This window comes from Patagioenas fasciata, chromosome 16 (genome assembly GCF_037038585.1).
Source record: "Patagioenas fasciata isolate bPatFas1 chromosome 16, bPatFas1.hap1, whole genome shotgun sequence".
Taxonomy (NCBI): domain Eukaryota; kingdom Metazoa; phylum Chordata; class Aves; order Columbiformes; family Columbidae; genus Patagioenas; species Patagioenas fasciata.
In genome coordinates, this window is record NC_092535.1 from 7,464,201 (window position 1) to 7,606,221 (window position 142,021).

Consider the following 142,021-nt stretch of genomic DNA (forward strand, 5'->3'; position numbering starts at 1 on the left):
GCCATCTGTCATGTGTCACTCTTTCTCATTCCCCAAAGAGAAATGTCAATCGCTGATGTATATTTCATGTTTTCCTTTACAAAGGAAAATCCTGTTAGGATACAAATGAATTTTGTGGCTCTTACTCAACCTCACAGGAGATATTAATTGTTCTCTTCCAGGCACTATGTAATTCTTTCCTACTGGCATATTTTGTCTCTTTTTTAAAAATTTTCTCAGGAAGCCATACCTTCTGTTCATTTCAAAGTAAAGCAAGCACAAACAACTTTCAGCAAAAATACTAATTGTTTGTTGATACTGGTGGAAAGATGCCACTGTGGAATCAAAGGATAAGATTAAATTAGAGGGGAGAAACATTATTATAATTACTCGAGTCTAGGACAGCCTCAGACTCACTAGATTTACTTTTGGAAAAAATATTTTTAAATCATTCCTGGCAAACCATTTCCAATTAGCTCTCACTTACTGTGGGGTAAGAGCTTGCATATGGGTAGACCAGAAGAGCTGGCGTGTTCAGACAGAGATAGACAGAATTAAGAAACCCTTTTGATTTTCAAATCTAAGAAAGGAGGGAAGGAAGAGATCTTTTACTGCTGTATATTCAGACTGATCCATTTATATAGCCACTCCACCCTGCTAAGGAGTCTGTTTGTCCATAGAAGAATAACTAGTAAAATACTGGTTTTCTACCAATGGAACACAATTGCTAATGCTGAACCGGGGGGCCTCCTGTTCAGCAGTTTTGGGCTCAAGAGGCATGATAACGGTCTCTGACCTTCCCATCTCCTTGGATGCTCCTGCTGAGCTTCCCATCCAGCTTGGAGCCTTGTGGGATGAGCAGCGACAGAGAAAGAGGCACCGTGGTGCTGGGAGGGAACCATCACTGTGGGTTCTAGTGGAGAAGCACAAAGAGAACATTTAGAGAAATGTTTAGAAACCTGTTTGAAACCCCCCATGCTCTTATTTCCTTGTAAATGTGTGGGCAGTGGAGGAGTCTCAGATTGACACGATGCTTTTGCAGGGTACCTGACTGCGATAACCATGGAGGGGAAAGCAGAGTTGGTGGTGGCCAGCAGTGAACTTTCTCTCTTTAAAGGAAGGAAAAAAAGTTTGGGACCTTCCAGAAAGTTTGATCACAGTTTGTACTTCACTCTCAAAGGAAGATTTATGCTTTTGAGAGAAGAGAGCTTTGACACAGTAAGTAAAGAAGCTAATTTGCAAATATTAATAGTCGCCATGTGCTTATGTCTTTTCCATGTGCATTTGATCACTTCCGCTCTCAAGCTTTGGAGGGTCTCCAACTGATGTGTAGTATTTTTATTTTAGCTTAGAAAAGATGATGGTTTCAAGATTCGATTGAAAGCAACTCATTGATCTACGAAGCTTCCCTGTTGCACATGGCAGTACCTGCACCAGGCTGCTGATGTAGAGCAAGTGGTGCTGCTCCAGATTTGGGAAGAGCCTTGGCTTGGATCAGCAGCTCTGGCTGGCGTTACGAGGTGAAATGTGCATTCAGGAGCAATTACGTACAGCCCTTCTCCCCTGCCTCAGATTTCTACCTGTCTTTGAAAACTCCAATCTATTTTCTGTTTAACATGCCACTAAGAGAAGCTCAGGGTGTGGGGAGGCAAACTAGAAGCTCAGGTAACATTCAGTTGACTACTCTATGAGGGTATTCACTAGCAAAGTGTCACCCAATGCCCCACGACCCTCTGAGGCCCCTCCATAAGCATTTTTCTACTAAACCAGCTCTGAAACTCAAAGTGAATTGACCAATAGGATATTTGAGCTGAGCCTCTTCAGTAAAAACAGGTGCAATGTTAAGCTAAATGACAGATGAATAATTTTAACAGAAAAACATAACGCATTGCCTGGAGGAACCCTGATGATGTCATTACCTTGTTTTCCCTGGGCTTGTGATGATGTGCTGTTCCCAAAAAAAGGCGAAAGTCTAGTCATCCCTCTGGGCTCCTGTACATTACAAATTAGCTCCAGATGAAGCTGACTTTGATTTAAACACCCTTGCAGTAGGAACATTGATGAGCTGCGCTTCAGCTAATTAAACTTGCAGCAGTTCACCTTTGTGAGAGCTTAATTAGCTGAGATTCTGCCTTCTCTATATTTATCTTGTGTGTCTAACAGAGATGCATGTTGAAAGGAGGATTGATCCGCAGGTTGTGTAACCACGAGTGCATGTAAACTTTTCTCCTCATCTCTCTGGAAGGATGGGTGCTGTGTAGGGGTCAATGGTTAAGTTTTTTCGACATGGAGCCTGAATACTCAAGGTACCTGTATGTTTTCAGAGACACAAGTCCCATAATTTTAACCACGGATGTGTCAAATGCTTTCAGTGTTGAAGTTGCAGAGACAAAGCAGAACCTCATGTCACCTCTGGTGGTGTTTGGATCAGGAGCACGAAAGCCAACTTTGGTAAATGATCTCTACATACAAATCACATCCACTGTGCTTAAAGTTAAGTACAAAAGCCACTGAAATCCCATCCCAGTCCTCTGCATCGCACGTGCCCTGCAGCAGCTTTAATTCTTGCCTGGATCTCTGGAGATGTGAAACTTCTCCTTCCCTTCCGCTCCTCCCCGCCTGCGTTGTTGGTTCAGTCTTTCTCATGTGGGAAGGTGGGTGCTGGTTTCCAGTACAGATGGGGCAGGCGCTGCCTTTACTGGGGGTAACGTGTGATGCTGGGCGGGTGGGAGAGGGCTGAATGAGTTATGCATTGTGCCTTTTCTCCAAACCCATGTGTCAGTTCCTTCAAAATCCTCAGAAAAACTTAAAATCATAAGGCTTTAAGGATGATGCTGAGATTTGTTTTCATGTTTAATTTGCCTGAGATTTCTTAACTTCTTTTTTACTATAACTACAAATATCAGATTTACAAATTTACATTAAAATTGATACAAAATTAGGATGTTTTCACAGCTGCCAGATAGATTATTTGGGTGAAGATATTTATATCTTGGATAAACACCAAGAAGTTGAGGTGCTGATCTAGGGTGAAATATCCCAATTTGGAGAATTGCTTGTAACAAATTGTTGCTATGGCTCTGGACAGATTTTCTTGTATCCTAGCAATGATTGTCTTTGACTGAAGCTTTGGTTGCTACAGTTGGGATCCTGATGGAAATATTCAGCCTGTCAGCCTCTCGCCAGCTCTTGTATCGTCCGTTCCACAAATGATCTCCACAAAACTGATAGCTTGCCTCAGGCAACGTCATTCCTTGTAGCCTAGCAATTTACACCTTGCTGAAATGATTGTAATATTAGAATAACATCACTTCTGCATGGGACCTGACTTGATTTTTAATAAACTGCAGGGCTGGTGTGGTCGGTACTTATGAGTCACTGGCTGTGGCAGAGCTGAGCTGCTCTCAGCCTTCAAAACCAGTTTCAGTGAATCCCCCCTCAGAAGCCTTATTGATTTTTTTGCCTGCATAATTTATCCATTCGTGTTTGTCTTCTGCGAATAAAGGAGCAAACAGTGGCTGGGTTTGCTCACAGAGGCAGCCCTTTGAAGCATATATCCCTCAATGAAACACTTTCATGAATTCCAAAACTCCTTTACCCGTGGGAGAAGGAAAAAAAAAATAGCAAACCCCACCACCACCAGCACCAACTATTGTTATTGTGACCTGGGTGTTCAAATCTAGAAAGTTTGCCACAGTTCCAGCAAACAACATTTTTGGAGTAGAATGAGCCATGCTGAAATGTGGCCAGAGATTTGGCTTTTCTGAGCTTGCTTCTCACCTGAACTGATGCATCAGAGGCTGCACATGATGCTGGGCAAAGGGCTGTGGGCTGGGACCGCCAGGTCTCATGGTTACAGCGCAGGGTTTGAGATGTCCCATCGTCAGCCACCGAATTTAAATCAGCATCGAAGAACCTTTGGTGTTCCTCTCATAGCTGTAAAAAGCCTTAGTTGGGAAGTGAAGTGTATGCTCTCTGTAGGATGGGGCAAACAAAGTGTGAAAAGAAACTCATATACCTGTTTTAATGCTATAATTTTTAAGAAAAGCTCCTGCTGTTTGGACTATGACTCATGTTTGTAGGCTCTTGTTCCCATGTTAAGTGGTCAGTGTTTTTTTTCCTTGCACGAAGCAAAGCTCAGCTCAATGATCTGAGTCTTCATTAAGGATGAAGATGAGAAATCTCTCTCCAGCAGAAAGGAGGCACCACAGGAACCTCTTCTGCTGGAGATGTTTGAACACAGGGAGCAAAACAGCTCTGAGGTCCTGGCAGCACAGACTTTTATATTTGCTGTTATAGCTGATTGATTTTCTGCACTCTGTGCTGTGTGGAGCTGTCTGTCTGATTTCCATTTAAACACTCAATTTCTCAAGGAATGTAAACGTGTGCTATGTGTTCTACGTACCTAAGCCATAGGATCAAACTCAACTGCTCCTGCATGGGATCAGCTCTGTATCCACCAACATTTTCATCCCACAAAATGGACATAATCTGTGATTTCAATGTTCTTCTCTTCCAAGAGCCTGATTTGGTTCCCCTGCCAGTAACAAGATCACGACTGAGAATACTTGAGGATTGCAAATATTCTATTTTGAGCACTTTCTGGGCAGGCAGCAGGGATAATTTACCCATACCCTTCTTTTCTTCCTTTACATGATTTTTACTTCTCACTGCAGCCCACAAATTATTCAGCTCATCTCTGACTGCACTAAAAAGGCTTTCATAGGCATTACAGAAAAAATAATGTTAGCACAAGCCTGCCTAATAACAAAGAGGGGTTTTGTTATTTGCTGTTCCTTTATCTATACCTAGTTTTGTGTGAAATAGGCTAGGGAGTCCTTTTTCATTTCTCTCCTAGTCCAAAATTTGAAAGAATGGATGAACTTTTACTCCTGATGGCCTGGATAATCTAGAGGAATTGAAGGAAAGTAAGTGGAGACATGCTGTTGTGGCTTTTGGAGGTGATATAGAAAAAGAAATATGCCAGTGTCCATTTCTTCAAATTTCCAGCCCCATTTAATTCTGAAGAGTTTGTCTGAATTTCCATCATCACAGATGAGAGGAGGCGGTAGATGTTGTGTACCGTGGGTGTCCCACACACGGGTTTCAAACCTATGGAGCAAGAGATTATTCAGACCGAAAGTTTTGTTCTGCAAAGGAAGGAGTAATTTGATTTTTAAACCTGAAGGCCAGAGCTGGGAATGGGTTTCTATTCCACCAACTATTCCATTCATAGCTGAATGTCTGATCTGAAACAAGCTTCCAGTTGGAAATACGCTACAGGAGATCAAAAGAGAAATATTTTATCCCCTTAGGGAATAAACTTTTATGGATATTGCTCAATGCAGAAAATGTCTTCTTCCTGTTGAACGGTGAAATAAAAATGACATGACTGTTTCCATTTGCCAAGAGCATTTTCAGCCTGAGCCAGCCCAAAGGCACAACTTGGTATTTTCAAGTGTCAATCAGAGATGCTTTCCCTTCAGCTGGTGTAGGGTCCAACAATAGGCCATATGGGACATCAGTCTTTGCCAGATGAAGAAGAATTGAATCAGGAATAACATACGTCAAAAGTATCTTCATGCTAATTCCAAGCTCTACAGTCATCACGATGGGAGGGAACTCATCGTCATGCCAGCCCAGTCATCTTCATTGGCAAAATAAGCAGCAGCACAGGTATAAATACCCTTGCACTTTTGGACATTTCAAGTGGCAGGATGAGGCCTAAAGACACCATGAGAAAATGTTTTTGCAGAAAAACATGAAAAAATAACTGAGTTTTTAGACAGCATGAGACTACTGTGGTTTTCTGATACTACTTTGATGGGTATAATGCAGATCTCCTGAGATATTCAGGCACTTGAAATCACATATTTGTGTTCCTCTACTGAGATGGAGCAGAACATAGTGCTGTACGTAACTGCTGTGCAAATACACACACTGTACACGAATTGGGACCCAAGTAAAGGCCAGTGTGTTATTAATATGCAGGACTCCTGCTTTGAAAGCAGACAAAGAAGCTGTAATTGTAGAGGAAGATACTATAGTTTTTGGAAATCAGTGGGAAATGGGTGCCTTTTTGAAAAACTTCCTCCTTAATCAACAAAACCCTTGTGATCCAGAAAACTGTGGGAGGAACAGATGGCTGATGTTTCTTTTCATGTAGGCCAGTCAGCAGGAAAATAATAGAAGTGTTTGTCTGAATGAGAAGCAAGATGTGAGCCTGAAGGTACCAGTTACTGGGAGATGGATGCAAACCAACCAGGTTCTACGTCCCTGGTTATTGAAAGACTTTCTTGTGTGTTGCTAAGAAAGCAATGTGAAGGGAGAAAGGATCTTTGGCCTGAATTCAGAGTATTATGGCATCATTTTTAAATTTTGAATGCAGACTTTATAGTAATACCAAATGTCATCTCAACTGGCTTGATGACAGTAAACCTACCAGGCAAGGTGGTAGCATCTCAACAATTCCCAATTCCATAGTTTTCCTAAAAAATAAAAGAATCTTTACTCCCCTGTTTGGACAGTACTTGTTAAGATTCACGTCCTAAGACTGTCAGCTATATCTGAATGAATCCAGCCAGTAATAAGGAGACTGTTGGAAAAATAGGAAGCTGGAACAGAACTGTCATTACAACATCTACTACAGGAAGATTTTGGACAAAACTTAAGTGTGTGTATAGATTTATATATATGTTTAGAGAGATATATATATATATATTCTTTTTTTTTTTTTTTCATCCTAGATCTTCCAAACTCAAAGACAAAATGCTATTGAATTCTGAAAAGCACCAGAAATCAACATTTCGCGGTTGCTCCAGGAGCTGTGGGAACTCTGCCCTTATTTCCCGCACAAGCAAGGCCGGACCCCAGTGCCAACAAGCGTGAGCCAGTTACTACTCAACTCTAATTGAGATTTAAGAACTATCATTTCCTATTGGTTAACCAAGGAAATATTTATGGCCAAAGCTTGGTGCCAAGCACAATATTTATGACCAAGTTTTTAGCACTGACTGCATTTTTTTAACGCTGATTTTTTTTTTTACAGAGGACACAGATGATATTCACATTGGTGTGGGCATGAAACCAAAGCCTGAAGCCATCAAGATGGAGCTTGGAAGGGGGTCTATCTCTAGAAAATCTCATCTTTACCTTCACAGTGGCCTCAGTAAGAGCACTTGAAGTTGACATCAGAAGGCCTGGGAATGCATTCGTCAATCAGTCAACTCCAGATTTCTTTAACAAATCAATTGGGCAGCATTTACCCTCTGATGAGGAAGGACAAGAGCCTAATTTAGATCTACAAAGCTGAGCAGTGAAACCAAAGCTATCCTTGGAGAACAAACTTGTCTGAAGACACATGCTTCTGTTCTCTAATTTAAAAATCCATCTTCTTGGATCTCAAGCCAAACTAAAGCTGCCCCCTTGTTCTTCATGGGCTCTTTACAATGAAGTCTGACATTTACAAAGAAGATGTAGTTGTTCATCTGGTTTGTAACATGAGGTCTTTAATGGTCATAGAGCTGAAAGTCTTGATGAGTATGTGACCTGCTGCCTTGTTTCCTTTCTGTTTTTAATGTTTGTCTCACTTCATTTGTTGCTTCGCCAGAATCAAAAATGCTCTTGTTGTTTTACTAATAATGAGCCTTATTCTGAAATTCCCAAGATATATCTTGAGTGAGGAACAGGAAGAGGAGAAATGCAGAGAAGCAGCAATGTCTGGATTAGTGCATTTTGTTGCCACTATGAGTCAATGGTTGGAGAAAAAGATCATCACCATGTTACACAGCTGTGGAGCAGAGATGGGTGGGAACCAGCCAGGAGACAAAGGTGATGGGAGAGCTCCCTGTGCTCTGCTCCACCACAGCCTGTCCGAGGTAAACACATCTGGATGCTGCTCAGAGCTTCGTTACAGAGCTAATCCTGCAAGGTGCTGAGCTGCCTGGACTCCCAGCTCAGTAATGCGTGAGGATTTCAGGGCAACACAATAGGTTAATGCATTAGGGCTCTCGCGCTTGGATTCAGATCTTAATCAGCTCACAAAGAGGAGCGAGAGACGTTGCATTAGCAACCCTGCCCTGCTGGGAAGTGTCTGTGCTATCTGGTCCGTGCCCCCCTGAGCATCTCTGCATGGCTGGAACCATGGGATGGGGACTGTGGTGCCCTGGCTGGGGGACACGAGTTTTTGGTGGCCCCAAGTAACCAGGGATGGGATGCCAGTTTATCTGCTCACTTTGTGATGGGAACTAGACTAGAAAGTAATCACACGAGTGATGCAGCTTTGGAGCATCTCACATCAGATGTGTTGTTCATTGATGATGGAAAAGTGGTTTCTCACTATGGGTGCTGTAATTGTTGTAAAGGCTTGACATTGCCTTTGTCCCTGGAGTCTGATCATTGCCATAAAGATGCTCCAGGAAGTGATAAGAGGCTACAGGAGTATTGCATGGTTGGAAATCCATCTTCCAGCTTCCAAGAAGGAGAGAAGCCTGGGCTTCATAGCCATATCTACTGCTTTGGAAATGATCTTTACTACACTTGCTTTTTCTCTGTTGTTTTTACTCCTACACAGGTGTCTCAGCTTCCCTGAATGGCCAAAATTCTCTCACACGGTAAAAACATTTGATTTAGTTAAAAATGTCTTTCAAAGTCCTCTGGCACTTCACAGAGAGTCTGAAATAAATACGAATACATCAGAGTTACTCTTGTGAGGCCAGCAGTACCTGACAGATTTCCCCAGGGGCAGACTGAGCCAGCTCTTCTGAGAAACAGCCTTGCACGTTCCTCTGCTCATTCCAGTGCACATTTCACTGAAAGGAGATCTCCCCCCGCCATTCCGTGTTGGTTTTCTTCCTTCTGCTTTTGCTCCACCTGAAGTCTCCGTTGATGACAAAGCAGTTAGAAACAGGAGAGAGAAATCTTCTTTATAAAAGGAAAAAATATCAGACTACCTTTGAATGCAAAGATGGTGTTTCTCACGCATTCCATTAACTGGCTTTGTCCCCTGTGTCAAGCCCAAACAGGGAACAAGTAAGGAGATATTATCATTATTCTGTCCCACTTCTGTAGATTCTAACATGCAGATGACATTTCACAAAATAAACAGAGACCAAGGGCTTGCCCTGGGGACCTGGCAGTGACATCCAAAACAAGATCATGGAAAGAGAGGGCAAATTCAAAGAAAACATGCAGTCCTAGGATTCCCGGTTAGTGCAGCGTCCCTTTGCCTCCTTGAGCTGATGGATTCTTTCCATATTGAACTAGTGATGGCAGGAGAGGGGGCTCAGGCACAGTTTGTATACAGGACTTCCAGACTCCTTTTATTATTGCCTTTAATAGGCTAAAAAATACTTGAGAAAGGGCTAAAATGGGGAAGAGATTTGCAGGAGTGCAGAATGCAAGAGAGTGGATGCAAGAGTCACCAGACCTTTCCAAAATAATGGAATTCTACTAAATGAAACCAAATATTTGAGCCCAAGCTTGTTACTGGGTTGTCCTTATTCCAAGGCCAAGCCTGAGACTTCATTGAAAACCCTGGGGAAAGCACTGCTTCAGTTCTGTTTAGTTCAGTCTACAATATTCAATAGCTGGGATGTTTGCATTCAGTTTTTGTGAACATCTGGATTACCCAAATTATCCACATCTTTTCCAGACAAAGGAAGATAATAATAATGAGCAGGCTCAGAGCTGGGTGCCTGAGAATCCGGCTGGAATTGCAGCTTTCTCCCACAATTGAAAAAAAAAGAATCATTAAAACGTTTAAATGGCATCTTTTGCCCCAGTCAAACCGAGTCCCTCACACGTGTACCAGTGGAAGACTTTGCCTTCCAAATACACACAGGAGCTGATGGAAATTTCGTTATGGCCCAATGATGCAGAAAGAAACTGGCAGTGATATTTAACAAGGTCACTTCAAGGCACAGAAACCTCTGTAAAATATGCTCATTCCCCACACCATATAAAACCAGGGCCAGGGAGGTAAGGGATAAACCTTTCACTTAGAGAAAATGATGATTTATGATTAATTTCCAAAAGAAGGAAATCCTTTTTTAATCAAAATTATTTATAGGGTTAATCCAAAGGCAGTATTTGCTTGCCAGCACAGAAACCAAGGCAAGGTGAAGATGGATGGGGTTCTTCCATGGGATTTGAATCAGCTCAGTGCCTGTAGTCAAGGATACCTGTATTATTGATGGCCAAGGTTTTCAGAAGGGAATAGTTGATCTTGGATCCCTTGGGTTTGGTTGCCCAATGTGTGACCTGTGCAGAGTACCAGCCTCCTTGACAAATGGCCTTTAGAAATCCCCTGGTTCCCTGGAAGGAGCAATTAGAGGTTTTTATGGCGTGTCACAGGTGCTCAGGTGCTGCAATGAGGGTCAGGACACCAAAAAGCAAGGCAGGCGAATCGTACAGGAGTCCATACACCCAGTGGAAAATATGGTGAGATTTGTCATTTGAAAGGCTTAGAACTGTTGAGGAAAGGATGAAACAAGAAAAGACGAGTTTCGTACTAAACTGATGTTATTTATAATCTCACTACAGACCTAATTTCTCTTGTGGCTTTAGTCCTCCCCATTCCCAGCCAGCAATCTATTACGTTAGAAGATACTTGCGATGCTTTGCGAGTAGAGAAATTATTATACGTAAAATATGTAGCTAGTATTATTAGAACAGACTTTGATTAATTTTGCAGCTGGCAAAATTACCCCTGCCTGAAAATGAAATCCATTTGCTATTCGTGTGGAAGTAATTGTGTTAATATCAAAGCTAGTTTTAAAATTAAATGGAGAGGGCTCTACTCCTTGCGAGTAAAAGGGCTGGAGTGACAACTCCTTACTAACACAAGGAATTATCCTTTCCTCCACAAAAAGCCTTTAGGACTTCAACCGGCTTATTTGTGGTATATTTAAGGTACATTGAATTATGTAGATATATTCAAGTAATCTCTTGTCTCAGTCTCACCTTTGATATGCATATTGCCTAATAGTTGTATTTGTTCAACTAGTTGTATTTGTATTACATGTTTGTATAGCACCAAGTGCAGCAGAGCCCTGTCTCATGGGCAGGTTCATCAGCCCAATAGCTGCTGACAGCAAAGAGACGAGCCCTGGCCAGGAATATCTCTCAGACTAATTACCCTGTTAGTCTGCGGGAGTGATTTTGAAAAGCACTTGGACAAGATTGAACAGCCAGCTTTCATTAATTAAGAACTGTTTGGGCTTCAGGTGGTGTAAAGATCCCAGGTGGCCCCATAGCCAACTCTGGCTGCAGCTGGGGTCTGCGTCTCCTCCTTGACTGCTCATGCTAAAAGTTTTTCCTCCCTGCAGCCTGTTTGCTGGAGTGCACAGATTCTCTCCTCCTCCCAAGCAGGAGGTGGGCAGGTCTATAACTCCATTAAATATACAAACACCCTGTGCTCCCTCTCCGCTCCACCGAGGGCATCGGTGTCCCCAGCAGCAGCAAAATCCGAGCAAAGGGCTGGGGGAGGCTGAAAACAGCAGCAACAAATCAACCTAGCAGCCAAAACGCCCCGGAGGAAAGGGGAGAGGAGCAAAGAGAGCCCAGGGAGGTTGTCTATTTCGTGTCTCTTTGCGGGAGCTTTCTGCAGCCCTTTCATAGCTCTTGCAAGTCCGTGTGTGCGTTTGTGTCCCAGGGAAGAGCATCCTCCCAGGAGGAAGGAAAAAACAAACAAAATCCACCAGCAATTATCCCTTGCAGGTGGGAGGGAGAAAGGAGTTTAGGGGAATGAAGCTGGAGGATCCAGAGACTCAGAGAGGAAAAGTAGCCCGGACAGGAGACTCTGCCTGCTAAAGCCTGAGCTCTGCTCCACAATGGGATTTCTCGTGTCTAAAGGAAACCTCCTCCTCCTACTCTGTGCCAGCATCTTCCCCGGTAAGTTTGAGAAAGCTTTTCTACCCCTGCGCTGCTCTTCAGCTCTTTTATCCCTTATCCCTCTCAAAAGCACACTGCAAACAGCAAGGAATTTTCCCCGTTTCTGCATCCTCCTGCCCCATCGCTCCCCTAAATACCCGCCTCTACCGAGCAATGCTTTGATTTTATTTTTCTGCTCCTTGCCTGATTCGATGGGGAAAGGGTTAAAGCGACGGTGGGGACAGGAGGGAGAACACAGGCAGGGGCTCCGCATCCTGCTCCTTGCCCGGGTAAAGTGTTCATGTGTCTCCGGGCTACAGCTCCGGCTGGGGGGAGCACAGCCAGAGCTCAGCTAATGCTTCCCTTTGTGTAATCCAGGGCACCTAAAGCCTAAATCGGAGCCATGTTTCATGGGGGGCGAGGGGGGAGCCCCCGGCTCCCTCTCCGTGCCGGAGGATGTAGCCGGCTCGGGAGCGCAGCTCCCCCGGCAGCTCCCGGGAAGAGAAGCGGCTTTAATTTTTAATTACCAACAGGCACTTCCGACGGTTCCTGTCGTGTACGTGCAGGGTCAGGGCTGCTCCTTGCAGCCTCCGACTTCTAAAGTCCTTGTTAAGGGAAACTGAGCTCTCATTATCCAATTTGTGCTCTTCCCCACCCTTTTCCTTCACCCATTGTTTTTGTGAAAGATCAGCTATGAAGGTTACTTTAAAAAGCTAAATTTCAGTCTATCTTCTTTTTTCTTTTTTTCCCCTGATGCATTTGATGCCAGGTTTTTTATGTGTAAATCTGATCCAAAAATCCCTATTTCTCAGCAGGAGGCTGTCTTTTCTTTTTTGTCTTGCCCTTCTAGCATCCCTCTTTCCTGCTCGCAGACTTCAGTGCTAGAAACTTGCTGCAAAGTGGCCATAAAGATTAAACCAGATTCAGAGGAGAATAGCTCATGCAATGTTTTTCAAATGGTTTTACCAATGCCTCCGTTTTCTGCAGGCCACAGTGGGTGAACAGAGAAATACATGGGGTAGCAGAGAGGCAAGTCACCAGGGTGGCATCAACCTCCCATGTGTCCCTACCTGCCCATTGCTGGGTTTAGCCTGGGGATCCCACCCTAGAGAAGGTATTGGTGCTTGGAACTGCACGGGTTTCACACCGCCGTGCTCCACACCTTCTCCACAGCCTTTGGCCACGTGGAAACCCGAGCCCACGCAGAGGAGCGTCTCCTGAAGAAACTCTTCTCTGGTTATAACAAGTGGTCCCGCCCCGTCGCCAACATTTCCGATGTGGTCCTTGTCCGCTTCGGCTTGTCCATTGCCCAGCTCATCGATGTTGTAAGTGCAACCTGTTCATGCAACAAGCAGCCAAGATTAACCGGGTCGGGGCTCTGCGCTTGGCTCCTGGTGCATGTGGATTTTACTGGGGTGGGAAGAACTTTGCTCTCAGCAGAGTTTTCACACAAACAGCTCTGCTGGTATGAGGGGTCACTCATGAGTAGCTGGTCATCAAAGTGCATCCTTTATTCTTCATTTACTCTAAGCAAAATCCCAAATTCCCGGTCAAAACCCATGGGACTGATCACAGCAGAGCAGTGAAGCAACTGGTATAAAAGCCAGAGAGTCCTGGCTAAAGTAAAAAAAGAAAGAGCAGATTTGGAATTTGAGCCATACTTATGAACGTTAATTTACACAAGCTAATAGAAGCAGTGGCTTACATGTCTCTGGAAGATAACTTGTCTGAAGAGCTTTCTGCAAATGAAAGTTTTGAGGGTTGTTAACTAATCTGGCAGATACTAACAAGAAGATAATTTCTGAGTGTTTGCTCAAATAGAAGTTGCACGCGTGCAAACTGCATATGTCGTGTACAAAATAGAGTGGTTTGCACTCTGGACCAATGTGCACTGAAATGGTATTTAAAGGATTATTCTGTCACAGTGTGGTGGGGTCAAGTGTTGGATCCCAAGGAGATCCCTGCAGGGCTGCAGATGTGAAACACAAACACAGGCTTTCTAGCCTGTGCAGACCTCCCTCCCATGTGCTTCTTTCTCCTGTCTCTGTTTGCATGCAATACTTCCAGGGCAGCATGTTTGTGTAAAGGAACATCTCGTGAACAAGTACAGGCCTTGCTTTCAGAAGTTCTCTGTCGCTTTTTACTATATTTGTATGGCAGAATAAATGGGGTGGTAATGCAAAGTGCATGCAACTTAAAAACACTGGTGTGGGACAATCATAACAAACAACTCTCCACATATTATATATTGAGATAAGAGCTTTGAGATCCAGAGGGAACGCAGCCGGGATGACATGAGGGATGGGAAATCAAAACCACTAGTTGCTAGAGACTTGCATCTCCTTGTGCAGAGGCCATCGTCTTCCAGCTCTGCAGCACAGAAATGGTTTCCCATTCCTTTCCTCTCTCCTACGTCAGCCAGAGGCGTCCAGGGCAGTTTGCAGTTGCTAATGTTGAAGTTGTATGGTTCTCATCTGAATTATTGATAAGACTAAAGATGAGACATCAGTGACTGTGGAGGCATGAGAGAGACTTTCCATTATGCAGCTGCTGAATCGTGGAAGAGGGGGGATCGATACACCTACTTCACAGTGCTTTTCCCAGTTTACTTAAGAAGAATTAATCTTCTTAAAATCATGTCAGTGGTTAGAAGTGCAACAAGCAGGCAGTTCTGTGCCGGGGTCGGTAGGTACAGCCAGAGGAGAGCTCTCGTCCCCTCCTGCCCTGGTCTGTGTGGTTGGGGACTGGTGACACCCCTGCCATCACTGCAGCATTTTGACTGTCCCTCTGCCTTCCCAACAGTGACACTGTTTTGGTGCAAACCCTGCTGTAATTGTTAGACCCAATGACAAAAATATGAAAGGGAAATCAGAGCTGCATTCAAACCCTGGCTCCTGCTGACAAAAGCTGGGAGGGGGATGACATAAGAAAAATCAATGTGGAACTTGACATCCCTGCACGTCCTTACCTCACCCTGGTGTGCTGAGGGTTTTCTAAGCCCAGAGACAAGTGGTGAGCGATCGAGCGTGTGTCCAGGAGCAGCCACTGAGGAACATGTTTGAGCTTCTATGCCTGTGTCTCTGCAGAACCTGGTGTGCTGTGTTCACCTTGAGAAAAGAAACCAGGCGGTGTAACAGCACCATCCTGTGTGGAATCCCCTGGTGTAACAGCACCGTTGGCTGCGGGATCCCCCTGGTGTGACACCATTATCAGTTGTGGAATCCCCCACTGTCCTCAGTCTGTGCAGGAGAAGGAGGCAATCAGTTGTCAGGACATTGCAAACCTCCTACAAGAGAAAGCCATGGGAACAGGGTCATGCTTGGTGTGGGTCAGGAGGACGGCAGAGCCCTCATGTGTAGTGATGGGTAGGCATTTCCACTAAAGTCTGACCCAGAAAAGGGAGGAAAATTCCAGTAAAGGGTAGCACCAGTGCAACTGGGATCCCCAGAGCAGGGACAGTGGTGGAGACCCTCAGATGCTTGAGCTGCAAAGGGGTGAGAGCAGCAGATGCTCAAGGGTTGGTCCAGTCCACAGCATGGCAGCCTCTTCCAGTGGCATTCCTCATCTCTCATTGGCACCCAAGGGAATAGCTGGATATTTTCCCTTTCTTTGTTACTCATTTAAGTATTTTCTGTATTCTTCCTTCCTCTATGTGCTTCTGGTCCCCCATCCTGGACAAGTGTATCTCTGACCAGGTTTTACACTTGGTGCCACAAGAGCAGTGAGGAGGCTCAGCCCACTCAAATCTCCTGGCTTTTAATGTTCAGAATTAATCTTGAACTGCCACAAGGTTAATGACAAGCAGTTTGCTTCCAAATGAGCTCTGTCAAAAGAGCTGGTTCTGATGCCGACCAGAGAGAGAGAAAAGAAAGAAACACAGTCTCTGAGCTCTGGCATGACGCTTGAATCAGACCAACACTGGGCTCTGCCCCACATAATTTGTCTTAGTTATTTATGTAGGAGTTGTAACAGGCAAGGCAAGCCGTGATTAATTCTACTACAGTGCTGCCAGCATGATATCTGCCTCACATTATTTAAATATATACACATATAGTTCTGTCTTTCTATACTATTTGCATGTAGAGTTGGGGTAAAGTCTACAACTGATAGCATGGGTATACACCAGGCTGTTCAAGGGTTACATGTCAGCAGAGTGGCTTGGGTTTATTCAGAAAATACAATCCATAGTGCTCTAGGTTCATGTATTTGGTAGAAAGAGAAACATTGCTGAGCTTCATAGTTCCAGACCTGTGTTCACAGATAATTTTTCGCAGTAGAAGTACTAAACACTACTTGCAGATGAAGCTGAGCGTTGTAATCCATGCACACGTGTGAGTAAAGATCTATGTATCCATCGCTCCACTTCAGTGCTCAGGGCAAAGCCAAGCTGGGGAGCTCTTTGCCTGTCCCCATCATCCTACGCTGGATCTACCGGCATCAAGGAAAATCCCAATAAATTCAAGTCCGTCTGCTCACAAGATCGCTGAGGTGCAGGCTCAGCTGTTCAGTGGTATCAGGCAGCTGTGTCCTGTCCCACGTTAACCGACAGAAACATCTGCTTCTTATTTCCAAGATGGAATTTGCATTTATTGCAGAGGTGATTAATAATTACAGAAATGAAATACATATTCAGAGAAATTTAATTAGTTCCTTGGGCTGCTGCACCTGCTTGTGTAACCAATATATGATCTTGCATTTCAGGACGAGAAAAATCAAATGATGACCACAAACGTGTGGGTGAAGCAGGTGGGTGCACCAAAACGTATTTTTCCATGTTCCTTTCCAGTTTTGCGATGTGAACTCTCCCAGCTTTGTAACCGCCTTGCTTTTGGCAGGAGTGGCACGACTACAAGCTACGCTGGGACCCCCAGGACTACGAAAACGTCACATCCATCCGAATCCCCTCGGAGCTTATTTGGAGACCAGATATTGTCCTCTACAACAAGTAAGTGTGAGCGCTGTGCCCACAAGGCAAACCCGTCCTAGCAAATTTTCTCTACCTGTACTGCCAAGGTGCTTTTTGCAATTGTTTCTCCTTATTTTGTTCTCTGTGGTTGAATTCCATGTAGACTCTCATAATATATGTCCCAGATGTGCCTTAAATGATATGATTAACATTCGTCCCAAGCTTTTTGTTCTCCCAAGTATCCTTTCTCTGGACAGTGTGTTTTGTTGGGGGATGCCAGGTATTGTCTTCTCTTCACATGTTGGAGACACAATTAAGCTGAATTTGTGCTTTCAGCTCTCTTTAATTTCACTTCACCAAGGAGCTCTCCCTTAATTCATTCCTGTCAACTGGAAAAGCCAGCTATTGAGGATGGGCTTAAATAAGGAAAATATGCTGAAATATTTCAGACTTTTATGTCTGCAAAATATGGGTTTCAGGTCAGCCCAGTACCATTCTAGAATTTTCCTGAAATAGATATTTGTTCCTAATACACAATGCTTGAAAACTGTCTCTTGTATGGACACTTCCTAGGGAGCATGTGGTTGTTTTCTTTCTTTCCTTTGGAGTCTGTTGATATTCTTTGAAAGACTGTCCAAGTTCCAAGACCGTTTTCTCCTTGGTTTATCCCAGTAGAGCTCTCCATTCTCCTGGATGTAGGGCGTCCCAGTCTCCATCCCTGGCACAGGCTCTAGAGAAAACACTTGCTGCAAGCATCAAACAAAAACATCTTTGCATGTGGCTAACAGAGAAAACATAACGGAAGCCAGGCTCATTTTTAATAAACAGTTGCCTGGTTCTAGTTTGATATGATTTTGCTTTTTGTTTGTTTGTTTGTTTGTTTTAAAAAAAAGGCTGAGGGAGGAATCTGTCCAGCAGATTGCGAGCTTTGGAGACTGTGGAATTTGTCATAATTCCCATTAGCTTGTCTCTGATCCTCAGTGGTGTGGAGCGATTGCGAACCTCTTGGAAATCTTTGCACCTCCACACAGCACCTTTCAGAGATTAGACGGATGGAAATGACTAATTCACAGGCACTTGGATCGTCCTACCCTACAGGGACACACTCTGAGCATGAATATTATATTACACGTGCCTCACTTTGCAGCCAAGCAAGGTGTTCACAGCTTCCTCTGGAAAAATGTCCTTGTCCTTTTTACTGCTTCATCAACAACAATGGTAAGGATTATTATTTTTGGAGCTTCTGGTGGTGGTTGTGATGGACCTCAGTGCCAAAGGAAACAGTACTACACAAACCTCCTCTTCTATGGGACTTTAGTGCTTCAAACTACCCATTTGCTGGAGCTACTGGTACATGAGAGCCTGAGGTGTCATCTCTGCATCTGCTCCCTTGGCTCACTGCTCTCATCACGGTTGGTGAGCATGTTCCATGCAAGGAGAGTTCTAGCAGCAAAGGAGGAGGCCTGGGTGTCCTTTTATGCTGTAGACACGTTGGGATTTCATGCTGAAAATAGCCGTTGGCTTCTGGCCCTGGCAGGCTCTGCCCTGCTGTCCCAGGTCACTGTCACTTGAGCAGCTACAGGGACTCCAGGGAGCAGCTACCTGTCTGCTGGCCACAGCAGCTCTTCCAGAATGTTCGTATCTTCTTCTGGGGTCTTTCAGCCTTGCCCATCTTATTGGTCTTGACTCAGCCTGACTTGCAGGGAGAGATGGCAGATATCAAATCTAACCTGGCCACCACACAGGGAGATCTCATGCTCCTGCTGCCCAAACCCAAGTTACATCCCTTCCTTTATCCACACGTACCATTAATAATCATGCATTCCTCTGTCAGTTGTCATGAGCCTATCATGCATTTTTAATTGGTTACTTTAGCCATGAATTAAACATGGATGTAGGCGCCAACCATCAGCCAGCCAGTAATGGTTTTCCATTAATTCTGTACCTCTTTACAGCTATATTTGCCCAAGCTCTTTCATACAGTCTGGTGTAAACTGTATTCTGTGCTGTTATATACTTCTCTTTTCTACCTGATTTCCTATCAAACATGTCTGAAGCTGCAGTGAACATCTTAGTTTTGTTTTTTTTCCTTGCAGATATCTCAACTAGAAATCTTTCAGAAAGAAAGACTTTGCAAAGACAGCAAGTAGTCATGGGTGATGCTAACAAGGATTCCCTCTCATATTTTATAGATATATACACGCACTATATATATATATATATATATATAGTATATGTATATATATACACATATATATATATATATTTAGAGGGAATTTAAAGTAGATGCAGATAATTTTGCATCCACAAAAGCAAGAGAATGTGTGCAGAGACCTTGGCGGAGGAGAGCAAGAGGCCACACTGACCTTTTGCACTGTTTAGGCTTTTTAATACGAATTATTTATTGCTTATCACATGCTCTGGCAGCAGTATGGTATTTCTGTTTGGGATGGTATCCTTTGGAAAAGAGACTTTTTGGGCAGGAGATTATAGAAATATCTCTTCTGTTTTCATCTTGGGGTACGTATAGAAATGGTGAAATTTGAATTGATTTGAGATTTACATCTTTAAGGAAACCTAACCTCTTGTTGTGACATTATTCTCATATCTAAGCTCATTATTGTCAAAAACTTTCATTTATCTGCTGTAGAGGGCCAAATTAAATCAGTAAACTCAGCTGGTTTGGCCTAGACAGTATAGGTACTTGTCAACATTCATAAGGAATCTAAAACCAAATTAATATCCCACAGGGAAATTAATATGCTGTTGAATTTTTGGGCTTGATAAGTTCCAAGACTCTGTAAATAGTTTCTACTAGATGTGACAAAACACATGTATAACGGAGGAATATGAGTTAATAGTGAAGCAACAAAACCTCTTCTTCCCTGCCAAGAATACCAGCTGTTCCTTATCTGAGCCTGTAAAGGCTCTTCAGACACCACCAAATCATTTATAAATGAATTATCTAATCCTCTGCATTGACTTATTTTCCCATTCATGAATGGACTTTAATCACGTTTTAGTTTTCCTTGGTGTATTTGGCTGCTCCACCACTGTGTTGAGCCATTTGGACCCCGTGCAACACAAAAACTCCAGGAGAAAACCCTGAAACTGCAGGTTTGCAGCTGGGTTTGCCACAGGCTGCCAGAGGAATGTGAGACCATGTCGCTCAGCCTCATGGATGGGCAGGAATCTTGACATGTAAGTTCACTGGCTAGTTTTCAACTGAATATTCATGATAGTGTTTGTATTCTCTAGCTTGATTATTGTAAAATCTGGGAACAGTCAAACTTCGAATTATTTTTTTTCTCAATACTTTCTGGTATTAACTGTTCCAAAAAAGAAATCCCTGCCTTAACCTCCATAGTCACAAAAAAGAAAAATCAGACGTGAAGGGAATTCAAATACAAATTGCTGTAATTAGGAGCAGAAAATATCTGGAGGAACTCACCCATTGGTAATATGGACACGAAGGATTACTGGAGTGGGTTAGAAGATCATCTGGCAGGCGGCTTCTGAAAATCATGAGGAAGCAAAGAGTTCTTTTGAAGTGCACTACAGCGACTTGTTCTTTTGAACTACACTCTGATGTTTGCAACCAGTGAGTTTTACGGAGTAACGCTGGTTCCCTGACTCATCCTGAAACTGTTTGGGGGAGAAATACCTAAACATGTCCCAGTCTAACCTTTAAAATATTGCAGTCATTCCTAACATTTTTAGTTGTGTGTCCTTGCACAAATTGTGCCATTTTGCATCAGATTGTACTTAAAATAGGCCTATAATTGTTAGTTCACACTTAAGCTTTCCTTATTCTTCTGGGAGTTTGACTGTTTCTGAGAGGAATTAGGTCTCTAGATGCCTTTGAGATTTGCTGCAAGTTCTGTCCAGCAATACAGGAATTAATAGGAGGAAATCTATAGGGGGCATTTCTCCTGGGCTGTTGCTGAGTGAGCATCCAGGACTTCTCCTGCCATTAAGCTCCGGACAGAGCTGGAGTTTTGCCTCCCAAGTGCTGACAAGGGTGCTTGGCAAAGGGAAGAACTGAAGCCAAATGCACAAATTCAGCACTCTGAGAGCCTTCGGAGAAACTTGTGCTTATCCCATCAGCATAGCACAGCCAGTTCTGAGGCAGATGCCTGTTTCACTGAGGAACAATCAAAATATCAGTTACCACCAGCTCTTAAAGATCCAAAGCAAGCAAAATCTGTGATGTAACCTAAAGAATTTTGCATTGGTGCACAGAAATCCCCGTCTATGTACCCAAGATGTTTTGTACCCAAGATGCCAGGACATTGGGGATAATTAAAACCCAAACAGACAGGGTCCCAGTCCTCTTGTAGCTGACCCCATTTTGAGTAGGTAGTTTAGACCAGGTAATCTGTGCATTTGTAGTTATTCTTTTGGTAGGGCAAAACAATTGTTAAACTACATATTCTCTGGTTTGCCTTTGGAGAGTGCTTTAATCTGAACATTACAGGAGGATCTCTTTAATACGGTACAGGGTACATTCTTTAGAGAGGTTTCAAAACTGCAATTTTTCTTGGTTACTGCTGTTTGATGAAAAATGCTTTAAATGGGGACACTCTAGCGATATGTATACAGCTCATTCTCAGGCTTTTAAAGCTCTGTTTGGATTTAAATTGTATCATCAGAAATTAAAATAAATGTGTGCCTCATTTACATGCATTTTGAAAACATTTAATTTTGTGAGATGATATATCTCCCAACTGCAGGGAAAATAGAAACCAGGGGAAAAAAAAAGAAAAAAGAATAAAAAGCTTCTCCATCAGCAGAGCTTTTTAATGAAATATGGTTGATGGCTCCCAGTAAAACAATGCCATTCTCGAACCCTTGTAAGCCTAGAAGATTTTAGAAGAGCTGCCTTTATTCTTGAAATGAGGTATCAAAGGCTGCAGAACACAGCAGCGCTATTTCTGTTAGCAAAAAAACCAACCTACTGTCTTCTCTCTTTATTGGTGTGCTCTGTTGTGTTTGACATGAAAATGTAAGAGCTCCAGTACTTTATTAGTGACAGATTTTCAGAGCTGTCAGGTCAGGGTAATCAGGAAAGCCTATCTTAATCCTCAAGTTCTTGTTGTGATGTTTGCCTTGCACTCACCCCTTCTTCCAAATGGTTTCTCATGACAACTGTCACAACACCGTGGTCTAGACTGAACGAGATGAAAATGTGCTACCGCTATAAAGGGACTGCTACAGATTTTCTCCATTCTTCTCTATCAGATCTCCCACCTTCCTGTCTCAGGAAATACTCCCGTTATGCCGTCAGGGCTGTTGGCACCATTTGGCCAGGAGCAGCTTTTCCCACAGCAAAACTTTCTACAAAATAACCAGGTTTCCCCAGTCTCCCAACTCCAGACTTCATTTGCCGCAGGTTGTCTCACCTTCGTCGCTTGGAGGAGATTGGGGAGAGGCTTTGGAAGACTGGCAATAACCAAGTGACCTTGTTTGCTCCCTCTCTCGTGTCAAGAGGAGCAGATGAAAGCCTCGCCCAATGAAAGCATCGCGCTCGGTTCACCCCGTGTCGGCAGCGTGCCAGCGAGCGGAGCTTCCAGTCCCCTAAACATATGCTTGAAGGTCCAGTGTGGGTGGTAAGCTTGGAGAAGGAGGCAAAAATATATGCATGCATGAAGGGTTAAGAAAACTGTGAACATTATCTTTGGGTGATATATATATATAGCTGGCTTGAATACGGTCTATGTGTAACAGCAGAGCTAATTTAACCTGCTTACAAATTACTCAAATATCTCCAAACTGAACTGCAATGAGAAGTTCAAATGTGCCCAGTGAAGTCAAGAATTGCTTCACAGTCCTGTTATGTTGGTGAGGGGGAAGCAGGTGGATCCCAGGGTGTTTTTATGGCTCCTCAGAGTCATTAGCTGACTCGCAAAGGCAAGAAGCGGTTTTGCTGCTGCTTTCACTACTGCTGTGATGCTCCAGGCAAAATGTAGCTTGGAAGGCAGGACCAGTGTTATTCGTAATAATGTGTGAGCTGAAGAGGACCCAGGATGAGGCTGGGTTTGTTAGGCAAGCAATTAAAAAATATCTTCCCCATCAAAGAAGCAGATCGTTTATGGGAATAATTGACACATGAGATCTGCAGCATCGCACTGGTCACATCTACTCTTGAAGAAAAAAGGTATGTGAGTAGTTACCCAGAGACTGCAGAACTGCTGGACAAGACATTTCTGGGAGTGAAATGCAATTCTGCGAGTTATTATTGTTCCTAGATGACTTTTTAGCAAGTTTCATGCCTTTTTCCAACAGTTGTCATAAGGAAAAACACATACCTGTGTTGTTTACCCAACCACTTACACATTGCTCTACTTAAGAAGAGAAACACTAGTAGATGCTCATTATCCCTTTTCAGTAATATGACTCCAATTATAAACATATTGTTCCATTAATGAATGATTTAATCATGCCTCAGAGATCTCATTAAATGCAGAATTGGATTCCAAATTCCTATAGAGATCTGGAAAGAAAACTATCAAGAACCGCAAACACTGGACTGTCACCTGCTGTGCATGTTTCGTGTCTCAGACTGGCTTTAAAACGCAGGTACAATCCAGGAGAAAACAAAAAAAGAGATATTTTTCATCCAAAAAAGTTGATCCTGAAGTGTAAATGAGATTTAAGAAAGAAAAGGTAAGAAAGGGAAGAAAGGAGTTGGATGGATGGTACAATGGCATTGTTTGGGTTTATTTGCATCCAAGTAAAACCCAATGGTGGTTTTGCCTTGGTCTCTTTGAGACATCAGTCTGGGTTTCTACATATTTTTAGCTTTCCTGTTCTGCAACAAAACAAGAAAAAACCCCACATTTTAAAGCTTTAGAAAATGAGCAACACTACGCTAGTCTCACTGGAAGCTGGTGTGGTAATGAGGATGCTTTGTAGGGCAAGAGGAAACATCAGAAAGTCTTTTATTTCCTCCTTTTGCATATGAATGAATGGAGGTTCTCCTAAAGAAACAAATTTAGGGAAGTTCCTCCGTCTTCAGCATCTTGAGGGAGGGACCCCACCAGGCTGCCCCTGTGCTGTTTATGTTGCTGCTGGTGAGGAAGAGGAGAGGTGTGACCCCGCGGACCCCGTCGCTGTATGGCTGCTGTCACGCCACATCTGAGATCTGAAGCAGCCGAGCGGGGACAAGGGACTTTGCCGATGGCTGGAAAGTGTCTGCAGGCGGGACCGGCTCCAGCCGGGCGGGCTGGGCAGGAGCAGAGAGGTTTCTATCTATATCAGCCTGAATAATTCATCTCAAGTTCTCAGCGGAAGCTCTCCCTTCCCTGCTCAGCTTCCCATTTCTTTAGCAGAGTTGCTCTTTACCACTCGGCATCTCACAACAGGCTTTTTCCTCCATATCCCCGAGCTCTGCAGCAGCTCCAGCTGGGTATGTAACAGTCCCAATTCCCTCCCTACTTTTTGGATCCTCTTTTCTCTGTTCCTGTAGCTAGACTTGAGGGCATTGCTCTACAAACAGATTCCGCCTGCTTTATTCAGTTGGGATTTCAACCTGGTGAGGACAGGGCTGTCTCCAGGGCTGGGGATCCCATGCCCGCAGTTACTGAGTCTCCCTCATTTCTTCAACACTATAACAGACTGAGTATGGCATCCCTCGGTGGCCTTTCTTCCCTCAAATTCCCAGTGCACTTGCCTTTCCTGGTGCCTTTTTTGATCTCCATCCCAGTCTTGGTGTCACGTCACGGTGCTGTGGGAAATCAGGGTGCTTTTCTCACACCGCCCAGCTGAGAAAAGCTGATCCAAACAAACAAAAAAAAGTGCTGTTTATGCAATAGTTTTTTCACTGTCTGAAAAATGGCTTTCTGCTATAAAATCTTGGGTTGTTATCTACTTATCTTATACCAGCACACAGACCCCAACTGAGAGTCCTAGTAAGAAGACACAATAAGAGACAGACCTTCCTGACTGGGAAATCAAGAGATTAACTTTCATTATTCCCATTAATAGGATGTTCTCACTGTTTTACACGTAACAGACTGAATAATTATCCAACACTGTTTCATTTATAGCAGCTGTCACAATTAATTCTGCAGAGCCCGCAGCCACAGTACCTGATAGTGGTTCTTCCCACATCTGTAAAGCAAACTCGACCCTTTTCAGGGCATTTGTGGGACACCTTCGAGGAAAACTTGTGTATGTTCACCTCAAAGACCTGACTTACGCAAGGTGAGGGCTATATTTGTATGCAAATTCAGTGCGTGCATAAGAAAACAGAGTTAAAATAGATTGGATGGATCCAGTGCTTGCACATGATGTTCATCTCGCATCTCCCAGGTGGCTTGAGTGCGTTTTTGGATGCCAGGCACTAAATGTTCTATTTCTTTGACAGAGCTGAGAAGTCACAGAGAAGTCTAAGTCTTTTTTTATCTTCTATTTCTCCCCAGTGCTGACGGTGACTTTGCAGTCACCCACCTGACCAAGGCCCACCTTTTCTATGATGGGAGAATTAAATGGATGCCACCTGCTATCTATAAAAGCTCCTGCAGCATCGATGTTACCTTCTTCCCCTTTGACCAGCAAAACTGTACAATGAAGTTTGGCTCCTGGACATATGACAAAGCCAAGATAGACTTGGTGAGCATGCACAGTCACGTGGACCAGCTGGACTACTGGGAGAGTGGGGAATGGGTCATCATCAACGCTGTGGGCAATTACAACAGCAAGAAATATGAATGCTGCACAGAGATCTACCCCGATATAACTTACTCCTTCATTATCCGGAGGCTACCACTGTTCTACACGATCAACCTGATCATCCCCTGCCTGCTGATCTCCTGCTTGACTGTCCTGGTCTTCTACCTGCCCTCTGAGTGTGGAGAGAAGATAACCCTGTGCATCTCCGTGCTGTTGTCCCTCACTGTCTTCCTGCTGCTCATCACAGAGATCATCCCATCTACCTCGTTGGTTATCCCCCTGATAGGAGAGTATCTTCTCTTCACCATGATATTTGTTACCTTGTCTATCATCATCACTGTCTTTGTGCTCAACGTGCACCATCGTTCTCCACGTACCCACACGATGCCCGACTGGGTGAGGAGGATCTTCCTTGACATTGTCCCACGCCTCCTCTTCATGAAACGTCCCTCCACGGTGAAAGACAATTGCAAGAAGCTCATTGAATCCATGCACAAAATAACCAACACACCAAGGCTTTGGTCTGAGACTGACGTGGAGCCCAACTTCACTACCTCATCCTCCCCCAGCCCCCAGAGCAACGAGCCATCACCCACATCTTCCTTCTGTGCCCACCTTGAGGAGCCAACCAAGCCTCAGCCTATCTGCAAGTCCCCATCTGGGCAGTACTCTGTGCTGCACCCAGAGCCTGTACAGGTGACCTGCTCCTCTCCACAGCCCTCCTGCCACCCCCTGAGCGACACCCAGACCACCTCCATCTCGAAAGGCCGATCACTAAGCGTCCAGCAGATGTACAGCCCCAATAAGACGGAGGAAGGGAGTCTCCGCTGTAGGTCCCGGAGCATCCAGTATTGTTACCTGCAAGAGGACTCTTCCCAGACCAATGGACGATCCACTGCTTCTCCAGCATCCCAGCGGTGCCACCTCAATGAAGAGCAGCCCCAGCACAAGCCCCCTCAGTGCAAGTGTAAATGCAAAAAGAGCGAAGCAGCCGGCACGCCAGCTCAAGGAAGCAAGACTCACAGCGCCAAAGAGCAACATCTTCTCTTGATGTCCCCAGCCCTGAAGCTGGCAGTGGAAGGGGTTCACTACATCGCAGATCACCTGCGGGCAGAAGACGCCGATTTTTCTGTAAGTATGCTAACTTAGCATTCTCTCCATGGGTAAGTCAAAATTATTTGCTAAGGAAGCCTCACGAAACTTGGAGATGTACAGTGAGTCTACTTGTTGGTGCATGTTCAGCCACCCCTGACATTATGGCTTTTGAGCACATTGGCATAGCTGAAGGGATTGTCCTTGGGGTCTTAGCTGGCATGTGAATCAAGCAGGTAACACAATCAGACCCTGCTCAGGGCTGCTCTAAAACAATAGAATTCTCTAGCAGAAAACAGGAGTAAAGTCGTTAATAGGTAAGAAGGAGGCAGCAAAGATTTTCATCAACTGGTGGGAATGTAGCAAACTTATGCTTTATAGAGAAGCCTCTGAGCCACGGAGAATTCACACTTTGTTTTTTATTAATCATTGACTGTGGCTGCTAAGCCCAGGAAAGCAAATTCCCGAAATAGGTTGTGGATGTGGTAAGCACGTAGTAGTGTGGGGACTTTGCAGGGTTTGTTTAGCTCTGCTTGATGCGATTCCTCGTCAGTGGACTTCCACTGGAGCGGCTGGCACCGTGCGGGAAGGTGGGTGGACAGATACATTTCACACTTACTCTGAAGGGGTAAATATGGCTACAAATAGAGAAGGGAAGTAGAGGCTGAAAGAATTTCTTTTAATGGGGATGGTGATGCACGTATAAATACCACATCCTTTCACACCTCCTGTAGCTCTTCCCCTGCAATACTATGGATATGGTGTGCTACCTAATTATGGCCATAATGAAGGAAGCCACAAGGCAACCTGAAGGTAGTGTTCTTGCTAAAGAAAAATCTTACCTGGCTTTTCCTAGAGGGATCTCTCAGCAAAAATTCTTTCTCAGCTGTGCTTACAGTTTGATTTTCTCAAGATTTAGAGTCAGTGCAAGTCATAGTGCTTTTATGCAAGACTTCCTGGGCATGAAGAGAGTCTTTATATTTGCATTTTTCACAGCACTGAGCACTTAGCAACAGCAACAAAAGATTAAGTGCTGCTGTCCATTTATACACTCTTTGGTACCACAGTCTGAGAGGTCTCTGTTCTTTAATGTATTTCACTTCACAACATCCCTTTGAGGAAGTAACTGGTAATTCCTCATGTTGAGGAGTGACAGGCAAAATACAGAGATGAGGTGACCTGTTCAAGGTCACAGAACAAATCTGCGGCAGAGATGGGCTGTGAATCCGCATCTTCATCACTTGACAGCCCAGTACTCTTTGTCGGGCTAAAGCACTTCACAAGCACATTAGAACTGTGGAAATTAAACTCTGTTTTCTGTCCTCCTAGTAATAATCACACATAAAGCCATGGAAGCCAGTTGATTTTAACTCACTTATTTCCCCCAGGTGCAAATGAAAGACTATTGCACCAATATTACATCCCATTTCAACCAATTCTCTTTCTGCTAAGCTTCTTGATATCATCAAGAACCAAGTCAATGAATACCTTGGGTTCTTTCCTTTTAATCTGTGATTGCAACTTTCTGTGAAATGAAAACAGCCTTCAGAAGCCACCTTTTTTTTTTTTTTCTTATACTTTCCACTACTTTTCCCTTTTTAAATGAATTATTATCTTCAGGACAAAGGTATTTACAGCACTAAACGTCAAAAGCAGAAGAAAAGGAGGAGTTTTGAGGGCTCTGATCAGACCTCCTGCCAGCCCAGTGAGGAAAAGCACCAGGAAAACATCACTCCAGGAGCAGAGAAGAGTCACCCCCAGGAGAGGCCTCCAAACCTGCCCACAGTTTTGTGCGCTTTCCCAGCAGTTTGGCACGGTTGGGTTTTCGGATTCAGGGGAATTTTCACTGAGCCTGATGTGAGGCAATATGATTTTATATATTTTTTGGATGTAAGTAATGCCAAGTGGGAAAAGTACATTTTTTTTTCTTCAGGTGGGAATGACAAAGAAGGAAACATGATCTTCTGGAATTGAGATGTACTACAAGGAGCAGAACTGATCTAGTAAAAATGAGAGTTTATTGGGGAAAAAAATCAGTGCTCAGGAATTTGCTTTCATCCTAAAATGAAAGTGTGGCATTTTTTCATGGAAATTTCAAATAAATCTGTCAGCAGGCAGCTCTGATGCAGCCACAGCCCCTAAGACACAGTTCACTGGCTCTTGGGTTATATTTTCAGAGACATGCACCTTCCCGGAATGACAACAGAGCTGCTTTTGAAGGTCCTGTCTTTTTCTATAGCACCATTGCCACAGGGGCAGTACTTCTAAATTAAAAGTAAATAGCTCATTTAATTAAGTGCTTCAGCAAAGAGAAAATGGGAAATGCAAGTTGTTTATTACAAAAAAAGAAAAAAAAAATCATCTGCAAACAATACAAGCACCATGGTACACAGGGGAAAAGGCAAGACCAAATTGTCCCAGCATATGATAGAAATGCTGTTAGAAATTAATTAATTAAGTAAGCAAGCAAAACAAGGTGCATGTCACACACAAACCCAACTACTGGACCCCAACATCACCGACTGGAAAACCTTTTGGTCCTCATGCCTGTGCACATCTCCAGACTGTTCTGATAAAAAGACTTTTAAGACAGCTTAAAAATAAACCAGGAGAGAATATAGCTGAGCAGGAGGAAACATGGGATAATCTCACCGGTTTATTTTTAACAAAGTACAGTAAAACCACCCGGGACCGTTCTGTCCCCACGCTCAGACCTGCACAAAGCTGGGCCAGGGAATAGCGGCAGATTCCCTTATTTTTCAGGAATTTGGGGGTGGGGGGAGTCAGATGGCTCCTGTCCCTGATCCTCTCCCAAAAATAGTTTTGAATGAGCTTCTTAAAAACTAATCAAAATACAGCTCCAGAGTTGGGGTGGCAGATGTTGACAGCTGCAGGGATGTTGTCAGAGAGGCCTCTGCAGATGATGCTCCACGTGAGGTGCTGGACCACAGGGAAATGTTACAGCACTGTCAGGAAAAAAAAAAAATGTAGATAATTTTCATTTCCTCCTGCCTTTTTTTTTTTTTTCATTGTTGCTCCATAATTTCCAATTTCACCCTTCTCTGCTCTCGGTTTGAAGCTGGATATTGATTTTGCAAACATCTGATGCACTCCCAGCCATCATCTTCAAGATGGGCTGAGTTTTTATGCATATATCATTACATTCAGAAGCAAATTTCTGTTGAACTGTCCCAAGTTGTTCCTCTTCTCCCATTCCCCCTTCTTTTCTCAAAGAGAAACTCATCTGGTTCATTTAATTACTTCTTGTGATCCAGCACTTACTTACTTTTACTAGCACGAATACGCAAAAAAAACCTTATCTTGCCAATCCAGATTTCCTGTTGGAGATCAGGTGCTAAATTTCAGACTTTCTTTACATTAAGCTTACAAATGCAGTCATCCAGATCTTGCCTTTCTTACCAGGAATTTTAAGCATCAGGGACTCACTCCAACACTCAGCAAGTGATGAATAGATCAGAAAATATGTACAGCAAAGGGAAGTCATCCACCAAGACCTTACCCTTGGGATGAGAGAATTCCTTGCAATTTCCAGGGCTGCTATTTCTTTTATTCATCCTAACTATAGATGGATGCACAATCATAGAACTACATGGTTTCTCCCAAGAAGGCAAAAACCTTCAGGATGAACCTAAATTTTTTTGTTTTGTTTTGTCTACTGGATAGTAACAACCTGCTTAACTTGAGATCATATTTAAAAGGAATAAAATTATCCATTGCATTAAAATATTTAACTGATTCTTTACACTTTTGAAAATGCCCAGGTGCTCCTGAAATTTAAGATTCTTTGCTCAGAGAACAAATTATGGGGAAAACACACATTCTGCAGTATATAACTCATTTCTCATTTTACAAAGCTGCTTATTGAGCCAAGGAGCTGGAGCAATATCAGTGATTTAAAGGCTGAACCAAGCAGTCCACAAGGCAAATAATGAGGGTGTAGTTAAAGAGCTCACTTTGCTGGCATTGCTTCAGCTGAACGTCATCTGCAAATATATTGGAAAATTCATGGTCAGGTCATGAAGGGTTCAGCACACCAAAATGAGGTAAATGCACACAACTTACCTGCAAGGAATTCTCCTCTTAGCTCAATAAAATATCACAACATTGGTCACAGAAGCCAGGATTGTACATTCTCTCCCTCTGACACACCATGATTTCTCTGTACCACCCACAAGGTATCAAATAAAATTTAGTGTTGCATCTGTGACTGATGAAGAAAGAGAAGACTCAGGGTGAGTTTTCAGAGTCGCTGTGCTGTGCTCGGAGCTTGTTTGGTGCTTGACAGATCGTAACGTTTTAGGACCTGAAGTTGTCACTGTACCTGTGAAAACATCATCAGCTGCAAATAGCTATTTCGCTGACATTTGGATTGCTTTCCTCACCCAAATTAATTTTCAGCATAATCAGCAAATTCTTAAAAATACCTATATATATACCTTAATACAGGTCCCATAGATACTGTGTTTTAGCTCACACCTACTGTTCTGGGCTACTCCCTTATTATTATCTGCTTAAAACAAATGCAGCATCTCTGTGCTCTGGCTCTGCTGCCTCCCTCTCCTTACACCACAGTCCTGACTTGCTGCAATCACGGCACCCAAAGAGGTTCGAGCAAGCTGCTGTGGAGATGTTTTCCCTTAAGAGGGAGGCAGAATGCCAAAATTTCAGCCCTTGGGCCTATTAATCACCAAGTGGTATATTGTGGGAAATAAATTATGATGGGTACAGCCGTATCAAATAAAGCTTTTCCATCTGATCAGTCCTCAGAAAGAAATTAATAATAGCAATGTAATAAAAGAGGTTTTCATACGTATGGGGTTTCTCACTTAATGAAACAGCCATTTACAATTTGTGCCTGATGGTATTAATAAGTACTAGACCTCCCCAGAGAGGGATTGCTAGAAAATCTTCCCACAGCAAGACAAAACGCGGGGTGAGAAGACTTTTTTTTTTAATTTACTGGTTCATTTTCACTGCTTACTCACCCAAAGCTGTAAATCCCTTCACAGAAAGAGTTTGGCGTCGTTAATCTGTAAGCAAATCTGTTTATAGGCATGGAGAAAAGAGTAATTTCTTTCCCCCCAGCCCCGCCATCCCCAGCTTGAATCACAGCCTCATTTATACACCCAGTTACAGCTGTTGCTCATGGAAAATGGGATAGTGAGTGTGCAGACAAGCTTAATTGTCCACAGGCATGTGTTATCCCTGGGGAGCTGTGAACAGGGTTTGCAATTGCACGTGTACACCCATGCTGTAGGGGAACCTCTCTCCAGCATCAGCAATTGATAGAATAAACCTTTGCCTTTAAATAGGACCACTAAATGTAAGCCAGACTTTCCTCTTTCTCTGGACTAAAATTAAAATATTTTATGCATATATATCTAAAACACTTATATATATAAGTAAAGCATATATAGAGAGCATATATAAGGCGCATATATAGATATAGATATAGATGATATAGATATAGATATAGATATAGATATAGATATAGATATAGATATATGTAAAGTACTAATCATCTACATAAACTTTGATCTCAAATAAACAATAGTGGGCTTTTCACCTCTGTGTTCCCAGGTGAAGGAAGACTGGAAGTACGTCGCAATGGTCATCGACAGGATCTTCCTCTGGATGTTCATCATTGTGTGTTTGCTGGGGACTGTTGGTCTCTTCCTCCCACCGTGGCTGGCAGGAATGATCTAGTATAGCTACATAAGGAAGAAAGTATGTCCCACTCTATGGATTTCAGCTCACCTGGAAGGAGAGGAGCAGAGAGATGGAGGCAGCCCTTTCGATATTTCACTGCGTGTCTGCGCTTGAGTTGCTCCAGATCTCTCTGGGAATACTTTCCAAGGCCTCACCATATTGCCATGCCATTTTCATTTCCTCCATCTAATTTTGGGGAAAAGTTCTAATTAAAGTTTGTACATAGCATGGTGGCATTCATTGGTATATACTCTGCAATTTAAGAACACGAGCTTGCTCCCTAAAGCAGCACATAAAGAGGCTTCGCATCTACAAACCAGCCCCCGGCAAATTAGCTCCAGTTGTCTTCAGAGGACTCGGTGTGCCCTGCCTAGTGATTTTGCCCTGTCAAGCTGAAGTGGTTCAGGACTACGTGTCCCTGTATGAGTCATTTTATAAATAAATAAAGTTCCAGATCTGGGATACCTGCATAGGTTGTGGTCTGTGGTCGGCTGGTAAAGACGGACAGACTGGAAAGGCTGAAGGAATTCCTCAAGGCAGCTCAGCCCCTTTGGGACCAACAGTGAACATTAAATCACCAAAAATACAATAGCTACAGTCTTTGTATTGACAGGGTTTGCTTTGGCCAATACCACTCAGAAACCATGGGGATTATAGCTGAGTGAGGATCATGCGAGTGAAGGGAGGATTTGGGGTTAAGATTCAGCCTGTGTTGGTAGCATGTTAGTGTGCTTTTAAGGGAAATTACCTGGATAGGAATTGTTGCTGCTTCAGAATAGCAGAGGGTCACCCTGAGCCTAAAGGCCCTTGCTGTAGCTAATGTAGGTACTTAGAGATGTGGAAGCCACAGCAGAAATTCAGGACAACGCATTAGTGTAATAAGGAACTGTGCCATTACCCGGGGAAACCTGAACAGGATACATAGCCACAGTTGGGAATTCTGAATGGCACTTTAGAGGTATTATGGCCTTAAATTCAGCTAGTTGTTCCAGCAGCTGTGCTCTTCCCAGCTCTATCCAAACTAAACCAACCTTTTTTGTACATCTCACCCTTGCTTTGGGACCTGCTGTGATAAGGCAGGGATGGGCACCACCAGACAGACGGAGGGGAACACTGAGACCTGTCCTGCCACATGGGGACATCTGTGCACAACGGCACAGCTGAGCCAGACGTGTGGGTGCAAGGCTGGAAGCCAGAGGGTGAGCACATGCTTAATCTATCTTCTGCCTTTTCTCTGTGTATTTGCAACTATAAGATTGACCACAGTTGGACAGACCATAATTCCATCCAGCTCAGCATCCCCTGTTTGGTACTTCCCAAATCATCGTTCCCATCCTCATTGCTGGGTACCAGGTGGGATCAGCACAGCAGCATCCAGCCTAGTGTCTCCCTGCTTATTAAAGAGGCTGAAAGGCTTATAAACAGTGAGCAAGGAAAGGCAGACATAGGCTAAAAATACAGGCTTCCCCAGGACCTGCCATGACTGCCTGACCCAAAGCCCAGGTTGGCAGCTGAGGGGCTCTGGGCCTCACCCATGGACCAGCACACACAGGACTGTCTGGCCACTGAGACATTTACTGCCTGGCCAGCCCAGAGCTTTGGAGGATAGGCACCAGGAGAAGCCAGTGGCCAGCATGGAAGGTCCTGGTGGAAGCCAGAGCTTGGGGTAGGTGGGACCCCAGGTGAGATGTGCAGCATCCCTACACAATACCCTGGCACCTGAGGTTTGCTCATGCCACACAGCTCAGCGAGCAGCAGAGAGCTGCAAGGGCTTGTGACAGTAATTCTGGCACTGAAACAACGTGGCTTAAAGAGACTTCTTTGAAATACAAGTAGAAACAGTACAGGCTGAAAAACAATGCAGTGATCAGCCTGTTTGGCCTCATCTAAGAAGCTACAACTGCCCTCTGTGTTCACAGACTCAGCCAAGTGCTTAAAATCCCTACAGCTCACAGAAATGTAGAGTAGCTGTGGCTTGGGCCAGTTCCATGAAGAGCTGTGCTGGCACGGCCAGGGAGGGAGGAGGAGGGAGCCTGAGCTGCTGCTGCCGCTTTGCTTGTTTTCAGAATAAAGAGAGACTCAGTCTTTGGAGATGCTAATTTATCCCTTTTCACAGTCAGTGAGTTTGCTTATGGCAATGAAAGGAAAACAAACAGTCAAACATCTTCAAGGTCTAGTGCATAATTGTAGGAACACAGCTGCAGTCTGCATCTTGACGGCTGTTCGCCATGCATGGGGACAGGTTATGGTTAGTATAGCAGACAGTCTGGGCTCACCGAGGTGGCCTTAACCCTCTCCAGCGCTTTTTTTTTCATTTCAAGTGCACCAATAAAATAATCATGAGGGTGGGATGTTTTCTGACACTGGGCATTGCTGAGTCAGGGGCATCATATCGTCACAGCGCAGCCGTGCCCACAATGGTTGGTCAGAGCCCTCACTGCCACCTCCTCCTTCTCCCGAGCCCATGAGCACTGACAGCAACAGAGCAGGTGGGAGTCTTGGCTGTGCACGCACATTTTTAGCAATAAACCCACGTGCACTTGCCAAGCGAGGCTGGAGACTCAGCAGCAGCTTGAGTCTCTGCTCCTGTCTCCCCTTGAACGTGGGCTTGGGCAGCAGTGAAGTGATGGCCACAGCAAACCAGGGCTGGGGACCCCAGAGGTGACGAGGGTTGTACAGCACCTGCTTAGCAGGAAGGAATCATTTGGGGGGGACAGGAGAATTGATAAAGGTCTAACTACAAATTTAAAAGCCAAATGTTCAAGGTGGCTTATTGGGAAATTCAGTAGGGGCAGGTAAAGACTGTACTTTGTTCACAGCAAAGGGCCTATCGCAAATCTTCGCCTGAGCTGGATCGTCTGGCAAGGATGTAAAACTGCAATGCAGCCCCTGGCAGAACTGCCCTGCCTGGTAGGAGGAGAAGGAAAGAGCCACAGGGGTCTTCTCCATTAGCACATCAAAAGTATCAGGTGTGATGAGGAGTGCTTAAGGATGTGGTGGTGTCCCTGAAGAGTCAACACCACCGCGGGATCACAGGGTTTGGCAGGACAAGATGAGAAGCGACAGATGGAACCAGTTACAAAGATGTTACTGGTGTTTGGGGAGAAGCTCAAATAATGCAGGTCACTGCATCCTCTGTTTTTTTAACACCATAATATCTTTCATACAGTGGCAAATCAATTTCTTCTCATGTGGCATTAATAGCTCCTCAGTTTAAAGTCTAAATAAAGCCTAGGCTCCTGCTTCTGATGTGCTGCTTTGTAAACTCTAAAGGAGAAAATAGGAATCAACACCTACTGCTCGCTCTTAGACAGGTTATTCCATCCTGTTGGTTGTTAAGGAAGATGCTATCCCTCCATGGGATTCAATGATCAGGAACTGGAATAAAACTGGGACGTAAGCCAGACTAGAACTGTAGAATAATGAATAATTCTGCATGAAACACAAAGAGAGAGATTTTTTAGCATATGAAAGACTCCAGGAAAATGTACACAGCCAGACTGTTAATGTCTGCAATGTTCCCGGCTCAGAATTGATTCCCAGGACTTGACTGAACGAAACAAGAACAGAAGAGTGAGGAACCAAGACTGGGCTACAAGAGGAGCAATAAACCTGCCTTGGAAGAGACCCAGAGCAGAGTAACTATTTTTCAGGATCTGGGAGTGTAAAACCGAGTTCAGAGACCCCAAAGACACCACAAAATAAGACACAGATGCTGATCTTTTCTGTTTCACTTGTGGAACAGAGATCATATCCTCACCATAGTGTTTCAGGCTTTCCCACCAGTACAGCTCCATTAACCACAAATGGAAGAAGAGCAAAGCCACAGAAACCTGGATGCAATAACCTCAGTTACCACCATTTTTCTGGTTTTCCCTCCATCCTCTTTTTTCTGGTTCCCTAATGCTCACTTATTCTGGGTCATCTTCCCAGCCGTAGGGCACGCAGGGCATTTTATCTGCAGCTGGCTGGTAGGATGATCTATGTAATCCCCATTTCCCCAGCTGTTTTCTGGGCTGTTTTCCACCATATAGGCTCATTCTCCAGTGAGCTAATCCACGTACCATGTACCACCTCTATCAAGAAACTGGACCCGAGGAAATCCACTTGCGTAGAGACAGATAGGCAGAAAGATGTATGGGATGTAAAATTCATATACAGTGCTAAGGCAAATCCCCCTATAAGAGCTCCACCTGCCTTGATAGCCCCTGTGGGCAGTGATGTCCATTTTCTCCCATTCAGGATGTATTTTTCATTTCCAGCCCTTTAAATCTGGTCAATACAAGCAGTTGAGCTCCGGAAAAAGCTTTTTCAAACCAGCTTGTTAGTAGTGTTGCTGCTTAGTCCTCTGTACTTATTGTATCTTATCCCTGAGACCGACTAAATACCTTAAAACAATGCTTGTAGCAGGAAAATCTGTCCCTGGAATGTCCTCAGCCTCTGCCAGAATCCAGCTGCACCAGGTGGGCCAAAGTCTGCAGCAGGGATAAAAATCCAAATTTATTGCAATTTAAGGACTGGAGGATAGAAGCTTTAAAAAAGTTAAGGATATGATGTCATGCTTCACACTGTGTGGGAAAGAAAGTCTCTCTGCCACAGATTACTTAAGGATAGTAATAAGAATAAGCAAATCAGGGCAAAGGATTTTAATAATGACTGAACAGAAGGGGAGGTAAACAGGCATTAGTCTGCAAAGGTGAAGACACGACAGGAACTTGTGGGATTTCACAAGGACATATTAAATTTATGCACTGAGGTTAATCCAGGTTTATCCAGAAAACAGGTTTAAATCCAGAAAAGCTAATATCCAAACTTCTATTTGTAGTGATTAAAGCTTTGAGAACAAAGTCCCTGCTAAGGAAAGATCTGAAAGAGAATTTTGTAAAGTGCATTGCTAGCAAATGGCACTGTTTTTCTTTACAGTTAACATTAAAAATTATAGATCGGGACAGAAAAGTACAAAGTGTGCTAAAGAACACCACAAGAGGGAAAGCAACAGGTTGCGTTCAGCATAGAGCATGGGATATTAATATTCACAAATGGCTGGGTTTTGTAGCCACTGATAGAAAAGGGAACCGCAATTTGGGCTGGGCAGGGTCTCCCGAGCCTTCCTGCACCTCCGCCTTTAGGGCTGCTGTGTGTTTCCAACCACTGAAATCTTATCCTTGCTGATTAATAGAATGCAATGTTCATTACTGGATGAGGAGACTCTCAGTGCCTAAAATCTTTCAGTAGAAATGCTCCTTGGCTTCAAGGGCCTGGGTTACACACACTTGCACATGTGTTCTGTGATACAGGATGGACTAAATATCCGTGATTTCAAGTACATAAAACCACCCATGGGACAAAGTTTAGGAACATAAATAGACAAGTTGTTTGTGCAGGTTGTCTGTCCCTTAATCAATAGCCCTTCTGGGACCCAATTTTGTTAAAAAGTCTGACCCTTCATGTTTCATCTGAAATCATCAGACAAAAGCAAATGTCACTTGAAATTCTACCAAACAGATTAAATCCCAAGGCAGGTAGCGAGGTGATGTTAGTAACTTCCAAAAAGAGTTGATAAAGAAAAATAAAGGAGCTTTGTCTCAAACCGCCTGCACTTGCCGGATTTGAGCAGAGCAGCAAATTCACAACTGGGAATTTGGTTGCACTGATTTAAATCGGGAAGGAAACAGAGTTACCCACAAAATGCACGACGTCCCATGTTGAACTCTTACCTTCCCCAGTTTGTCAGCGTTTCATGGGAACAATTTTAGGTTCTGCTGTGCAGGCACCCCTTTTACCTCCTTATCTTTCCTGCTTTGCACCTGCCACAGGTACTGGGTTTTATAGGAAAAAACAGATCAAAATCTCTTTTACCTGTATAAATGGGACCGTCTACATCTCCCCAACAGATTGGCAGTGTGTCGATCCTGATGGCTGCATCTCTTCCAAACGCCGTGTTCCAAATGTGCTGTGTATTTCAGCTCCTCTGCTCTCTTCTTTTTCTTCTGGCTGGAGCTTTGTCTGTGGCAACACTTCACCTCAGCTAGAAAGATTTCTATTTTATATGTCAGGGCAACTCTGGAAAGCTCCAAAGTGAACAGAAATGTTATTTCTATCAGTGTGCTATTTCTATGCATTTTCCTACATTTTCCAAAGGGAATGTATGTCATGCTGAAAACATTAATTCTTGGGAGTTTCTGGAAAATGAATATATATTAAGCCAAAGACTACTTTAAGTATTTACAGGATGCAGTAATAAGTGCCATACAATAATGGCTCCCATGCAATTCTGATATGTTTAAGTGTTCCTCTAGCAAAAGTTGTTAATTCTACAGTATTTTTCCATAATGACAAGAAGAAATAGTATCTGTATTCTGTGCCTGAGCAACCTAATTTCCTGAACTTCTCTCTCTTTGGTATTTATATGACAACCTTGTTCCTAAATGTGGATGTATTTAGGTTTCCAAAGGTTGGCTACAGCCACATGAATACCCAGATATCAGCCTGCACGTAGTTGCAGAAACTGCACATCCAAACTAAGTGCACAGGAATATGCACCAAGCTCCGTTATTTTTGCCTCTTAGCATCTTTGGAAAAAATCTGTGCTAATACTTTTCTGCTTCATTCCAGTTTTGCAAAAATCAAAATATTTTGTTGTTCCAGGTTTTAATCAGTTCAGAAAGAAATGTTCGTGAAGCAAGGTTGGTTTACAAGGAGTATGACTGAACATTGCCTAAAGTAGCAATTGTAAAGCGGCTACATTTGTGCATTTTTATCAGTATCTGTATGGTTTGTTGTGGATACGTGTTAGACTATGGCTCAAGGAAAAGGGTGTAACATGACAATTTCCTCCAATATAGATTAAAGTCATACTCATTCAATATTCTGCTTGATAAAATGTAAAGTAGCTACTCAGACTGCAGGAGGGAGAGATGGAAAAGGCCAGTGGGTTAATCTCCAGTTCTCGATACACGGCTGGGCTCAGTCTGATCTAAGGCTTTGCGCGACAGATACGAAGCCCCAGAGAATGAGGCCAAATGGAGGAGTTTGTCACATCACGGTGGGGTTTGTCACATCACGGGAAGGCTGTCACGCTGTCTGCAGTGCTTGTGTACATAACACCCCTGCAAAGAAGCCATCAGCGTTTTGCCAAAAGCAGAAACAGTCAAAACGGTGCTAGACATTGTTACCTTTTCAATCAACCGAAAACACAGTTTTGCTCCAGTGGATTTGCATCTTTGGGCATGAAGTGCTGTTTTTTCTCTGTGCTGGGGACCCAGAATAACAAGTGACAAAAAGAAACCACAAGCAGATAAATGGGCAAATAATATCTGTTATTTCTGAGCATTTCAATACACTATTTCTTTTTCTTACAAGTCCATCAGCCTGCACCCCTGACTGTGTCTTTGTCTTGCTGCAGGACATACAATCCAGTTTGAACACTGCAGTTGTCCAAGGCTGAAAACCAGACAGATGACTCATTTGAATGCAGGCTGCTTTGCTGGCTTTAGTGTTCGGTTTACTTGTCCATATAGAAATGATGGGACATTAAAAAAAGCACAAACAACACATTTACTGTTCAGGTTACTGCTTCTCTTGGAGTGTGTGAAGTTTTCATCCAGAGATTTCCAGGCAAAGCAACATCTTCAGCTGCCTCTGCAGCAGCCATCGCATCAGGGGATGAAATCTGTGTGTGGAAAGGAGATGAGGGCACTGAGAAAATGAATAAATCAGTGTCAAGCACTGAGAAAGAGCAGTATAACATTAATTCTTTTCCCTTGTAAATCTTCTGTTCGGTGACAGTGATTTTCTTAATTTCCCAGGACTTAGCACAATTGAGCCTCCATGAAATGTATGTGTAGGGACTGAGATACTATTCCTCTCTGCCCACCATGGAAACATTGCCAGGGACATTAAGAACTGAAAAATACCCCCATGATCATTCTGGTTGCTCGATTACTGCTGCAGTTTGGTGTTAATCTATGAAGGATCGCTGAGGAGCAGTCAATTGAACTGGCTTATAGCCATATGAATTGCACGTGAATCACCTTAATTGCTCTGCAAAGGAGGCTCTGGCAGGACTGGCAGTGCCTGAAGGATGAACAGAGGTCTCTTCCAGCTGAAGAGAAGTAACCAGAAGTAAACTGTCCTAAAATCATAAGTTTTGCACTGAGAAAGTCAGGACTCACCTCTTCTATCTGCCCCGTAACATCCAGAGATATCACAACCCCCTGGATATCCAGGTTGCCCAGGCTGCCCTCTGAGACCTGGAAAACCTTGAGGACCAGCGTTCCCAGGATAACCCTTTGGACCTGGCTTCCCCAGCACAACTTCTCCTGGTGGGCCTGAAGAAGGAGAAGCACAGTAAGTCATAGCACTTGGCTGCTCCAGTGTAATACAGCTTCTGTATTTCCTCCTACGTGCTGGTTAATTTTCTGAGTATTGTTTCCTCAGTTTAGTGGAAGAATTAGACCGGACAGTCAGAAAAAAATCTTCTGAATCTCAGTAACTAGAGGTGTTATTCTTGACTTTAAGGGTACCCACCTTGGCTAAAAATGGAGCCTGGTTATACGAATGCAAAGTCCACCTGTGTGTCAATGCAAAATCACCTTAACGCCAGGATCCATCTCATTGTTTTTTGTGTCTTGACATCTCCACTATAAAAGTTTAAATACAGCTGAATATGTTTAACTGCATTCCCTTGATAGTTTGTTACATCAATGGCAAAACTCCCACTAATTTCAAGTGACTGGATCAGGATGGAGAAATACACCAAATCCTAACAGATTCCTCTAAAACCCTTGTGTTTCACCAGCTGAATTTTCAAAGAGTTTCTATCCCCTGAGCATCCAGGTTTGCATGCAAAAAGGCAGCAAAACTAAAACTGCTTGGATGTGCCTCAAGTCCTCAGGACACATCACTACCTGGGAATGGGTACCAGAGGGAGGAGATGACCAGGAGCAATCTCTTGGGGTGGAACCATCAGGGATGCTGCTGACCCTGCTGCGGTGGGAAGGTCAGGCTGTCCCACCACAGTGGTCCTAAGGCTGAACGAGTCTTTGAATCTGGGAGCTGGTGAGCTGGTGACCCACTGGGTCAATACAAAGAGGTGGTATTCACTCTACCTGTTCTGCCTCTGGGTCCTGGGGTCCCTTCCTCGCTGTCTCCAGGCATCCCTTTTTCTCCTTTGGGCCCTGGGACACCTAATCATAGACAAGAGGTAAGTGTCACTTCACTGCATTCTGTGGTTCACCCCCAATTAAGGCTCCCTTCAGACTCTTTAGATGTTGGAGTCACAGCCTTTGGCAACACAGAGAAATCATCCATTTCTTCAAATTCTATCTGGGGACCCACTCTCTTTTTTCAAGTGGCCAGTTGCCCATGACTGACAGGGCTCCAACCAGCACTGATTTGCAAATGGAGATTTTTCACAGAGAAATTCATAGTGCTAGAATTAGTGCACCGGCCTGAGCATGAGGTCCACTCCCACGCTCTCCCCATGGATCAGACAAACCACAAAGCTGAACCATCTCTTCCACCAGTTGCTGCTAAGTCAGAAGTGATATTTTCACATGAAATTGCTCATGAAACCACTACATCTTAGTGAAAAAGGTGCATTTTGACAAAATAGCATTTTTCATATTTTTAAGATGAAAATACTTTGATTAGCAGTGTCCTTAAGGCAGTTTTTTCCAGTGAGATCCATCTTCTCTCATCTCCTTGCTCAACAGGCTGGAAACACCTGCACCTTGTTACTCTCCTTTTCTCTTAAATGACATTTTTACAAGCTCTGCATATAGCAGCTAAAACAGAATAATGCCAGAGCAGGCAGTTATCAGAAGTCTCTAGTTACTTAGAGGCATGAGGGCACCACTGAAACCAATGATTTTCATTTAATTTGAAAATTACTTGAGCCACTGACAAATGTTATCTGCGAATCCAAACAAAACATCTTCCAACTATTCACTCATTCACGTGCAATAGTGGGTGCCACTTTCTGAGATTATATTAATCTGTTTCTTTAATCATGTGTGACGCTTTTGTTGTTGGAACTACTGCTCCAGAAACCTACTTCCACTCTCAATATTACTTCAGTAGCCTCATGCCTTCCTTCAGTGTTTTCCAAGACTTGTCATTTCTACCCAGAGTTCATCCTTTCCACCGCCATGTGTTCAGCCCAATGACTGTTTCTTTTGCCTTTCTGTGGGAAAAGCCTCCTGTCCTCTAAAATCAAACTCTCCATCCCCCAAAATCTACAAGCTGGCCTTCCTTCCAAAGCAGAGCTTGCCAAAAGAGTGCGCAGGATCTTTTTCCTTATTGTTTGAGCTATCTGACTTGTGTTACCCTTCCTAGGAGAGAGAAATCTAAAAGAAAAATAGCAATCAAATGAGATAATATCACAGGTTATCTTTACAGCATTGTATGAAGCACTAAAATGTTTAATTATCAAAGTTATAATAAAAAATGCTTATGAATGCTTCTGTCCATACCTCTTTCTCCAGGATACCCATCTTTGCCTGGCTGCCCAGGGACACCGTTTTCTCCTCTTTCTCCGTTGTTCCCAGGGGGACCTGGAGGACCTGGTGGTCCTGGTTCTCCTGGTTTTAACCTTTCATCCCAAACAGGAACTGGCTTCCTTGCGTGTTCATGAATGAACGAGTCAAATTTCAACACATGAGCTGAGAGGGGAAGACATAAAATGAATGTTTCCTTGGCTGGGAAATTCAGAAAAGAGGCAAATCAGAGGATGTTGTCTAAAACGATTCCTAAAAGTATCAGCTAGTGCTAAAGAGCAGTCGCTCCAAACTGAGAAAGCCCAAAGCTGAAGATGATGATGGGCAGTTGAGTCATGACTTTGCTGCCTGACCTTGGGCAAACTGCTGCTCCTCGTCATGCACCACAGCACAGGAGCTTTACCAGAAATGCCTTGTGCCTCAAGAGAGATCAGCACAAATCACCGAAAGAATAATTTATTTCTAATGAGTTCCAAGTTTTTCTATTTGAGAAATACAAGAGTCTTAGGAAAACCCTCTGGCACTTTGCAAAGAAATCTTTCACAAATATTCTGTGCAAATGCCGCCCAGTATAGCCACAGGGAACCTGCGATGGGACGTTTGCTACGCATGGTGCTCAGCAGGAGCTCCATGGGTCACCACATCCTCCTGTTGTCACCCCTCTGGTTTTGTTCATGAGAGACATCAACACACAGGGGAGCTGGGCTGGTTATACTCACTCTGGATCATTCGCTCACAAGCCTGGGTAACAAGCTGGTAAATCGTGGCCAAGGACTGTGGTTCCCCCTAAAGTGATTATTTTTCAATTAAAAAGAAATAAAATAAATGTTAATATCTTTTAAAATTATCAATATCATAATGCACAATAGCTTTCTGCCCACTCTTTTTGTCCCCTTGAGTTTCAAAGATGTTAATTACCATGAAATTCAGCTTTATTTATTTATCACAAAGCTCTGAAGCCATAACATTGAAATTGGGAAGCATCAATAATTGCTTGTCTCTTGCACATCAAAAGCCCAGACTGAATCTCAATAATTACCAAAGCTACCAAAAGAAGGTGAGTAAATTTCACTCTCAAATTCTATCAAGAGAGATGCTACGTCTATAAGTCAATGTTCTGTGATATGTAAAACATTTAACATGATCAGATATTACAATTTCCTATCTTTGTCTAAATCTTTCATGAATATTGATTCTTACCGTTAGTGTGTTCTGATTAAATTGTATCTGAGGGGTTCTTTAGAAAGTTTTAGTAAGTAGGGAAAAGTGATAAAAATGCAAAAAGCTGTTTATAAATAAACACTGACTCTATATGTGAAAATTCATAACAGACTCTATACTTTTGAAAAGATTCATAAAATACACGTCTGGCTGGATTATCCAGACTTAAATGATAGTTTGGCACAACTCCCAAGGGAGGTGAAAAGGAATGTTCACTGCAAGAAAAAACAAACAAAAAAGTGTGGAAAAGGAAAATCTGGTGGGAATGGAAGGAGAGTAGTGTTAAAAATTCTAATACTGAAGCATTGAGACAAATGCAGCCCATCAAAAGCAGCTCACTCCTCTCTGAAGCCTAATTCACGTAAGTCGGTCTTGGCAAAGAAACTCAGACTTCTAGAGAGACACGGGATTTCTTTTTAACCAAAAGTCAGGGTGGAAAGAACTTCCTCTCACAATAAAATAACCTTGAAAGGGTCTCCTGATCTCCTGACCATGCTGGGCCACGCCAGAGGGTTATTACAAATGAGTGTCCTCTTATGTAATACATTAAAAAAAGAGCAACTCAGTCAAGTGTTTTCGGTTTTTCCTTCTCAGCAAAGAATGAATTTGCAGTTGGCATTTCTTCTTCATTAATCTACTACTAAAAGTTCCTGATTGCTGCAGGATTAGTAATATCCAACCAGCACTTTCAATGCCGGTGGAAAGGTAACAAGCTGAAGGTACATGAAGTTATTCAGCACAGCCTGCAGAGCACTTTACTGGTGTTGCCCAGCACCACAAAAACTCACTTTCTCTCCTCTTTCTCCTTTTGGACCCGGCAGCCCCTACAAGGAAAGAAAAGGAAAAATTAATGTCTAAGGAAAGGAAGAGCAGAAGAAAACAAGAAAATCAATGGGGATGTGGAACATGGTGGAACATACACGGAGCATGAAGTTTGTTTCGCACACTCTCATCATTTCCATGACCTCACGGCAGGGACTAGAAGAACTTCAAGCTCATAGGAATATTTTGGTTTGTTTCTTAACAAAAAGAATAGTAAAGCAGCAGCTGGAGCAGTGGCACAAAGCACCATCAACAGGGCTGCAGAAATTCCTCAGGCACAATCTTAGAACAGATCTCCCAACGCAGCAGGTGGTTTCTAATATCTGAGAAGTAGAAATAACTGTGAGATCTGGACCTGCGGCTGCTCCTCCAAGCCCAGTGCTGGCTGCTCCAGCTCAGGACTGACTCTCTTGCTTTATTCTAGAATCTGACACCAGAAATTTCTCTGGATGTTGGGTTTTGTGTAGCCTGTAAATCTACAGAGAGCAAAGGGAGGTGGGATTTGTTAAATGCTTTATCAACAGTTATGTAGCCTGGGATTTACATATCCAGACATCTCCTCAAGAAGGAGGAGTGCAAATTAAAACTGTTCTTTAGACTCTGAGGGAGAGCTGCTGTGGGAACAGTTGGCTTCCACTCATTTATTTCATGTCTTTGCCTTCTTTGAGACCCCAAAGCAGGAACTTACTGTTGGCCCAACGTCACCCGGAGGTCCCTTCTCTCCACTGCTGCCTCGGGAGCCTGTCACCCCTTGGAAACCCTGCAGACATCAATTACAACACAGATGAAATTCCAGTTCCTTCTCAACTTTGTTCTTTTTCTGTTGGAGGCTCACATCTCCCTGCAGCTCCAGGGGCACCAGCACTCTAAGTTTAGAGGGCTCCAGCAAGGACACTGGAGCCTGAAAACGGATGTCAGAACCTCATCCAGCCATGAGTCCAATGCTAAGAGTGTATCACATCTGAGTCATCTTCACATCATTTCCCATTACTGTCTCAATTACAGTCAAGCCAGCAAAGCTCAGATTTGCCAACAAACCACAGTGTGTTTTTTACTCTACAGGCTTTAGATTCTTCATTATATATTCAGAATTAGACATAGCCTAGAGCATAACCCTTTCTTCAGCTTGCTAATACCATGTTGTTGGGGTTTGGTTATTTTATTTCATTTTTTCCCCTTAAGATCTGTGTTTGCCTCCAATACTTTACAACAGTGAGCGCAGCTTAGAGAGTATGAAGTGGCTTCTTTGGTCATCTCCTCTTTGTGACATTTCTCTGCCCTTTGGTGCCACAAAGGGAAGAAAGAAAAAAGCCGAAAACGACCAGTAGAAATACTTTCTTTTCTAATTTTCCAGCTATTACATTTAATCATGATAGATTTTAACAGCTCTTCTGATCAGTGGAAAATGAAAGAAATTTTCAAGGTGGCATTAGAATGGCTTTCAGAGCCTGCTCTGAAGGCTACAGCACCTTCTTTGCATTTAGAAAGCTGAGGTTCAAGCCTGTGGGGTCTGCATCTTCTCAGGATGAGCAAGTCCAAATTCCAAGCCGAGTTCAACCTTAGCTCCCATAAATACCTGATTTCACCACAACTACTGTGGAGTCTAATGCAAAACCAGCACTGAGCAAACTCCATTTTACCCTATTCAGGACTGCCATATTCCTTATAGTTCAGCAGTGAGAATCAGTAAATATCAGGCCCACCACACATCATCTAAAACCAAATTTTGTTCTGTAAATCAACAGATCTTAAAGTTCTGTTATCCTGGGCACAACAAAGTGCAAATACACTTATCTGCATGTGATCCTGGCAGCAGTTGTTGGAGATGGTCTTGGGGGAAACCTCTCACACCTGCCTGCATCCTCCAGCTCCTTCTGATTTCAGTCTAACAAGCCCATTTACCTCAATAGAAAATCAAGCATCTCCTCACTGGGTCAAAACTTCCCTAGGACTTGTCAGAAGAAGCCAAGGTTTTCTTCTTGCACTGACAGTGGCAGAGAATGTGGACATCTGCCCAATGTGCCAGGTACCCACCCATGATAACCCAAGAAGGGGTTTTGCCCTGACACCTCTGGGTGATGACTGGTCAGGAGAAACCACAAGCCCCTGCTGAGGAAGAGATGTGGATGTCATCACTCATGGTGAGCACTCACCCTTGGCCCAGGAGGTCCTGGGGGCCCAGCAGTGCCTTCGAGTCCCCTCACCCCCTGCAAAGCCAAATCCAGACATTCATTAAAAAGAAGATTCAAAGAGATCTAGTACACACTGAGGTGGTTTTGCCATGTGTCTGCCAATTAGGCAATAAGGAGGGGCACCTGCTCAAATTTGGACAAACCTGAGATGACATTTTCCCCCAGTCCCTCCAGATTAGGAGAGCTGGATGTTTTGGGTCTCTACTGGTACACTCACAGCAGAATTTTAGGCATCCATGCATGAAAACTCAGAGTTGAGGAACTTTACCTTTGCACCTTGAAGACCATCCCTGCCGGGAGCTCCCTGCACACCAGGAATGCCCTGTAAAACAGAATTGCTGCGTAAAGTTGGCATCTAATTATCATTGCCCTAATTCATATTGTAACGTGGGACATAAGAAAAAAAAATGGAAGAAGAAACAGTGTTATCCATTAAACAGAGCCATCACTGTTACCTCACCTTTAACTCTGTTATACCTAGCTTCCAAATAGGTCTATATTTCTTGCACCAACTGGCTCAGTTTCCCTTTGGAAAGTCATGACATTCCAAAACAAAAAATAGTTTCCTAGTAGATAACAGCAACTCTATGGCTTTTTAATCTTGCTTAAAATAATTACTGAGAAAAAAATCGGGCAAATATTCGAGACCTTTAAAAGGAATGGTCTACCATTACCTGCAGGCCTGGACTTCCAGTGTCTCCTTTTTCTCCTTTCATTCCTGGTGGTCCCTTGGATTAAAAAAGAAGCACACGTAGTTAGGCACGCTGCAGCATCCTTCAAGGCAAAGAGCATCCTGCTGCTCCACGTCTGTGTCCCAGGTTGCTCCTGTTCTTTGCTGTGCTACAGGGAACTTCGCAGCCACAGCACAAGCACGGGCTTTGTGCCACCCCAGACACACACACAGCAGCCTCCACCTCAACTTCTTGCCAAACAACAATGATTGTTGCAAAGAAAAATGCCTGAATACTCCACTGGGCTGTTTTCATTAAAGGCACATTAGGGAGAGTTTGGACAAAAAACCTTTTGCCAGAAGAAGTAAGTGCAGGGCCTCGTCAGCATGAAAAAATGATCATTATCTGTCTCTAGTGCAGCTGCCCAGCTGTTAGCAAGGATGATGTAAATACATAGATCACATTTTGGGGGCTTTATTGAGACACCCATTTCTGAGACATGTTCTAACTGCAAAGACGGAGTGATAAAAAGGGCAGTGGAAGAGATCACATACCACAGGACCCTGAATAGTGATTCCTTGGGAACCTGGAGAGCCTTGTTGACCGCTAGGACCCTCTGGCCCTACTTGTCCAGGTGGGCCTGGTTCACCCTGAAGCCGAAGACAAGAAATTAAACATCAGGAAAGAAAGTAAATAGTGTATTTTCTCCACATAGGCTGCACTGCACGACCTGGGTCAGCATGAACCATCTACAGGATCCAAGACGAAGTCAGGACAGTGAGGGGATCTCTAGTAACCTCAGCTGCCTTTGGCCTTCAAGTCTAAGGTTTTGGTGCATCTTTCATGGGCAGAAGCAGCAAAGCTTGCAGATGGTGCTCGGCAAAGCACGGTTCACCTTCCTGAGCAGCAGTTCATTCCTGTTAACCAAGGTGGCCAGAGAGCAAGGGGAAATGTTCCTTAACCATGGCTGAGATATGCACCCATTCTCATGCCTTCCCCAGAATCTTTCCCCTGTAACCACACTGCTTTCCCAGATGTTACCCCAAAAAAGGAGCAATGGTCTGATCTGGCTCTGCCCTATGTCAATCAGTGGAGCAGGGGACACTTGGACAGGGCTCGCTCTGGTCCCCAGGGTTTGGGGATTCAGACCCAGCTGTTCCCTGTGCTCACCTCATGGATTTTCTGAAGGCTTAGTGTTTTTTCTATCCCACAGCAGAACCAATATCTGTCCAGTTTGGATGCTTGGCAGCCAGAACAAGTCTAGCACAAAGACTGACCATTTGTCATCAAGGCTGTTTTCAGAGAACATTGCTGACCATGTACATTGCATTTGTTCAGCACAATCAGGTCCATCATCCCAATTTCCAAAGCCCCACTGAGCATTTAATTAGTAATAAGTGCTCCCATCCTCCTCAAGGCATCAGTTCTTAAGATCTGTTTGGTGCAATGAGATGGTCCCTGGCTTAAGAAGTCCAGCTCAGACCAGGACTGAACACATCCAGCTGCACTAGCAGAGGATTCTGCACTCCAGCATCATCCTCCGACACATCCTGAAGCAAACAAAACCAGCAGGACTCACCTTGGGCCCTGGCTCTCCCTGCTCGCCTTGCGGTCCTCTCCTCCCAGGGCTGCCCTGCCAGCGGGACACAAAGCTGCCATTAGGAATACCATCATTTTCACTGCAGAGCAACCAGGTGCTCGGGGCACAGAAGTTGGTGCACTTTGTGCACAGAGTGAAAGATGTTTCCTGCCCTAGAATGCTCATAGCAAATGGACACAGGAAGAAAATTAATCAAATTGTCCAGCAAATGTGGACAAGAGGAGAGAGAGGAGAGAGAGGAGAGAGAGGAGAGAGAGGAGAGAGAGGAGAGAGAGGAGAGAGAGGAGAGAGAGGAGAGAGAGGAGAGAGAGGAGAGAGAGGAGAGAGAGGAGAGAGAGGAGAGAGAGGAGAGCCCCTCGTGACAGGTGGTGGGGACACTGCTCTCACCACCAGCAGGGATGGAGGAAGGTTCAACCTCCTCTCTCTGGCATTCCCAGCAAATCTGTGCTGAGATAACGAGTTGAAAAGAAGTCACATATGGACATGGGAATGCACTGAAGATTAAAAAAAAAAAAAAAATAAGGAGGAGGTCATGTCTACAACCCTTTGGGTCTATGTTGGTTTTTATAATCTCATCCCAAGAGAACAGACACATGCTGAGATTGGGGACAATGATCAGCTCTGGGGACACCTGGCTTAGCTCTGCAGCTGTGTAACTGCTGGACAGAGAAAAGAAACCAATCTTCTGGCATGAACCAGTATCGTCTGAACTTTTGACATCTTAATCTGAAAGTTTCTATTTTGCAACCTAAAAAAAAAAAAAAAAAATAAAGGATTTGTTTAAGCAGCACAGGCAGGGATCTTCGGGAAAGGTGCTTTCAGAAACACCCAGAAGCTCATTTCAGAAATCAGTTGGACCTGGTCAAAAACATTAGGAACAGCGATAAAAACAAGATGGGACATAGTCCTGCTAACTGGAGTTTTAAAATTAGCAATGAGTGCTCTTGTAACAGCAGCAAATTACCAAGGGTTTAGTGGTGTGAGAATAAGGTTGTGTGTCAAAACCGTATTTTCTCTAATGCTTAGAAGAGTCCTGCTCTTTAAAGTGGTGTACTGCAGAGATGTTTAAACCACAGGGCCATGCAAGCTGGTAATTATGCACTTAGGATATTGAAGCAAAATGTGATAGTCAAGTGTGCTGTGTAATTAAACTTCCACTGGAATGAGCATGTAATTACTCTGCAATGAGATGCTGTTCCTTGCAAAGTGTGGAACTGAATTCACAGTTAAATCACAGTAATGTGAGGGGTGATCTGAGACCTTTCCACTTGAGAAAGGAGGCAAATGGCTTCTTAATGGTTATTTTTTAGGAGAAAAGCACCTGTAGTGGTTGAAATGGGGCACTCTGGACAGGTTGTCATGTTTCAGCTGCTTTCTGCAAATAAAAGTTTTCCCCCAGACTTCCAAAATGCAAACTTTTTTGATAACTGTTTCCTAGTGTTTAACTGGAATATTTCCTCCTGCAATTTAAGCCCATGGTGACTGTCCTGCATTCATAATGGATAGAGCAAAAGACTGTTATCACTGTTATCATTTCCCCCCTCCCCCTATTTTCTTCAGGGTTTTCTTGCAAGTCACATTCACTGCAGAGAGCTTTGGAGACACTATTGCAACATCTCCCATTTCTCTTTATACTGCCCACCCACACAGACACTTAGAAGGCTCCTACTTAACAGAGAAACCATTTTTTTTTGTGTTTTTTTTTTTTTTTTTTCATTTGCAAAGAGCTTCAGAGCCTCCAATCCATGGAATCTCAGTAGGCACCAAGGATGACCCGTCCTCCTCTCCTAAGAGGATTAATGTGGCACCAGGACCTGCTCAGCCTGTTCCCAGTTGCAGCTGTTCCATTGCCAACTCCCCATCTCCCCATTTCATCAGTATCTGAAACACCGAGGGCACTTCTCAGCCCTGCCCAGGAGGACATCAAAGCTACCTGAGACAGGAGGAGAGGAAATGGCCTCAAGTTGCGCCAGGGGAGGTTGCGGTTGGATCTTGGGAACAATTTCTTCCCCAAAGGGCTGTCGGGCATTGGAACAGGCTGCCCAGGGCAGTGGGGGAGTCACCATCCCTGGAGGGGTTGAACAGATGCAGAGATGAGGTCCTCAGGGACAGGGAGGACTTGGTAGTGTTAGGTTAATGGTTGGGCTCAATGATCTTAAGGGTCTTTTCTAATCTAAACGATTCCATGATTCTAAAACCTCTTGGAGGCCAAGGAGCATTCTCCTCATGCCTGACATGCCTGAAGAACACGAAGCAATATCAGTAAATCAATACACGGCATGGAAGGGTGAACTTACAGGGGGGCCTGGAGGTCCCGGCAAGCCTGGGCGGCCAGAAGTACAGGAGCAGGCAGGAGCTAAGGTCGGACAGGTCTCCTCATCCCTCTGAAACGAAAGCAAGCCAAAGTGGCATGAGCAGCTGTGTAGCAAGAGCGGGATGGATCACAGGTAACATTCTCAGTGTTTCAGTTGAAGACACACAGAAATTTTCTCTACCCAACCAAGAGATTTTTGTGAACAATAGAGTGCTTTATTTTTCTGTCAAATAACAAGTTTAGACCAAAATAAAAAAAAAAAAAAAAGAACCAGTCCTGCCTGAAATTTCTATGACATATGCTGGAATATAATTTACTTCTTGCTAAGTATTTATACACCCCACAAAGCAACTTTCTGTGTTGAGAGGAAAACTTGTAAGGGGAAGTAGGAGGACGTTGTGACTCAGGGCTGAGGTGGCAGCAAAGCCGTGGGACTGTCAGAGCTGCTGTCACAGGTCGGTGTGTGACAGGAGGGATACACACGGCCCCGGCATCTGCAGTTTTCTTTCCTTTTGAAGCAAACACAGTTTTATCCACTTCACAAAAAAACACACAGATGTTATTCCCAAGAGAAGAGGGGTGGAAAAACATGGTTTCCCTCTTGAGTCTATCAAAATCATTTGCAGTGTCACTTCAGTGCCATGGGCTTGTTCCATCGCCCCCAGCTTTCTGTCAATGAGCAGAGTGGTTCCTCTTGTCTTACCAGCGCAGGGAGATCACAGCATCTGTCATCCTCTGCCCCGACGCTGCTGCAGACGATCTGCAGGGACTGCAGCTGGAACTGCAGGAAAAAGAGGGTTTGACAAGAAAATAGCATTGGCACACACAGTCTATCACCAAATCTCATTATGTTCAACTGCTGAAAATAACCTTCAGTGATGATTTGACAGGACTCCTCCATGTGGTTCCAACTATAATTGTGAAAGTCATAACATGAAAAGTACCCCCAGGTCTCTGTGTCTTGCTGAGCTGGTCAACAAGCAGCTTCATCTCAGCAAAAGTGAGCTCTCCAATTTACTTACAGCCCTGCAACACCAGTAATTGGGCTTCAGCATCACCAAAATGTGAAAGCAAACTTTGCTTTGCTCCCGCTCAGGGGCACAGAGATCAGAGCGAAGGCGGCAGCAGCATTTCCCAGGACAGACGTGATCCCTCGCAAGAACCCCCGACCTGTCTCTCTCAACACATCCTCCACAACCGACACATCTTCCCATTTTAATTAACAAAGGAGCACACATTGCACAAAGCCAAACCAAAATAACGAGGCAGAGATTTTTTTTTTTCTTTCCTTGGCACCATTTCTCATTTGTTTTTTTTTTTTCTTCCACTCCGTGCATTTAACAACGAGCAAGCTGTGCAGCCCAGGGAGGGTGACATACAGCATACAGATACAGATGAGCCCTGTAGATCAAGTGGCATTTAGAGATAAATTAAATAATGTTCCACGATAACCGATAATGAGATACTCTGTCTTCTCAAGGGCAGCAGAGCCATGGAAAATGTGAAGCTTTGCTGAGCTCGAAAGGCAAGGGGAGCAGGGACGGCATGAAGCTGTTCATTAGTTTGTGAGATCTGTCTAGTGGAGCTGCTACAGGGAGAATGTGGTGGGGGATAAGGAGAGCACAGATTCCTGCCTCGTTGACCACACATTTGTGATTGAATTGCCACAGAATTTATTTAGGAAATAAGTACTGCTTGAATACTATAATCCCCTGGTTTCTTGTACAGCTGACCCCAGTATCTTACAGCCAATACTGATGTTCACTTTTTCCCTGGTGTATCCCAGACCTTTGCTTCTCTCTCTGCAGTTGGGGAGGCATATGGGACATTGTTTTTACTGCATTGCTTTGAGGCAAGGGAAGCTGTAAATCAACTGATGTGCTGCTTCCCCCTGTCTCACAGATCTAAAAGCAAAGCCAAAGAGTTAAAGCTTCGCTTAAGTTAGGAATGATTTTCTACACATATTTAACACTCATTTTGTGGAGTTAGCGTGGCAACTGACTGCTGGGTGATGGCATACATGGGTGTTTTTGCCCTTAGGATGGAGCACGGGGCTGTCACAAGGCATGACACCGAGTCCACACTTTCCCTTATTCTCTCCTTTTTCAGGCTCTGCAAATTATTTTCCTATAATTTGCATGGAGATACACAAACCCAAACACACTGGAGACTGAGGCACATCCAGCCCTGTTGCTTTCAGTCACCAGAATTTCCCATTGTCACTCTGTGGGGGTTGATGTACAAAACCTTTCCCTGCACAAGCAATTCCCAAACCTTCCCGTCTGCTCCAGCCTCTCAGTGCGGGATCTGCGCATCCCCAGGGGATGCAGGAGCTGAAGGCACCTCAGGGACAAACTCCTGTTGATCACAGACCTCGAACAGAGGTAGGAGGTGAGGGGGAGAAACCCTGCGCTGGGAAAGCTCATTAAAACCACAGCCACCAGTGGGATCAGGACACGGTTGTGCATCACAGCACTGCTGGGAGGCCTTCAGAGCTCAAATGATGCGAACTGGCGCTCCTCTCCATCTGCCCACCCCAGCCAGCTCCAAATCGAAGCCTCCCCAAGTCTCCAACAGCCCCCACCGGGCGACTCACCGCTGCAGACCCGCTCCTGGGTCCCCTGGTCCGCGTCACTTTTCCCAGCATGATGAAACCAGCTGTGGAGATGCTGCCGAGGCTGTGCAGAGGTTTCTCCGCTATTTTCTTACAGTCCAGGTAGAGCTTGACCTTGAAGTGGCTCACAGCCACGTGCACCTGGGCGGCAGGTGGAAAGAGGAGGGTTGGAGCCCCACGATGAGATGGGGGAACCATTTAAGACAATAATGCCTTCTGCCTAATTCCCAGGCTGCTGCTGTTACTACTGGTATGTTTTTAATGAGCAAATGAATCAAGGGGGCTCAGGAATAAGTTTCAGCATGCGCCGTGTCTGCTGCACAACATTGTACTTTTCCCTGATCTTCCCCTCACCTCTCCTTGGGAGAAGCCTTGCTGGAGTAGTAGTATTAAATAATTCAGTTTTCAGAACCAGCTGAATAATGAAATTGCCTACAGATACTGATATAAAGTCCTCATTGCTCATTTGGGTGGAATACGTTTGCTCTGAGGACATAAATGCCCAAAAAAACCCTGAGGATAAGGTGACTTTCTCATAAGGTTAGATTTTTTTTTCCTTCTTTCCAGTACTAAATAGTCACCAAAATCCCAAATTGAAAAAAAAAAATAATTGATTTTTCAATTTTTTCCTGGTTTAAGACCTAAAAACCCCTCAGTTTTGGAGTTTCTGGGGGGAAAGGGAAGCAATCAATACGTGAAAAATCATATATTGCACATGGGATCAACCTAAATTCTTTACAATTACAGACCTCAGCATATGAAATAGGTTTTCCAGTTCCCTAGGAATCTGGATGCAAAGCATTCGTATGATCGCTCCTCACTTTGAACAATACACATTGATGGCATAAAACTCCCAGACTGGAGTGAGATTGTGAGCCACATTTTTCCCTCTCTTGATAAGGACCTTGTGAAAGCTCCCATAGAAAATCTTCTTCACTTCCTGCTGGTCAAAGGAGACTTCCTGCAAATCAGCCTTGTAGTCGTGATTGAAATAGGTCAGGGATTTCTTACTGGCTACGGGGAAAATAGGACAAATAACAGCTTAGAATTAAAAGAGAAATGGATTTTATCCATATGATGAACAATAGTAAATAAATAAGCTTGAACATAGTAAAGCTTTATAGGTTATAATTAACTACTTCTAAACAGTGGGAAAAAAAGAATATGTAAAAATAAAGAATATGTTACAAGTAGAATAAAAATTAAAGTATGTATTTTAATTGCACTAGGAAGCATTTAAAATGCAAAGTTGGCAGCAGCAACAAAGCTTCCCAAAAATGCTGCTGTACAACAAGAACTTTAAATCATTCAAACTTTCCAAGTGAATAGCAAAATGAGTTCTTCTGCTCACAGGAATGGATGCAAATACCTGAATTTAATGTACTCAACAAGAAACCTTACGGTCAAGGTTAATGCCAAGGAGGGGCTGGAAATCCTCGTCTGTTATTTGCCAGACGGCGAAGGGCTCCTTGGGGGTGTCGGGCAGGAGGCGCAGGAGGATGCTGATGGTGTGCTCGGGGGGCACTGCGAAGAGATGGACATCGCTGGAACGAGACAAGCCAGAAAAACATCAGTGGTGTAAAGAAGTGAAAGCCAGCCAAAAACATCCTACAGACAGGGCTCATCCATCATGTTTCTTGAGCAGCGCGGCCTGGGAAAGCTTTGCCCAAGGGAGGTGAGCATAACCTGCCAGGACAGAGCCCAGTGCCTGTTTCGCGTATCCCCCTCAGGTTGTTGAAGCCTGTGCTGAGTGATGAGCCCTCAAGGACCTTCCCCTGGTGCCGTGGGGATGCTCAGGTGGAGCAGTCGGTGTTGGTCCATTGCTGCCAGAGCTGCCTCGGGGAATGCCAAGGCACAGCAAGTGCAGCCTTAATGCTTTTTAAACCAGAGCCCAGCAACAGCTCGCAAACTATCCCTGCCAGGCTACAAAACACTCCCCTAAACCTCCTTTTCAAGAAGCAGGAATGCACATCACATATCATGGGGTAAAATCCTAGAGCCTTTGCAGAAATCAGTGTAAGTGCCCTCCAGGGATAAGCAGAGCGCCCACAGAACCCCATTCTAGGTCCCTACATCCCAGCTGCAAAATTTGGGCTGAGTTCTGGACTCTGCCCATGCAGCGATGCCCATCAGCAGCTGCTGGCACAACCCGGCTCCCCCTGCAGCCGCTGCCAATGCCGGCAGAGCAAACCAGGCAAGAGCAGCAGCTGGGGGATGCAAGACAACGGGGAAGGTCGAATTGGTTATGCCTGAAATGCGGCTGTAATCTGAAACAGGACACATTTGCATGGGCATATACACAACTCATCAAGCATCTTTTCAGGACTGATTCATAAGTAATGCCAGGTTCTGCATTCTGTCTCTGTTTCTGAAAGAGTAATGTCCTTGAAAGATGTATGTACCAGCTGAACAAAAGGATTTGCCCATAATTTTCAGAGTATTTAAACCAAAGAGTTCTCTGAATCTCCCCCACTCTGTTTACATTAAGAAGATTTGCTGCTTTAACTAAGATTAAATTGAGCCAGTGCCTCAGTAATTAGGCTTCAAACAAAGTAGCACTGAATGTCAGGAATCAGATCATTCCTGATTTATAATCGTAAAAAATGATTGAGGTCATGGGAGCTGCCTGGCCCACTTGGGGCCCTGTGGAGAAGCCTCGTACGCAATGAAACAGGGTCAAGTCACAACCCAGAGTCACTGGTTATTCCCTCTCATCAATAAAGAGCAAGCTGCAGAAAGTAGCTGTGAGACAAATATTTTCTGAAGTGAAGATCTCCCTCTAAACCAGAGACGCAGGGAGAAGGGATTGAAGATGCAAATGTGACCTCAAGCTGCCATCACCGTGGTTGTGGACAAACTGCCTAAAGAATCGTCCAGTGTCCATACATGATCCTTATGTCCACCACAGCAGCTAACACTGCTGGAAAAAAGTGATTTTGGAGAAAGGAAAAACCTCACTATGAAAACATTTGGCTGCACAAAAAATAAAATAAGTAAATATCCCTATTGTGTCCCCTTAGCTTCTGCATGACATATTCCATACTGATCTTGAGAAATTCAGAGGTTAATTTCTTAATATAGTAAGGAAAAATACTCTGGCATTCTTTTCAGTCTACCTATGGTTTGATTTAGCTCATCATCATTGTAATTTAAGTTGGACGTTCCCAGAGGGGCTGCATCATTCATCCCATCCACAAGTCATCGACCTTCCCTTGCTGTGAGCGTAGCTGATGTGTGTGCATGGGACAGAGGATGACGCTGCCGCTCACAGCTCCGCTCCCACCTGGTCCTCAGGGTGAGCTGGGTGTCTCTGAACAGGGTGAAGGTCCGGGAACCACTGAACACAAACGGCTCCATAGCTACCCCTTTAATGGAGGCGTATTCCTTCTCTACCAAGCCAAAAGCTTCCATCATATCAAATCCTGGAATAGAAAAAGAAAAACAAATCAAGTGAAAAGAGTGAAAAAACAAACAAAAAAAAGTGATTGCAGAGCAGGTGTAATTAACCTCTAGCTAGCAAGGAGAAGGCAATAGGAGAAAACGCCACAGCAACACAGGCACCAGCAAGACTGTGCAAGCTCACTAGAAACTCAGAGTGTGTTGTACAAGTGGCAGCCAAGGAAAATAGTTTCTGCCTGTGCCTTCTGCACACACTTGCTATAATCTCCTCTTGGAGAAGAGTAGACTAAAGATGGAGACTTTCACAGTTGTGTGGTCAAATCTCCAGAATGAAGAACAGATGAGAAAGAAGTTACTCCAATGAGTTGTTCTTTTCAACGAGATGCAAAAACATTACCTTCAAAAGACATGTAATTGCTCCAGTAAGTCCAGTAATTGCTCGCAGGGAGACAGAACAATTTCTGCTCTCAAATGCCTTACATGTAAGAGTCAGAAAAATTAGGAAAGAACCTTAAAATATGAGCATTTCCATTTCTCTCTGTTTTCTTGAGACACCCAGGGGTGACCTGCCTGATATGGTGTGCAGAGATTCTCCCCTGACATTGCCTTCCCGGCTCGTGCAGCTTCATCTCACTCTCTCAGCTCATCATTAATGCTCCAAGTCATTTTCTCATTTCAGTTTTCTGTTCAGTAAGACAAGATCTTGCAGTTGGGATTCTTTTTCTTTTTTTCAGTTTATCTGAGTTTGCAGCAGGCTGGGATGAAGGAGATAGCTCGTTCTTTAGCAAATGGAAAGGCTACAACTTCATTAAATTGTGGTCCTTTCAGTCTGGGTTCCCTCACCCGTTCACCATTTAGAATCTTCTGTAGTTTCTTGGCTTGAGTTGTTATTTCGCCTGGGGCTTGGTCCAGGGCGCTTTTTCTGTTTGCTTGTTTTCCAACAGCACCAGGGAGTTTGCCAAAGGAAATGACCTAGTTGAGAGAGATTTATCTCTGATATAGGGCTTCTGGCACTGGAGATTCCTTAAAACATGCAGGAAATATTGTAGTGTAAAGGACGAAAATGAAGCTTGAGTCACAATTATAAACGTATCGTAATATGCTCATATTATTCTCATATCGTGAATCTAGATGTCATGGCTTCAGCGAGCTGCTGTGGAAAAGGGTTGCTCCTGCCACCTTCATCAAGGAGGAGAAGGAGAGGCTGATTTGTTGTGGTTTTAGGATTTGATCACTGTGGTTTCTGCATCCACAGACAAGATAACATTTCTGAGAGCCTCCTGGGCAGGGATGCACATCCCTGAGAGCTGCAAGGGGCAGGGTGGGCACTGGGCAAAGCGACTCAGCCACGGGGTAACAGCGGAGCTGAGAACCGGGGCAGTTTCTCGATCTCACCCATATCACAAAACTCTCTGAGAAGGAGGTGATACCACTTCATAAGCAGGACTAATTGTTTTTGAAGCAGCAAATACACACAGCAGCCCCAACAGTATGACGTGAGGTTACAGCACAGACGGGAGAACGGGAATTTGCTGCCTTAGCAAAGGCACAGCCCGACTGTAGAGAGCTCTTTGCTAAAGATGCAAAGGTGATCTTGGTGACAGACTGAGAGCTTTTCCTAAGGAAACCACATGAGTTAGGAATTGAAATCCTCTTGAAATTCAACAGCCGTTTGAACCCAGCTTGCTTAAGGCCAGTGAAAATCCTGGCATTAACCACCAATAGCAGAGGCATACCAATACTGTTAGTACAGAAAATTTTCTGTCTGATAAGGAATATTTTCCTACTTCAGTTCTCAGACTTCTCCCCTTTCCCTCAGGACAGGGAAACCATTTCCCTCCTGCTCAGTTGTTGGATATTTCTCAAAACAAGAAAACCAGGTAGTAGTTTCATGTTCCCAACCCAGCATCACTGGGGTTTGATGTGCTACTGTACCTCGTACGGAGCCGTGGGTGGAGCGGATGGTGGGGCAGGCTGTGAGAAGAAAACAAACGGGGAAAATTATTAGGGCGAAAAAAACAGTAGGAGATTATAGAAGCAAAATGACCACAGTTCCTCTGGGTAGAGCAATGGAAAAATACAACAAGACTTCGAATATTATATAGCTTAATTCAGAGTCTAGTCTTTAACCTTGTTTTTATATATATATATGGATAGAGACAGAGAATTTATGTTTATGCAAACATAAAGGTTGTTCCTTGGCTTGCTCATCACAAAAATAAAAATACTGTCTTTCATCATCAAACATCTTCATGATTACTTTCTTCTGACTAACCTGGCACCTTACAATATGAAATACAAGGAATCATCATGTTCTGCAAGCTTCTCTTTAAAAACAGACATCAAAACACTATTTTTGTTTTTAAACAGTGCTCTTACTGCAACATGCACCTTAATGGTGTTATAAAGATATCTGCAGTTCCAAGTGTTGTACCTGAAACTCAAAATACACTCAGCAAAAATATATATCCCATCCTGAGAGTTCAGCTTTTGAAGTCTTTAGGAAAAAACAAAGAGTTTGGGCAAACTTTTGCAATTTGCCTTCCAGAAATTCCCTTGATAAATCCCCTAATATGCCATGGGGCAGAAAGCAAAAGAGAGGAGACTGAGATGTGAGGCTGGAACATGAGGCACTGTGGTTATGAGCACTCTCCGTTTAAAAGGCTCAGGTCAGGGGGTGTTTTAGAAAACAGCACACGAATGCTGCTTTCAATTAGCTGCTGCCATGTAAATCCCAGGCCATGGATGCCAGATGGAGCTGGGACAAAGGGAATGCTTGACGCAAAACGAGAAATGTCCCTGAAAATCAAGGACACTTGACAAGATGGGCTATTTCAGAAATGGTTTTCTAGGTCATCAGTATAATAGAGTCTCGCAGATCATTATACTGAGGCTTCATTATAGCCTTGCTATTGCTATTCTTGCATCAATGACGTTTCATACCTCACCAGAAAAGTGGAGCTTCCAATTGTCCTTACCCAACTTCTGCCAAATGTGTAAAAATATTTAAAGGGGGTGACTTACCCTCCTATGGGCACCTGAGATTCCTAAGTGTCAATGCCATTTTCATGATCAATAAATACATGGAAGGAAGGACCCCCAAACCTGTGACCTGGACGGCCATGGGACTACTGGAGCCAGGAGTTAAAACACAAAGACTTGCAAGTTGCCATGACCTCCATTATTCAACCTAATGCCTAGGTTTTACACATATATACCATAATTCTTGCAGAATTGGGTGTAAAACTAATGAAGGGTTTTACAGAGATCAGTTAAGATTTCCAAATCATAGACATAGTATATTGGAGTCAAAATCAGAGTAAGGATCCTCAACACTGGCAGTTTGGATTTCTCATGTGAAGTTTTTTCTTAGACTTTCCAGCCTGGGATTCCTGCTGTCTTCTTGTTCCCTTTGATTTTTGTTTCTCTCCTCAAGCCCCAGCCAAATGCAGAACCAAAAACATTCGCTCCTGCGATACATCAGACCATTTCTCTCAATAATTTGGTTACATATCGATTTTTGAGTCCTTTACTGCACAACCAACAGTTACCCTGCATTATTACGTATCATGTCTGCTTCTTTAAAAAAAGTTACTTTATAAAACATACAGAATTTAATATTTCTCCTATTGTCTTTCCAGCTATATTAAATTCTACAAGGTGACTCATCAACCCTATGGAAGGATTGTTTTCTGCTTGAAAGTTCACAGGACTGTTCCACTGTGGTCTGAACACCTGCAGGTTTCCTCAATAAGCCACTTGAAAACTTAGTCCAACATGTTCTTAGTTGGGTACAAACTAAAATTTTCTCATCTAACCTGCTTCCTTCTTCCTTTGTGGCTTCTCTCAATAAATTTTAAAACTGAAGTTTTGCTTAGAAACCTTTCAAATAGACAGAAAAGGCATTACTGACACAATATCTGTATTCTAATATTTGCTTCTTAACGACTTTTTATAGCCCCGTTAATTCAACATTTCTCACTAATCCATTTCATAGTTTGCTTTATTTCAGCTGTGAGAACATATGCTCATTGAATTTAATAAGGGAATTTAAACATGGCATCGTTCCATTTGCCCGATTTTGTTCAAGTTGCACAGAAATCCTCTGGAAATCTTATCAGTCTCTTTACTAAGTGAGTCTGATTTTAAGAAGTTCTATGGTTTCTGGCTGTCCTTGGCCAGTCCCCAGAGGCATCTGTCACAAAATAGCAGACCCACTCCTGCCTGCCCTGCAGAGCCCACACTGTGCGACTTGATACACAAAAGATAAAATTAAATTAAAGTAGAAAAGCAAGACTTTATAAAAGGTGATTTACCCTCTGTTTTAGATGGAACAAATCCTCGAATTGAAGGGAATTTAGACAACACGGGAGCTGAAAGACAAAACAATGCACAAGCGAGATCTGTTATTCAGGACGGGGATTCCTGGCTGGAGACCTACATGGTCATCAGCCCTTCCCAGTCATCCTGGAATCGCAAATAAAGCACTGGAGGAGTGAAGAAGTTGAGGCGGGATTTTCCTTTTTCAAGGTGAGTAGCCTATGCCCTGCTGAGCAAAACCCTGAACTTGGCCACAGCTCCATGTAAGCAAGGACATCACTGCACCGATAGACATTGTCTCAAGAGTGATGAATGGAAGGTGATGATGAACACACACATGCTGACAGATACACTCACCCGTTCGTCCTGTCGTGGCCGTGATCTCACTCTCTCCCGTGTAGTGTACAGCAGAAACAATCACCTTGTAGGCTCGATCAGGCAGCAATGACTGTAGGGTCACGCTGCTGCTTTTGCCAGGAGCCATGATCTACAGTGGGGTGAAAAAAGAGCCCAGCATGTGGGTAGGCTCTACAGTATAGCTCTTACACCCCAGAGTTACCTGGAGGGGTTCTAGTGACCAGGCCTGGGACAGGGGGCTCAGAGCAGCATCCCTGCTCAGTTCACCCAACAGTGAGAGCAAGCCAAGGAAGCCTGGCCATGCATTGCCGTTGGACTAGCTGTGGGGGAAGAGCAATTCCCTATGCAAAGACAGTAATATTCCCCATGCAAAAGCAGCAGAAGTGCCTTGGAACATGGTAACTAGTCTCGGTATGAGTAGAACATCTGGGGTTTAAAAGGTTAATATTTAAGCTTTCTAAGTCAGAGGGGCAGCAAGTTTATCCTCTGAGAATTCCCCACCCCATATCAGGGAGGGGGAAAAGCTGTGTTATTAGCAGCTTTGATGGACACAAATATCTTAATCACAAAGAAGCCTGGAGGTCCTCTTCACAAAACAACATCCAGCAAGTCAGGGGAAGAGACTTGTTTTGTAGTCCTGTGAACCAGCTATCCTACTGGAGTGAGCAGAGGTCCCCTGGGAATGAATTTGTCCCCATGTCACCTACAAAGGAGCTGGAGACTTACTGTTTGCTGAGCACTGGTGTCAGAAACAGGGTTGTAGGAGATTTTGTAGTGCTGTACACGGCCATCAGGAGGGGTCCAGTGGATCTGGAGGCTGGTGGGGGTCTCAGAGTCAATGAAGAGGTTGGTGGGTGGGCTCCGGGAATCTGCAGCAAGGATTAAAGGTGAACAGCATAAAAGGCAGGAACTAAAGTCTATAAACAGGGCCAGCAGCACTTGCTTCTGTGGCCATTTCTGAACACTTCAGTGCTCTGCAGTGCTGTTAACCAGCACTCAGAGCAGTAACAGTCACCCTGGGGACCAGGCAAGAGAGAAAACAGATCCTGGAGGGATGAGGATTGCCCTAATACAACATAGTGTGACTCAAGCATTCAACAATTGAAATCCTACAACCTGGAAAAAAAACTTGGAACTCCTGGAAGCACAAGGAAAAGTGATCCTTTGTACACATCATGGACAAACACTGAAGAATACCCTTCATAAAGACCCAAACTGCAGTTGAATTTCATCAAAGATCTGGAGACACACAGGACAAACATCTTGATTGCTGGTTAAGCCTGGATCACACTTCTAAGTTATTCCATCAGAATTTCTAATATTTTCCAACTTTTCTTTCTGTTTTAAAATTATTCTAAAAAAAAAAAAGCCCAGAGCAGCCAACACAGAACAGTTTTGTCTAGCACCTCTCACACCAACACCCGCAGCCTCAACGAGGGGAACACGTACAGCATCTGAGCTACTTTCCCTTTCCTGGGCCTGCATTGCAATGTATGGCTGTATCCCAAATAGGTGATGGGCTAGGCTGTGGTCAGCCAGAAAAGGGTTTGTCAGAGACAAAAGCTGAGCAATTTTTAATTATGTAAATGCATATTTTTCCCTGGAGTCCTGCTGTATAGCAAACCAGACCTGGTGACAGAGGCTATTATGATGGAGTGATTTCTCTGAGCAGGGGATGAGAGTTACTAAGAGAAAGGTGGAATGGGCTAAATCCATTGGCTGTTCAAATAAGGGTCATCTACTCCCGGAGCTTGTTTCCAAGCAGTGTCTTGTTCGGCATAGATGCACATTTCTGGCTTTGGACCCATGCTGGTGTGAAGACACAGAAGTGTTGGACAAAGAAAAGGAAGCATTTTATCCAGAAGAGACTAAGAATGATGGCTGAGCCCTAAAGACAGTCAAGGACACACACACAGGCTGTGAGATCTCTGTTCTGCAGTTTTACCTGTAAGGCTTCTCTGCCCACCCAGCAAAGTCTAGGGTAACCTTAGAGCACAGGTTGAGTGAAGATCATTTGCATCTTCATTGATCCTCCTTCCCTTTTCTGTATAAAATGAGCCTATTTTACTGAGGCTGAACCAAGTTTGCTGGCAGCTGAGTCAGGCTGGAGGCTGATGCTGTGCATCACCACAAGGTACAGCGGAGAAGAAAACAAGTGTGGGAGGTAAAGTCACTTCAACAACACTATTATTAGTGCTGCGCTATACATCTGCGTATTTGCTGGCTATTTCCTTCAGCTGAGGTAAGTGGAGACTCTGTTTAAGTGAACAAAGAAAAAGTTAGGAAAAGTCTTCTGAGTTGGGTTTATTTTGGAAAGCCCCCAGGCCTGGCAGAATTTGATGGCATGGATGTGACAGGCAGGAGAAAGGTCACTTCCTGCAGCTGCCCAGAAGGAAAGAAGCATCTCTGACACCGAGGACACCATCTGTGCCTTCAAATACCTCGTGAACCTCTGCTCCTCCACAGGAAGAATCCCAGGCTTCTCACTCTTAGGTCTAACCAGCATTATGGGCACATTTTCAAATAAGAGTAAGACCTGGAGTCCACTCCATCAAAATAATGCATCTGCAATGATTATATACATTGGGTTTTTTTCCCCTCACTGCAATGGTTTGAATCTTCTTCCCTGCATTTCAATCCCTTTTATTTGCAATGTATGCTTTGCTAGAAAGAGTTCATGGAGGAGCAGGATAAAGAACCTGAAGACGTTTATCAGCCTTAGGCTGGAGATGCTGCTGGCACAGCTCAGCTGGAGGAACAAGGCACATAAGCACTTTGTAATCCACTGGCTCCATGCATTTTGTGACAACTAAAGCACTCCCTTTGACAGCAGGTTTTCATTTGGGTTTCAGGCTCATATAAAAATAAGACAATAGCAGAGGGGTGAGAGTCACAGAAGGAGAAAGGTGGTTGTGAACCCTCCCATGGGGGGCATGTCCTCCTCCTGAGGAGGATGATCAGATCACCTGGTGCTGGTGGTGGGAATGAAATTAAGTGATCTCAGTTATGTTGCAATGCTCTCACTCTACATAAAAAAGTTAAACATTGAAATAAACAATAATTTGAAAAAGACTGAAGACTCCGCTTTTTCCAGCTACACATCTTAACTCTAAAAGTAGTTTTTACTCCCTTTTGCTCTCTCTGAATATTTAGTTACAACATTACCACTTAAATATGAAGTGCTGAGCTAGAGAAGATGATAAGAAGGGATGTGTACTGTATCACTGTCTCCAACATTTGTTTCCTCTCCAGGTAAAGCTGTTCTTCCATTTTAAGTTGAATTCATAAACACACTGGGGATAAGTCTCAAACCTTAACTTTGAAACAAGTATTCTGCCTGCCAGGAAGAAAAGAAACCTTGTCCCAAGCCTACCAAATGACACATGGCGACAACAAATGGTTTTGGTTTTTATAAATAGGGTGATGTTTCTGATGACTTGTTGTCTGCAAGGGGCTGATGTCTGCAGGGTCTCTTGAGCGCAACCCATCTGGCCTGTTTCACAAAACCAGTGTGCAAAGAGCATTGCCCTGACCTGGCATGTTTTTTCCCTTAGCCTTCAAAGAAGAAAGTAGTTTGGGGAGGACAAAGGATGGGGAGAGAAGCTTGTGTTACCAGCCCTTCCTGCTGAGTTTCACTTCAGCCACTGCCCTCAAACTTCAATGTTTCTTAGTTCTACCAAGACCTTTTTAAGAGAAACTTCATGACTTGGCCTATTCCTGTGTAAGGGGATGCTATCAGGAGAGAAAAAGAGAAAAGCACTGATGAAAGGAAGAAGAGTTTCGCAACCTCCTCTAATGCACTTTTGTTTTTGTTCAGCACAGCCACTGCTGTTCACCAGGTTGCAACCCAACGTCTGCCATCCTGAGGAGAACTAAGGAGCTTTCACTGATGTTTCAGCCCCCAGAATTTTATTTTATGGTGAAAATTAGGGTGGAGAGGGCTTATAAAAATCGAACCAGGGGTTTGGGGGTTGTGATGCTTTAGGTGAATGAGTTATCATTCGCCAGCTCTGCAGATTGATGATGTTGGACATTCTAACCACTCATAATTGCACAATACAAGGTAGTAGTTTTTGCTTGAAACAGTAAAGGCTTGAATATAACCATACCTCAGAATTTCCCAGAGTCCTGCCTAATGCCACATACCCCCACACATCCATTGCACAAGCCTTATTCAATTTTCTGCCATCCACAATTTTGCTCTGAACTGCCCGAGATCAGCATGGCCTCCTGGAACCACCACCCACCCCTTCTGTGCCACTTCTTACTTTAAACGTTAAAAATCAAAAGAAACATTAAACACTAAAAATTAAAGATGTAGCCATCAGTTTTCTGAAGCCTCTAAACAGCTCTAATTATCCATTTACCATTATATACCTGTAGGATGCTTTTCTTTTTTTTTGGCAGTATGCAGTTCCTAGGTACTTGCCTGAAATAGCTTTCTATAAACAAATGTTATTATTATTCATTATTAATAAAATCTGAGCTTCTTATCCCAAGACTGCCATTTACTTTGAGCTACATCAGCAAAATACCTCCCTAAATGAGTTTATTCTGTGAAGGAGGGTGAGAGCTGGAAGATGGAGGAGGAGAGGATTGTTGCAGTTGAATGAATTGTATTCCATTCCCTGCCAACAAAGCCATTATAGAGGCTATATTAATTAAGAGGACCTCTGGGAGTGCCACTTTTTAACCTCATATCCTGCCTGTACAAAGCAAGATTTAGATAATGCTCCTAGGCAGAATCTGCCTGCAGGATTCTCTCTCATTTTTGTAAGTGCCCTCGGATGAAGCAGAGCTCAGCCGTGACGTAGCTGCAAAAATCCTCACCCTCCTTAACAGAAAATATTTTACTAACAACAGACATCCATTAGGCACCACACGTTCAGCTGAACACCTCCCAGAAAGCCAATTCATTTACACCAATACACTTCACAGAAGCAGGGGGGAAACCCAATGTATTCTACATTAAACACATTGCAAAGGTATCAGGTGTCTACAAGATGCACCAGCCTATTTTTCTCAGGACATATTCAGAATACTTAAAGATGGAAATCTAAATATCTCTAGCCACTTGCAGACATTCAGGTTTGGGTTTGCAGAGCTGGAGATGCCCAGATCTGAGCTGCCGTTCTGTGATGGGTTCTAAGGCATTCTGTGCCCAGTTAATTACCCCAAGGCTGTGGGTACTGAGCACTGATCACTTACTGGTCCTGTGCTGGACAGACACCGTGTCACTTCGAGCACCATCTTTGTAATAGGCCCAGATGGATATTTTATAGTCGGTGTTCTTCTGCAGGCCTGGCAGGACAGCAGTTGCCACGTTTCCAGCAATGGAGAGCTGCAGCGGGGGAAGAAATGAGTCAGTCGAGTTCCCAGGCAGCCCCAAGCCAGCCCATGCCATCCAAGTGTCTGTCTCACAGATTGCCTGTAGGCATAAATGAGTTTGCACTGGGCTTTGGGGACAAAGTCTGCTGCTGCGGGTTGTGCTCATCTAAGCAAAGGCAAAATTCCAGCTGTGATTAATGCAGGGTAGATGTGTATGTGTTGCTGCCCAGTTATATGCAGCAGCTATGTCAGTACCATCTTTCCCTGCTCTGACATACAACAGCCTATCTGGAACATGAAATCTCTTTGCTCAGTTTCAGTTTTTAGATGTGCTGGAGACAGAAGCTCCGGTATATCCCTATTCCAGCCCAAACGTGAAGCATTGCATGAAAGATTTGTGTTTTTAAGCCACTATTTAAAGTGCTGTTTGCACTGACACTGAAAACAGGGGCTTAAGATGGAAGAGGTGACCTGGTCCATCCCTGCCCTCCTCCACTCATTGTCCCTGGTCATTCTCCTCTGTCTGTTCCTCACTTGGATCTCATCCTTATGGAAGTGCAGGATCCCGAAAGTAGTCAGTGCTCACCAGCACTGAGGAAAGCAGAAGTTCCTTCACCTGTCTTAGAGGTGACACCTCCAGCTATAAATACTTGAGTATTACCTTTGTCTTTCCAACAACAACTTGACATTGTGGGCAGGTGATTCTCTGCAAACCCAGATCTTTTTCTACTGAATTGCTTCTTAGCTATTTGTTCTACATCCTGTATACCTGTAGTTAATTATTCCTGCCTAAGCTTAATACTTTCTGCTTGTCCCTATTGAATTTCATCCTTGAGTTTTTCCAGAACACTTCTGCGATCTTTCCAGAGTCTGTAGGATGCCATCCTGCTGTCTCTCTTGCTTCCAGCACTCAAGGTGAAGGTTCCACTGAAGGGAACCAAACCCAGGACAGACCCTGTCTGACTCCATAGGCTCCTTTGGTGGGCGCAGAGCTGTTTAAATTATTGAATGCATTAAGAGGAATAGTTTTGCACCTCCCCATGCCACCCTTGCAGGTGAGTTCAGAGCTATCAAGCAGGCACAAAGCCACCCCAACCTCCCCAGAGCTGTGTGTGGATCCATACCTCCTGAGGCTTCTCTCCACCAGCTGTGCTCCACTTGATCTGATAGACAACCACGTCGGAGGCAGCGACAGCTTCCCACTGCAGTCGGAGGCTGTTCCCGGAGAGCTCGGTGACCTTCAGTGCCCGCGGTGGGGGGACCTTCACTGGGGGATGCAGAAGGAAAAGCAGCTGAAGCTGAAGTTGAAGCCAAGGTGGGGAGCAGATGGTCAGGGAGCAAAACATCAACCAGGCAGATGTCTGAGACCAGCCTGTCTTTCACTTCTTCAGACCCGTATGACAACAGCCATCAGGACGGAGAGGGGTAAATTATTTTTAGGACCCTAATTAAAGAGGGTTATGTCACTTGTGGAGAGGACACGTATCCCGCTGGTATTCTAAAGGAGAGAAGGCCAGGAGGGCTCTCAAGAATACAGAACTTAGTGATGTATCATGCATTTATTTACTTCCTTCCATCTCATTTTAAACATAACACAGTTCAATGTATTCCACACACAAAGGACAACAGTCATCTGGGGTTTGTGCAAGGGCTTTGGCCATGAGCTGCTGGGACCAGCCTTCAAAACATCCCAGCTGAGACACACGCAAACCAATTTTGTCACCTGTTACTGGGACCAAACATTTCCATTCCCTACTTACAGGTAGTAACGTTGCCAGTAATTGGAAAGGAGTCCCCTTCATCATACGTAGATCGGACACTGATGAAATATTGGGTGAGGGAGGACAAAGGTCTCAGAACAGTGGATGTTGCAGTGCCAGGAACCTCCACCTGCAGTGGAGAAGTTGTGTGGGAGTTTGGAGAGGAGCAGAGGGACAGTTGTAGAGTTGTAGCACATGGGTGGCAACTGCATCAAAAGTGCCCATTTCAGAATTAAAACATTGCCAGCAGATAAGCCCTCTCTGAACCACACGGCTGAAGGAGATCAAGGTAGTATCTGATGCCCCCAAACGTATTTTTCTTCCACCAGCCCTTTGAGGACTCACCTCTCCAGGGTCGCTCCCTCTGCTAGAAACGTAGGTGACACGATGAGCTTTCACAGCTGGAGATGCAGCGTCCCAGCTGACCCGAACGGACGCGTGGCTCAGCTCAGAGAAGCTCAGGTACCTGGGAGGACTCAATGCCACTGCAACAGGAAGCAGTGACAAAACTCTCAGGTTCCACAGGCTGCACAATGGCAATGCCACCTGCTGCTCTTAGATAACCCTACCCTGAACTAAGAAACTCATTCACCATGCAGGAACATATTCTCTTTATGTCACTACCATACATGTCCCTGGGATGTCATGAAGGGCTGCCTGGGCTTTAGGTGAAGAAGCAGTCAAATTTCTCCCCAAATAACAAAAAGCTCAGGGAACAGCACTTTCAGTTTTCTCGCCAGGGGAAAATCACTCCTTTTGCACAGTTCACCACGTAATTAGAGATCCCTTTGGGGACCAACATTCACTTAAGATCAGGCAGGGAAGAGGCAGTGTGTTTACAAGCCACATGCACAATACGGGAAGCACCTCATTTAACATGTCTCTCCTGCCTTAAGTGTTTAATAACAAGTCAGTAGCAGCAGCAGCACTTACGGGTGGTTTCCTGGATGCTGGCTGGGTCACTCGCATCTTCCCCATACATTGCATACACCGCGACAGAGTACTCTGTGCTGGGGGACAGCCCGTCCAGCAGGACCTCAGGCTGGGCCACCTTCACCTATCAACAGAGAGATGTTTTGGGGTATTCTTTAGTTCTGGGGTACCCACCAATTCCCTCAATGGAGTAAAACCTTATGGAGACACAGGCTGAGGTCCCTTTGGGACTTCAGCACTAGGTTTGGTGCTCTACAGTGCTCAGTGCTCTGCCTGTCTTCCCAAGGGACACCAAACACGCTGGGGATACACATGGAACCATAGGATGCCCTGAGCTGGAAGGGACCCACAAGGATCATTGAGTCCAGCTCCTGTCCCTGCACAGCACACCCCACAGTTCACACCGTGTGTCTGAGGACGTTGTTCAGTCTCCTCTTGAACACTGTCAGGCTTGGGGCTGTGACACCTCCCTGGGGAGCCTGTTCCAGTGTCCAGCACCCTCTGCATGAAGCACCTTTTCCTAATGTCCAACCTGACCCTGGCACATCTTCCTGCCACTCCCTCGGGTCCTGTCACTGATCACCAGAGAGAAGAGATCAACTCCTGCCCCTTTTCCTCTTCTCCCGCTTTGCTCAGACTCACGGAAAGCTCTTGCAGAAGAGCTGCCTGCTGCAAATACACCCAGAGCAGCTGAGCTGCTGCCACCTGCCGCTAACACAGCCCAACAAAGCTCCGCTCCAGCTAACACAGCCCAGCAAAGCTCGGCTCTGGCTAACAGAGCCCAGCAAAGCTCGGCTCCGGCTAACAGAGCCCAGCAAAGCTCGGCTCCGGCAGCTGATCGTTCCAGAAACCGTTCCAGAAGCTTATAGGAAACTCCACACAACGAAGAACATTCTTATAAAAGGCTGGAAGCATTTTAATGCTGGTTTTGCAGACATCCCGTAGCCTTAGAGCATTGGACCCTTAGAGTGCATAGGTAACTGCGGAAATGTTTTAATGTGCAAAAATACAATTTTAAATGTTGGTCTCTCTTCACATGTTTTGAATTAAAAAAAAAAAAAACAACAAAACAAAAACAAACCCCACATGATTATGCACTGACAGCAGAATATAACCATTAATGGCTTTGTTTTGAAATTGCTCCTATTGCTGTTTATTCAGGGGGTGAATTGAGGCAGAAAGGTAATACATGTGCCCCACTCCTCTTCTTTTTTTTTTTAATTCTTATCCTCAGCCTACAGCGCTCCAGAGACCTCATTAAAATGCACATATTACAGAAGTATCTCATACGTTTTTAAGGATCTTCCACTCATCAAGCATTATTTTAGTCTTATTTTAGCATCGTAGGTCTGTTTCTAGAGGTCAGTGAAAACAACCCTAACTAATTTTCAATTAATGTTTCAAGATAAGCATAACAAAGCCATTTTTGTACAGCCTCAAGGATACAGCAATTATACTTGGGGCTGCAGAGATGCAAGTTCAGTACCCAAGTTTCCAGGGTCCCATGAGGTGGTTCTCTCCCTGTGCTTAATTTCCCATATTAAAACCTCACAATTATAAATTTCTTTGAAATACACCATTTAAAAAAAAAAAAAATCTTCCATGAAAGATGTTGCCGGCAATAATGCTGACACCTTTTAAAAAAAAAAAAAAAAACAAAAACACATGATACCAATCCACAAAGGTTAGAGCTAGAACTCAACTCAGCCCAGAGGCTGAAAAACTGATATTATCATTATTCTTGTGAACTTCACCTCTGTGGTATAGTCCTCTGCTCCATCGGGGGCTGCGGAGCAGAGCACCAGGTACTGGGTGGCTCCCTGGGCTGGGGTCCAGCTCAGCCTGATGCTGTTGTGGCTCAGCTCGGAGACGCGCAGGGAGCGAGCGGGAGACAAAGGCACTGAGTGGAGAGACAAGGCAGAAAGATATCGTCAGTGTCTGAGGGCTGCGACAGCTCAGAGCCCAGAGGAGACCTGGCTTTGCAGCAGCTCCCGCTAGCTGGTGACAACCCACCCCACATCTAACACAGCAGAGCAGCTGCTGTACAGAAAATGGGTTTTATTCAACCCAAGGATGAATAAGCAGCAAGGGGTTCTAAGATATTTCTAGCATGGTGTGTTACTGCCACATCCGTGGTCTCCTTTGCAGCATGATACAGGTGGAAAGGGACCCCTGAAGGTCTCTCGTCCAAACTGCTGCTCAAAGAGCTGATTGATCAGGGTCTTGTCTGGTAAAGTTCAGAACATCTCCTCAGATGGAGACAGCTGTAGACAGAGTGAACTTGGGGAAGAGAGAAAAATACCACATCAGGCTCCAGTTTGAGATGGTCACAAAGCCAGAGCTTTATTCACCTATCATAACCATGCATTCGCATAATTCTCTCTACTCATGACCTACATGTGGAGGTGACACCTCTCAGCGCGTCCCCAACAACCATGTCATAGACAGGAACCACCGACACCAGATACTCCGTGTGCGAGGTCAAATTGGAGAGTTGCAAGGAGGAGATTGCTCCATCTAAAACCGCCTGAAAGTACAAAGGAGGGCTGTCAAGACAGGGAGCTGCTGGCCACTCTTTAGCAAAGGAATGGCTGAACTGGCCTTTCCCAGCAGATCTGTGCCCAGAAACATGACGTCCAATTGCCTTCTGAATTCTGTGCCAGCTAGCATCTCCCCAAAACAGAGAGGTAAGAGGCAATAAGCATTCCTGTCCTCTAAGATGAGGATCTGTGCAAACACCAAGCACAAGATTCTAATCATGCTCTCACAGAAATCAATGGAAATCCATCAGCAACTTGGATTTGCTTTTCTAAGCAAATATCCATCAAATATGAGCATCCTTGGACAGTTCTGTGTACCTGAGTGTTCTCTTTGAGTCAAAATAGGTGCTTTAGGGAGGGGATAGCACTGTATAAGAGAAATATCAGCATTGGCATGTCTTGCAGTATTTCTAGTAAGGTGATATTTATCCCATATCCTCCTCTGTCTTGTCATCCTATCAGCTGATCACATTTATGCTCATCATGCATTTAATTTCATCTCAGGCTTTAGCTGATGTCCCACAAGAACTGTAACTCTACCCCCATCTTTTTGTCTGCTCAAGTCTACTTAGATTCCCATCCGCCATCTGGAAGATTCTTGGACATCTGAGACTGAAGTAAGGTCTCTCACCTCTTTAGGGATACCACCCTTAGACGGATAATACACAACCCGATATTTCTTTGGTGGCCTCAGAGGAGGACTCCAGGTCAAGTGCATGCTCTTAGAGGTCACGGCTGATATTTTAAGGTCAGTTGGGCTCAGCTGGGGATCTGTGTTCACAGGGATATCTTTCACAGTGCTGCCTAGGAATTAAAAACACAGTTACTTTCTTATACTCAGATTTCTCATGCCAAATATATTTTCCAGCTCATAAATAAGAGTGACATTTTTCAAATCAAGTTACAGGCTCCTTCCCTATAGAGTAGAGAAACTGTTCCAAACTGCTCTGAAATAAATATTTGAAAAGTCAGAATACAGAGAACATAAATACTGCACAGAGAACAGGTTGGGTATTTTGCTGGGTGCTGGGAATATTTTTTCAACACAAGTCTGTGTTTTTGCATGTATGTGAAAGATGACCCAGCTTTCCTTAGTCATGAAAATTTGTCAAAATGAACAAGCAGAAGTTATTTTGTTTTCTTTTTTTGAGCAGTTCATCTTTCTTTATTCTCATCTGCACCTTTGAAAAATGTCTGATTGTGGCCTAATCAATTTATTTATATGAGTTTCCAGAGCATTGAAGTTAAAGTATGCTTGAAAGTTACTTTCCCATTCTCCTTAGACCTGTCTTCAAGCAGGTAGAGATGGAAACACATACATGACTCCTGAGGATCTAAGCTAACATCTGGAATGGTTCTTCACTCTCCTGTTCATCACAGAAGCTGCTCTCCAGCAAAGGAAAGAAATGGGTTGTTTGGTTTGAACTTGAAAATGCCTTGGAGATCCATCATTTAGAGAGTGGAGGAAAAACAATGTCTTCGGTGTCTCACCATCTCCTCTTTCCACCTACCTCCACGTTTCCTCCAAACATTCTCCCTAATCTATTCTCAAACCAGCTCTTTCACTTTTTCTGTGTCCTCTTGGTTGGAAGAAACTCAGAAGAAGAGATGGCTACAAAGCGTTTATCATGCCATAAGATAATGGAAGAGGGAAAAGAAGTCCTTTCTTCCCTACAATGGTGGTTATTGCCTTTAGGTTATTATTAATATATCCATCAAGAGTCATCAAAAACCCTGGTAGGATTATCTGTTGCCTGTATTGGCTCACGGACCAAAAGCAGGTAACCAAACCAAGAGCGTCAGAACAGAAATATCTGCAGGACCATTGACAGGCAGCAAGAGGCCTGAGCAAGGATATCAGGGCTGAGGAGAAGAGTTCGGTAGTGTTGACAGGGTGGTGGAGCTCTTGGAGGGAAAGGTATGAGAAGGGCCCAGTTCTGATGGCTGGGAAGGAGGATGCTGAGCAGAAGGAAGCTCAGCCCTCACTGAGAAGATTTCACTTCACCTGCATTTTCCTTGTTGCTCTTCTCTTTGATCCTGGTGCAGAGGACACGAGTGAGCCTGCTGACCAGAGAGCTCAGCAGGGGGAAATCCAGCACGTTGTACATGGTGAGCTCCAGCGGCTCCGAGGCCACCTGCTTCAGCTCGGCCTCATCCGCGTTCTTCACCCCTGGAACCAGAGCAGAGAACAAGCCTGAGAAACCTCCCCAGAGAGGACCAGCTTCTGCCTCCTGCTTCTGTGTTGTTCATTCAGGGGCAGGATGGGACCATCGTCACCCTGCTCCCCCAGCAGAGTCTCCCAGTCATTCCAGTGGGGTGGTGGGATCTCAAAATGGCCTTGGGCTTTCCTGCAGCAACAGCCTCAGGCCAGCCTGGGAAGGGCTTTTGACACTGTGGGCTCAGGTCGTTTCTAGCCTGAAGTGGTCTAGTGAATCTTTCTTCCACTTGTAGGCTTTGCTACCAGGAAGGCAGATATTTTGCACCCTGAGAGGCATAAATGGGGGAATGAGTGAATGAATAAATAACAATTTTATATTTATGAGGTGCCAGCACTCCCCACAGAGACTCTGTTATTCATCAGAACGTCACGTTGCATTTCAAGAGTGTCAGGGATAAGCAAAAGATAGACCATTTATCTAGCAGAACTTCACCATCACAGGGCATCTTCCATCCCTGTCCTTGTGCTTCACATCCTCATTAGCCCTCTGCAGACCAAGACCCACAACATGTAACTTATTTTGCCTCCCAGTGGCTCAAGGTCACCGTAGCACTGCCCAAGCAGAACCATTGCCAGACAGGGATCCCACCTGGTTTCTCAAGTCCAAGGCTGTTACCTTCCCAGCTTTGCCGGCCTCCTCCTCCCTTGCTCTTGCAGTGAGAATCAAGGTGCTATGAGATTAATAATCAGGTCCTGATGTCTAAGGACTAAACAATGTGACCTTCCTCTAATCAGAGAGGAAAGGCAAAGACTCCAGCCAGGAACAGATCTCCAGGGATCTCAGGTACTCAGATGTTGGTTTGTTGAGCTGCACAATGTACAGCTGAGGCTCAGCAGCTCCACTCAGTCCATGAAAGATATCACAGTGCCAGCCACTTAGCAATATGTAATAAAACCTTGCTTGTGTCTTCCCAAGATAAATTAAAGTTTGGGAGACCGCAATTTTTGGTGAATTTTCTGTGTGACTTTATTGCCCATGTATTAGACTAGCAGACTTGTTTAGTCATCAAGGACAGAGCTGCTCAAGGCCATTTTGTGTCACATTATTGCTGCCAGAGAGCAAAGAGCAGATAATGTTATTATTGAGAGAAAATGAAAGTTTTGAGAGGCAGTAATTATAAAGAAGGTGTCCTGCCCTTCCCAATACAATATTCTCTTGCCTAATTTCACAGCTGATAATATTGTTCTCACAGCACAGGTCTGTGAGGCTCGCAAAGGTCTTTATGGCCTGAAGGTATGAAATACCTCATGTGAATGAGTGTTCTTTCTAAACAAACAAAATCCCCTTTAAGACACTGCCTGTGCTGAATAAATGAGTTAATTTTCATCTTGGCTACAGTGCAATGAGGTCTTACCCATTACCTTATTTTTAAAGCATCATGATGTTCCTATGAAAGTTGAGGGAACATAACCTTCAATTTGAAGAAGATCACAAATAGGTTGGCTTTGTCCTACAGCTTATGGATGGCTGTGATCTTACCAATGGCAAGTATTTCTATGCCCAGGTTTTTCAATGTCTGAGCAGCCAGGTTGGCATCATCCTGGGATTTCCCATCAGTCAGGAGGATCACAAGCTTCTCTGCCTCCAGCCGCGCACCAGCCTCCGGTTTCAAATTCTGCTCCAGGACGTGGGTCAGCGCCAGACCTGGGGAGAAGTAGAGATGGATGATGTGCTACAGTCTTGCAGACAACCCCTCAACACCTTTACTCTTTTCTCTGCCCCCAGTGGCTTTGGTCCCCATGAGGTTCATCCTGTGGGAACGATTTCCCCCACTGCAGCCCCACAGATCACTTAGCAGAGCCCTGGAAGATGGTGTTACCTGTAAAAGTGTTGCCACCTTTGTACCGCAAACTCCTCATGGCCTCCAACACCTGGTCCCTTGTGGAGTAAGTGCTCAGGTCCCATTCTGTGCGGGGGTCACTGCTGTACTGGGACAGCCCTGGGGAAGGCAAGAGCATCAGCATCATGCGAGCTAAGTTGCAAGAGAAGACTCATTTTAGGGAGGTGATGCCAGCCTTGCCATGGGAGGATGCCATAAAATAATGAAATGGGTGAGGGTGAGCAGACTTGATATCTTACTCTGCTTCTCTGCATGGTCCTTGTCATGCAGGCAGCAAGGAGATGCTTCAGATCCCACTGGGAACAGTGGTACCTACCCCCGTGGTGGTACTCTGAAGTGTTTGATAAATTCCCACTGTTAATTAGGGTCAAACTAGTCAGATGCAAGGAGAAGGAAGGATTTACGCTGTCCTGATTTCCCGCACAGCCTGGCCAGGGCCGTATGATGGGGTTAGCGTCCTGCAGAACTGGAAGCAGCTGCAGTGCAGCATCACCACGGCATCTGTAAACACGGTGCTGTGGAGGCAGAGCACCTCAGAGGCAGGCAGAAAATCCCAAATGTATCTCAGCATCAATGCCAGACCCGGTGTTGCCCAGAAGACATTGCCTTTGTTCACTGTGCAGCTATTTCTCACAACCACTAGGGGCCAGAGCTTACTACCAGATGGGAAAAGCTGTGAAAGCAGCACGTAGGACCCCATCCTAAAGGAATAAAAGCTCCTCAGAGTAGAACATAACCACTGAAACAGAACCCAGGCTCCTTCAAATACAGACTTCTCAAGGTCAGGAAACAGAGAGAGTCCTACCTACTCTTATCTTGTCTTGGGCAATACTGAACGGGGAAATCAAATTGCTCAGAAACTCCTTAATGAGCTTGAAATTGTTGCGTCCGATGCTCCAGGATCCATCCACAAGCAGGACGATATCAGCCATTGCAGATGTGTCACACTGAAACTGGGAACCTGGGGAGAGATAAGGTTTGATATTGAGAGAAGCAATTGTGAAGGAGGGAAAACTGCTTCAGCTTTAAGGTAAAAAGCAAATCTGCAGTGTAAGGTTTTGTCTGGATGGTGGACTGGACCATCTGCCAGTCTGACACATCCCAGCATCTTGGGGAAAGCACGTGGCTAAGGGTAACCCATCTCAGCACTGAGAACTGAGTGGTGCACAGCTGTATTTCTGCGAAGAATGGGTTAAAGCTGTCAGGAAGCTTGTGCCTAACGTGAGCTCTGCTCTCCGCAAGCTGTCAGCTCCACTACATCTCAGGCCCAGCCCAGCACTTCCCTTTCATCTGCCCTAAGTCTCCAAGAACTGCAGGTGACTGCTTAATTCCATTCCATCACGAGATCCCCTGCGGGATATAATTATTTCACGGCTTTATATTAAATCCAGTCTCTCCGTAAAAACCTGCTGGCATCACAGATACTCCAGCCCTGCCTTTCTCCCCACCCAAGGCCTGAAGCTCAACAGAGGATAAGACAGGGCATGTTGCTGATCGAATGCATCTTCCCCAAATATTTTTCAGATGGGGGATTTTCTGTCTTCGTTGGAGGGAAATATATGATCCCATCAAGATTCAGTGGCCTGCAACAAGGTTATCCTATCTCTTTTCACAGCCATAGATTTGTACTGATCTCAAGGGACCACGTGAGGATGCTCTGGCCAATCCCATTCCCATCACTTCAACAGTGCTGTGGCCATCTGCCCTGCCATAGCATCAGCTGACATATCTGAAGGGTCATCATGGATCAGTTATCTGTGAAACATGAGGAACAAGTCCAGGAGCAGTTTGGGTAATGAACTCCTCTTCTGAAGGCTTGGGAAGGTCTGTTGCTCTGGGGTTAGGCTGAAGAACACATCTACATGGATCTGTCAGAAGCAGGGGGAGGTGGCAACATGGAGACAACAGTGGAAAATCAACAAATTAAATCTTCTGGAAGGAATTTTTGGCCTAGCTCTAGTTTGCCTTAAAATCCATGATGTTCTGCAGAACTCCAAACTTCTCCAGGGATCCCTGGCAGCTCCTCAATGTATGACCTACCCGTGAAAAGCACTATCAGCAACACTTGTATCCCTGAAAATCTTGGTGACAGAGAGTGGAATGGAAGGCTTGCATTCAACGAGCATTAGGGAAAACTAGGGAAGAAGGAGCACAATGTGTTTGAAAACCCTCTCACCTCGCCTCAATGAATCCTTGGTGGGTTTTTCTTTTCCGAGAGACTCTTGCTCTGAGTTTGCAGGGGCACGGTGGGATGATCTTGTGGTTGTTGGTGTTGCTTCTGTCACACTGGTCTCTGCTCTGGGCTGGTTTCTTGTGGTTTCTCCCAAGCCCTTTGGCTGTGTCCCCTTCTGCCTTTTCTTTTCAGCTCTGTCCTTTGCTGTGCTCCAAAGAGAAAAAAAAGCCTGTCGTCCCTACTGGTGTTATCCCCATGCAACCTGCTGCACTTATCAGCTGACTGCAGCCACATTTGGCAGAGGTGTAGGGGGCTCAGAAGGGACCCAGGTCCTACAGGCTTTTTGCAAACAGGTAGCTGCATAAACCAGAACATCATCTTCATGCCTCTCTGAGAAGGCTGTTTGCAGGCTCATGAGTTTATAATAATGTTAATAGTGGATCATCTTGAAAGTTTGTCCTTCCCATTATCTTTGACAATGAAAAATAATGAATGTTTATAAAATATAAACCAGGGAAAACATAACATGGCACCTGATACCCAGTGTACCCTCTAGACCTCAGTAACCTGTGACTCAGAAACATCCTGAGCTAGTGCAAGTCTTTTTGTATAATAGCCCTGATGGATCAACACGTATAATTGCCTCCTGAACTCATGCAAACCTTGTTGCCATACACAGGTGACTCTATGTAGTTATATACAGTCCTCAGCTGTAGGGGAGGGCTCACACCTTCTTATAGCCCATCTGCAGCGAGTCTTGGAACACACAGGCCAGGAAATCGGGTATTATTAGCCCCAGTGTTTGGGGAACAGATTGTTCTCATAGAATCTGCTCCAGCTCAGGACATTCTATGATTCTAAGCTGAAGGATTTGACTGTATCTGCTGAATTTGAATACCTGCCAGCCCCAGGTACATATGGTTGTGTTTTATAAAGCTGGACAGTTTGACTGGCATGAGGGGCAAATATTTTTAGGTTGCTTACTGTGTTCTTTTAATTCAGAGATGCAAACAAGCGATGAGACTGTCCTGTAGGGTGTCTCGCTGAGTGAATGAAGCAGGGGGTGCAGAGGGAGGGTGGGGGTGGTTTTGGGGACAGCTGTGCACCCACCTGGCTGTGTCAGGATGGCATTCAGGGGTGGGGGGGTGACCTCTGCCACCCCACTGTGCTCAGCAGCTGAGCTCCCCGAAGAGGTGAGATTCTTTCCTGATGCAGCTCCTGAGTTTCTTCGGTTATTTCTCATCTGGGATGCATTTTTTAACTCCTCGACTGTAGGAAAGCCAAGAACAGGAAGAGAGAGTCAATCTGTGTGTCACAGTCCATCCCTCATCCCCTGGGCCTTCATGATCCCCTTTTCTAATCTTCCATGATTGCAGCATGGTCTACAGGACATACTCTGGAGGATGAGCTCGTAGGAGCCACATCTCCAAGAGCTTCAGGAGCTCCCCCAATGGTAAAATGTAGCTCTCTCTACTTACTCACAAATTTCCTCTTGGCAAACAGGGCTTCCTGGGAGCTGTTGAGCACATAGACCTGCAGTGTATATTCCTTGGTAGGGCTCAGCCCCCCCACCGTGGCTTTGGGAGTCTTGGTTTTCAGCATGACTTCTTGCTCCGAGTCCCCTGAGGTGGGATGAAACCACAGTTCAGAGATTGTTAGCGCATAAATTTAAGCTGACAGTAGCCAAAGCACTGCTGAAATGCAGGGAATGTCCTGCCTAGAGACCTCAGTCAATTCCTATTTCTTTTTTAATTTTGTGGATCTCTGATTTTTTTTTTTCCAGGGTTTAGAATGTTTGGGTTTGTTTGTTTTGGTTTTTTTTTTTAAATATTCATCCAGCACTAGTGCAACATTCACCAACTTCTCAAGGAGTTGCAGAGTGAAAAGCTGGTCTTCAGAGGGTGAAGGCTGAGCAATTACTAGTAAATTTTGCTTATGAAAACCAATTAATGTGCTTGAGGTCATACATGGAAAAGTGAGGAAGTGGCTTAGTGTTTTTGGAGGTCATCGCTGGCACTTGGGTCCCGTCTTACTTATCCCAGCCACTCTCACTGTGCTGTCTCTGCAATCCCCATCTCTCCCAAGGGTAGCTGCTCTCTGTGGGGACACAGCTCATTTCTGGGGTTGGCACTCCCTGCAGACCCCTCTGGCCACATCCTGGGGCTGTGGGACCTGTCCTGGGGCTTTGGGACCTGTCCTGGGGCTGTGGGACATGTCCCGAGGCTGTGATGTCCCAGCCAGCCAGGAACAGGGCATTTCTGCACCGGCATGGCACTGAGCAGATGGAGCAAGGCAGCTCTGCAAAACATCAGCCAGTGCTGCACCACGGTCTCTGTGCTACACAAAACACAGGGGAAAAGGCAAAGTAGCTCCCTAAAGCCCTCTGATTAAGAAACGTCTGCAAGATTTAAACTGTGGATGTATTTCTGACCCCACCATCCCTGTGCTCATGCTGTGGGTTGGAGATGGAGCTCCCCAGCCTACGCAGAGGGAAAGCCTCAGGCATGAGGACCAGCGGGGATTCCCTGCATTCCCGGGATGCTCATCACTCCTGGGGAGGAGCAGGGCAGAGAAGGAATGAGAAACCTCCTGCTCCAGCTTGGGAAACAGGTGGGGGCTGTGCTAAAAGCGGGTGATCAGAGGATGATCAGAGGGGCTCAGCCGCATGCAGTCCTGCCCAGCAGCTCCCTTCTCCGGCTCGCTGGGAGAGTGGCAGCCGCTGAAACCTAAATGCCAGCCTAAGGTTGCCTCCAACCACTGCTCCCTGCTGAGGGTCATCGTGTCCTTTCAACATCACCACGTTCAGCATCTGAAGTCAGGGAGAGAGTGAGCTTGGCAGGACAGGGAGCTGTGGGGCTGAGGCCCACACACAGCTGGGGTCAGGAATTCCCATCTCATGTTCCTGCAGATGGGGAGAGCTGAGAACACCCAAAGAACCAGATAATGAACTGTTCATCATTTTTTTTTTCTCATGCAGTCCCAAAGAGCAACAGTTCCTGGCTGAGGCTTTCCCTGAGGATGAAGGGGGATGAATTCCAACTCCTTCTCGTGAATAGGTGACATAGGGACAGTGCCTGCGCTGAACGGCCCTATGGGCTGCTCTAACAGTGACCAGAAAGGCTTCTTGTCCATACTGCATGTACAGCCCCATGGGAAGTTTTGATCTAGGCAATCAACACTTTAAACCAGAACAGCCAGTGGATAATTCCCTCTGCCTTATTTCTATCACCTTAAGGTCTGAACAAAGCTCTTACTTAAGCCCTGTTGTGCACCCACCAAAAGGTGCAGCTCAGTCCCTCACTCACACACAAACCTCTACCTGGTCTGATGTCCCAGGTGCTGGCACGTACCTGCCATGGGCTTTACCCGGACTTTGTAGCCACTGATGTTCCCTTCAGTCTCTTTCCATTTCATCTGCAGCCTGTCTTCCGAAAGAACAGTGAGCTTCAACCGGCCGGATCCTGGGCGGGAGGAGACGTGGCTGTGTGGGTGCAATTCCTCCCTCCTCTCACGCACACACAAAACCTCACATATCCCATCTCCTCTAGGACAGGGGAACAGCTACAGTGCCAAGGAAATCTTTCACCATCCCATGCAAGTCCTCAGCATCCTCTGATGCTGCACAGCAACTCCTGCACCTTTACAAATCTATAGTGTCCCCCTGTGCAGACAGGAGCTTCTCAGGTGCACAGATAAGAGCTCAATATATACTGGTGCAAACAGGGAAAGCAGCCTGCCATAATGGGGAGGGCTTTCTCTGCACCTTCACATCTTGGACAAGTCCCCTGAGAGTTTTCATGCAGAATGCTTTGTCTCAGCAAGAGTGTTTAATGCAAACGTTTGAGAGGAGGGTGGGAAATAGATGAAAGGGCTCAGTGAGACTCTTCAGTGGGCTTGGGCTGCTGAGAAACACAGGAATTCCCCAGGTGATGGATCCCGTACTTCTACAGAAAGATCATTTCAGAGGCAGATCCAATGACCAGCTGGGTTTAGAAAGAAGAAAATTTAAAAAAAAAGGAGAAAGAAAACCTGGTAAAGTGTAAATAACATTTCCTGGCACCACCATAACTCGTGGGCACCAGCTTGTATCAGTTTGCTGCAGGGACCAACAAACTAAATGACAAATGCTGAAGAAAAAAATAATCTCAGACAAGGAGGCAAAAAGAAGAAAGAGCACATTCCCTTATCATCTCCAGATTTCACAGATACCTTTTAAACCCCAGCTAGATGTCCCAACCTCCTTGAATCAACAATTTCTTGGTAAAACATAGCTGTACTGTCACACAAACGTCACCATATGAAACTTTTTCACTTGACTGGATGTAGGGTGGCAAGTCAGCAGATTTATCTCCTCTCCCTCCTGCCTCTGTACCTACAGCTGCCTTTCCAGCAGGCTGCCCTAATTCACCATGAGCGAGCACATCCTTTGCCTGCAGAATAGAAGCATCTGCACTCAGATGCCCATCCTCTTTTGCAGTTGTTACCAATCTCTTTTCCTTTATCACTACTCATAAAAAAAAAAAAAAGGCTTAGGATGACCTGAAGAGTCAGGCTCAAGTCCCTAAGCTGGTCTTGCATGATGTCCAAGCATCTCCTACATCTTGGCCGCGAAGTCCCAGCCCAGGAAAGCAGTGAGGGCTGGCAGTGAGGACTTGCTTGTCCCAGCCCAACATCTGTGCCTTAACCTTCATCTGCAGAGACTTCCTGCAAGCTGCCCAACAAGCAGATAACTATTTTGGGGAAACAAAGCTCAGATTCACATCTCACCCCCGGCAAATCTGAAGAGGAAGGAAGAAAACACAGGGAAGAGGGGTGAGGGGCAAAAGCAAATCCCAGAATCATGTCCAAGAGAAATGGTAAAAGATCGTGGAACAATGAGGGGAATTCATGGTTAGATGAAACATGGAGCTGTCTTCTTTTGGCCAAGTGTGGTCCAGTTCCTCAGCCATCACTCTAGGAGCCCAAAAGCTAAAAAGGCAAGAATGTCATCAGACAGATCAGAAGGGACAGCATCCTCTAAAGCACCATTATGTGCTGGATGCAAATGAAGCCCAGTGCCATGAAAGCTCCACTGTTTCCCTGCTCTATGTTGGATGTGAGCTATTTGATGCAGTAACCTTGCTCTCCAGCTGACAGGGAGTTAAGCCCAGACTTAACTGCAGAGGCTGGTCTGGAATATCTACAGCACTGAGCCACATCTGTCTAAACTCTGAAGTGACATCACCTCTCCAGAAACCTTTGTGCTGACCAGTTCCACAGGAGGTTCAAACATAATATGAAGGTGGTTCTTCAACATCAGAAAGGCTACGAGGAGGTGCTCTAGGTATTTTCTGATCATTTATGCTACTATGGGAGCACTATATGTTACAGAAGGAATGCACCTCACACTCTTTCTTATCCAAACGTTGCACCACCCATCACCATATACATTCAGAGCAATCATTTCAGAGCGCAGAATGATGCAGCAACTAACAGCAGTGATGCCCTTTTTCTTCCTGTTTCTCAAGGTCTGTTTGCAGATCAGGTAAGCACCCTTCATTGCTCATCCAGGCTGAAAAGCATCCCTGGTGCGAGAGAGCATCACAATGAACTGCTGCCAGTGATGAGGATGGGCTTTGCAGGGTGGAGAGGGATGGAGATGCTCCCCAAATGGGTCCCCTGATCTCCTGCTGCTCTTTGTGCATGGGAACAGACTGTTTAGAGCTTCACCATCAGACACTAGGACACAGCAGCCCTCTGGAATCCTGCGTGTAATGGGGAATGTCCCCCCACGTGGTGCCACTGCCACTGGGAAGGACTCAGGCAAGGGCTTGGCTAACGCAGGTGACAACCAAACTGCAGGGAATGGCCCAGGGCGAGGGCAGGCGGGCTCCTTACCTTGGCCCACGCGGCCCCAGACGTGGCTCGCCACAGGCAGGCAGGCAAAAAAGAAACACGTGTGAATCAGCATGGTGAGCAGGACCTGCAGGAGGGCAAACATAGGAAGGACAAGTAAAAGTCACAGTTCATTATGTGAAAACTCAGTTTTTTGCAGTCCTTGCTTAAGGGACCATGAGCTGAGATCTACAGCTCTGTGTATCGTTGATAACACTGGAGAAGCACATAATAAATTTTCCTGCAATTCCTATATATTGTTTTACATGCTTGCTCTCTCCAATACAGCTGTTCAATGCCTTGGACCAGCACTAAACTATGTTATAAACCTGATGGACTTTGACCTGGTAACCCTCCTCTCAGCCTGCTTGGTCCTAGAGATGGGCACTGTCCTCTTCTAGGACAATCTCAACAGTGGCACAATAAGCATAGAGCTCTGCTCTGATCATGGAAATATGCAACACTGGCCAATTGTAGAATCACTGGACAGGCGTAGATTCCAGAACAACTTCTGATTTAAACCATACAAAAGTGATTATTTCTGATTATAATGACCAAAATCAATATAGGTACACAAACACACAGCATCTTTCTCATGTCCCTGCAATGCATACACTGATTGTAAGGTAAAAAGTGGTTTGAAGAGCATTCTTTGGCAGACAAGCTCCTCACACCACTGATTTAATGACCCCATGGTTGCTGTGATAAAGCAATTATGCAGCAGGAGGGAAAACACAGGCCCAGCTGAGTTTATATGTCACCAGTTCAGAAACAAGGGGTTTACTTCTTATTTCACAGTGGAGTTCCCGAGAAGTTACATTCAGGACTGGTTGGCACAGTCTTGGTTTTTTTAGGTCAGAAATGTTAGTTCAGCATAAAACTACCCTGATGGAAACAGTGCCACCCGCCCTGGTTTCAGTCTTAATATAACAGGTTTAAAACATGCGCTGTTGGCTTTTTGCAACACATCATTGGCATCTGTCATTTTTGCGCTACACGTTTCAGCCTTATTGCTTTGGGCAGAACAAGACCACATGCAAGTTTCCTCCGTTGCCATCTGCAGTGACATTTCGTGTCTATTCATTCTGATGGACAGGTATTTAGAGGCTTCTGGCAAATGCCTATTTCCCTTCAAATACGTCAACGTTTTAGTGATTAAAAGGAAAAATAAATATGCACGTGAGTCATGCAGCCATGATCTCCCGAGGTTTAAATCAGTTCTAAATTGCTGAAGAGAAAAATATGCAAGTTAGAACAGCGAGATGTTAAGAACCCTACTCAGCCTGTGATTAGGTTTTTTCAATGGAAGATCAGGTTATAGGGAACAACTGCAGTGTAACTGGAGCCCTTAGCCACGGGAAACGCTTGTTTTTTTTTTTTTTTCCCCAGCTAATAAAATGGATGCATTTCTTATAAAAAACAGCAAACATTTTATAGGTGCATTTCAGGAATCTGACTGTCACCTCAAGAAAAGCGAAGCCTGCCCTGGCTGCAGAGCTACATGTGCCAAACACCAGCAAGAAACCTGCATTTTTTAAAACATTCCCTGCATCAAAAGGTTCATATGTGCCATTTTGCAATGCCACCAAACTGCCCTTGATTTCCTTGCAGCTTCCTATGGGACCACGGGGACAGCAGAGACACTGGGCTGCTCCCACAGCCTCCAGTTCTTGGTGCCTTTCTGTGTTACTGACCCAGGGAAGGAATTTGGAAACGGCAACACATGGGGCATGTGGCATTTCCAGGGCCTGGCAAACGGCACGGACACACATGCACCACTGCCTGCTTGCCCCAGCTGTGTGCTCAGAGGGGATTTGGAGGTTAAGGCTGTCAGAGATCCCCTTATTTGTACAACAAATTTTAAATGTAGTCTCCTTAATTTAAAAAAAAAAAAAAAAAATCTATGCAAATTTTCCCTGCCATCTATTTAAATCAGCACAACTAAAACTGGGGATTTGGGGGAATTGTGAATTATTTCCACCCTCTGTAACTGCACTTTGGGGACATTTCCTAATTCCAGAGAGCATCAGCACCTCTGGACAGAAGCGCTGGCAGCAGCAATGTCACCTCATGGCCCCCTCACTGCCAGACACAGGAGTGGTGCCAGGGACAACCCTGCAGAAGAGACCAGTGACCTGCCAGGGGTGACAACCTATGGGGTGTAAATCTGTCCCGAGGTCCCCGAGTTCTTTGCTACTTTAAAAAACCCACCACATTCGTAAACCCCTTTCTGTTCTATAATAGGAATCTCCTGTATTTCAGTTCCACTATTGAACAAAAGTTCTCAGTTATCCCAGCCCCACTCTCAAAACATGAGGCACAAGTTTCACTTCCAGGCTGAGCCTTTGCAGCTCCCCGCAATCCAGGAAAGCTCAGTAACATCTGGTGGATACAGACCCACACCACACCTCTGGCTGGGAAAAACCCACCCAGACAACTGCTGTTGATAACAAATCATTCTGAGTACTGTTCTCTCTGCCAGCAACTTCTTGCAGGTCTTATACGATTAACCACAGAAAAAAACTAAAAGAAAGAACAAAGTGCATTTCTCCAAGCCATCACTCTGAAAGAATTTCTAAAGCAGTCCTGGCAATATTTAGACCTGACCTGCAGCAAATAAGAGTCTTGAAGCTGCTTCACCATGAGAGGCTGAGACCTGTCACCCCGTGCAGCATCAGCCACACTGCCCCAAGCTGAGCTGCACCAGCTCCAAGTCCCCAAAAGAGCAAAACCCTGCAGAAATTCCACGCTCTGCTGATATCCCAAAACACCACAGCCCCTCCTCAGCGTCCCCGTGAACTGAACCCCAAGGGGGAATGAACCACAGACCTCTGGAGCAGCACAGCTTTCTCTGGAGTCGGCTGGGAGTTGCGAGGAATCCAACTACATTCTTCAATGGTGGGAGAAGAGCAGCCCCGGCGCCTCGTCTGCTCCTCGGCGTGATGAGAGATTTCAATCCCAAGACGTCAGGAGGGATGAGGAAGGGGAGGGAGAGCAGGGGCAGAGGGACAGCAATTCCCCCACCTCCCTCTCACCACACAGCGGAGAGCGGCGTTTGGCCCCTACGTGCAGCTAAATAAAGCATGCACAAAAAGCAAGACTCTGCTTCTATGAAAAATAGTGAATACTTTTGAGTGGCTTTTCAAACTAAATGCTCAAACTCTGCCTAGGAAGCTGCACAACAAGTTCCTAGAGAGCCGCAACAAGTCCTGGCTCCCGCCCACTGTCAGACTCCCAGGGATGAAGTCAGTCCGGTCCCATTTGCATCCCATCACATATTTTTGAGAGCCCGGCTCTTGCACTGAAGGCAAATTGCATTGCATTTGTTTAAGGAAATTAAGCACATCTGTAGTTTTTGCAAGGCCAGAGGCTGAATCATGAACTGGAGCTCAGCGGTGCTGCAGACTCCCCAGCTGTGGGATGCACTGAGAGTGACTGGGAGAGCCCCCAGCTTCGCGCCAAAACCTATTCAGAAAGATTTTGTTCTCATTTCCAGGAATGGAACAACTGACAGTGGCATTTCTCAGTAACATGGAGGCCAGATTTTCAGCTGGATCTCCAGGGACTATCAGCATCACCCTCCCATTGCAGAGTGAGCTGCGAGAAACTCGCATATTACCATTCTACGGGAAACACAGGCAACTTTGAAAGTCTCAAGTTAGATGGAAAAAAACAAACATACATAGTTTTCAAATACTTTGCACAATAACCAAACATTTGGTAGTTTATTGCCATTTTCTGTCGTAATCTAATAAGTATTTAAAAGCATCACAATATACATGCTGAAGGATAACACCAAAAAGAAGCACTTAAATCTTGCTAAAAGAAAACATGGAGCATTTGGTAGCCTGTGGAGAGAGGGTTGTCCCTGCCCTACACATAAAAACCCCAAATTACCTCTCTGATAATTCCTGATGGGTTTTAATAGTTGCTCAGCTTTGCTACAGTTTACTCTAAAACCAGGAGGTGAGAAAGGAAAGAAGACAGATCCGTGCACTTCACTTTCAGGTAAATTCAGACCCAGAGCTAAAATTAGGCTCTGTTTACGTCAGAAAAATCTGGAGCTGCTCCCAGTGCTTCTGTTCAGGTTGTTGCTCACTGATCCACCTTTCCCAAGGTGCCCACGCAATGCTGGATCTCTGGGCTTTGCCTGACTTGAGCTCAAGCCCAACACTGCGGATTAAACCTTGGAGCAACCACAGACACACAAGCCCTACCTGAGAAGCAACACAAAACAGGATCTTAAAATAAAAAAGGCAGGTGGATGCTGCTTTGCTAGTGCACCAAATGGCTAGAAATAACTGTGAGTATATTGACAAACAGCTTCAGAGATTGTCTGGTTTTACTTAGGGGCTGGAAGGACCCCAGTGGATTATCAATGCAAACATCTTGCTTGGACCTAGTTCCAGGAATGCTGTGCTCCAAGTCATCCTATCACCTCTGCACCAGCACTGGGGGAGCACATATCCCTTTATACAAAGGAAAAAAAGCAGCCAGCAGTAACGCAATACATAGTACGCAGCTGACGCCAGATTTTCCAAGAAAGTCAGCTCCCACTTTAACACAAATCTAAATTAAAGTTATATATCTATTTTTTGAGACTTAGCTGGTGGCCAAAAGAGCTGTGCTGAGGGCTCTGCCCCAAACAGGAGTGCTGGAAATCAGCCTGCTGTATATGCACAGCATCGCAGCCTGATTGCAAGCAGGATGCTCTGTGAACCAGAAAGCAAGAAACCTCCCCAGTTTCTTGTTATTACCTGTTATTCTATGTTTAGCTCATTTTCAGGGTAGTCTGCATATGAGTATTTTGCATTGCCTGCAAATGAAGTCATCCTGGGAGCAGCAGGGCTCAGGGGGCCTGGATTTTGGTGGTTTTCACTCATTTCTGTTCCTTCCCAGAGTCGAATTCGGACTAGGACACTTCCCTTACGGTAGACACTGTTTGGGGTCTCTCTTAAAGTCTGACCTTTCCAAGCAACTCAGCTGGGAAGAGCAACTAGTCCTGCCTGTGAGCGTGGCTAAGCCAGGAGAGTAACAGGAGCCTTTGACGTTCTTTACAAGGAAGCACACATCACTGTATTCATTTCCTTATCTTCTTGACAGAGTCGGTGGCACGGCTTATCGGGCCATCTGGAAAGCACATTGTGTTCTCGGTAGACTGCACAGACAGCTCAGGGGAGCTCAGACAGATTCACTTGGTGTCAAACTTCTCGCTGCTCACCAGCCTGTACCACCTGCCTGGCAGCTTGACTGGGGGAACAGCTCGTTCTAAAGCTTGGGTTTATGATGTGCTGAACTCTCCCATCAGCGTTAAAAAGGAGCTGTGAGAGCTTAGGCTTGAACCCTGTCAACATCAGGTATAGCCAAGTAGTTCAAGACCATCAAAATCTGAGACTTGTCCATTAGAATGCATTTATTTGAAAATATCTTAAAATGCCTCGCTAACAATTTCAGAGTGAATGGTCAAGCTTGGTCCCTCCTCAGAGTCCATCCTTGCTCAGTGGAGTGTTCTGCTGTCCCAAACAGTGGCAAAACAAGACTCCTTTGCTCATTCAACAGCTTCCATGACTTCCATCACGAGAGTTCGAGGTCCTGTCACGATGAGGCTGCTGATGGTTTGATAGTCCAGATGCAAAACGTACATACCATTGACTGAGAAAACAAACTGGCACACCTGCAAGGAGAGGAAGGGCAGGTTACCTTCAGCTGGTGCCTCATGGAAACTTCTGCTCATGACTGAGTAGAGCCCGAGGCTGCAATACAAATCACTTGCTACAAAATCCTGCAAACCCTAAAGCATTACCACTCCATAAGCAACACCAGTAATCACTGTGCTACAATCACAAAAAGGGACCAAAGGGATTTAGACTGTGAGCTAACGGAGGCAAAAACAACAACAAAAAAAAGATTCATTTGTGAGCAGTGGTTCATTTCACAGATGGAAATGAGGCACAATATTAACATCTAGCAATTTGGTAGCAAATGAGATTAGGTAAGGAGAAATGAACTGAGCTCTTGACTAAATGAAACAAATTCAGCCATCCCCTTCCAATCCTGCCTGGAGCAAACATGGACTCATGCTCTGCCTCTGAAGAATCCCATTATTTCAAATATCCATGGGACTTCAGGCTTATGTCAGCTGGTAGAAATTACTCCCTTGCTGCTGGGGTTTTCATAGGGAACTGTGAAACTCTACATTTCTTTCATTCACACTTGAAACTCTACACATAAAACCCATACATGCTTGGGTGTAAAATGCATTTCAAGACATCCGTTCATTTCTGGAAACACTGGAAATTACTTGATGAAACAAAACAAGGCATCAGTCTAAAGTCATTTAGCTTTCAGGTACATGGTAAATAGTTCCATGCAGAACTACATCATTAATAGCAGAGAAACACAAAATGCTTTACATCGCAGGAGCTGTGGGTGCAGGTGATTCAAGATAAAGCTCTGCTCCTTCCCTGCTTCTCTCGGGTTATATACAGTTACTTGTTTTTAATAGCTCAAACAGAGTTTCAACATCTCCTAAGTCTATCACAAGGACAACTTAGTTTTGTCAGAGGTTTGGGTTTTTTTTTCCTGTTCTGCCCCTGTTCTGCCCTGGCAAAAGGCAAATCTGCTGCCCTGCATGGTGCATGTTGCCTTCAGAGAGCATCCTTCATCACAGCACCGTGGAGATGCATGCACCTACTCTACCAGACCGATCTCAAGTGCAGAAGGTGGGAATATGGAGGATGTGTTCAGCCTGAAAACCGCAAGCAGGACATGAGTCCTGCCTCCTGTTAAGTCACCATGAGGCAGAAGTACCTTCATCCCTGCAGCAGCAGCGGGTCCTCCTGGGTCCACCGCCTGGATGTGGCAAGGTCTTCCTCCTCGGACCACAAAGCCCCAGCCCACTGCATCCCCCACAATCTACAAGTAGGACAAAAGGGGTTTAAAAAACAAGGAATGGGCTGGATAGAAGAGATGCAACAGTTCCTAGTGAGATAGGGAGCTCTACTCATGATCCTGATCTGTCATGGGTGGGAGAGAAAGGGCTGCACACCGAGTGAGATTCAGAACCACAGATTAATTGCTCTCTGCAAAGCTGCTTTCCAGTTAATATTCTCTGCCAGTAAGTGCAGAAGAGTAACACACAGGCATCATGAAATTGAAGTGCAAAGCATGCACTGAGAACGTGTTGAGAACATTTCCAGAGCACGCACACGATGCCTTTTCCCTGGCACAGAGAGCACTTCCAGAGTGGAAGTAGCCACTCTTTTAACTTTTCCCACTGATCTCAATCTGTCAGAACAGTTTGCTGTACTACTGCAGCCATCTGATGCGACTAAAAGAGAAGAGGAATTCCCAAAGGACTTTGCACATTACCCATATAAATAAATAACAGCAACTGCACAGCTAAGCAGAAGGAAATGAGCCATGAAAGGCCTGGTCTGGCAGAGTTGAAGGGCAGGGCAAGAGCGTTTAGCAGGAGAATGAATGGCAAATCCTCATACATGTCACGTTAACCACCGGCTTTATTTTCATTGCTCCTTCTCGCCAATTTCTACAGCACAGTTAATTCGGGAAATGGATCCACAGCTCTCCTGTAAGCTCCCTTGTGTCAAAGCAGTGTGGCAAGACAGCCTTCCTGCTTCTTAAACTGGTCACAGTGAGATTCCCCCTTTCAAAGGCGGGCAGCAAAGGGCTGAGAAGTTTTACACAAAAATAAACAAGCACTTCGGGTGCTGAGTATGAATGTTGCAAGACAGTTCCTGTCAGAACCTACTGGCCCTGCCTTGACCAGTACTACAGCTTTAGAAATAATTAGAAAAGCAAAAGCCCAAAACTCAGGTTATCTGCAGCATCCTGGAGATTTTTGCAGTGCATTTATTTTGTCCATGAAACAAGCCCATCCTAAGAAAGGCAAGAGAGGCCCTCAGATGCTCCCCACTCAGTGCTGCTCCATCAGATGCTGATGGATCATATTGATATCAGCATATCTGATCTGCAGCAGGAACCTGAGAGATGCTTAAAACCATGCACAACGGTGACATCTGTGTGACACAGGATGAGTGTCAAGGTCTCAACTGCCACAAGACTTGACTGATTGTATTTGTACGGAGCTGGATGAAACGTAAATGGAAGTTTTTCACTTCAGGAAATGTTCTCTTTCCTGATCTACCCCTTATATATATATTAAACTAAAGCAGAGGCTGTGGACATTTTCACTTACAAGAATATTTGCAAACATTGACCCACTGAGGCTCACCAAGCAAAAGCTAAGATGATGTGACATGCAATCAAAGTTCTGACACACAGAGGCCAGAGCAGCAGATAGAGCTATCAAAGAGCAATCAGAGAGATCAGTACTGTTGGCTTAGCAACACCATTCGCTGTGGTCACTTACGGTTAGTGTCTTCTTGATGTAGGGGGCCCCAGGGGACAGGAGCTCTTCATTGGTGATGGGTCTCTTTAACACTAGAGCAGAAGGTGACAGATGCTGTCAGAATCAAGGGTTTCATGCAGTAAAGTGCATAACAAGGCAGCCTGCGAGTTACCGTGGGCTGGAGAACAGATGTTAGAACCAGCCACAGTCACTGCACACAGAAGTCTTTGCAGTCACCTCAAAGTTCTTCAAAACACTTGCACAACTTTTCAAATTGAGGCTCAGAGGTGAGGCTGACCCTATCCTCTTGCAAGTCACTGAGCTGACACTGAATGAGTTGGTACCTGAGGCTTGAGCTCACCCGTCCCCTGAAAGAGCAGACGCATCCCATGCAATGCAGAAGCCCTAACCTGATTTGGGGTTGCACTCGGCCACAGGAGGGAACACCAACATAGGAGCAGCGCTGAAATAGGGGCTTGAGTTTCCAGCAAGGGAAGTGATGCTGCTCCTTCGAACCGCTGAGACAATTTTGATCTCCTTGTTGGTCTGGACTGAAAGATGCACAAATAACAGTTACCCAAGGAAGGAACAGACCAGTTTAAAACAACAAACTTCCCCACCAGCCTGACCCACATATGAAGAGTAAGCATGCATTGAAAATGCATTTGAGCTTAGAAAGAATAAAACTAGCTTCAAAGAAAGATCAAGAGCTGAGTTGATGGTAAATTCAGTTATTTTCTTGTGACTGAGACTGCAATCGCGTCATGGCATCCACCACAAACAGAGGGGCAGTCACTTCATGGGGTGCCTGGAGGAACAGCCTCAGCACTGGGATGCTCTGGTAACGTCATCCTCGCTTTCACACTCTTTCCCAAATGCACCCACAGTTACCGGAGAGAAAGCTGGTGTTGCCTGGGTCTGGGTTGAGCTTGCGAAGGCAGAAAGGGCTGTCGGGGCTCTCGGACAGGGCTCGAGAAGAGTTCTCGTTGAGTAACTCTGTGAGACGCCGCCTCCGTCGGAAGTTGGTCCAGAATTGGTAGAGGAGGTCACTGTCAAAGAAGTGATGCCTGTTGGAGACTAGGAGAGAACAGGGAAGGAGGGAGAGGCCAAAGCAGTGTGAAAAAAAATATAGCAAATATACTCAGGGACCCAAATGAATTGCTTGTAATGCTTCTGTGCTCTGTTGAGGGTTTTCTGACTGTTTTGGAGTGCTATCTGCAGGGAAGGAGGAACAGCAGGGCCACCTCCCCAAGAGATGCCATCTCCCAGGGGTGCACCACTGAGTCTCAGCCCTCTGTCACCTGCCCCAAGACACTCAGAGAACTCTCTGCCTTCTGAATTGGAAGTTTAATTCCTGCAAATAATTATGATCTCCAGCCAAGCAGAGCTGAACATCACATCCTCACAACCCAGCTCTCCAAACCCAGCGGCAGATCTCAGTCCTATGGCCGGAGGCTTTGAAGAGCCGAAGAGCAATAGCTCAGATTTCAGCTCAAAGCCTCTGTGGGTGGTGGAAGATGATTGCTCCAATTTCAAAGGTCACCAGCTCCAAACATAGAACTAAAAGGTCCCATTGCCATCTCCAAGTGGGCACTTGACCAGCACTTGTTGCACGACATGAATGGGGGTTTGTTCTTAGTGCAGCCTTGACAACTGCACTCATCTCTCGCTTTCCACCCCAGTTCTACCCTGACCCTCACTCACCATGCTGAATGATCCCATGTTCCAGTAGTGCCCGTCCCAGCTCCACCGCTTCCTTTCGGTTCTCCACTTCTCCTTCCTGAACCAGCCAGTCGATCATCTCGCAGCCCAGGAAAGTCCTCTGGTACTTCACCGAGTTCTCCTCCCTCACCTTCAGAATTGAGTCTTCCACGCTCACCAGCCTGGCACAGGGGTGGGACAAGGATCCTGTGATGCCATCCAGCCCCACCGTCCCTTGCGGGAGCTGCCGCCAGCCCAAGCAAGGCCAAGAGAAATGGGCAAAGTGTTACAGCCAAGACATCACTGCCTGGGAGCCGTGGGAAGGGAAGGAGAGATGCGGGGCTGCAGTCAGGCAGTTTTGGAAATCTTCATCACAGCAGAGGAAGCAGCTTCAGCCAAACCAATTCAGCTGCAACCTCGGCTAAAGACCACAGCGAAAAGCCAAGCAAGCAACTGAAGGCACACAACAAAGAGCAGATAGTCCAAACTGATGGAGAAGGTGTGTTTCAGTAAACACAAGTTCAGTTTGCAGCAGATGCAAGAGCTAAATCCTGTGTCTCCACGAGAGGGTGCAGTGGGCTCAGCCATGAGATGCTCTCCCTGGTCCCACGGCCAACACCGAGGAAAAGCGAAGTCCAAGGAGTGGACATCTGCCAGAGGCAGGGAGACAGCAAAATCATCACCCACCCAGCTGAAGGACTTCTCCCTCAGTGCCAGTTTGTGAATCTGACTGCCAGGGTTTCAGGATGAGGAAGACGTGAAGAAGTTGTTAAAGGAAACGGGTCCAGAGCGGGGAGGTCTGTGGTTGAACCCAGTCTAACAAAAGGACTTGTGAGATATCTGGTAAAATGGCTTAGATTTAGAACCAGAAATGAGCAGCACAAGGAAAACCGAACACTTGGAGGCAGAAGGAATTGTTTTCTCTACTGTCTGAGAATTATTCTTTCCATTACAAATTTTGCAAATAGGCTAAGTGAGGTGCAGGGATCCAGGCCCACAAGAGCCCCAAAATCCTGTACCCCACTGATTTTGGTGGAACGTAAGTCCTACCAGTGCTAGTGGAAGCAGCCTGGCCAGGGATGCTGGGGGAAACGGCCGCTGGACCTGCCCATCCCAGGATCACCCAAACTGCAGACTGGACCTCAGCACTTCCCTGTCCTGGATCCCAGAACCTGCCCTGCAGCTGGAACCCCTGGAAGCATCATGACTTCAGAGTAAAGCTGCTGCCCCAGCCCCAAAGAGGCCGGTTGTCCTGTGGCTGTCACAGGGCTCAGGAAACAACATTTGCCGATGCTCCAGCACTGAGAAGGAAGAGAAAAACCAACCACAGAGCATCAGCAGCAAGCACAGCCAGCAAACCGCATCCCAGCGCCTCTTGCTAAGAGCGATTCTGCAGGGGAAGGACTCACGTACTTCTCATACAGACTCTGCCCTCTCATGAACACCTTCACGTCCTTGCTGAGCGGGAAGGTCCCGTCGTCCTTGCGGAAGCGGTACAGCAGCTTGGCGTCCTTGTAGTCCGAGTGCTCGTCACAGACTGAAAGGAGGAGGTCAGGGCAGGGACATTAGCACTGGGGGTGTCCATCAGTCCATGAAGGACAGACAGAGCTGTGCTGGCTCAGCAGGGCGTTATCTCCGGGTTAGAGCTATGGGGGATGCGTGTGATGTCCTTCTCTGTGCCCTCATGCCACACAGCAACCAGCATCCCAGCCTTCCCTCCCCAGATTAGATGGTTACGAATGCCTGTGCTGGAGGGAGAGCTCAGTCCCACTGACCAGACCTTGGGAAAACTCGAGTTTGATCTACATTTTGATCCAGACACTAAAATGTCCATTAGAACAGGCGAGGAAGCCACCTTTTTTTTTTCCTGCTTCGTTGGTTTTCAGGTTTTGTTTGTTTGTTTTTGCTTTTTCTTTTTAAACATTTTAATCTTGATGTTTTGGTTTAGACTAAAAGAAAACAAACAGAATTATCTCAATCGCCTATTTGTTCGGGTTTTTTTTAGAAAACTGCTGCCACATGTAAGTAGACTTGGAGGACAGGAAGAAAAAACCCTGCTCTGTATCCAAAACCTCATAAAAATCACCTCTGCCCCCATCAGAAATACTTGTAAGCTAAAATGTATAATGACACCAACTTTTCCACATGGTTTTGTGCCAACTCTGCCTGATTCATTTGCATAGCAAACTGACCTCAACAGGGAAATTTTTCTTCAAAGCTACATGCACGAACTGGAATAATCGAATCTCTATGAAAAGCCTCCATTTCATCTTGGGGATGAGCACACAGTCTGTAAATGCACGGCTGTTAAGTGCATGGAACATTTAGCAGATAAATATTTAGGATATGGCTTTGAGATAAAGTTGCCTGCAACAGGTTCCTAGACTACAAGTCAAAAAGAACAAGAAAAAGAAAACCCAACCCAAAAATCACAGTCCAGCTCTTAGATCAGCCAGCAGTAAAGAATATGCCCAGAAAACAAACAAAACTAGTCAAAGGGGGGGAAAAAAAGCTACAAAGATTTCCTCACTAAAGTAACATAATCCACTCAAGTAAAATCCAAAAGATGCAAGGTATTTCTTGAGGAAATTTTTAGCACTTGTTCATTCTTCTGAGCAAACTGGCAAAGCTTTATTCCCTGTTTGGTGAGCAGCTCAATGCCAAAAACTGTCGGATTATCTGGAGTTCGTTGTTCCTCCTGAGCACTTGTCTCGGTGTGAACTCAGGACACTACAGCCCGCGACTCACGGAGCAAGAACGCAGGTCAGGAAGGTTGTTCTAAAAGGCGAAAGTTTTGCATCTTAACAACTCCAAGGAGAAATGATTCAGACGTCATTGCAACCTGGAATTGCACATAAAACCTTACAGGACTGTGCCCATAGAAAACCAAAGCATTTTTGCTATTTGAAGACGGATTTCAACGTGTTTCCAGCATGTAACAGAGTAACAGCTCAAACCGCATCAGACCATTAAGAAGCAGCACAATGATCTTCATGAGATAATTATCATCTTCTGGATCCCAGCAGAGAAGAAGACAAACAGTTTAGACAGCTAATTGCAAAGCACTTAGCCCAGTGCTGCTGTTACCAGGCAGTCCTGTTTCCATAGGACTAACAAAAATTTATGGTCATAAAGCAAATAGGAAAGTCAACTTCTGTGTCCTGCCAGGAATTATCACAGAAGCAGGAGGGACGCGTTCACGATAAGCAATCAGAACAGCACTGGTACCTAGCACTGCACAGGTTCAATTAACTAATGCATTTGTTTGAAACTGTCGTCTGGAGAGATGGAAAAACAATCAGTTTTAAGTATTAATGGTTACCTGAGAACTCACTGCTTCAGCTTTAGGCTTTTGTGATAAAGCACAGCAGCAGTTTATTTTTATTCAAGGCAGCTTAATGTAAAAGGCATTAACCTCAGCAAGCAGCAGATGGAGACGGAGGGTTTGCAATGCAGGGGTGCTAATTCTGCACCCGAGAGAAGAGGGGGGAAGAGAGGGCTGAATTTGCTACGGTTCTCGTCTGCTTCCATCTCCTCAGCTTCATCCCGGTGTGACAAACCACCCCCTACTCCAGGATACCACAGCTCGTGTTCCAAAGACTTGGCTCAACCAAGAGCTCAGCAACAACTGTCCTCCCAAGGGTCTCCCAGGACTGTTTGATAATCCAGGATTTTTGCTCCTGATTGGGAACAAAAGAAATTAAAAAATAAAAAAATCACAGGGAGAGAAACAGCTCTTGGCCAGTTTGAAGCACTGGTTTTCCATCGTTATGTTGGGACCAAGGGGTCCCTGGGGATTGCTCTGCAGTGCAGGGACAAGCGTGGACCACAGCACATGACCTGAGTTAGTCCAAAACTGCTGGAAGTTCCAAATAATTTTTTAAAATAATAAAGCCTGAATACTAAGAGTTGGGCTTAGGCACCAAGGTTTCATCCCCCAGGAGGCATTCCCACATGATTGCTCCAAGAGGCATGGACTCCACACCACTACTTCTCCCACCCCAGCATGGATGGTGAAACTGAGGAACACTGAGCCATTATGGTAAAAAAAATGAATTTTCCTGTAGATGTGAAGCATGTGTTATGATTCAGCTCCCACTCCTGCACAACACAAGGAGGGGCTAAAACGGTTTCTGTAAGAATATCCACCCCTGGCTGCTGGTGCAATTGCTGCAGGACAATATAGGTCAGGCATTACTGAATTTGCTTTCAAACAAGAGGTGCTTTGTATGCTGATTTCCCAGCTCACAGCCCAAGTGGTTTTTTATGGGGCAGGGAACTGGCACATCCCCACATGGCCTCAGGCCTGCCCAGCATCTCCCAGCTTCTCACCCATAGAATCACAGCACAGTTCGGGTTGAAGGAACCTTCACAGCTCACCCAGTGCCCCCCCTGCCATGAGCAGGGACACCTTCACCAGCTCAGGTTGCTCACGGCCCTGTCCAGCCTGGCCTGGGATGTCTCCAGGGATGGGGCATCCACCACCTCTCCGGGCAACCTGGGCCAGTGTTTTACTATGAGGGTTGTGAACAGGGACCTGACTATGCTTCTGTATTCCGGGCTGATGGACACACACAGTGACCAGATGCACAACCACCTCCCTGGGGAGAAGCACACGCACCATGGTGGATGATGTAGTGGTCCATCAGCTTCTGCATGAGGCGGATGCCCGTCTCTCGGTCTGGTGCTTCTTTGTGGTCGATCAGCCAGTCTGTGAGCTCCTTGGCCACAAAGCAGTTTGGGTATGTTCGGAGGTGATAACGTCTGTCCTTAATGAGCTTCCCATCATGGAGGCGAAGCCTAGAAAGAAAGACAGCTGTTGAGCACAGCTGCTGTTACAGGGGAATTTGGGTCTAATAACCCAGCATCTGCCCAGCCTGGAGAAAATGCTGATGATTTGAGAGTTCTGGCTAGCACCCAGTGACTTATAAATTCAACCAAACCTCTTGGCTTTGCAAGATTGCATCAGTCAGTCCTCAGGAGCCTCTCCATCATCCTCTTCTCTCCTCCTGTCACTGTGTAGATTATACAACTGCTTGCATGAGGTTTAGTCTGGAGCAATGTGTCTTGTTCTAAACAAGCCTCTAAAACATACATAGCAGCTAACAGGCTTGTGAAGTAGGACCAAAAGGCAGAGAAAATATAGTACATATATTTGTCATCTTGGCACCATTCTGTGTCTAGCTCTCCTTCCCTATAACCATGAAAGCAGGAATGCAGCTGCTCCCCGGACACAGTCACAGCTCAGGGAGGGAGCAGTAGTGGGGCCACTCGTTTCTTCTACATGTGTCTAAGAGACAAATGCCAGGTGGATCCCACGTGCTACCCACTGATCCACATACCATCTAACCCACAGCAACAGTGGTTCATCGTGTCCTGACATTTTCTGGTTCAAACTGGGATAGACTGGGACTGAGTTTACCAAAACAACCACTGTCCCATCCTGAAAACCCTGATATTATGACCAGTCTGGGTCTCCAACGGAAAGGTATGTATGAGTGAATATATACTCAGGTGAGCATGGCTTTGACTTTTAAAAGGACCTTAACAACTGCACTAAGCCACAGGGCACAGAGATCCTGTGTGTTCAAGCCAAAGTCAACCCAGTTTGGCAGCACATCTGTCCAGGAGCCAAACTACTGCCCTGCAGTCCCAACTGTTCCCAAAATACCAGCCCTGGAAAATGCTCAGTGCACGCAGCAGACTCGGAGGGAGAAATTAATTAAACATCTCCTCTGTAACTCCAGGATGGAGTTTCAAATTATTCATTTCAATTCACAGTTTTGCCCCGGGCCAGTGTGTTTTACAAAGGCATTAATCACTGCAGACTATTTAATGCCTCATGTTCTTTTGTTCTTTTTGAAGACATGTGCAACACAGCATGTTGGACAACAGTTTCAGGCACCACACGAGAAGTTTTAAATATCCTAAAAATCTATCAGATAATAATGGATTATCCTCTATTGTAGGATTTAACAAATACTGGGGCTTCAAAAGTCTTAAGATGAAACCTTTAGTTGGATGAAGAGGTAGTAATTGGTTGTTGTAATTAATGCTGAGGCTACTACAAGCCAAGACAATTAACAGATATATTCAGACCTTCCAGGTAACTAAAATACCAAACCAAAGATTAACACAGAACCAGCTCCCAGTTTTGCCTCTGACAGGCCTCCCTCAAATACTGAAGTCTATATTCAGTATTTTATCCTCTTTACGTGGAAGGCTCATTCCCACAAGTGACCAGCAGCCATCCTGCATATGGATTTTACTGAAAAGCCTACAGACAACTGCTTGATATTTTTAGAGCTTTTAGCTTTTTCCTGTTTGTGGGGTTTTTTGTTTGTTTGTTTTGTTTGTTTGTTTTTGTTTTCCATGGTCCACTATCAAAACCCAGCCAGCACAGCAGCAGCTGCGAATGGCGCAGCTCCCACCCCGACGTCCCTCTGCTCCAGCAGACAAGCCATCATTTTTTATTTGCTTTCTTTCCTTGGTAAGCAGCACGTGGGCTGCCGCTTCAGAGGCATGGTCGGTGGAGATAAGAAATGTACTATGAGTATTCTGTTGCTATCAAGAGTCTGCAGGACTCTACAAAGACTATATATATACCTACATACACGTGTGTCTTTACCCACAATAACACATAGACCATAATCACACAAGGCCTGAATAGAAATTGGTTGGGAGAATATTATTTCAGCTATAGGTCTTATTTTAATCCCATTCCAGAATACTGCAGAAAATGCACAGATCTTGTCAGGAAGAAAATTTAAAAGGAAAAAAGAAAAAAAAGGAAAGAAAAAAATATTTTCACCAAACAATACTACTTAAACCTAGGATTAAAAAAAAAAAAACAACAATACTAATTCTGAAACTGTTCTATTGGGAATAATTGCCAGGACAGGAATTCAGTGGTATTCAAACACTGCTGGATCGGCAGCATCTTGAACATTCTTGGTCTGGTTTAAGTTCACAACGAGTTTGTTCTCTTGCTGCAGACCCAGCGGAAGATGCGCAGCTTGAGCGGCCTTGTGCTCTTTCCACTTTCATCTTGTTTACTGTTTCCCATCAACTAGGAGGAGACAAATTTTGTCCTTCAGACACAGAAGGACGTAACACTGACTGCTCAGCTGACAGCCTCGATAAACCCGTCCATGGACCATGTTGCAAAAACAAAGGCAGTGAAACTATGAGTAGTTTATAATGGAACTTCCAGATTTAAAAAAAATAATTAAGGAAGCATGTGTAATGCAATATTTTGAGCTTTCTTGATGTTAAAACCTACACCATGTACGCATTACTTCTTCAAAAGGAAAAAGAAAAAGGCAGAATAAGGCAAGGATGAGGTGCCTGCTGGAACACGAGAATCGACTCGTAGGAAACACTCTGGGCTTGCCAAACGCTGCACCGCTTTCCCATGCATTTGCTTTGGGTAACCAAGTTGTTTCCTTGTCAAGGTCACTACAAAGACATCATTATTCACCCTGTGTAACCTTGTTGAAAGGCAGATCTGCAGTACTGTAAACAGAAGAAAAAAAAAAAGTAATCCCCAATAAAACCAAAGCACAAACCTCTAGGACATCAAGAGTTTAGGTCACTTCAGCTGTTACAAACACAACTTCCATGCTCCTCCTCCACCAGCACTTTTCCAGCAGGATTACACATGTCTACTGCTGGAGAACAACCCAGGCAGTTCCTCGCTTTATTATTTCTGTGCGTTCACATTTCACAAAATTTCAGAACCAAGAATATAAATCTTGCGGAAGCAAAGGACTTTCTTACACAGGAAACGGTGCTGCTTTTGCTGTCTCACACTTGCACAATCAGAGGAATCTCCCCAGGGATGCTCCCCATCACCTCCTGCCCATGGGAACAGACCCCGAGCATCTCAAATGCCAAGGTGGATCTTTCAAGGATATTAACTCTGGTTCCTATTCACCCAGTGGTTAAGTACAAATGAATGGCCCTGGAAAGATGCGTCACTTGAAGGATCTTTTCTGTTCCTATATTTAAAGAAAAACTAAACAAAAAGGTCGAAGTGGCACAGGGATGTTTTATTTTCCTACTTGTGTTTAAATGTATTTATAGGAAAACGGGACTTAAATCTCAAAATGAAAGCCCAGCAAGTACCAGTCTGCTTCCCAGTCCTCACTTTCACCAGTGCTAAAAACTTAATACTATGCTTTTTAAGGTCATTCCGATCACATAGTCTCATCTTCTAAATAACATTAACCTGGTGACTGCCCTATCAAGCAGTGTCCCATGAGTCCTGCAGGGTGACATCCCCACTTTAAGAGATCCACTTTCAACAGAGAAGCATCAAACCTCCTGTGGACCCAAGATTGTCAGCCAGGAATACAAATTTTGGCATGTTCAACTACACACCTTTAAGTGAGCCCAGTTTCCAGGGCATCAAAGCACGAACACTTCATTTAACAGCGTCTCAATATAAGTAACTGAACTAAACACTCAGCACCTTTGAACATCTTGGACAGTAGCTGAAATCACAAATTTGTTCTACATAGGAGAAAACCTTCCTTCTCTCACTTCGCCCAATGCATACATTTACCAAACACATTTTACATTTAGGAGTGATTAATGCAGCTTAACAGAGTTATTAGAGAACAGCTGGTTCACTTGACCATGAGGAATACCGAGAAGAGAGAACACAAGGACTTGCCTATACTTGAGAAATTCAGATTACAGCAGAGTGTGAATTCAAAGCTCAGTGGCTGTTCCAGAATACCTCTGTGCAGATAAGCCATTTGTTGCAATTAGAAATGACTAATTGGGCCTCTTTTACAGAATGCCACCCAGCAACACATAGCACCCAGTAAAGCCAGTGTGATTTTCACACAAGTTTGTTTGTCTGAAACAAAAAAACAGACAGCAGATGTGAGGAATGGATCTGAGACAGCATCCCTCCCAAACCCAAGAGCAAAATATCAGTGCAAATTAGTATCTTCATCTTTTTGATAGGGAGAGACTCAAGATCCAAAACTTCTCTTCCCCTTCCATGGACTAGAAAGCAGCATCCCATGGAAGCAAAGGGACCCTGATAGAGGGACAGCCTCAGGCATCCCTTCATCCCTCAATTCCTTTCGGGTCTATTTTGTTCCCGGCCATCCCCGCTAAGCCTTTTCCCTTCACCCCTCGCTTGTGCAGCTATTTCTGGCTGGGAAATGCATCCTGACACAGACCAGACTCATCTTTCCAGCCAAACCAAACTTGGAGGGATTTGCAAACTTGCTGGGATGCCAAAGAACTGTAAAGACAGAGCAAAGGTTTGTTTGATTAAATACAATAGCAGGGAGGCAGGGCAGGAAGCGGAGGACAAGGAAAAACAAATGTTTGAAATTTTATGTAGATACAGCAGCATTATTTGTTGAATGAGGTTTGCAGAGTCAGGGCAGATCCTGAGGTTCCTTTCCATGCTGCTTTATTCCTTCCCTGGGGAAAGCAGAGGAGCACAACATGGACACTGAGCTGTTACCTGAAACATCATCCAGCTCCTTTGCCTCAGTTTCCTCATTGCTACCTATTGGTCACCCAGGCCCTGGGAAGATTCGTATCACCCACCTCTCCATCACTGAGAGCACTTGGGTCCTTCCTCAGCATTTAGACCCATTATTCACAAAGAACAGAGCAGTTGTGCTGGATGAAATCTTTTCTCCATGCGACACAGAGCTGGAGCGTTTCAAGAGCAGGTCAGGGGCACGAGGCAGCCAAGGCTGCCCAAAGGCAGACGGGAGTTGCTCCCTGTGCTGTTTGCAAAACAGGCCGTGTGTCCCAGCATCACAGGTTCTGTGCATGCCAGACTCCAAGCTGAGAGCCCTCTCCTCTTCTCTCTGCCCACTCGTGCTTCCTACCGCTCCTGTCAGCCCTTCCAGCACAGATAACCCGTGTCAGGTTCACCCAGGGTACCAAACTGAACAGGAGCAAGCAGTTCAAGATTGGAACCTGCTGCCAAAGGCTTGGTCTGAAAACTCTCAGATTTTGAGACTTACCCTACCAGGAAACTCCAAAGTACTCTAGTACTCCAGTTTCCCCAAGAAGTACATATATTTTGAGGTTTCTATTCAACTTTGTCCCAGTCAAACTAACGAAAATATATTCCCTCCCTGCACAAACCTGGCCTCCTCCCTTCAGGCTTTTAGCATCCTTTTTAAAGGCTCATGGTACACTCACACTGATAATGAGTGAGGTTTCCAGGCAAATGTTGGGAGGAAAACCAAAACAAAACGGCTCCAGATACAAACACGGAAATTCTGCTCAAGAGCTAGAAAAGCCTCCAGTCGCATGCTAAGAGGAAAGTGGGGGAGAAGGGGGCTTCTGAGCCCAAATACACAAAGAAAACATTTTCTCAGCCACACAGGTTTCCTCACATAGGAGAAAGTATTTCTGCCTTCATAAGAAAAAAACCTCAGAAGTTGCTCAACAACTGGGACTGTCAACCAGCAGAAGTTCCCAACAGTGAGTTTCAAGAGAGAGAAGACCTTACGTGTTGCTGTGCAAAACAATTCAGGTGTATGACACCCAGGGGATAACCTCCCAAATCACCCCCAAAAAGTCCAAACACCCCCAGAGGTGATGCTGCCCCAGCCAGGGACCTTGGGGGGCTGCTCAGTGCCACCACATCAGGCTCTGGGTTCAGGGGAGGGTGTAAACGGATTTAAAAAAAAACAAAAAAACAAAAAAAAACAAACACTGTTGCCATCTAAAACCATTTGCCTGGCACCTGGAGAGCAGGAGATGCCCAAGGAGGAGCAGTAGGAGAAGGTTCCATGGGAAAGGATCCGTTTCACCACTGGTTTAGTGGGTGAAGGATCGGCGGATACTGGGAACGAGGAGGCAGCAGCACATGGGGGAAAGCACTTGCTCAAGGTTAAAGCTTTGAGGCTCTTGATAGCAAAGCCCAGAGCACCAGGGGCTAAAAGCAGCCTGGAGAAGGGCCCCATCACCTCCTACCTCAGTTGCTCTCCAGCAATCATCACCTCTGCCCTGTAGTGCTGCTCCGTGGCTTTCTTCTTCAGGCTGTTGCTCAGGCTCTCCATGTCGGGCTGGCGGGGGGATGCTCCCGGGGGCCTCGCACATCCCCTGGGCTGCAGGTCCCGGAGATGCTCAGCCCCAGTGCAGTCCCCAGCCCGGTGGAGACGGTGCAGGTGGGCAGCCTGGAGTTGCTGGTTCCAGCTCCCCGCCTCTCCTTCCCTCTTCGTAGGCTCTGGAGGAGGAGGAGCCTGCTGCAATCTGAGCCTGGCTTTGCTGCCTTCTCACCGCTCGGCTCCGGCCAGGCTTCAGCTAAAAGCCAGGAAGGTGGCAGGTCCATCTGCTGGGGACAGCGTTTGCTCTGTGTAGGTGACTCCAGCAGGCTCTGGGAATGCACAGGCTGTAGGATGAATGGTTTGATTAGCAAGAAAATAGGCAAAACCCTTCCTTCCTTGTCTCCAAGCTTTCCTGTGAAGGGTTCAAGATGTGCCATCCTCTGATGCAAACCATGGGGTTTGCTCCCAGCCCCCTCCTGAGGGGCTTTTCACCTCCCCCTAGTGCGAGTTGCATCCAACACTTGCTAAAAAGCAGGCTCAAAGCATCTTCATAGAATCACAGAATAGTTTGGGTTGAAGGGACCTTCAAAGCTCCCTCAGTGCCACCCCTGCCATGAGCAGGGACATCTTCACCAGCTCAGGTCGCTCAGAGCCCCGTCCAGGCCGGCCTGGGATGTCTCCAGGGTTGGGGCATCCAGCACCTCTCTGGGCAACCCAGATCCGGCTCTCACAACCCTCAGGGGCAACAATTCCTTCCTCGTGTCTAACATGAATCTCCCCTCTGAGTTTAAAATTATCACCCCTTGTCCTCTCGTAACACACCCTTCTAAAAGTCTGTCCCCATCCTTCTTGTAGGCTCCATTCAAGTACTGAGCCCTTTAAGTATCTTGAGCCCTTCCTCATTGTAGCAGCCATCACAGAGGCTGGATGCAAAAGCACAGGCTGTAATTAGCAAGAGCTGGCACTAATGAGCCTGGGACTCCACTGGTGCCAAGCTGTTTGCCTGTATGTTGCTACCAGCCACAGCCTTTAAAATCTGCCTCCAGGCACTGATACCCACCTCAGCTACTACCAGCCATTTTTGATTATTTGAGATATTTTCTGCAGGCCAGAGCTGGCCTGAAAGCAATAGCGTTCTGAAGAGAAACAGACAGAGGAACTGGGATGTGGAGATGGTTAATTACATCCATCATTACCATCAGATGCATGTGCAATTATATTTCCATTAGTTAAAGTAGGAGTGAAAAATAGAGGCTGGCATAAAGGACCAAACCTCAGAAATACAAAATAGGGAGGAAACGTCCCAGAAGAGAACATGGGGATGAGGGAAGAAAATTGTATCAGCTAAGGAGATTCCGCTTCAATCTGAAGCCTAATAAAGCAGCAGTAAACTAAATGCTGCCTTTAATTAGATAATCTTTAGCAGCAATTCATCAGCCAGCAGCTAGTTAGCCAATATCCCCATCAGCACAAGCAGACCCTTCCAGGCTTTCACTCTTTGCATGCTATAACATCACTAAATCAAACAAGCTCAGCTCAGCATTTCAAGGAGCGCAGCTCACAGCAGCCAGGGCTGAGCTCAAAGGCAGAGCTGTGTCCCTCCCGCCCCCAGCTGGCAGCGGTGACCGCGGGTCTTGGCACCCCCGAACGAGCTCAGTGTCCTGAAACATCGCCTGTGGTTGTAGGACAGCAGGCAAACCGAGGAGAACCAGTTCTTACAGTTTGTCATCCTGGCTAAGCTGGTCCTCGGCTGTCTGTGCTTCCAGGGTCTTCCTCACCTTTTCTGACCTCTCTCCCAAAAGTAAATCACTGAAACATGTTGGCTATCAAATCCTGAGGAAGGAGATTTTTAGATGGTGATAGCTGGGCTCCTGAATTCCCAAGAAGTGAATTCTGAAAGATTTCAGAGAGGAAAACAGATGCCTTGCAAGCTCTTCAGAGAGCAGAGCCCAATAACACCCCACTATTGATAGAGTCACTGATAAATACTGCTAATTTTTGCCAGTTCAGGAGGGGATTTTCACACCATCCCAGGAGAGACCCAGCTCTTGTTTCTGCTGTTCCGTAGGCGCCCAGTCACATCTTTCCCAGGGTTGAGTACAAACCATGCAGCTCACTTCTCACAGTGCAGTTTGCAGAATCGCTTTGCTGAGGGCTGCAGGTGCTGTTGAGCTCCTTGCTTAGATGGCTGCGGACGTGGTTGACTTCACCTGATACCCTATAGGTGTTCTGCCCCATAACAGAGCTCTACATCAGGTTATCACTGATTTGTTGGTCCACCACATCTGTATCCTTTCCATCGACCAGGACACAAGGCACCACCACCCCGGTGGGAGAGGCTCCCGACACCACAAGATGTCAGCACTCCTGTGCAAGCATTCAGGATGTGCATTGGCCTTCTCCAGCCAGCCAAGTACAAAGCACAGCCTGAGCAGAGGAAGAGAAGGTGGCAGAAGATGTCTCTGTGCACGCAGGGATTGGGACAGAGTGAGAAAGAACTGATAACACAGGGTGACAGCAAGTATGCTGGAAATAATGCTTGGTCTTCCTCTGGCCAGCATAGCCGCTGGTTCTCTGGGCATGAGGAGCAGCAGAGGTGGAGCTGGTGGGGCTGAACAAATCTCAGTCTCGTGCTCCCGTCCAAGTCAAACAGGCGCTGCAGCGATGGGCTGCACCAACAAGGCTCCTTCTATCCCCGCTCACACTCTCTCCTGTGTCTTTGCTGATCACACCACGCTGTAAATGCAGGAAAACAGGCTCCCCTTGTGCACAGGCTCAGCTGGCGGCTCTCGGGCTGTCTCATGAAGCCCATTCGAACAGTGCTGATGCTGGTGTGTCTCTTCTAGCCCCTGTTCGTGGCCAGTGTCACAACATCCTTCACTTGTAACATGAATGTGTGCCGTGGGGAGAGCTCCCCAAACCTGCCCACCTCATCACACCACAGGCAGCTGGATCCCACCCCCTGCCCGCAGTCAGCATTCATCCCCAAAGCTGAAGCCCAGCTCTCATCCATCACTCCTGGGCCATCCAGCCACCACACACACCGTCCTTTCCCCGAGCTCAGGGCTCCTGTGGAGTTTGCCAAACACCAGCCCCTGTGGGCAGCTGCTTTCCTGCACCTGCTGCATATGCAGGGCTGTGTTTTGCGGAAGAAGCAACAGCACAGAGCTAAAAGCAGAATGGTCTGAGGTTAATGTCTCCTCGTTATGAGCAGAAGGGGTTGAGAGGGTTTGTCTGCTGCTCAGGCTGGTCCCACGACCATGTCCTCTCACTGGGGAGGTGCCCAGGAGACCAGGGGTTCCCCCTTTTCTTCTTCTTCACCTAGAGAGAAACTGCTGCTAGTTTATTCATTGGATATTGAAAGTCTTCCTTAAAAAACAAACAAACAAAAGAGGCTATTAAAAACTATGTTCCAAGCTCAAGAGTGAGTCTTTTGCTATTATAGTAATAAGGTAAAGGATTTCAGCAGTTGCCACCTTCTCTCATGAAAAGCACAGGAGGAAAAAAGCTCTGCTTTTCCCACAGGGAAGCAGAGAGCTGCAGAAATCTCCCGTGCAGGGCGGCTGGCACATGCGACGCCAGCAGTCTGCAGCTGCAATCAGCCATCACTTCTTCCTCCCCATACCGATTCCGACTCTTCACAGCCAACATCAACACACTAAAATCCCTGATTTTGCAGGGCCTGTGTTTACTCTGCATGACATAGAGCATCCCATGCCACCTGGCAGCGAGATGTTCTTGCCAGAGACCATTTGTCCCCAGCCAGGTGTGCTCACCTGGGCTGGAGCCCGGCCAGCTGGGCTGGGCAGAGCCGGGCATGGTTTGGGAGCCGGGCTCTCCCTGCTGCTTGCAGAAAAATCAGGTTTATATTTGGCTGTAAATCTCACAGACCTACCCCTGGGGCTATTTGCTGATTAACCCATTGGTGGCAGCACCATAGCACAATGCTGGAGGCCACCTCACAGCCAACGCCTCCATAGAAAACCAGTCTAAACAGCAGATTAGCAATACAGGGAGCATTTTGCATGGAGATCTCTCACTCAACAGCACCCAGGGGAATGGGTTTGTAACCATTAAAACCAGCCTTGAGATCACTGTGCACCAGGGAGGGGTGTTTGCACCGCAGAGACTCCATTTCTGTGTTGGCAGCTGATAATGAGACTGGAGAGCAGCATCCTTAGAGCCCAACAAGTCTGGGAAGATTTATTACATTCTACTTGTAGAAAATGAGCACGTTATTCAGCAATTTCTCATTAGCCAGATATAAATCTCAGCTGGAGCTCTCATGTCATTGAGTGTCCTTCATTTTGCTCCATAAAATGAATTTGGATGTTAGAGAACTATGCATTGCTTGTTTCCACAGAAAAGGAGGACTGCTAGCCCCAAGGAATCAAGTGTAAGTCCAAATAACCTGGCTGACTTCAAAAGAGCAAATAGGGAGATATTTGTTTCCCTTAAAACTTTAAACAATTACAGCTCAGTCAGGGTTCTTCAAAATTACAAAGAATAGAAATTCAGCTTGAAAAACAAAACAAAACACAAAAACCCCAAAACAAACCCAGAAAAAAAAACAAAAAAACAAAACACCACACACACAAAAAAGTCCCCCATAATAAACCAAATCCCTGAAAAATGAAATTATCCCACAACAGCATTGCTTCAGGACCTGCAGCTTTAATGAAAACACCACCAAATACTTACCTTCATAATGAACTAACAAAAGTTTTCATTGGGAAAACAAACAAAGAACAACGACAAAAGAAACACTCCTGTGCAACAAGACAGGGAACCTGCACGTTCTGCACTTCCCCATTCCTCAACAGCAGAGAATAAACATTAAAACCCCCAACCCGGGTCAGAGCCGTGTCTGATGTTGCACAGTGGTCAATTCTAGGCCCACACTTTTCCCAGAGGAGAAACACTCAGGCTCCAGAGGTGGGCAAGTTTCCAGTGTTGCTGTGCCACACCTGTACCAGGAGGGACGGAGGTGGCGACCCTGTCCCAGCTCTGTACCACGAGTCTGCAGCTTCCTCCTGGTAAAGAAAAAAAAAAGGGCTGTTAGGCTGGTTTAACAGCAAAGGGCCAGGGTAACAGGGGTTAATAACAGCCTAAACCTGTTATTTGTTAAAGGCTGAGCTCCAAACTGCCTCTATCCAGCCTGGAGTACTCAGACAGAGGGAAGGGAGAGCCAAAATCCCCAGGAAGCAAGTAAAATGAAAAGAGCACATGTGTGTGGTTGGGGGAGAGGAATTCACATCATGAAGGGTTAACGCAGCATGCAAGTCAAAGGTAGAGGATGGGATGGGGCTTTAGATAGCAGGTACACCAGCAGGAACACATCCCTAGCCCTGCATCCAGTTCTTCAGCCCTCCTTGGCGCCAGGTTCCATGTTCCATGCACAGTAGTACAATCCCCTCTAGAGGAAGGATGGAGAAGATGCTCCTCGCCAGCAGCGTCCTCCGACCACAGGCTCCCAAAGCAGCATCTTCTGCGTGAGCTGGTACATTGCCCTGATCCTTCAGCACAACCGGTGTGAGAGAGGGGTTGCACTGGGACTGATCCAGAGGAGTTTTAGCCCAAGGAACATGCCCAGCAGCGCCTGGCTCGTGTTCAACTGCAGAGGCAAATGGACAACAGCCTCAGGAAGACTCACTGGTCCTGAGCTGGTGCCACTCAGCAACTACTCACAGTACGAGTGTTTCCCACTGGCACCGATATTCAGACGCATTTCCTCTGAACACATTAGCTTCAGTTTTCTTGTCACCCCTCCAGTTCCCCTGGCAGTGGCAACCAAGCACGACGGGGCCATTTCACCTCCGATGCTTCCCGGGTTCTGGAAGCAATGGATCATGAGCAGCAAAGGCAGGTGAGTCTCCAGCTGCAGCACCAGCAGAGCCCAGGGTGTGCATGGCCTTTTGCAGACGAAAAAAATCCCTTGGTAAAGGCATTTAACAGGCATGGAGATGGGCAAGCCTGTTCTGCAGAGGTTTATTTTAACTAGCTGGGATAGCACTAGCAGCCTACGTTACACAATAAGTATTTATTGCACTTCTTTGATATGCTTTGTGCTCTGTACAAAGTTCTAGGACCAGCTTAGAGACAGACGGTGGTGGGGGCAACAAGTTTAAGGGACTTGTGAGCAGCATTAGGTTCAGATTCTCTCTACTCTTGCCTGTACTGCTGTAACACTGGAGTTGAACAGTTAAGCCCTGGTTAAGTGGACTAAATCTGAAATTCAAGTCCAGCGTATTGCATTGAGTTACACCCCAAAAGTGACAGCTGATGGCCGGAGTCAATAGGAAATTCGTGAATACGGAGTTAAAATAGCAATTCACTCTTGAACTGTAGCAAGCTTCTATGCAATAACAACACACAGAAAAGGCTTCTATAAAGAAGAAATTTCCTAGTTTGACCTTGATCACAACAGGCTTTACGTAGTCTGGCACATCAATTTACGTATGTTAACCATCCATGTCAGCAGACTGGGAAAAAAAAAGTGGGTTTTGCCCTAGATAGTCAAACACTGACATATTTAAGGTAGCTCGAGCAATCCATTGAAGAACTGCTGATATTAAGCACTAGCACTTCAATCTGAAGTGGTAATTTTTTTTTCATAAAGACACACTCCAGCCTTTCGGTGTTTCCTGGCAGAAGCTGATTTATCTCTTGCAAAATTCAACAGTCTCAGCAAAGCTGAACAGCCTGTCAGAGGGAGCACGTTTTGGCAGAGCTTAAAGGGAAAGACAAAACCCAGCTTACAAACTGTGGAGAGCTGATAGCGCTGGATTTTCCTGCTTGAGCAGCGATTTGGTGAAATTCAGAGCATGGCAGAGCATCATTTGAGGGTAGAAAACCATGGAGTTTCATCTCACCTAAACCAAACAGCGACTCGCTCAGCAGAGGCAGCTAACCTTTATTTTCCTGGGTTACTGGGGAGATGCAGCTTCTTGCTGACAGAGCACAAAGAGCTGGAGCCAAGACAGACGAACGTGTCTTGGCCTCTTTGCAAATTAGTGGCTTATAAGATGAAGGATTGCACGGCACGTACATCAGGGCTTTGGGTTTTACTGCTTCCCAACAGGACAACCCAGCTCCACTTGACTTTCCTTACAGGACTTGAGCCTTGTCCCGATGCCGGTTTTGTACTGGGCACCCATGTACTGGTCTGAGCTGGGGGAAGGTATCGCCCCCCAGAGAGCCAAAAGTGCTGCAAAAGGCAGAGCAGAGCGTCTGCTGCTGAACCTACAGGAACAGAAGGAGGTGAGGAGGGAAACCAGGACACATCCCCGCTGCCTGCTCTCGGACACCTCAGAAAGCAAAAACTCCTTAAAATCAGGGAGCTGCGAACCCCAGGAAACCCAGGTGATCATCTTCTGAGCCTGCAACTGGTAGGAAGACACATATAGCAGTTGTATAATAGTAAAACAGCTTCAGCTGAACTTGCTTGTTACTGGGACCTGAGCACAAAGACAGCAGCGAGCTGGACGTCATACCCGTAGCAGTGATCTGTTCTCCCCCAAGTCAACCACTGTGACTTTTTCTATCCGCTTTTGCTGACTGTGCTCAGCCTGAAGTGGAGAACACCCATTATCGCGTTCCATGGCATTTTGTGCATTTCTAGGCCTTCTGCTGACTGAACCGGGGGCCAAAATCCTCCAGAACCAGCAGATCCCATTTACTGGCAGTTATCTCTGCTGAAAACTTTGCATCGAACACACAGAGCAGCCCTGAACACAGGCTGTTATGGCAAGAAGGGACACAGTGTCTCAGTGGAATAATAACAGTGCGGTTACCCAACCCAAATGTCCACCTTTTGTGTAAAAAATTAAAAAAAAAAAATAAATAAACCTCAATACAGTTACTTCTACAAGGCAAGTAGGATTCAGTCCTGCTGACCAAGAACATAAAAGGTATTTTAAGTTTATACAAAGCTCAGCACAGTCCCAAATCACCTGGAGTACTCACATGGCTGCCTGGCTAACCAAGGAAACTGGAATCTGAAGGCGAAGCACCACCAGCAGCTGAAGGATTCATCAGAATCTTGCTTCTTGGAAAGAAAAACTGCTTTGAAAGTCACCTTTTCTCCTCTGTTAAGTGCCTTTGTAGACAAGCTAATAAAAAGCTCTGAGTACACAAATCTATTTGCAACCACTTGCATTTCTATTTTATAGCTCTCTTTAAATAAAGGAGGCAACCAATGTTGTCTTAAAACTGTTCCCGATTCAAACAGATCTGAAATTAGTATTTAGACTATAAAACTGCACTGAATTACGATGATGACACCTCTGGTTTTGGCTCAGTCGTCCTTTCTCTCTCATTACTGGCAGTGAAGAACGTGCATAACACCAGCACTTCAGGATATTCACGCTGTTAACAGTACTTACTCCCCTCCAACAACACAATTCCATACTCATATTGTAACAATACCTTCCTATTGTCTTAATTACAAAGCATCCCATTTTGAGTTTACTCCATGATACTCACCGTAAGAACTAACTACATAAGCTCTATTAACACACATGGGTATAAAATTAACTGAAGTTTCCTGAAAAAGGGCTGAACACCATTCCGCTCCGTATCTCTTTGCTTTATTATAATGCTCCTTAAAAGATGACACTGCAGTTCAAGTCCGGTACCACTCTACAGAACAATGAATAGTGTTCACCGAAATTGCCATTCCTGTGAACTTCACAAGAGACACATCAGGAAAATAAAAGATACAGCACTCCATACTGACCAAGGTTCTGCTGGCATGAAAAAGGGCTCTACAGCTAGAGGTCACTAAGTCATCACAATCAAACTCTAGTAAGGGACATCAAAATGTTTATTTCTGTTTAAATGACTGACTGCTCAAGCCTTTCTCAACAGGACTACTGAAATTTAATATGGCCAAAGTAAAGTGAGAACTGCGATACCTTGGTAGACTGCTGCTCTTCAAGAGGACCACTGTATCTTTAAATGTATCCTGGATTAAACAACAAAGGTTTTACCTACACTTGTTAAATTATTGCACAGATCATTACACTGATAAATACATTATGAACTCATGGAATGTTATACAGTCTGGCCTGGAAAATAAAAGCAGCGGCATTACCCTTGAGGTTTCAACCACGAGGGAGAACTGGCCAAGCACTTCTTGAAATGGAATTATTATTAACAGGTTTCAAACCACAAATGAGACATTTTAAAACAATCCCTAACTCCTAGGATTAGGTTCCTGGGAACATTCTCTTTCACTCTTTTGGAAGTGGCACTTTGTTTGAATGCCTTCAAGTTTTACTTTTATCGGCCTACCTGGAGGGATCCAGCTGCTCTGTATTTTCCAACTTTGAAGCCATACAAAGAAATAAAACCATTTGAAACACAAGGAAATTTAAACCAATGTCCAACGGTTGCAGTGATCACTTCACCGACTGCGCTCTCTTCTGGCAACGGGCTTGTATGACTTAAAATTGTTAATTTGGGATTAAAAAAAGTGGAATTCATGAGCACTTGCTCCACACGTGCAACCTGATTACGTGCATCCTGCCAAACAGCGGAAGCTTCCCAGCCAGCTGCTCTCAAAAAAAGTAAATCCAACAAAACAGGTTTTGCAAAAGAAAATGTCCTCATTTCATCTTCTCCTCTGGAAGACACTGTAAAACATTCACATTCAGACAAGTCATTAAAAAAAAAACCAACAAAACTATTGGCCTGTCAAACCGAGACCAGTTGGTATACTAGTTAGGTGGCTGAAGTTACACTTTCTGCCGTTATATTTTTATATTGTTTTTTAGTATCTTCCATTAACACCTTTCTGGGAGTTGTAGCATTTGTTGCCTCTCTACAGCACCGCAAAAAGAGAGACGGCAACTCATCTGCCATTGTCAACTGGAAAAAAAATCATTACCCAAGGGCTCTGCCTGAGTAGGGCCCTGGCTGTTTAATTTAGAACAAAGTCTCAAGAGATACAAAAATCAAACCAGAAGAATAAAAAAAAGGCTCATGCCAATCATGGCTGTAAGTGATGTATAAATAAAACAGTTTTCTCCTAGGCAAACCACACAACTGAGCAGAACGTTCGCATCAGCATCACAATACTGCTGATTGAACGGACTGAAATAAAACTTAACCTGCTACGAGCTATTTCAGGAGGTCTATGAAAGAGAAACAGTAATAAACTGGTATGCAGGAAGCTAAATCAGTTTCACATCGCTCCAAACAGACACCAGCAGTCGGACAGTGCAGCCCATGGGCTGCGTTTTCCTGTCACTGCTGCTGTGGCGCTTCCCAAAGCCGAACGGTGATGACAAGGAGGCAACAGAGACGTGTGCATCAAAATGCAGTTAGTCGGACATGCAGTTAAGCTATGTCGAAAGTCTAACTTGAGAAAAAGCAGAACAAAATCCTTGTTTTACAGTCAGGCTGTAGATGTCTGCAAATGGTACCAGCAGCAGGACTGGAAACCAAGATCCCTCGAGCCTCTGGGTCAGCAAGAACGTCTCAGACGCCTTGCAAGACTTGGCCTAGAGCAGGGCTTCGGCTGTGAGCAGCTCCGGGTCCTGCTGCACGAGCTTCAAATACCACGGGACGATAAGAAATAACAACTCTTGCAGGACAGAGATAGAGTAAGACCAGAAAAATATTCTGTTCACCATCTGAAAGATCCTACTAATAGAAATACACAATCAGGCTATAAATAGAGCTACTTAGACTTAAGCCTTTAAAATCTGCTACTTTTGAGGTGATTCATAGATTTTCCTTAACCTCTTGATATTACTTTCCTTCCTTAACCTCAGGATATTACTACAAACTCAAAAACCCCTGTGAAAAGAAAAAGAAATGAAGCATTAATTGAGGTAACTTTGACAACTTAGGCTGGTTGCTTCATTGAACAAATTAACTTATTTTAAAAATAAAAGGCTTTTTAGGTACATAGTAAGATCTACCGGGTCCACAGTAAAGAACGCCATGCTGGTAGTAAAGCAGACTACATAACAATATAATGATTTAAAGTTTTCAAGTGAGCTGATTGGATTTGGGCTGAGTGTACATTTACAGCCCACCCCCCAAAAATCAAATGGGATACATAGGACACCTTTGTTGTTAAAGTCACAGATCTTCTGTAGAAGTTATGGTTTGTCTGATGCGGAACAATTCGTTGTGTCAAAACCAAGACAAAACTTCTATTCCATTCCTTAATGCTGACAAGGAGTTCCTAATGTTTCCAAAAGAGTGTTTCTCAAACAAGATCCTTGCAAAATATGCAGAGAAATACATGATAGAAACAGTGATACAGTTTGACATACTAAAGATTAATTTGGAAAACATCTGCTTAATTTAAATTTTACTATTAAATCCAGACATCTACTCATCTTGAAAGGGGCTTGCTGCCAGCCCCTCTCCTCAATGTTCTCATATTTTCCACCCATTTTTTTCCTTACTGGAATCTTTTTCAGAATTTGTTTCACTGCCAAGTTGCCAGACAGATGTCCAAAAGGCCATAAGCAGCAGAAAGATTTCATTTTTATCAGAGGAGATAAAATAAACGGGTAGAAGGAAGACAGAGAAAAAACAGACCCTATAAAATACTCAAACTGGGGAAGGGGTGGGTGAGGAAGGAGAAATCACAGCTTTGCATTTTGGCCGTGAGGAGAGCTGGACTGTGCAGAGACTGAACCTACCGAGCAAGAAGAGCCGTTGTGGATCTCCCTTGATAGCTCAGGTCAAAACTACGAGTTAATGCAAATAATTATTTAGCTCTAGGCTCCTTATTAGTTCTAAGGAGAGAAAATAAGTTTTTAAATGCTAAAAAACCTCATGAATTTTAAAAACAAAGCTCCAATAGAAAGTATTTAAAGACTATGTTGAATTGCCAGATTTAATATGGTCAGAGCAATCCATAAGGCATTTGAACTAGACCTGTTCAACTGCAGTTTGCTTATTTAATGGCTCTTTTCAAGACACACCCTGTCCTTTGTTTGCATTAAACATCTCAACTTCTGTGAGGGCTGGATGAACACCTATGAACCTATACATGCAAGGCTGTGCCATGAAAGGGTGCTTGCACTGATTGTTTTTTTCCTTCGAACATTCGTGTCAAGAAAGTCACTTCAATAGTGCAAGGAGAATATATTTATCACCATCTTTAAAAAACGGAGAGCCACCTTTATGTAATAAAAGATTCAGATGCTACTTTTTTTTTTTTCCTAAACTGGGATAGAAGAAAGGAGAACGAACAGGAAGCATAAAAGTAACAGATGAGTAAGGTCAACCACGATACTCCAGCTGCGTGTAAAACTTTCTCCCCTCGACCAGCCAGCACAGCCTCCCCTTCCCAGCTGTGCAAAACCATGTTAACAAAGTTCTACCAGTTCTGGTTGTCCCACATATCATCAGATGAAGACCCTTTTTTCGTTGCCTTGGAAGGTTTTTTGGTCTTGCTCTCCCCTCCTGTGTTTTCCCAGTTGGTCTCCCAGTTTTCCCAGCTGTCGCTGTTACTGTTCTTGTTGTTGGAGACGGTTCCCGAGCCCCACACATCCCAGCTGTCAGAGCTCTTCTTCTCGGTGGAATTGTCCACATAGGTCCAGCTCTCACTGCTTGGAGATTTATGGGCTTTAGGTGGATCTGAGTTGCCAAAGGTCTCCCAGAAGCTCTGATCCACAGCATTGTTCTGGTAGCCCTCCCCTCCACTGTTCTGGTAGCTGTTGGTCTCAGCAGGTCTTTTATGAGGGGGGTGGAAAATACAAATCAAAGGTAGAAATAAATTAGTTATGACAAATCTAATAAAAATAAATGACTACAAACACAGAAAACTGTAACACTACTGCCCTTTGCTTAAAAAAAGCCTGAGGATAAAGGAGAAAGAACTAAATACATTGCTCCAAGTTGCGTAAGCTTATATTCTAATTCACAGATTTTTGTTAACAGCCTTTTAAGTACTAATAGGTCCAGGGGAGGGGATACAACCTTGGAATAATTTTAAAATGAAGGTGTCAAGCACTATTTTGTTCTCAGTTTAACAACTGTCATAAACAAATAGATGTAATTCCTCCGGTATTACATACAGGAGGACTACCAGCAAAGATAGAACAATTTCTTCATATTTAAAATTTACCTGCTACTACTATACTGCAGAGAACGTAAATAAAATTACGTGTTTAAAGAGACACAGAAAATAATAACAAAAAAATACCTTTCAGAATTATCATCTGGCTTGCCAGAAAAAAAAGTGGTGACGTCTCGCCATCCCTTACTGCCAACTCCCTGAACCTGGAGGGAAAATGGACACTTCATTCCTTTGGACTGAACAAACACCCCTTCCAAGTCCAACAGCAAAAGCCGCAACACATTCCTCCCCTTGTTCAGATAAAGAGAACACATTTCATCCAAAAAATTCACTCACAACTTAATCATGTTGATGGGCGGGTACGTGGTTGATGTAATGAACGTACATTGACAGCATCGTGCTGCTGGGAGATGTGAAAAGTGGGTCAAGTTCAGCTTTTTCACCCATCATTGCCAATAACAGATTTTGAATTCTCTTCTAGACTTCTTTGGCAAAAAACGCTGGAATTACTCCTCACACAAAATTAAACTTAATGGCAGCACTGATGTTTTGATGTTATGACTCATGTAACTAGTATTTATATTTCTACTGTTCTACAAAACTACCTTCACCCCATTTCAGTAGTACTATTTCACTGCCCATGTAAAACGGGACAGAAGTTGCGTTCCAGAATAAACGTGACTGCTTGGAGAATCCTTTGGGAGTTATTAAAACACAATGACATCGGATTAGAAACACAAATTCTGAAGTGACACCCATGCAAGTAATTATTCTAGGTCACAGATACAGAGGATGAATCATGTGCTGGACTTCTGTACTCAGTAGCTGTAGAGAGCACTTACCACATTACCAAGCAACGACAGCAAAAGAAGACAAAGAAAAAAGGTACAGAACATTAATAAGTTTAACCACACAAATGTACCATGAGCTGTCTCCATATTCTCTAGCAGATATTCTCCTTCTGTGTTTGGGACGCTGTCTGTCCCACAACTCTTCACTGTGCCCCCGGTGAAACTCTTACAAGGACAACATCAGTCGTGCAGCTTTCTAACAACCCAAAATGAGTCCTCCATACCAAAAATTCCACTTCCAAAATTTCTGTATTCAACACAAGGAAACTAAAGCTGCGTTGTGGTTTTGTTTCACTACGAACTTTGCATAAGAATGTGGAGACTGGCTCAGTGTTTGGCCTCCTTCAAGGCAGGGAGGCCACGTCATACCTTGCTGGCCAACTGCGATACCCCCACGGTCACCTCCTCCAATATTCTCCCCTCTTTCACCTACGTGAATCAAAGTATTGGTAATTAGTCATAAAATAAAGTATTGTTGAAACCTTCGGACAAGCTTACTTGGGCTTAACAGCTAAAAAAACAGTGTAAAAAAGACCTGAAAGTAAATCAAAATGTACTTAAGCCAAAGCTAACTAAGTTAAGAAAACTACATATAAAGTCCATTGATCTTTAACGGAGTGAACCTCAGTCATTTGAAGTTCGTGGGAATTTTCTACTGATATACTACAGTTTGACAAAGGTATCATTACACTAATGCTGTGCATAAAAACACCAATACAACTTGAAAACGTGACATTTTATAAATATATTTTAATAGATTAAAAAAACGTGGTTTGGAGAGGTTAAAAACCTAGCAGATCCATTTTACTCCCTATCTTCTATACATTCTTATTTAAATATTATAAGGGCTCTGAACCTTGAACAATTGGTGCCTTTCACCAATTAATAAGTGGCAACTGTTCCAAAGTAAGTGACTTTCCATGACCATCTATGTGCCAGGCAGTGATCAGTGAATAATTACTTCAGAAAGTGACACCTATTTAGAATTAACAGCACAACATCCTAAGGGAAATAGACTTTTTTTTTTTTAAATATAGAATGCAACATTCCTCATTAAATTGACCTACAAAATGAAAATCAGCTCAAGGAAATGCACCCTAAAAATAACCCTGAAAACAAGTCCTCTGAACTAAGTTGGGGATAATTCTAGGGAACAGGAAAACAGTCTTCTCCTGTGATTTGGAATGCAATGTAAAGAATGTTGAATTAATAAAGGTAAGGCAAGTGAAATTATTTTGTAATGTGATTAAACCATTATTTTCAAATCAAAAACTAATCCATATCCCAAAGTGGTGCCACTGCTTCTCTTACGAGAGCACCATTAGTCTGCTTTACCAAAACCAATACAATTTGGGAAAAGGTACATAGGTGAGCACAGCACCATCTTCTCAGAAAATAGATCGACATTTTGGAGCTGAGCCAAAATCCTAGAAGGACAAAACAAACACATGCCAAATGGGAAAGAGTTTTTTTCAACATATGAAACAGAAAGGCAACATTTGACAGTATGGAGAATCTTTGCCTAAAATCTGCAGTCTCAGTGATCTCTCCTCAGACTGTCTTGCTTTTTGCATATGCCCACTAGTGATTATCTATGTTTTCTCAAGTCAGCCTGTGTTCTTTTTTTCCAGCTGCTGTTGGAAATGCCATCAGCCACATGTTCTTCGTCACTAACAATTGTAAAGATGAAAATCTGCTTCAAACTAGTTTTCTAGAAACAACACCGCAACTAGGACGGCTACACAAAATGTCCCTTTAGAGCGCACTTTGCGCATTAATGTGTGCAAAACTTGGTACTAACTGACTGACACAATACTCTGAATGAACACAAAGGTTGCAAGAACATGCTCATTTAATGATAAATTGGCCGCATTCATCTTGAATTTATACTTTGCCCCAACTTTGCTGCCGTCAAGGAGGCATCACCTGAACTACAGCAGCTCAAAGATGCTTCATTGAGTTTCAGCAGTGCTGGCAGCCTGGTGGGTAAGACACTGGGAACTTAACACTCCAAGATAATACTAATCTAACCATTCTTTTTGTTAAACATCAATTTTTATATCCATTTAGGGTGCATTTTCATCTTGTTCCCTCTTCCAAAGCATGAAATGTAGAAAACAGTATCTAACTGGGAAGAATGTAACAGACTCTTAAGGACATTGGAAAGATTGGTGGGGGGGAATCGTCCTCATTATTTCTTTGCTAACACACCACCCTTGAATTATTTCATGTTTCCCCTTTGCTACTGTGCTTATATGAGAAGAGAGAAAGAGGTTGCAAACTGGGCACTTGTGGTAGGAGGAAACGATCATTCCCTAAGTCAGCACAACCAAGTTCTGCAAGTCACGTACTAGTTCCAAAGTTACCTTTTCCTGTGCAGGTTTGAGAACATTTTCATTTAATGTCTGACCTAACTCTGATGCCTATTTAAAAGCAAAACAAAAATAAAGTCAGTTATATTTTCCTTTATAAAAAAAACCCACACACCAAAACCCTCAGCCGACGTCTTTTCTGCAGACTAATTTCTTGGCATTATCTCCAAAAACACGTGAAGCCTTAAGCTTTGATTTGTACAAGCAGAACGAGCTGAAAAGCACACACAGTACAGTGCTGCAGAAGACATTAAAAGAAAAGAAATTAAACCAGCTGCACATGGCAAGAGGTTGTTGGAGCTGCCCAGAGCTCAAGCCAAGGCTGAGCTTGCCCTGAAGCAGAAGCGATGGTTCGACCAGCACCAGCTGAGATGGGCCCGTGCTGAAAATTGGGAAGAACCGACCTCATCCACCCTTATTTTTCCTTATTAATGGAATTACTTGTGGAATTAGATCTTCTAAGCATATTTTCCACTAGTTCTTCTATCCTGTAGTGCTGCTATTATCATCTGTTAATGACAGCCCAATTATTTCTAAGCTCTACACAAGAGGCAAAGCTGACAGAAAATTTTTGTAATCTTTTCTACAGCTCCAGGTTTGCAGGGAGATAAAACAACGAACTTCAGGAACCTCTTTCAATCCAGAACAAGATGCATATGGATATTGTACTTCAGAGGCATCTCACAAAAAAGTAAGCCCACAGTACAAGCTGCAAAATTACTTTCATAAGATGATATTGACAAGGACGCAGGGTCTGCAAATGTTTCATTGGAAATCATTCCTTTCCCTACTACAATAATAAGCCTTTGATTGTTTTAAACTTTTTTTCAGAATTGCCACATTATACCAATTACATTCTGATTTAGCCCAATTAATCTAAAAGGGCCGGTTTGGTTGCCAAACTTTATTCCTAAACATTAGCAGAATTTCCATTTCCTAAGGGTTTTATCCTATCGAGATTCCTGAATTTTCATTTCCCAAGGGTTTTATCTTCTCGCTAACACTGGCTGGGGTGAGAGCCGCCACTCCTGTTCTTCCTGGGAATTAAGCACCTTGAAAATCTTTCCTCTGCAGATTCCCAGGTGTCTAAAAAGCCTTTCTGCTGGGATCTCCCTCTCCCCAACCACCGTCATCTCCTCACCAGTTCAAAAGTTCTTTGAGAAGACAAAGGTAAAGGTGACCCCACTTCCACCTAGTAAAATAGGTGAATATGAATATGGCTTGTTTCCATTGGACATGAGGCTAGAAAATGTTTAAGAAAAACAAGAAAGGGGACTTTTCATCTTTGAAAACATCCTCCAGTCTATTAAACCTGCCAAATTGTTTATGCTGTATAATAAAGAGCATACTACACTAAGACTAACAGTTCAGATGTGCTAAGTGAAGTCGTCACTTGAATTAGGAAGAATTCCTTTATTATCCCATTTACTCAACCACAAAATCTTGTGAATACAGAAAAGGGAGATTTGGGTGCTTCTTTATCTTTACTATTGTTGAATTTAGGACACTGTCCTAACCACCATTACAAACACTATATTATGGGGCATTTATTAAAGAATCTGCCTTCAAACAACACCCCAGGGCAGCTCTTGGTATCATGCACTCCTGGCTCAGACGTGCAGAGATCCTGAACTCATCTGTGTCTGTGAAGAGCACGGACAAAAGCACAGCACATTTTCTGAGAGTGAGAGCTTGGGTATCTCTATCCAATTTAACCTATTTTAAATAGGTTTGGAGAAACATTACCATATGAAACACATAACATTATTGTAAACAGATTTGACTTAAGGCAAAAAAAAAGAAAGACAGCTCAAGAGCAAATGTACATATTCAGCACGAACAGTGACAAGGAGTCCATGCACAAGAATATACGTGAGGGTGTTACCGGCTCTGGCTGCTGCTTGTAGCCCCAAAACTTTACCCAGACAGCACAAGAGAAAGAGCAAGGAAGGTAGAAGCAGCTTTTAGCAAAAAATTGGCAGCATTTTTTCAGGTAAGTTAAGTAGCATGAACCTTTTCCAACTTTAACATCTACTGCCAAGATAAACAGTTAATATGTTTGGGCGCTGGACACCAAATATACTTTTAAGCAACATATCACATCAAAAAGATGTTCAAACTCTTCAACAGAGCAAAAAATGAGATGTCTGAGGAATAAAAGCTAAGCTTCAGTAACAGCTTAGACTCTGAGCACCATGTTGCCGTGGTCCTTGTCAGTAGATGCAATGAGCTTTTCACATTCAATATTATATTTACACTTGCTAATAATACTAAAGAAAGAAACAATTTTCTAAAAGGGAAACTACGAGAAGGAGCCAAATAAGATGACTCGTAGAACACTTGTTTTTTCTTACATAAGCCAAGCAGCAAATACTTTAAAGCTTTCAAGTATCAAGTCTGGGTGCTCTAACAAGACATTCTGGTTGCAAAACACACTCAAGTTTGGTTTGTGATGTGTAATATTAACATCTTACTCATACAGCTGCTTGAACACCAACACCTGCAGCTTCGCTTTTGTTTGATATGCACATCAGAAAGCATCCAGGGTAACGCTCCACGTACAGGAAGAGTTACAGTTCAAAGTAAAACCATATCATATATGAATATATGTAAGCCCTCTCTCACTCAAAACTCGGGCACATTAAGAATACTATTAATTTACACATTCTTACATTTGAATTTAAAACTTTTCCATGCAAACACATCTTGCTTATGTCAGAGCTCTGTGTAATTCAGGTCCAACTGTCTCTGGTTTAACCCTAATTTGAAAGTGGAAATGCTTTTGTATTTGCTACTTTTTACATACACACAAGCAAGTTAATAACAATATTAAGCAGTTCACATTTGTAATATTGTGTTAGGCTTTAGCAATTGAAAGATGGCTTGTGTTACATTTTATCACAAAGAATACTACTTCCAGATACACCACATCTAAGGTGCACAAAAATAAGGGTATTTTAAATCTGCAAGCATGAATTAAAGCATTCATACTCCTGCTTCTCCAATGTATCTGACAGTTGTACACAGCAGAGTAGCACTGTTTATTTCTCGCTTAATTTGATCACTGCAGTTGACTGCAATTCCCACAGAAAGAAAAACTAGAACCTAAAAATTACTGTGTACTATGAAGGATGAACACACTGGTCTGCTGACAATCAAGTCTAAATGAATTGGTGCAGGCAAATACATAACATTTAAAGCCAATTACAGTCTATAAGACAGAGCTCAATCTATAATCACCTTTTGACTTGCTTGAGATCCAAATCTGGTAGCCTATGGAAAAAAACAAACAAACAAATATATTCAAGTTTAAAAAATCAAAGGTTTTATTCTCAGTAAACACACACATTTCCAAATGTTCTCCGAGATGAATGGACCTGTACCAGAATTCCACACTGAACAGAGAATATCCATCTCAGCACCTCTGACACCCCCGATTGCTCCAGGAAAGCATCAGCCTTTCCCAACTAACAACAGTGCAAGGAAGAGCCTTCAGCATGGACCAGACCTCGGTGGGGCACTGCAGGCGAGTATCAATATCTTTGTCTCTCGGAACATCACCCAAATTATTTTGCTCAATTGGTGACTGTTATGCTCACAAAAGTTTGGAAGAATTACTAAACAAAACTGAGAAAAAGTTGTAATGCACTATTTCCCCAAAAAAACCCTTTAAATCTCTTTCCACTACCACCTACTTAAAATTTAATAAATCTTTAATCCCTCTGGTTTCGGGCTACAGTTCATTGAATGACTGTCACCTAAATGTGCAAACCTGCAGAACACGCAGAGCATGAAGACCTTGCCTCAGTTTTCCCCAAACTGCCCCTCTGGGCACAAGTTCTGCCAAACAAGTTTCCCATTTAAACTGACAAAAATGCTGTAGTTAGAGAGCAAAGGAGGGGAAACATATAAAACCATCAGCAATTTGTAACTTGGTATTCAATTCCTGCTGAGGAATGCAATTTGGCCTTACATGGCATAGAATGAAATTTCTGCTTTACGAACAAAACATTTTTGTTGAGTTCTCTCTCGATGCTTCCATCCCGTGGACATATTTACAAAAAGGTCCAACCAGAAACACAAGGAACGGTTAAAGCAGAGATTTGGATTCAATGTGCATCTAATTTATATGCCATAGGCAAAAATACACAAAAAGCAGAGTTTAGTTTTTCTTGGTAACACTTTTAAAGATACATCCCTATTAGAACACTAACAGAGCATGAATTACATTGAAATATCTTTAGTTTACTTACACCCTCTTTAGCAGCTGAGGCAATCTTGCTTGCTCCAGTTGTAAAACTGCTCCATCCCTTTAAAGGAAGTGAGAATGTTGTAAGCTACATGTGAATAATAGTGAATAACCAAGTGTTCACTCTTACATGTTAAATGAAGTCAAAATCTTCTTTAGTACAGCTTGTCCTGGAGCCATAAAAACTACTCACTACTAAGCAGAAATTATAGTCTCTCATTTAACTGTAATATAGTGATGAATTTCCATTATCTGCGTCAAAACAGCTGCAATTTGAACAAACCCAACTACTTCACATGTTATCCTACTAAAAATGGCAACATAAAAAAAAAATCTTCCCTCCCTTAAGGAAAATAAGAACAAAAAGAAGACATTAAAGCCTTAGTAAACAGAGACCGGCTCTTCAACAGGCAGGGACTGGATGGGGGGGATCAAGGAGCAGCTAAAATGTATGACTGGGAAAAGCTGAAATCTCCTTGTACATAATAATGAATGAAGAAACAGATACAGGTTTTTTTCCTTGCAGATCATCATCAATTAATTTTAAGCTGTGCTGCAGAATCTTTTCAATATGGCTCTACAAATGCTAGGTTATTATCTGTGTCTACCATTGCCTTTTATCAACTTCATTTCCACCAAGTGTGTATGTTTTGTTTAAAGTGTGGATGTTTTGGTAACTTATTACTTTTTGGGTAATTTCCACACAAAGGCTGTAAAAAGGAGAATCTTTTTCTCATTAGCCCTTCTATTTAATTGGACTATACCACCTTTTTAGGTTGAGAGAACATCTTTTAAAAAGAAAAAGCAGCAAAAATATTTTTTGCCTATCCTGCATTAGTTATTTTTCTTGTCCTATGCTGACAGACTAAAAGATAATTGTCACTATTTGCAGAAGACAAAGTGATGAGGTGATGTATCTTGTGGTTTTTATGAGTCTCACAGGACTCAAGATGAACCTAAACTGCAATTCCACCTGTTCTTTACGGGACGAGTTGGACAGTGTGGTCTGTGAATTCAACAGAATGTTCTCCTTCTGATAGGCAACAGCAGAAAATAGCGTATATACATAAATACGGCACCCGAGGGGAAAAATGATCACACACCATGGAAGGAAAATTGGTTTCCTCTCTAGGATGAATACACATGCAAATATTCACTCTCACCATAATAAACGATATAAAATTGCACTGTAGTGTGTGCCTGTGGTCACAAGATGGCATTTGAGTCACGTTCCAATGACATCTCAGATTCAAATGATGGTTAACAGTAACCTGGACAACACGGTGTCATCTCTCCCTTGCTGCCTTAGCACATCTGCAATCCATTACAGATGTGGGTTCCAATCTGAACTCTCTGGCGTACAATCTATGACATACCTAGAAAATACTCAGCAGAACTATATTAAGCACCCTTTGGGTTCACCTGGATTACCACAGAAAGGTTCAGGCGTTACCTTTTTCTATTATGTTCTAGTGAAATTATTATATTTAAATCAAACGAGCAAACAACAGAAACAGGTGTGAATATTAAGACTTATTCACGCTCTACAGACTAATGGCCACTAACCCTAGTAGGAAACTTTATTTTATTTCAAAGTGACTCCAAATCCCAAATACTGCACTGTTACTCTGCAGCCAAAGCACCAATATGTCCCCCACTGCCTCTGACTTTATTCCCATTTTCCTTCAACAACGCATCCTTCATTATCTCTACTTTAATCATGGCAACTGTTCAACCATATGCTGTTATCTCTTCACACCCCATCACAAGTATTTCAAATGTTTTCATCGCTGCTCAGGGCTTCTGGCACCCATGTACACACACATTTCACTTGTTTTCCATTGAACACACCTAATATGGTTAATCTATTTTGAGCATTACCAGCCTAACTACTATTCCCAACAGGTAATTACTTTTTTTCTCCAAGCCATGTTGAGTATTAGTTCTCAATCCAGTGCTAAATCCTCATTTCCTTATTTCTATGAACTGACACCAGCAATAATTCCTAAGTTTTGGTCAAGTTTCGCCTTTTAAAGTATATCTTCTTCCCTCTTTGAGAATACAACCAACACTCTACATCTCTCTGGATCTACCTGCAGTCTTTAGTTTCTCTGTTTATATCATCCCATAACAGGATAAAACAGAACAAAATAATAACTGAGGTCACAGAAAGCTTCCAGCATTTCCTTACCGAGTACAATGAAGACATTGCATTGTTCAGGAAGTCATCCTCTTTTTTTGGAGGGTTTACTGTGTTTCCAAACCCCACATAGCGATTCTCTTGGCCACTACCATAAGAAATTTAATAAACAGTACCTGTATTAGCATGGATTCATTAAAACAATTACACAAAACCTGAAATGCATGAAAGAATGATAATTGTTTAACAGACTTTAAAATACACCTGCGAACAAGTCCTAATGCATCTGGCACCCAAAATACAAACCCACTCACTTCATAAAGACATAAAATCAAGAAGGATCCACCAGTGAGCCCTTGCAAATTAAAGTGTCTGCTACACAAGCTAATGTGGCCTTAATAACTCTCCAGGTTTAACAGATCATAATACCAGAAATCTGAGTATATCCTCATAAAGAGATACATGAAAATGGGAAAAAGAAAGATAGAAGTAAACAGAGTTAGCTTTAGAAATACTTCTGTTTAACTCAAATCACTATAAGACATCATCTATACTAAAAATTCACTTGTTAGGAGCTCTCCACAGTACCATTTACTGTTATAAGATCTTTCTTCAATGCTATTCAAACATTTTTGTAACACGAATGCATTAAGAGTCACTTTCCTTCCTCTTACCCTTTATCATATATTATTAACACATTTTTAACAGTAAACAAGATGTAACCGCTAACTAGTGAATCGAGATCACAGTTGTGCAGTAGTATAATACGAGAGGACCAGGCACTCCAAAAGTTAATAAATATTGCATTACCCTTGGTAGGAGCCGACATCATCATTTAACCAGTCTTCAAAAGCCTTGTCAGAAGAGGCAGTTGCAGCCTGAGATTGTCCAGCAGAGCTATAGAAAGAAAAGATTTCAGAATTTAACTGCATAAAGCAAAACACACTAGCTCAGTAGTGCAGTTGGACGTATATCCTCATAATACAGGTGCAAAATTGATTATTTCTTTTGTCCACCAAGCGGAAAACTCTAATGCAACCACTAAAAGCCACTGGAGTACTGACTGAGTAACACAGGAGCAGACCCAGATCATGCTACTCAGACTAGGAGTAGAACTTGCCGGATGACAGCCAGGCTTGAAGTGCTCGTTCGCTTGCTTTACAACTAATTTTTCAGTTAACGTGATTCTTTACTGTAAAGAATCGCAAACACTACATGCAAATGCAAAAAGCCAAAACTGCGGCGGTCCAGCTCTGATGCTTCCCATTAGTAATTAGCACCATAAGGAAAAAGTCTGTTTCTCCCTCCCTGGCACTCAGTCACGAGCTGGAACCGCAGTGTGGTGACTGCACTTATGTGTGACTGACACCATGACAAGTCTCAGGTGTATGACAAGTTAAGATAAAACCAGCATGGCTTGTCCTCTGCTCTTGCTCACTTGTCTCTGCCACAGTTTAAGACTCAGACACAGGAGGCGAGAATTATTAGAGAAATTAAAACCCCGCTACACCTTGTATTCCTTAACTGCCACAAAACAAATGCTTGTTCAGACAACATCATCAACAGAATAAAACCAGCAAACATTCAAACTTCAGGTTTGGATCCCGTTATTGCTATATTGACATTAGATAATAGAATACACACCGATGAGTGGAAGAGAGAGACATTTTAGGCTGAGGTGGGGTCCAGTTTCTGGCAGGAGACGTTTCAATGGACCACTCCTTGCCTTCAGCTACCGTAGCTACCTAGAAGAGGTAGGAAAATAATCACACCACTGGGTGAGAGTTTTCATACAAGATATACACTGGTCCTGTCGAAGTGAGGACACCTCATTTTTTCCAATTTTCTGTGAGCTACACAAATCAATCCATTTGTTTTCACAATAAACTGATTTTTTTCTAAATCTCAGTAATGTTGAACACTGTTTTAATCTCTAGTAACGTTGAACACTGGTTTTACTTTGGGCAGCTGATTTTAGGCAACTCCTTCAAGGAGGTAATTTTGGTTTGAAGAGTAAAGACTACATTAATAGAGGTGTAAGCACTAATAATAGAACAACAGAGGAACAGAAAGAGCTGGATTTATACACTAACACAGAGTGGCTAAAACACCTACACAGAATTTAAATGTTCTCTCTGTTTCCTTCAAACAAAGGACTTGAACCTCATCTTCTCATCCCATAGCGCTCCTCCAATCCAAGTCTTAACATCAGAAAGTTAATATAAAATTTCCAAGGGCCTTGCCACAGGAACTCTGTAATTCCATTTCACATACTAAAGGGTCTTCAGCACTGAATTTACTAATTCCTTCCTTTCATCAAAATATTCCACTTTAGCCAATCATCTCCCACTCCCCTCTAAAGATGCAGAGACAACACACACGACAAACTTGAAAGTTGCATAAATATCCCAGTGAGCACAGAATGTTCCTTCTTAGCACCTCCGTGATAGGGTCAGCATAAAAATACAGGATCCTTGTAAAGCTCTAAGCTCACAAGTTCAAGTTGTTTGTCATTTCATTTTTGGAGATTGCAAAGCTCCACAAAATAATAATGCCACTACAATTACTGATTTATCTGTCCATAGGCCTGCCAGTTTTTCAAGAACCATTGCAGAGGTTCAAAAGGTTGCTGCTTTCCTCCACAACTTCAAAAACAGGTGCTCACAAAATATTTTGATATTTTCAGATAGAAGGGAGTGAGAACATGCACACAACTGAACTCACCTGATCCCTAAAAAGAGCAGCAGCTTTGCTGTTGTACTTCTCTTGCATTGACCAGCAGGGATCATAGTCATCTTGAGACTCCAAGAACTCTCGAAATTTCCTATTACCTCCAGCCTTCATTTTCTCCAGCTCAATATCCTTCCATTTGTCCATGGTTACAGAACGTACAAAACTAAAAAGCAGTTTGTTAGGACAATTAAAATCACAGTTTGTTATAATTTCCTGTTATATCAGCAAGACCACCACACAACCTACAGATGTAGCTAGAGACGTTACTTTCTAGCACTGGGCACCACACAGCGCCACACACCCCACCTAGTTACAAACAAGGTACAGAGAGTATCACTCACTCTGGAGAAGAACACAAAGCAAAACTGGCAGTGAAATATTGGAATTGACACATTTTATATCCTTCTGAGGCAAAACATTCTGTTTGCAAACATAATGAACCCTGAGATACCAACCCAACCCATCGCCTGCTTGAAAGGCTGACCTGAGGTGAACTCCCAAGCCTCGGTGTTTTCCTGAGCACTCAAGACATATCCAAATTCCGTAGGTCACACTCACCCACTGGGGGTTAAATGCACCACATTCGAAACAGACCTGTGAGAGAAAAATAATTATCTCTAACACTCAGTCATTACTCGTCCATGGGAAGTTTTCACTGTACAGCTCAAAAAGTCAAATAACGAAAATGTTACACAGAGAAAAAAATTTTAGGTGGAAGAGTTCTTAGTGTTTGGAAACGTCTTCCCCAGCAGCATAAAATTCCTTCAAATATTTATGTTGCATAAAAAGAAATGATCAATAACTTGCCTGACTTGGAAAATAAAAATTACCATAGTGACTACAAAAAGCCAGCAAGGTAATACAGTTGTGAGAGTTAAAATTAATGGGCAGAGAGCTCAACTTGATTTCATTTTCCTATTGTCTCGAAGGATAAGAAAGTAACGAAATTGAATTACTGAAGTTTCTTTCACAAAATAAGATACAACACTGAAAGTCTGGAACATTAATTCAGTCATACTACAGCCTGGCAGTAAATGCTAGCAGATCTAAAGAGAGGTGTTTCTTAAAAATAGCGATACTGCTCATACAGTGCAACAACTTAAGTACTAATGATTGGAATCACCCTTCAAGGTTTAATGCATTGATAAAAATAAAGCTGAGCCTGTCCATGGGCTGTCACATTCAAGGTAGTGTACAATCAACCTCCTTGAAATAGACCATTTTAATTAAGCTGTGCCCAAGACATCATGTGTTCAACAGACTCTGGGGGTTACAGCATTACTGGAACTTCTGAAAGACGTACCAAATATGCAGCAATGTATCCGAATACATACAAAACTTAGTGGAACTAAGACAAATATGAAATATTCAAATGTATATATTACCATTGTAGCACTAGTATGGCCAGCTAAAGACGATAGCTGTAGTAGACCGCAACATATATCAAGAGTAGGTAAAAAGAAAATGCAATTCTACAAAACTAATCTAAAGAAGATAATTTTCTCACATTGTTCTCATCTTGTGCTCTGACTTCCTTGAGAACTTTCCTTGTTCTTGGACTTGCCATGATTCTACAAAGGGAGAAAAACAAAGAAAAGTCATATTCAAGAATTTGATATTGATAAGTTGGTCCGTACCTTACAAGCACATCTCAAAGGAAAAGATACTAGAAGATACCCCCCCAAAAAAGTAATAATGATTTTTCATTAGCAAATGAATTCTAAGAAAATAAGGCAATTATTGGGACATTTACACAAAAGAGAATTCTAATTCCAAAAGTCGTGTCTCACTGGCAGACCACATCATCGTACTCTACTTTTTATGAGTCATGAAATACAGGAGCAGGGAGCAGTGTCAAGCTACAGATAAAATCCACAGTAAGAAAACTATAAATGTGACTCACACATAGTCCATCGCCTAAAACAACTGGAAGTATACAAAGCACTCATCATTAAAAGAAATACAGTGTCGGGTGCAACATCAGATTGCAGTTTAGATAGAAATTGAATTCACATTTCCAACCAATTTGCCAGTATGATATTTAAGTTAATTTTAAATAAATAACATTTCTTCTCGCTTTTTACTTCCAGTCCATCCTTTCATTTCTAGCCCAGAAAACTGACTTCTGAGACGCAATAAAAGACAGAACTCATCAGGCTGACTAGAAAACGCACCAGCTTCTTGGTCAGTCAAAAATATCAGATTGATGTTTTCATCAAAGATTGGTCTGAGGGGCAGAAGCGCCTTTATGCAAGTATTTGACATTTGTTCACTGTGCTATTTGACTAAACAGTCATAAATCCTTAAATTATCCATAGGATTAACAACCTTGCACTAATTTTAGAGGGTAAATGATTAAGCATTATATACAATTGCCAGAACCCAGTAGGGGACGGAGGGACTACATATCTTTAATTAGGAAAGCTATTTTAAAAAGAAAAGTGCTACAGGTAAGAAAACATTAAAATTGTATGACTTTAACAACATCAATTTTTTAGATATCATTAAAGCACAACAGGCTTCCTGTGAACTGCAACCACAGCGGTACAATGAATACAATTATATGCACCACCAGCTAAGACAACATGATTCATTAAGAAATAAGCTCAACATTGTACCTGTGTATTATCACTGTTAAACATAGAAGTTATTTGTGGCAGAACTCACTTCCTTTTATCTAAAGTATTTATTCCTTCATAAACATCTTGTTGACAAGCACTTAATTCTATCTAATTTACACAACGGTGTTTTCACTGGCATTTAAAATATGCTGCCTTTCAATATGAATTAATTTGTACTAGACAAAACCAGATAAATTGTGAAAAAAAAGCGGTTTAGACTGAAAAGGTTACTGCAATTATTGGTGAGTAAAACCTTCCAGTCATCCTGCATCCAGCTAAAACTGAATTATTTTTATCAATAACCAAATGGAAACTGTGTAACTTTCAGAAAACGGAAATAACAGCATTCCAATAACAATATTTAATTTCGTATAACTTACTCATGCCCATGTCAGGAGGGAGATAGCACTACACATACAATGTATTTGCTCAGATCCTAAACAGAGCCCACAAACACATTTACATGAATCAAAGTCCATGTCTTCAATCCTACTATTTATCACTGGCAAGATAAAGGAAAATTCTCCCTGTGCAGTACAGAAATTAAGTAAATAGCTTAGAAGTAACAGCCCGACAACAGTGCACACTTTGGGTCCCTCTCTGCCATATTGTTACAGTCTCTTTGTACTCTACTTCCCCAGCGACAAGTTACAAGGCCCCCTCTTTGGTTGGCCGCCTGTTCCCTTTGCTGCTACCCTTCCTTTACCATTTTTAATTCCTTTTTCCCAGGTTTTCATTCAGAATGACAAACAGAGAGAGACTATAATATATCCAAAGGAATGACAAACAGAGACAGACTATAATATATCCAAAGGCATTCCAGCCTTTATGGAGCAGAAAGAGACATTAATCCTACAGCAGCCAATATCCACACCATTTCATACGGTACAAATTTCAGACCTCCAAGCTGACAAAGCTAGCAACTGCCTTTGGGTCCGCCTTAACTTCTTTTTTTTTGACAAAAACTTTTTAAAAGAAAGACTTTGGCCAACTGCAATCTGAATGTGTGCCCGTTCCACAAGCTCCCTGACCAAACCACATCTGTCTGGTGGGAAGGCAGAGCTTCATCCGCACCACGTCATCCAAGAAAAGGAGGAGACCATTAAGGCCACCAGCTTCTTACTTTAAGTTTTCACCGGCGAATATAAATATTTTGGACTAAGCATTTCAAGGTGGAAACAGACCAACCTCACACTCTTATTTCCCAAACAATCTGTTTCTAAAACAAAAACTAGAGAAGCAGCATATGAGTTTGCACGTCAGGAATCTTTAGCTTGTTAAAAGCAAGCAAAAGGCAGACGCAACACTCGATACTTTTAAGTGAAAGTGAGCTGTGATAGCACTTTGCTTCTCTGATGTAGCAGCAAATTCACACAGCCAACCTGTAGAGAGCTTTGCAATTGAGCATATGAAGATTAAGCAAGTGACGTGGTTTGCATGACTTGATGGTCCTGCAGGCTCCCTACAGGTCTCACCAGGGCAAAAAGGCCACAGAGGCCTCATCAGCCAAAGAAACGTTTTGAACCAAACACTGCCACCCACCTCCACGGGTTCACTTTCAAATATATACCAGAAACTGCTGCATATTTTTAAAGCCGTGCAGGTTTGCTCACACCGAAGCACCGCCGCCTTACCAAGAGCTTCACGGGGGATGCAAGGAGGGCAATTTCTTCACGCACACCTGCGATATCTGGATCCAAGCTGAGTCCTGGGGGCCTCCCTCAGAACATGGTCCGATTCCCGGCGACCACACCAGTGATTTCTTTCTAGGAAAAAAAAAAAATACATATATATATATATATATATATATATATATGTATATAAAGAAGTGGATAAAATAGGGGAGGGAAATGCTGTCGTGAGGACGAGTTTAGGCCTCCTCCCTGCCACGCCAGCTGGGCGCCAGTACCTCCTGCTTTCCCTTAGGGGTGACAGCCCGGGGAAAGGTTCGGCGCTGATGCCGAGCAAAGGCTGACGGCGGCGGGGGGGGGGGGAGGGGGCACGAACCGACCCGAACGAGTGGGCCGGGGCCCGGGGGAAAGCTGCAGGGGCCGGGGACACACCGGCGGTCTTGACGCGGCACCGCCGGTCCCGCCCGGCGCCTCACGGCGCAGCCGCTGCCCCCGCCGCGGCCGGCGACGTTGCAGGGCCGTGAAGGATTGTGGGTACCCGGCTTAACCCGCTGCTGCCCGGGGAAGGAACGTGCTGGGGGCCGGGGCTTCGGCCGAGGCCCTGGGGTCGGGGATGCTGCCCCGGGGCCTCGGCCGAAGCCCTGGCCCCAGCGCGCAGGAAAGAAACGCACAGAATATTGAATTATCAAACTTTAAGGATTTATTTCAACCAAAGAAAAGCGGACTAAAGCTTTACAATGAATGTCAGTGTGTACTCCACTCCACTCCACTTTCAGACTGAAAAAACAATCAACCAACCCACCGACATTTGGGGGTTTAGAACACATGGGGGTTTAGTTCTGAGGAAAACTTATCCATAAAGCTGAATTATATCGAATTGTAGGGTCTTTTTTTAATCAATTATTTCTATGAGCGGGGGGGGTGCTGAGGCTGCGCATTTGGCCAAGGTGGGGAGAGGAGGTTGAGGGGCTGGTCTGAAACCATAAACCTCGTTTCACCTGGTCTCGAAGGACAATTTCCATCCATTGAGCTCCAGAAATATTCCCCAAAGGTGTTGTAAGGTGTTAGGGGATGGAAAGAGCACCTGGAGATGCTCTGTGATGGTAGGAGGCATGTGCCAGGAGAGTACATTTATGCTCTTCGCTGATTTCTTTTTAATAATCAACTGTAGACGCTCCAGAGCGATGCTTTAACATTTACATAGGAATCCCACCGAGACAATATGCTCCTCATTTTGAGTGCAACTCCTCGCCTGGCCTTTGTACTTAATAAGTAGGCTATTATCTTACTATCAGTGCATGGGAGATTAACAAGAGCCATTTTCATTACCATTAATGGGAGCTACATACATAACCCCCTTGCATCAATGAGAAGATAATGGACCCTTAAATGTGCCTGTGTATGAAGGACAGAGGGGGTGTATGAAATACAAAGCAAACTCAGCCTAAATAATTCGCTCTTCCAGTTAAGTTTTCTGATAAGCACCATTATTTTCCAGGAAACATGAATTAATGGGCAATGAGGCTCCCATTATACAGACGCTGTATTATAGGGGCTAATGAGAATATTAATCTTAGTTTTTCCATATAACTGGTAGATAGTCCGGTGATTGGCCGTGGTTCTGTGGCGGGTCTGGAAGGGCTCATGTTGCACGTTCAATTCTTGTGCTGGCAGCCTCAGGGGAGCAGTGTTGGGCAACATTTTCCATCCATGTTGGTGCAGAAGTAGGAGACAGATTCCTCCCATGGCCTTAATTTACCAACCATGCATGTTTACATGCTGGGCAGCAAACTCTTGCACTGGCAGCTCTGTCCCTCTGGGAGCAAAATCACTATCACTGAAGAAGCACAAAACAGCACTTCTGTTTTCACGGTAGTAATAATATTGCGATTTCTCCTGAACCAGGAGTCATCTTCACCCTGTTATGTACAATGAGAAGCAAAGAGTTACCCACACGAGTAAAGGCTGCAGGATGGGACTATCTGAATTTCCATAGGAATGAAGGGAAGCCACAAACATTTGCTTGTCTTAGCAAGCAAATATAATGCACGCCATTCCCTGGCATGTCCAGTTTGCTTCGTCCCCGGAATTTGGGATGGGTGCATAGCTCTCTTCCCATCTCTGCAATGTCTGATGAATATCTATTCTAAGATAATGCCAACAAGAAACATTTACAAAGGCATCCTGCATTGTATTCCGTATTTCTTCCCTTTCTCTAGTTGTGAATTGATTCTAGCTTGAAACTACATTACAAATATTTTTAGTACAGTTGCCATTGTTATGATTGTTATGCCCACTGTCAAGCACATATGAAATGTAACAATAAGGAAAAAAATACAGGATAAAATAATAAAATATAAGGTAGGCACAGTCTCTGAGCTGTTTTCTGTGCTGAGATTTTTCAGATAGAAATAATTGTACATGGCTGTGGAAGGATAATACTGAAACATGTGAAGGGTAGTCTGATTTGAGAGCACAGAAAACAACTAGAGCCCAGTTCTGCAAAGATTTCATGAACATGTGCGGCACAACTGCAGTGAAGAAGACTGATAGCAAGTGAAAGCTTATTAACATAACCTACCTAGTATGCAATTTTGCTTTTAAGTGAATGATTTTGAATGATGGCTTTGAAACTTCTTAGGTTAAAAAAAAAAAAATCTTTGGAAGAGGATTTAAAGCAAAGAGTATTCATTTCCACTTTTTCCTGTTTTACAGATTTCCTGGACCCTTTCTAATCTATTAATAAAACTTGATTTTAGATCTTAAATATTGCAGTCCCTGACATAAATGAAGTGGCGCTACCACTCAGTATAAATTACGCATAAATAACTGAAAAAATATCTTCTGGAACAGCTAACAGGAGAAGCATGGGGTTGGGGGTGATTCCTCATAACTCTTCAAATATTAAAGGAAAAGGAGAAACAACAAAACCCTGTTTTGACTTAGTTTTTAACACCTGTGTGGGCTGAATACAATACTTTGTAGTAGCAGCACTTGTCGTGGACTGAGAAGCTGTGGATTTTTATTGCCTTTTTCTCTTCCAACACACCTGAGATGAGGCACTATATCAGAGTTATGTGCAGGGTGTCACAGTGCTTAAATTGAGGGGGAGCAAAAGGAAACCTAGATACCCTTGTTAAATAAATCTATTTAATAAATCTGAAGAGGAAGGAGCAAGGAATAGACCTGTTTGTGTGATAAATGTCACCATTCAAGTTCTGTGTTGTCATTACGGATGACTTATGTAACTATAACTGTGTGAATAATAATAAAACCCTGAACTCAGACATTTTAGCCACATGAGTAGCCTTATCAATTGATGGCAGTGTGATAATCCCCTTTTCTGGGAGGGTTTTTTTTGGTATTTCTGTGGGTTGCGTGGTCTGGTAGCACCCTGTGAATGGTAATGAGCAGGTTGTCACCCAAGACACCAAAGAATCAATCTTGTTTTCAACTTAATGGGTTTGAGAAATCAGAGTGACTTTGGGGGATGTCTTATTTTTATAAATCTTGACAGAGGCTGATTCCTACTAACATTATGTCACATTAAAAATATTAGAAGAGGAATATGTAAAATATTTTCTGCCATGGGATGAAACATCAGTTGTTATTAAATGTTTAATTTTTATTATTTATTATTATGCTGAATAAGATTTTTTAATAATTATAGCATGCAGAACTATTGATATTCATTGCATTTGGCAGCCACAGCATAGCAATCTTACCCAGCTACAATGAATATTGCCATTAGGTTATAGAAATGCCACATGCACTTAATAAAATAATCACTTTGCTCTCATTGTGCAAGGGAACCTTACTTTGTCCTTCCTCTGCAGCTAGAAACCTGTATATAAGAGTTTTTCTGATACATTTCTTCATTTAACTTGACACTGGCAAAATCTGTGATTACCAGTACAGCCCTACTGGTGATCAGGCAAGAGAAGCTGGAGTTTAGGTAGGAGTTTAGTCCTGCGGCTAAAACAGGGAGTCCAGCCTACACTTTGGATCACACAGCACAGCCACCAGTGCTGAATTTCATGTCCAGCTCTTCAAAGCACAGACAAGATCAGGAGAGTAATCAACCCCCATCCTCCCACTGCATATTTATGGGAAATTCACTTCTGATTTGAGCTCACCATGCCCACTCCTCCATGCATTTTAATGTCTGCATTTCTACCCTCAGTCAGGTTACTAAGACATCCTTTCATTATGTTTTTGCATAGCCAGAGCTGAAGAAAAGCTTAAGCAGCCACTTGGATTTAGGGACCCTCATCAGAACTTCTGCAGATGCACATTTTTTTCATTTTAGGAATGAGACAAAATTTGGAAAGTCTTCATATGAGGCAGCAGCAAGCCTTACCTCTGATATTAGAACAGCAAACAGAAAAGCAAAAGCTTTTCTTTAACAAGCAGCTATTTCCCAGACAATTAATTCTTTTTAAAGTAAATATGTGTAAAAAATGTTCCTTCATCGGGGTGGCACCTGACACTGCTGACTTCTTAATACATAATAGTTCTCAGTGGCTGTGATTGGAAAGAATGTCATGGAAAACATGGCAGAAAAGTGGATTTATTTTGTGTATGGATGTGTTTGAAGCTCTTCTGACTGCACGTTTCATACGTACCTTGCGCAGTACTTACATAGGTTGGCTCCTGACACTGTACACTTGTGCACACGCTGCTGTGGATGTCCTTCAAAAGACAGTCTAAAAGAAACTTGTTATTGATTTCTTCTCCATCCTATCACATGAGACTTGTTAAATGGGCTTGGGGAAGTTCATAAGCATTCGAGAGGAAAAAATGATTCCCAAGCAAACGGGGAAGCAGCTTGCCTAAAGGAGAGCGCCCAAAATTGGAGACTCCTCTCACCCTTCAGGCTCTTTTTTTGTCTCATCATTTGAGAAATGCAACTGTTGCATGGAAACCTTGAATAATCACTGGGTATCGATACCCATGGACCTGGGCAGCTGCGTTGAATTATTGCTTGGTCACACTGCCTAGTGAAATTGCAGCTGGAAATGTGGCTGCAGTCGTGCCAGCTCCTCGGGTTGCAGGGGCTGTGCTGGGGTGTCAGCTGCCACCGCTCGCTTTTCGGGAGGGAATTAACCCTTCGGGCTCCCTGTCCTCTCCACCCAAGGCCCTGCTTGTGAAAGCACCTGCCTGTTTACCCGGGAACACTGACATGCAATCCCGAGTGCTACTATGACCCTAATTTTAGCATCTCTTCCCAAAGTAGTTCAGTGGTTGTTTCATGTTCTCAGCCTTCAGGTTGTAAATCTGACTGACAGGGAATTTCGGGGGACAGGGAGGCTCCTTGGCGCTGCTCTGCTGAGGTGATGGTCTGTGGCACAGGACACCTCGTCAGACTGACAAAAATACCAGCATGTTCCAGGGTGTTTCTGTCTCTGTGTTTTTCCTTTATAGTCATGGAGAAGTAGAAGAAGAATTATTTGAAAGGCTGCTTTGTGGGATGTTATGGCAGAATTGTCAAGGCATCTTATTAAAGCTGTAAAGCTGTGAATTTGAACCTTGGCCCCTACTCTAGTGGTAAATGGATGCCTGTGTGTTTGATCCAGGAGAGGAATGATACCAGTCATGTTTCCTTCCTCTGAGCCTTTGATCACCCAAACAAGGCAGCTGTATCCACCAGACGTGGGCAGATTGTTCACCTTGCTGTTATTCTGATGTATCAGAGAGCTCGGTGAATCTCCCCTACACCTCTGCCATCCGCCACCAGCTCAGCAAAGTGATGAGAATTTGTCGTGCAGCTCAGCAAGTTAACATTAGGGAATTACAAATGCGCAATATAGATGACGGTGGTGTAGAAATGCCGAAAAGCCTGATTAGGAGCCGCCTCCCCTCCAACATCTAAGGCTTCCCAGGGATCAGAGAGAAAATGGCAGATTTCACACAACAGCTCTGATAAATTTTACAGATTGCCCTGGGCTGGTGGGGAACCATTTCAAAGCATAAAAGTCATTGAGATTGTTTCCTTCTGTAGCGATGAGAACAATTTTTAAACCATTGTGCTTTGCTCTCACAGGGCTGTTTTTCTCTGCGATGTATTCGCTGGGCTACAAAAGGAGGGGAAGAGCAGAGTGTGGTTCCCTTGGACATCACTGGCTGAGGTTGAACCACCACAGTGCCTGCTTGGTTTGTGCTTCTCTGCCTCTCTGGTCCCTCTGGAGAGGAGGAGGAGATTTCTCTGCTATTGCCAGCTCCCTTAGGTCTTCTACTTTAATAGCCTTGGCTTTGGCTGGCTTCAGTCCCAGAGCAGCTGAGCTCTGTAACGACTCTTTAGCTATTACCCCCGGGGTAATGGGAGCTTTAAAAAATTA

The 142,021-nt window shown here is 44.2% G+C and overlaps 4 protein-coding genes and 1 long non-coding RNA gene across 21 annotated transcripts; 1 reads left to right on the forward strand and 4 right to left on the reverse strand.

The window, feature by feature from the left end:
- Positions 1-11,369: 11,369 nt before the first annotated feature.
- CHRNA4 (cholinergic receptor nicotinic alpha 4 subunit) lies at positions 11,370-32,713 on the forward strand. Of its 3 annotated transcripts, XM_065849517.2 has the most exons (6): positions 11,370-11,871; positions 13,024-13,175; positions 16,552-16,596; positions 16,686-16,795; positions 25,180-26,560; positions 32,123-32,713. In XM_065849517.2, exons 1-6 carry the CDS (start codon positions 11,811-11,813, stop codon positions 32,246-32,248), a joined length of 1,875 nt encoding a protein of 624 aa, XP_065705589.1. In that variant the 5' UTR covers positions 11,370-11,810; the 3' UTR covers positions 32,249-32,713. The 3 variants fall into 3 exon arrangements, with proteins under 3 accessions (XP_065705589.1, XP_065705590.2, XP_071671806.1); XM_065849518.2 differs by lacking the exons at positions 11,370-11,871; positions 13,024-13,175; positions 16,552-16,596; positions 16,686-16,795 and adding exons at positions 19,093-19,957; positions 22,149-22,365; XM_071815705.1 differs by lacking the exons at positions 11,370-11,871; positions 13,024-13,175; positions 16,552-16,596; positions 16,686-16,795 and adding an exon at positions 24,119-24,164.
- Positions 30,200-32,258, reverse strand: LOC139829235 (uncharacterized). The gene is made up of 3 exons (XR_011741631.1): positions 32,109-32,258; positions 30,605-30,863; positions 30,200-30,525 (listed from the first exon to the last, which is right to left on the reverse strand). It is a non-coding gene; the product is annotated as an uncharacterized lncRNA (long non-coding RNA).
- Positions 32,714-39,549: 6,836 nt separating the features above from the next.
- COL20A1 (collagen type XX alpha 1 chain) lies at positions 39,550-88,314 on the reverse strand. 2 transcript variants are annotated; one of them, XM_065849516.2, is made up of 40 exons: positions 87,757-88,313; positions 84,931-85,015; positions 82,404-82,514; positions 80,532-80,675; positions 80,164-80,322; positions 79,057-79,257; positions 77,686-77,841; positions 76,860-76,979; positions 76,520-76,684; positions 74,827-74,991; positions 73,453-73,625; positions 72,679-72,808; positions 72,036-72,181; positions 70,282-70,405; positions 69,694-69,833; positions 69,349-69,478; positions 68,713-68,855; positions 67,469-67,601; positions 62,987-63,129; positions 62,261-62,390; positions 61,900-61,956; positions 59,519-59,557; positions 57,468-57,606; positions 55,586-55,728; positions 55,089-55,198; positions 54,167-54,325; positions 52,274-52,351; positions 51,554-51,640; positions 49,236-49,289; positions 48,211-48,306; positions 47,660-47,713; positions 47,254-47,307; positions 46,947-47,000; positions 45,482-45,553; positions 44,760-44,795; positions 43,470-43,536; positions 42,727-42,915; positions 41,362-41,439; positions 40,426-40,581; positions 39,550-39,923 (listed from the first exon to the last, which is right to left on the reverse strand). In XM_065849516.2, exons 2-40 carry the CDS (start codon positions 85,001-85,003, stop codon positions 39,910-39,912), a joined length of 4,422 nt encoding a protein of 1,473 aa, XP_065705588.1. In that variant the 5' UTR covers positions 85,004-85,015; positions 87,757-88,313; the 3' UTR covers positions 39,550-39,909. The 2 variants fall into 2 exon arrangements, with proteins under 2 accessions (XP_065705588.1, XP_071671804.1); XM_071815703.1 differs by lacking the exon at positions 61,900-61,956 and having other exon boundaries at positions 87,757-88,314.
- A 307-nt stretch (positions 88,315-88,621) lies between these two features.
- On the reverse strand, positions 88,622-106,215 carry LOC136108177 (DEP domain-containing mTOR-interacting protein-like). 2 transcript variants are annotated; one of them, XM_065849788.2, is made up of 9 exons: positions 105,965-106,215; positions 99,621-99,799; positions 96,413-96,536; positions 95,003-95,181; positions 94,190-94,375; positions 93,709-93,849; positions 93,320-93,390; positions 91,738-91,842; positions 88,622-90,601 (listed from the first exon to the last, which is right to left on the reverse strand). In XM_065849788.2, the coding sequence occupies exons 1-9, from the start codon at positions 106,048-106,050 to the stop codon at positions 90,476-90,478; spliced, it is 1,197 nt and encodes a 398-aa protein (XP_065705860.1). In that variant the 5' UTR covers positions 106,051-106,215; the 3' UTR covers positions 88,622-90,475. The 2 variants fall into 2 exon arrangements, with proteins under 2 accessions (XP_065705860.1, XP_071671807.1); XM_071815706.1 differs by having other exon boundaries at positions 105,991-106,067.
- An 8,395-nt stretch (positions 106,216-114,610) lies between these two features.
- ARFGAP1 (ARF GTPase activating protein 1) lies at positions 114,611-136,184 on the reverse strand. Of its 13 annotated transcripts, none has more exons than XM_065849535.2 (15): positions 136,116-136,184; positions 135,687-135,818; positions 132,939-133,002; positions 131,916-132,025; positions 131,423-131,594; positions 130,343-130,443; positions 129,509-129,595; positions 128,750-128,846; positions 126,563-126,619; positions 125,550-125,582; positions 124,195-124,224; positions 122,304-122,360; positions 120,307-120,366; positions 119,213-119,283; positions 114,611-118,739 (listed from the first exon to the last, which is right to left on the reverse strand). In XM_065849535.2, the coding sequence occupies exons 3-15, from the start codon at positions 132,996-132,998 to the stop codon at positions 118,385-118,387; spliced, it is 1,290 nt and encodes a 429-aa protein (XP_065705607.1). In that variant the 5' UTR covers positions 132,999-133,002; positions 135,687-135,818; positions 136,116-136,184; the 3' UTR covers positions 114,611-118,384. The 13 variants fall into 13 exon arrangements, with proteins under 13 accessions (XP_065705607.1, XP_071671505.1, XP_065705606.1 ...); XM_071815404.1 differs by having other exon boundaries at positions 119,213-119,289; positions 135,734-135,818; positions 136,116-136,183; XM_065849534.2 differs by having other exon boundaries at positions 119,213-119,289; positions 136,116-136,183.
- Positions 136,185-142,021: the final 5,837 nt, after the last annotated feature.

What these genes read in the sequence shown, in the direction of transcription:
- CHRNA4 (XM_065849517.2), top strand. Translation starts at nt 11,811, where the DNA reads ATGGGATTTCTCGTGTCTAAAGGAAACCTCCTCCTCCTACTCTGTGCC. An exon ending in CTGTGCCAGCATCTTCCCCG is followed by an intron (nt 11,872 to 13,023) that starts GTAAGTTTGAGA and finishes CCTTCTCCACAG; the next exon opens with CCTTTGGCCACGTGGAAACC. An exon ending in CAGAAGACGCCGATTTTTCT is followed by an intron (nt 26,561 to 32,122) that starts GTAAGTATGCTA and finishes CTGTGTTCCCAG; the next exon opens with GTGAAGGAAGACTGGAAGTA.
- COL20A1 (XM_065849516.2), bottom strand. Translation starts at nt 85,003, where the DNA reads ATGCTGATTCACACGTGTTTCTTTTTTGCCTGCCTGCCTGTGGCGAGC. An exon ending in CTGGGGCCGCGTGGGCCAAG is followed by an intron (nt 82,515 to 84,930) that starts GTAAGGAGCCCG and finishes CCTCCCGCCCAG; the next exon opens with GATCCGGCCGGTTGAAGCTC. An exon ending in TGTTCCATCTAAAACAGAGG is followed by an intron (nt 59,558 to 61,899) that starts GTAAATCACCTT and finishes TTCTTCTCACAG; the next exon opens with CCTGCCCCACCATCCGCTCC.
- LOC136108177 (XM_065849788.2), bottom strand. Translation starts at nt 106,050, where the DNA reads ATGGAGAGCCTGAGCAACAGCCTGAAGAAGAAAGCCACGGAGCAGCAC. An exon ending in CCACTACATCATCCACCATG is followed by an intron (nt 96,537 to 99,620) that starts GTGCGTGTGCTT and finishes TCCTCCTTTCAG; the next exon opens with TCTGTGACGAGCACTCGGAC. An exon ending in GGGCAGAGTCTGTATGAGAA is followed by an intron (nt 95,182 to 96,412) that starts GTACGTGAGTCC and finishes CCCCTGTGCCAG; the next exon opens with GCTGGTGAGCGTGGAAGACT.
- ARFGAP1 (XM_071815404.1), bottom strand. Translation starts at nt 132,998, where the DNA reads ATGGCAAGTCCAAGAACAAGGAAAGTTCTCAAGGAAGTCAGAGCACAA. An exon ending in GAGCACAAGATGAGAACAAT is followed by an intron (nt 132,026 to 132,938) that starts GTGAGAAAATTA and finishes TTTCTCTCACAG; the next exon opens with GTCTGTTTCGAATGTGGTGC. An exon ending in TCAAACCTGCACAGGAAAAG is followed by an intron (nt 120,367 to 122,303) that starts GTAACTTTGGAA and finishes TGATTCACGTAG; the next exon opens with GTGAAAGAGGGGAGAATATT.